This window comes from Vanellus vanellus, assembly GCF_965231255.1.
Source record: "Vanellus vanellus genome assembly, chromosome: 4".
Classification (NCBI taxonomy): domain Eukaryota; kingdom Metazoa; phylum Chordata; class Aves; order Charadriiformes; family Charadriidae; genus Vanellus; species Vanellus vanellus.
The window spans coordinates 1,530,863-1,673,391 of record NC_138909.1 but is presented as its reverse complement, the minus strand read 5'-3'; the positions used below and the strand labels follow the sequence as shown (position 1 = coordinate 1,673,391).

Genomic DNA, 142,529 nt, shown 5'->3' with positions numbered 1-142,529 from the left:
AAGAAGTTGTCCACGGTATGCCATGGACAAAGAGAAGGAGAAATTTCTGCGTATCACTGTCACATGCACCCGCCTTTGATAGAATCGTTATAGTTGGAGGAGACCTTTAAGATAGTTTCAGGGTCCCTAGGGAGGCCAGCACCCAGGAACGCAGGCGAGTCCCCCTCGAGCTCTTTCTGCCCCACGGTGTGAACCAGCCTACCTGCAATGATGTTGTCCAGGAGGGTGGTGGGCATGCAGAAGATTCCCACCAGTAAATCGCTGACAGCCAGGTTTAAGATGAAAAGGTTTGTGACCGTACGCATATGTTTGCTCCTCAGGACGATAAAGCAAACCACTCCGTTGCCAACCATGCAGAGCAGGAAGATGAGGAGGTAAGAGACAATGAAGACAGCTGCCACTGAAGGCTGATGAAGGTAGAAATCCACATAGGAGACATTGCCTTCTAAGTAGAGGTCCTTGTATGTCCCATTGTAATTCGGCATGTGAGGCCAATCGAATGAAGAGTTTGAGTCCATTTTCTTACTCATATTGTAATGTGCCTTAAAAGATATTTTTAAAAAGGTCATTTTAGTATGCTTGAAATTGATTTGAAGGAATGTTTGGATATACCGTGTGCTGAAACACAGGCAAATCTTATGTATACGCACTCCTCCATGGCTTACCTTATCAGCCCATGTTCTGAGCCTCCCCAGACAGGAAAAGCAACAAATAATATTAGTTTGATTTTACAACGCAGGCGTACAAAGGTGACCAATAATCCTGATAAAAGTTTTCCCCCTTTTGCAGACTCCATAAATTAAGTCCATCCTTTCCCAAAGGAGAGGAAACCCAGACAGGATGTAAACTGGCCTGTTGTGCTGTGTTGAGTAAAGAAACCAACAACCTGAGTGGTTTATTTTGAGAAGAAAAAAAAAAAAAAATCAGAATTCTTGAGAAATCTATTTACTCAACAGCTTGAGTAATCTGGCACTTAGGCAACAGCGAGGTTGCTCAGCCATGAAAAACAGCGGTTAAATTAAAGCTCTCTCAAGTGGCACAAACCTTCTGCCTGAATGTATCCAAATCCAAACCCGTTTCCTTGAAAATGAATTACTTTTGTGTACAGTTGGTATTAGACCACAGTCGATTTTACTACCCTGCTTACAAGCTACATAGGTCAGGAGATGAGTCTGCAAACATGAAGGAGGACTACACTGTGTTCAAAACATGCTGAACTACATGAGAGCTGGATTCATTTCCTCGCTCTGCCACTGAATTCCCGTGTGATCTTGGGGAATTTGTAATCCCTCCATATTGTGGTTTTCCTGCTATGAAATGTGAGTAATACTTCTTCTATGTCGTTTACTCACACTGTATCGGAAATTCTCCCATTTTATAATTTATTAGATTACTGTTGGCAAGAACTAGAAGCTTTTTCTGAGAGATTTTTTTTCAAGTCTGGACCTTCTTGATATTGTATCATCTCTGTTTCAAGCTACAAATATCTATGTCTGCTGTGTTGCAGCAGCAATGCTTTTACTGGGGTGATGGTTTGAAGATAAGGGCTGCGAGACTTTTTATTCGACCGCTTGATGGAGCTGAAATAATCAAGTTAAGGCAGGTACCAAATTTGTACGCCCCAAACTTACTTACTTTGAAGTTTAACTGATTGAGATTAACTTTGTAGGCCACAATCTGTTTTCTTGCCCTGTAGAACCTATAGTTATAAGAGATGCTGCACCAAAATTTTCAATCAAATCTTAACTGTGACAAACTTTAAACGAGTATATTATACAACTCGGAGAGAAATGGTATCGGTCTCCGTAACAGGCCAACGCTGGCATCTAGACATTTACAGCTGACACCAGATAACTTGACTTGGAAGCAGGATTCGAATGTTTTTTCCACTTTTATTTTGTCTACCAGATGGAGACTTGGAAACTTAGGTAAAGGGAGTAGGGAAAATGCTCAAATTGCTGTCTGCTGATACTGTCGGATAATGCTTGATTAAAATGGGCTTTAGGTTTGTATTTCTTTAACAGGCATATGTATATAGATGCCTAAGGAGCCAGGGGGATGGAGGTGTTCCTAACTTAAAAGAACAGCAAAATTAACTGGGGGCAGAAGGCATAAAGTTCATGTATGGCTGCAGGTGCCTTTAGGATGCTTACAAATTCCTTCGTATGAATGGAATTTAAATTAAGGCACAAATCCCAGTGAGCTTGTGTGTGAGGGAAGGAAAGTGCTGGCTACACCTCTTTCCTTACAAAACGGAACTCGGAGCCAGCCCTTTTTTGTGCAGTTAGGGTTTCAGCTGCCTCCCCAGGCCCCTGGTGATGAGGCATATGCTGCTTTTCCCGTATCTGAGGAGTAACGACGGAAGGTGACATTCTGCTGTCACTCCGCTTAGGGGCAGCCCTCTCCCCAGGAAAAGAAAATGAGTGTTAGGTACCAACGCTAAAAGGAAAGGTGGTTTTTCTTCATTCTTCTTGCTGGGTTTTACTTAAAAGACTTTCTAATTTACTTTCTGTCTTTGCCTGTTATTCCCTGATGTATTTACTCACACGTAATTCTCAGGAAAGCATTGGGCTTTTCTATATTTCACATGGCAATGAAAAACATCAAAGTGAGTGTTTTGGGTAGCAAGTGCAGTAAAAAATATTTATTCTGATGTGCCTCAGGTTTGGAACAAGCAGAGTAGTGAAAAAAACCAACATCCTTTTATGGTGTATTCTGGCTTTTTAGAAGTCAACAGCAATACAGTGTTTGTAATGAGTCTGTATTTTCACATATTCATTAAATTGCCTGCACGTTAAAGTAGGTAGACAAGAATCTGATATGTCTTGCAAAAATACGGCTGCTTGGGTGTTTTAACAAAGCGGCTGTTGGTTGCCATAGTTGAGTATTCTCTTTGGCTGTCCTTATGGAGAAAGCCTGTTTGTTTATTTTTATTGGGTTTATTCAAAGTATTTTCAAAATGATTGCAAATATTTTTATTCAAACATATGATGTGCCAAATGTTTTAACTAGCCAGACATCAGAGTCAACTGCTGTGGAAAGTGTTTTAATGCCAATATTATTATTCACTCAAGACAGCAGGCACTGGGGCGTTTGCATACAAACATGCCCGAGATGAAGAGCGTCGGCAGAATTCAAATATAGATATTTGACAAAGTAGTTTACACTGTTCCTTTAATCACAGATCCGGAGCTGTGCTTTATTAATCCCAGGAAATGCTGACTCGTCACTAAAACCTTGTTTTAGCATCTCCCGTGCTCCCTTTTGGCTTGTGACAAGAAATAGATTTATTGCTGCTTGTGTTCCTTGTCTTCCCCCACCCAGTGTCTGGGTAGCCCAAGCCCTCCCTGCCCGGGGAGATGACCGTCTGGATGAGAAGCAGAGCTTACCATTGGACCTTCCTTCACAGGGAAAGGCCGTAACATACCTTTAACAAGGAATCCAACGCGCCAGTGTTTGCTGTATAGAACCAAGTCACTTCTGAGGCTGCCAGCCAACAACATTAATCAGGTTAGAAACACGGGGGCTCTTGCGTTCGAGCTTTCTTGTCCCGATGGCTAGTGATAAGAGTAAGCAAGTAGCTTGAGTTCACACAGGGGAAGTGAAAAAGCAAGAAATGGAGCAGCCGGTGCCAGTAATCTGACACTGTTACATGTTTGGAGCAAACAGGACAAGGGATGGAGCTACCCTAGACTAATTGCTGCATTTCAGACAGTGAATGCAGCTGTGCAAGAAAATGGAAGTTCTGCTCTGCCCGGAGTAAGCGCAGGAGTTGCACTCCTGGTGTCCCGTCTGGTTTTGAAAATTGTGGCAAAGACTGGTAATACACCCAATCTGAAGAGTTTGGAAAAAGTCAGGCCCTCTGCCCTTTCTCATCCTCTAACAAAAATAAACATGTGTTTGGCTCCTCCGTTTTGGCTTCTCTGAGGTTCCTCCTAAGTTCATGTTCTCCAGCGTTTCTCTGCAAATAGGACAGCCACAAATGTATTAATTTTTATTATTATTGTAAATAGATACTAATTTTCTTCTGTAATCGTTTGTTTCCCAGAGGCGGTGTTTTAAGAAAGACACTCCAGCATGGGGAAGATGGCTTTTGCCTTGCGCTGCGTTCCTAGCCCCCATGACCCACAGGACCGGTGCTGTCACGAGCAGCTCTGCAGATGAGACAGAGGCGGTTTTCCTTCCTTGCCTGCTGTAGTTTGGTGTTTTGAGCAGTGTCTGAAGGTACGAGGGAGTTCTTTGTCATTCCCTGATAGAGGAGCACTGTTCCTCTGTGCGAGAACAAAGAAGGAATAACTATGGTTCAGCTTTATTGCTGCTTTGCACCTTATATATACAACTGTTCATAGGCTACACAGGCTTGCGCTAGGCTTTTTACAAGTACAAATTGTTACGCAGATAGTACTAATAAGAGGCTTTGGTCCCAGGAGTACAAACCCTTGTGGGTCATTCCTGTGCAATAACAGTATTCTAGTGAATCAATTACTTATAATTCTGTTCATTAAGACAACTGAAATAATAATACCTTATCACACTAAAAGCAGGAGGAATAATTATATTATTATTTTTTGGATACATATCTTACATTGTCAGAAAGAGTGAAAATCTATTGTAAAGCAACAGCTTTCAACCTTTTCAGTAATGAACTCTGGAATAGGTTTTGTAACTGATAAACAAGAAGTTGCAAACAGCCTCAAGGCAAAACTGGAGCTGCGTCTGTCTTTCGTAGTCGCATCACAGTTGCACTAATGAAATTTTGTATTGTCATGGCTGTAGCAAAGAGTGAATTTGCCACACAAATATCGTACCTTACAGGAAATGGAAAAGGTACACTGATTTTTATTATATTGAAACTAAGGTGGAAAAGGATTGGCTGGAAGAAGAAATGAAGGCAGTGCCTTGCCTCTTCACAAGGTACTTACCAGCTAAAACGGACAATGATAGATAATAGAGAGAGGCACAGAAGACAGAAACATAAGTCATCTAAGAAAAAGGAAAAATAATGCAATGCATAAATATTACAAGATGATAAATAAAAGTAATTTGCTTCCACATGGTAATTTGATAAGGGTATGGCCTCCCTAGTTAATTTTATATACCAGAGGAAAATCTGCAAAGCAGTAAAGCAAGAGCCTCGGCTAGTGAAAAACTGCCCAGTCCCACACGCTGGGTTTTTAAACACACGAGGCTGATACACTGTTCAAATCCCAGTAACACCACCCATATACAATGATGCAGCATGAAGTCTCATAGCGTAACCAAGACATTTTCATGCCACTGAATATGGAAAATAAATTTTTCCATTTTTCAAGTAACCGTTAAAGGTAATTATGGAGTGAATGCCATGATTTTTATCTTGGCCACACGGAGGAAATCTGGTAACCCCTGGAGCCAGCCAACACTGCTTCACCTTTCTGCACAACCATCTGGTTTTGTTATCTTGATTTTTGTGTGTGTGAAATCTCATTACAGAATTCTCTAAGGCTTTAGAAGCCGAAACAGAGATAAGGAACCTTCAGAGACATGAAGAACAGAAGCGTGTTGTTGTGGAAAAAGAAAATCTAATGTGGTAAGTGCTAAAAAATTTGTTCTTCCCTTGTCCTGAGCTCTATACCCAGTAATGGGTCAACTACAGAAATTTCCTAGAGACCTTGGAAAATAATAGCATCTCTCTTCTGTTGACAAGTTAGAAAATCCTGCTTGCAAAGTGCAGCCACTGAGGGATGGCAAAAAAAGCATTACCTCATTCTGTAAGTGCCTTAGAAATAAATAAGAGGGAAATGCATGGATTATCCTGTGACTCAGTGGAACAGGAAAAACTATTGACAAAGAAAAACAAATTGGTTTTGCCTAAAAAAAAAAAAAGTAAAAAGATCAACAGTGAACATTCCCAACTCAGTTAAGTGCTATTGGCAGTTATTTTTAAGAATTCAGCAGGGCACGTAAAGTAGTATGTGAACTGGAGGTAGTCACAAGAGACCTCTGCCTTAATGAAAAGTAATGTTTTTGGAGGAAGCAATAGCAGGGACAGAGGTCTGACTGCAAGCCAGGCACTCCGGTTGCAAAAGACCATTTCCTATGGAAACCTCCTTTAAACCAAAGTGCTATTCAACAGGGATACACTGCACAGCAAGATTCAGCAGGGGAACACACTGACTGTGTGGCAGTAGTAGGGACCAGGATGTGGGGTTTGTACCAAGGCACCAGCTGAATGAGGGGCAGCCGCAGCATGGCATAGAAAAACAGCAGGCACCATGATGGCACATAAGCGGGACAGCAGCAGACAGAAATACCTCTGTGCTGTTCAGTAGTCCGCTCACTTTATTTGTTGCACTTAGTTCTGGCCGATTTAAGTCGATACAGATTTGAATCAAGCGCAGGAAGTCTATAAGAAGTCACAGCAAAGATCAGAGGGCTCAATAGTATGACCAACAGGGAAATATTGTAAGATAAGGGGTCATGTAATCTAAAAAGGTGAAGTGTGGCAATGTATTCTCTCATTTTGCTGTAAATTTCAGAAAAACTATCATAGCTTCATATACTTCAAGAAGTTAGACGTGAAGGACGTGTCTTCTGCTCATTGCAAGCAGAGCTCATCTTTGCTTTCTGTTCCAGAGAAACACCGAGATTTCAGCAACAGCCAAACACAAGCTCCAGACTGAAGCTCAACTATGGGACAAACAGAAGTGCAGAAACTGCGACTAACAAACTGGAGCACCTGGGTTTGCAGAGATAAATGCCATAGACACAACAGCCTTTTCCCCAAGCCAAGATTTCATTAGAGAATCGTCAACTTCTTGGAAATTGTTTTAAGGTATGTATTAATTTCATTTTGCACTTACTGTCAGTTTTAAGCAGAAGTCTTCAGTGTGCACAATACAAGACATGAACTGCAAAGTACAAACTCTGAGGATAATTATGAATTAAGGTAGTAGAACTTAGTCTTAAAGTATTTTATTTACTTTTTCATACATCAGAATTTCCATGATATTTTAGATGAAATACCTAGAAGCACGTTAACTCACAATAAGCACTGAATATTGCTTAGAAACTGTTGGCTTTCAGCTAGGAGAAAGGAGCTGTGAAAGAAAAGCCACACTAAAAAAGCAAGTTGAAATAAAAAAAGAAAAAAAGCTTTTCCTACTGACATTTACTTCCATGAAGAAAAACAAGTACACAATGAGAAGAAAATTTCTCATTTTTAAATGGGCTATCTCAGGAAGACACACCAATCTTAAAGTTGCATGCAAAGCCCTTATGAACAGCCTTAAACTGTTTATCCTCCCCTAACAGTCATTTATCTGGATAGTCTGAGCAGAGACCACAGAAAGTATTTTCTCAAAGGATTTTCTTTTGTTAAAGACCTTGAACTTTTCCTATCTGGTCTAATTACAAAGGACAACACTATGAGTAGGATTGCTATAATAAACAAAACAAGTCTTAGTTGCAGATTACTCATCTATTTGAGGTAGGAATGTAAAACATTTCACTAAGAAGCAAAGCTTCAAATGTAAATCAAGATGCTAATGGCAGGTGAGGCATTCACAGCAAGTGTGTTACAATTTTCTAGAATATATGATTTTTTTCCACCCTGCTTCATTGTTCTGACATTCAAATCATCTCACACACTTTTCATGTCAAACATTGATCTTAATTACCACACTAAGTGAGGAAAAGCAAAGCTGAAAGTTTGCTGTAGCAAAACCTTGTTATAGCTGAGCTTTTCCTGCTACTTGCTATTAGTTGACCATGTCTGAATTTTATCTTTTCAAGTACATACATGGCTCCTACCAATTTGCCCAGAAACATTCAAAATCTGAAGTATCCCTTTTGGCTAATAGTTGAATATGGAGTGAAAGTCTGTAAATTACTTGGTTTGGCTTTTTATCCATCATGAAGGTGCACAACATACTGCACAAGGAGAACAGAGATTGAGAGCATAAACAGATAGAGAGACAGTGTTTTTAACATGAGCTGACCGAGTCCTTGATTACACAGTAAAATGAAAGTTACCTAACACTGCAGTAGCAAAGAAACAGAGAGAAAGTGTTTTCTGCATGCACCTTATATTATGATGATCAAACATTGAAACAGGGCACCTGGAGAAGTGGTAGAATCACCATCCCTGGAGGGATTTAAAAAAAGGATAGATGTGGTGCTGAGACAGGTAGTTTAATAGTGGTTTTGGCAGTGTAAGGCTAATGATCTAAAGGTCCCTTCCAACCTAGACAATCCTACCATAGCTATGACATCATGTATATAAATGCTTGGAGAATTAGAGCTTAGGCTGCTTACCTATTGCTTGCCATTATACTCCTGGGTTTTTGCCTAAAGCTTAGTCAACCTTTCAGCTTCTGAACTTAATCTTCTTCTAGTCCATGCGTCACAGACTGTTTTAAATTTTAACTAATATCTCAGTCAACTGTTCCCTGAAATAAGGTTAAAATAAGATTCCCACACACAGTCACTCTTCTCCAGTAACTTTATTAAGCGCCTAGCAAGTCATAAGATTTTAGCTCACTTATACCCGTACACGGCCCTCTGTCATCTTCACAAGAATTCCCCCAAAACCACTGAGAACCCAACTCTCAATTTTGCAACTATAGTGGCCTTTTTGCAACTGGAATCTAAGGAGACTTTTTAGCCTTAGTCCTCTGGGCCAGCAGCAGGCTGAGAAACACGCATGGTACTCTCACTAATGTCAGCAGCACAGGGGAAAATAATCGTAAGGCATTCAGTTGAGTAGAATGCAAGGAAATTATACAACCAATTCAGGACAAGGCTTCGCCTGGTTGTGGTAAGAGGGACTTACACCCAAACCTTAAATTAATAGCTGCCGAGTCAGAAACCCAGCATATGTGGGAGAGAACATCTGTTTAGAAGTTGCACAATACCTCAATGAAAGCAATCGTAATTCTTCCTGAGGCTGTAAAGGTATTCGAACACAGTGTGTTCTGTTACACCACATGAGAGCATTCTTATCCCTCTGTTGTTTTATTATACTGACAACTCAAGGACTCTGAAAAATATCCTTTTTCTAAGCTGTGCAATTTACCTGGTGCTTAGGATGCTTTCAAAGTCATCAACACATGGGGTACCTTCCCTTTAGAGGGTTCACCAACCACGTAATCCAGCGTTGTCAGAGCAGCACTGGGCTTGCTCCAGTAAAGGAACTGGTGCTGTACCAGCCAGAACCGCGCAGAAAGCCAAGTGCACTCCTTCTATCTTGCTTTTACCATTCAGACAGGCGTTCAGCAGAGAAGGGATGAGTTCCTCATTACATTAAGCGGGTCTTTGTGCCCGAGCAGTAAAACACCAAAGAAAGCACAAGTGAATATAGCAAGAGCAGTGCTTTCCCTGGTGACCAGAGCCAGAGTGCAGCAGCATTAGGAGTGTTTCAAAAGCAGGCTGGCAAACCTGTCAGAGTGCTCTCTCCTTTTCTAACATGGGCTGATCAAACACATCCACTTCTCCTGCAAGCCAGACACTGGGCATGACCCTCTTGGTGCCCTCTGATGCTCTGCTCCCCCAGACTTCGCTTGCAGCTGGCCACTTAAAATAACACATCCCTTGAATCCAGTAGGCGCAACAAGTCCCTGGTTGAGAAGCTTTCAGCAGAGTTAACCGATTTTAATGAAGTTCTCCTGAGATCCAGTCTGTACGCAGCAGCTTCCCATCCATCATGGGAAAGTGGCCAGGGACCCCACTAAATCTCACTCAAACTGGTCTGAGCTTTTCTCACTGGAGAGATGCTCCAGTCAGCACTGAGCAGTAAGTGCTTTGGATGAAGCTACGGGAACAGTTAAATGATCACTGCCAGGCTTTTTGCCGCACTAAATTCCTCACTGATGGGAGATAAACCTCCTAAATTGCCACCTTCCAGCACAGCATTCTATTTTTCCCATCCCCAGTACTTCGGTATTGGCTGGATGGTCGGCACAAAGCCGAAGCATCTCATCTTCTGTGCAGGTTAAGGCTCTGCACATGACTCGCTCCTTGTCAGAGCACTCCAGGGGAGACTACAGCCATGTCATTTGGAGTATTGAAGGTGGACAGCGTAATTGGGGGAGTAAGGAGGAAGCAAGTGTCATCATAGTTTAGGTTTAAGCTGAAAGGTGGGACAATCATGATGTAGTCTCAGTAGATAATAAAATTGGCAAACCAAATAAGCAGTTAGAGAGCCCATCTGCCACATCATATATTAAATGGATTATTTAAGCAGGTTCACCCACCCTTTCCCTGCGGTCAGCTGCCCTGGGGGGCTGCAAAAGCAGCAAACCTTACAATCAAACCTCCAGGCAGAGCTGGGAGCAGTGCCAGCAGGTCAGTTCAAACCAGAGCAGCTTTCTCAGACCGTCAGAGCACTCCTGGGATCAAACAGCCACAACGGAAACGTGACTTTCATTGTGACAGCAACACTGAAGAAGTCTGCCTGATTTCAAGCCTTAATTCATGTTGGTTTGTGTCCAAGTTAAAATAGTACTTTAAGGTAACTGCAGAAGCTCCTGTCACACAGAGACTGCTGCATGGGCAAACCAAGACTACAAGATCCACACCACAGAACAGTGACTGCTAATGCAGGTAGAGATCACTGCAGCCAGCCCTCCTGGGGGAGTTCCGCATTGAAAACTCTGGAGATCTGAGTGGCTATCCAAAAAGTATTCTCACTATGGCAAAGCGAGTGCAAAACACAGCATTAAGTCAAAAAATAACTATATCATCATAAATTAAGAGCACTAAACTGAGGAAACGGTGTGCTTGTGACAGCTTCCTGAGGTGCTGTTCTCAGCCCAGTCATCCAAACACCAACACCTCAAGACAAACAGGATAGCTTTTTCTCCTGGAACTGAGGGCTGGGACAAGAAAATTTGGCAGTGTTTATGACATCACCTGTTCCATGCCTTCTAAATCATTACAAAAAACAACTTGGGAAGACATGGATTTTTTTATTTTACCCAGGAAATTGGTTTCTATTTAGAATTGTTGAAGTGGAATGAATTTCTCCTTTCCTTCCCAGCCTCCTTTCTCCAACCTAAGAATAGGTGAGCTGCCAGCAGCCGGACCCAAAACAATACCAATGCAAACAGCACATCACAAGGGTCATTTTCACTAGATTATAGCTGTGCTTATTATCAAAAATGAGCAAGAGACATGTAATAATTTGATTTAAATCTATTTTGCATGGAAGTGTTATTGCCCAACACAAGATAGGTATGAATGCAAACAGAGCCCATGATCTGGAATATATCCGTTTCTTCTCCTTTGCTCTACACCCACCTCCATACCACACTCATTTTGAAAATCTCTATTTGGTCTACGTACAAGAGAACAGCAAAGTGGAATGAACTCTTCCTGTACTGTCCCATTTGCTCTGGGTTCACTTTCACTGCTTGGCACACCAGCATCTACACATTCACTTAAATACTCACTCACCGCTTAACCTACTGATTCTTTCTGGGAGTCACTCTGATCATTTGAATCCATTTAATACTATTGAATTCCGATTTACTGCCTCACTGACTCCAGTCTTGTTACGCACTAAGCAATTACCACCTCACCCGGATAACATTGATGGTACCTCTAATAGAGGTCAGAACTTCAACATCCTCCTATTGCACTCAGATGTCGCCTCTCAGTCACCTGTGGGGTTGAGTTGATGAGTTCACAGTGGGTTTTTTGCCCAAACACAGGCTACTCCCCACATAGTCATCCCTGTTCCCTTCCCTGTGTTTTTCCAGGTACACCGCATCCCGTCAGGGATAAGGGGAGAGCAGCACGCAGCAGCAGTGGCATGAAGGAACCCCGCAGTGTCCGTGGCACGGTAAGCCATCCTGCTTTGTCATCCCTTCTTTCCCCAGGATCCCTTTTGTCACCAACAAGCATTAAGCATCATTTTACCAGGTTACCGCCACTCCAAGACCTCAGTGAAAATAGCTACTGTGAACTACCACTGCATGCACCTACTGCAAACTGTCCGTGCATGCACATCTCCGCTCGAAAAAGGTTTATTCTGTTTTGCACCTGCACTCTGAGGTCTCCATCACAACAAACCTGAGTTCACGTGTTGGACCAAGCTCTCTCCACTCCCCTAAAATCAGTTCTGCTCAACAAGTGAGAGCTGAAACTATTGCTCCTGACAGCATTTGCTTCTGTACCCAGAGCAGCTTATGCTGAAAAGGATATATATTTGATGAGCCATTAAGCTGTCTTCATCTGTTAATTTGGTTATGTCCCTTCAATAACATCACCTGTTCCAGCAATGTCGTAACACTGCTGCCAGCCGGTGGCCCTAACAACCGGGTTTCATCTGCCAGAAAGTAAAAAAAAAAAAACCCCAACCCCAAGCACTCTCCAACCATAGTGACTAGGAGCACCTAATGACTAGTAGAACCTTAATGAAACCCCCAGCCTCAGGATTTAAGGCTTCAATTTTACCAACTGCTGAAAACAAACAGTACAGGAAGTCTTCCCTTCTAAGGGGAGAGTTCATGATTTCCCTGGAGAGACAATTGCTTTTCTGTCAGTGCTCTGTGTCAGTGTCAGGTACTCTATACCTTTCCCTTACCATGCCAGAAATCCTGAATTCGTCAACAGGTTTGGGAGAGACACAAGGAGAGGTCAGGCCAAAGCTTTCCAAAAAGCCTTATCCTTCCATTTAAATGCCATGTGAGAAGTTGTTTTAGTCTATGGAGTCATCTATCATTGTAGAATTAATTACTTCTCCTGGCTTAAGGGCATCAACACATCAAGTACTGCCATCAGCAACTACCAACTGCTCAACTTCGATATAAACACTGCAATTCTCACCCAGTACACCTGAAGTCCTGCCTTCAGTTTGCTGAGCTCAGGGTGCTCAGTGGGTCAATGGCTCAAGGAACAGATGTCCTGTTGGCCATAACCCTGTTCAACTCGTCCTACGTTCAGGTTCCCCTCGAGGTCTCTCAGTCCCAGGAGCAGTAACAGCCGGTGTAGACAATCCAATTCTGTTCCGTCCGCAGCAGTGGCTGCGGTGCACAGACATCCTCCTCTAGTGAGGAACTGCAGTTCAGGGTCAGTTTTCTCCCACACCGTGACTCCCATAGGAACGCCCCATTGCTGTAGCTGATGAGGTCAGAGCACAGGTCACAGGATGACTGGAGCAATGCATGGAAGCAGTTGACCCAGCTTAGTTCCCTTCCAGCTCTGTACCAGTCTGCTCCTCATCTTTGGGTCTTCCTTCCCAGAGCTCCACAAGCGCACCCCACAGCAATAGCCACCCCACCCCAGGCAGTTTGCTGCCCACTGCTCTCCCCACAGCCCTTTCCACCAGCCTGAGAGGCCCTTTGCCTTCAGCACTGCTGTACAGCACCAGACACACCATCAGCCCCACTAGAGTCATCAGAAGTATAAGTCCAGATACAAACAAAACTAATGAGGGTGACAGAAACCCATCATAGGAGGATTTGCAGGGTGTCTTTAGTCTGAGCTCTACACAATTCCATTGCTTTCCAAATCTCACATGGTATATAAATTTAACTTTTAACCTTCAGGAGTCTTACGTCTCCGTGGAAGCAAATAAGTTCCACTAAGATGCTCATTAAAAAAATGAGCACAAACACAACAGAGGATTTGGTATGTGCAATACGCATCAGGTGGACTAAGCCAGGATTTGGGATATGCAGCAGCCCTAAGGCAACACCATCAGATCGATGCTCTGCCTCAAGCAGCAAGAACTGCACACAAGTTTTCCTCGCTAAGATTTCCCTTTTGAGCAAAGCAGCAGCACAGGGCCATTACTGAGGTTTGAGTTGTCCCCTTAGAAGTACCTCACTGCAAGCCTCAAGGAAGACTTCTGCCTTGCAGCGAGTTATATTCAATTAATTACTCTTTCTCCAGCAAAACACTTGAAAACCACTCCCACTGCACTCTGTACCTCACAGCACCCAAGTACAGTTCAGATTTGAAGAACAAGGCACTGTTCTTCTGTAGATACAGTCAGATAACAAAAGGTACTTAAAGCTCCGTATACTTTTCTCCTACTGGAGGTAGTCTGCTATTGACACAACAGCAAAATAAGAGCATGTAAAACTTTACTTAGTCACTGGGGGTGGGGGGGGAGGAGATCCAGTCAACCCTTGAATAGAGAGCCATTCTGATTGAAATGAGTCCTTCACTGACTGAAAGGGGCTGTCCTTTACCTAAAGCATCCCCAATGTATTTTTAACCTAACTCCCACTCCAGGCAGATAAACCCCCCAGACCCAGCAGGGGGATGCCTTAACAAGCAGCAGTTGACAACTGACCCTTAAAACATCTTTTCTGCCCTCTTCCATTGACAACCATTTGTAGGGTCAATCAGGAAAATAATAAAAAAGGCAAAGCGAGTGTGACAAAGGGCTCTACTCCCCCCTCTGCACAGCAGCTCTCGCTGCCAACGGGCCGTTCGTGCTGCCCCCCCCCCCCCCCCCCCCCCCCCCCCCCCGGGGCTCTGCACAGCAATGAAGCCCCCGGCCCATTCAGACTGGCATTGGCAGCAGCCCCAGCACAGATGCTCTCCCCCCCATCACACACAGTGGTCCTCACTGGCCACACAGCTGCCCTGTCCCTGCTGCTGGGGGAAAGCCTTCTCCTCTGTGTGTGTGTTTGTGTCCCCCAGCTCTTGAACCCCAGAGCCGTTTGAGGCAGAGACACCTACTGCCACCCCCATATCCCCTCCTCCCAGTGCCAGAACTGGTCAGAATCGCAGCCTGCGCTCCCCGGGACCAACTGGTGCTGCACGCAGCGGGGGAGCTGCTCCCCAGGAGGGAGATGCCCAGCATCACCCACAGCCCAACGCAGGCAGTGGCACGGCCCCCAGGAATTTGGGGCACCCCCCACCCCAAAGCAGCACCATCCCATTTCACCCACACCCACTGGCAACAACCTGTTGCTGACACAGCCCCCGCAGCTGTACCTACAGCCCAGAGGGAGGAACAGACCCAGCCCAGGCAAAAGCAGCCCCCCCCCCCTCCTCCCGCAGGGTCTCCCCACTTACAGGGCCACAGTTCAGCAGCAGCCGCTTCTTCAGCGCAGCGAGGAGGAAGGCTGCAGCCCCCGGCACAGCAGAGAGGGAAGAGACCCCGCAGCTCCCGCCTGATGCAGGGAGGAGGAGGAAGGATGCACTGGAGACAACAGCCCAAAGCTGGCCCTCTGACACCCCCCCCAGGCCATGACAGCGGGGGGAGCAGCAGCCCAGAGCCCCTCCAACACCCCCAGTGCTCTCCAGCTCTTGTCCTGCACACTGAGCTGCTGGAGCCTCTCTGGGGAGACAGCACCTTTCCGAGCACCAGCAGGAACCAGGGGAGAAAGACCAGTCCTGACAGCCCAGGAACCTGCTGGGACAGCTTTTGCATTACCTATTTTTGCCTCCTCTAAACCCAACTCCCACCCAGACCCCGTAGCCACAGTGCGAAATATCCATCTCGCGACCATCACTGAGAGTTTTGTCCCTCTGAGTACAGCTGAAAGCTGGAGGAAGGGAACATCAGGGGAACCAGTGCACACTGCACACCAAATAGATTTTTTTTATATCAAAAAAAAAAAAAACCACCCCCCCAAAAAAAAAAAAGCTCCAGGGCTCTGCCTGAAACTGAAAAAAGTATCCCTGCTCTCAGGGGGTTCCCCACAGCCCCACTCCATGGGTACAGGTTACCAGAACAGCCCTTTGAGCTGTTGAGACTTAAATAGATGAGAGAAGTTTTATCAGAGATAAGGAGAAAAAGGGCTGCTGCCAGAACGCTTTAACTGGACTGAACACTTCTGGGGAGAAAAAACAAAGCAAAAGTTAATAGGTATATTATGAAAAGAACATGTTTCAGCTGAATTTTATCATCCAGGAGAGATAAACAAAGATTTAATTACAGACCACCATTAACTCACATAAGCCATACAGATGACAATAAAACTGGAGAAAAGCACTAAACTAAACCTCATGACAGCAGGAGACCACAGACACCACCCTATTATATAAACCCACAGTACCTATGTAGGAGTCATAAACCTCAATAACACCACCCAAATAAAAAACCCATAAAATAAAGACAGCAATCACACACAAAGGCCCACAAGAAGAGGACAACCACACCCCAGCCAACACTGCAGTGGGAAACAATCCCCCTGGCCAGAGCTTAAATGCAGAGCTGGGGCCAATGGGGACGGGTGTGTGGGCGGTGGAGGGTCCAGGTGAGGCCATCGGGGTGATGGGGACCTGATGGGGCACTGGGAGGACTCCCTCAGCACCTGACCCCATGTGGCTCCGACATCTCCACCCACACCTCCAAGGCTGCATTTCTAGCAGGGCTGTCAGCATCCTTCCGAGCGAAGGGGGAGGCAAATGTGGCGCAGTGTCTTCTCCGCAGTGACGCACGGCGAGGGCGAGTGGTGAGAAGCGCCTGTGTGGTAGACGTGCTGGTGACAGAATGACCCTACACACAGCTGTCTCTGTGCTCCGTGTCATTAGATCTGGCAACGCGATGAGTTCGGTCCTGTTTTGTTCTCAGAAGAGTGGGACACCAATTGATGGGCGCAGACTATGAACTGGATGTTTACTGCTCAATGTGCTGACTGTCCTGAAAGATCTGATTTCAGAAAGATTTGAAATCAGAAAGGCACACTTAAAATAACAAATGTGGGGATGGACAGACAGACAAGGGAGAACCATTGTCAGCTTTCCCAGATCCCGGACCCATCCCGAACACCACGTGAAGGGCAAGTCCCAGGCTGTCAGGATTTGGGGCCAGCAGCACAGATGGCCGCAGCAGAAGCAAGAAGGTCTCTCTGGATTCTGCAGAGAGCATCCATCTCACGCTGCGATTAGGTACGTGTATTTGGTTATGTGCCTCGGAATACATCGTGAGGCGTGTAACAGCTTTCCCTTAGAATGGCGCACAAAGCGTCGATGCACCATGGGGCTGTCCTGGGGTCTCATTTCTTCTCCTGATTGCAAAGTCTTTTAGTCGTTAAAGGGGAAGTTGCGGTGCTGTGATGGGGCTTGTGATTATAGACTGGGTTTTGTTCCTGCAGGTCCTGGGATGTCACTGCAGACATTTGTGACAGCCTCAGGGGGAAACAATCCCCTCTCCTCTGCACGCCAGAGCGATCCTTCCCAAAATATACCCAGCTCGGGGTGAGTGCTTTTGGGTTTATCTGCAGATAATATGTGTGTGTATGTGCGCGCGCGAGTTGCAGCTCCCCTGCTTTCTGTCTGCCACCGCACCTATGAGGGGGTCACACAGTCTCACAGCCACGTGTGCCACCGGTACCCACTGCCGGAGGACGGGCTGAGGGGGGAGGATGGCCTCGGCCCAAACTCAATGACAGCGGCGCTGCTGCAGGGCTGGGAGAGGGCGCCCTTTGTAGCAGAGACACTGCTGAGCGCTCCCTGTTGCGTACCTGTACAGCACGTGCTGAGGCAGGATTGCCTTTTTCCCTCTTCTGGAATCTCTGAAGAGTAAAGACCAGAAAACAAACCCAACACGTGTAGCAACAAGACATTATTGGAAGGGTACCTGTTGCATATAAGCTGGCGATGAGCAAATTTAGGGTGGAGATTAGAAAGATTTTTCATAGCGAAGACTACCCCCAAATATTTTTAATATGGGATTTTTTCAGCCTGAGAGAAATGCTCCCTTGTGAATTCTGAACCCCCAGAGAGGGCAGTGAGACCCTGGGCAGCCGTCCTGACCCCAGGGAGATTCGCCGGGGGTGAGCAAATACGTTCTGACCCGCGCAGGCGAGAAAAGAGCGAGCACTGGGAGAGGTTTCTTGAATGGCATTTCAAAACCTAAACCGGCCGGCTTTTACACTTCGTGCTCTCCTCCAGCAGCAACGCTGCTGCTGGAAATCTGGTGAGAACGGGGTTTGGGCATGCATTCCGTCCTGCCTTCATCTCTGCAGTGAAAGATGTTTCGCGGTGGTGTGGAAGGGAGCGACCGCACACAGAGCTGACGTGTGCTGCAACTGCCAGCCCCTCTTTTGGGGTCGTTTCTGCGCTTCACCTCACTTAGGGTGGACTGACACCAATCTGGCCATTGTTTCTTCGATCGGCATTCTCTGTTGGCACCCTCTGCTGCGGTTGCCAACAGCCCGTCAGGTTTGAACCACTGCCCCTCGTTGTGGTTTTGGGCTCATTAATGACAAGTTCGGCTCCGTTCCCGACATGCTGTGCCCATGCCGGGCCACCGCTACGGGATGCTGTGAGCCCACGAGCCCTCGAGGCCGTTGGGTGCTGTGGGAAAACAACGGGAGATGGGTGAGGAGGACTGCAAACCTGCTCAAGTCACGCGCACCCGGGGCGCTGGACAACACGTGTGTCACACTAATTGCTGTTCAGCCTCGTGTGCTCGCAAGTGGAGCATCCGCACTGAGGTGACGTGAGCCCGGGACAGACTCAGGGGCACCTTATGGAGCGCCCGTGAGATTGCTGCCATGTGGGTGAAGGAGATCAAAGCACAGTGGAAAACTGCGCCTGCGCGAACCTGTGAAAAGTAGGTGAGAACCGCACATGGGAGCTCACACGCTGCTGATAACGAGGACTTTCTCCCACCCTGCGGTGCCTGCGTGCCCTGCACGCATCCCTCTGCCCGGGCGGTGCTGCAGAGATTCCCCGATTTGCAAGATATTGAGATTAAATTTGTTCTTTGCCTTTCTTCCGTGGTGTTGTGGTTGCTCCTGCGTCCTGCCCGAGTCAGCTCACACATCTGGCGTAGTCAGCAGGTCCAGGAACACTCATGCCACGGCTGACAAAAACATTGGGGACTGGGGAAGCAACGACAATGACTTCCCGTGTTCCGGGATGGCCCAGTACTGAGCACTGGGCCCCTGTGGCCACTTTCCCGGCTAAATTGGCTGCGCCAGAGACGTGGTCTGAAATAGATAACGGGGCGGTGATTACCCCCGAGAGCATTGAGTCGGCTCTGCATGCATTGCCATGGAAATCGGCATTGGATTCTTCTCGTGAATTAGCAGGGAGGTTGGGATGGCTGTTAGCTGCCAGAATTGGAGCTTTTCGCCGTGAAGCTGTTGCATTATGTAGTAAAGTGAGAGAACTGGAAAAGGAAAACTGGAGTATAGAAGATGCAAAGGTGATTGCTCAATAAGTAATTACTGTTCGAGCAGAGCGCTGGGATGAGCTGCAAGATAATGGAGAGCAGTCGGTAGTGTGTATTGTTAATAAACAAAGGGACAAATATGGGAAAAGTACACTTTCCATTTCCCAAGTTCGTGCTCTCATAAAACGGTCATGGGGTCCCGAGGAATTGGATGAAAATATTTGGAATGAATCCTCAGACTCCAAGATGGAGTTGGGATTTGATCTGGACCTAAAAAGCAGTGAGGCGGTGGAAGCACGACCCCTCCTACAAATGAGAATTAGTGTTGTCCCTCAGAAACTGGTGTACAATGGAGGAAGGTATTAATTTGGTGCGGGAGATGGGGATGGCTCATGTGTTAGTTGCAGGATCCGATCCGGACAGTTTAGCAGTGAGGAGAAGTATCAAAATGCAGTTTTTGGGAGGAGCGCCTGCCTCCCTAAACCCCTTGATTACACCAGCAGTGACAAACGCTATGGGCAATGCAGGCGCCCTAGGAAATACCTTGAGGGAAATTGGGGCTGTAACTACGGGACCGTCTGTGCGGGTGGTGGATAAAGGAAAGTCGTCAAAACCAAGAGGAGTTCCAGCACGGGTGACAAGGAAACAAGTGTGGAATGCTCTTGTACAAGCCGGTATCCCCTGACCAGAAATAGATGGGATCGCAGCATCAAAAGGATTTCGACGATGGCAAAAGTTAGCGTTTACGCAAAAAAGCCGACCCCCCAACTCCTCGCCCGCCCTCCGCCCTGCCTGCCGCCTCCGTGTGAGATGTGATGCGGCGACAAAAGCAATATTCTTTACAGGTATCCTTGGGATACAAACACAGTCCCTCCGTTTGCCACCGGATGACAGCAGCTGATGCAGCACTGTGGTCGGGTACCGGTACCGGTACCGCTTACCATTCTATTGGTAATATATTGATTATGGCCGAGTCACAACAAGAAAGTGAAGCTGCTGCCGAATCGCTGAATGCACATTTGCAGGACTGAGTTTGGGCAATTAATGCAAAGGAAATGCAGGGCCCGAGTACGACTGTACAATAGTTCGGCACAGGCAGGTTAGAGGAATACCAAATCGGGTACAGCAAACAGCCCGGCACTTTCCTGTGCCAATCACAGCAAAACAGTTACAGACCTTTGGGGGACTTTTAGGGTATTAGAGAACTTTTCTCCCACATTTGGTGATATTAATGTGCCTTCTGCAGAAATTAACAAGGAAGAAAGTCGTCTGGCAGGGGACCCAGCGACGAGCAGCCTGTGGTGCCTGCAAAAATGCTGTGATTGAGCATTCACAGTTATACACTCCTAAGCGAGGCTGTCCTTCTGAATTAGAAGTAACAATTCCGGACGATATAGTCTCGGGATTGTGGCAGATGATTGGGATGAAAAATCAGGCAGAACCTGTAGGATTTTGGTCTGAGAGATTACGATTCTCCACTATACATTACACCCCAACTATTCTTCTTTTACATCCCTAGTGAATATCAGATTCTCGAGCTCTTGTATTTCAGGTATCTTCGCCAAACATCTGCGTCTTATCTAGAGGAGATGACAGCGTTGGAACGGTGTTGCGAATTGAAGTTCAATGGGGAAAAAGCACAAACCGCAGCTCTCCGGTCCGTGTGGGCGGTTACCCCGCGTCGGGGGATCAAACCCGGAGCAGTATCAGCTGAAGGAGCTGCAGCAACGCGTCTGTCTGTCTGGAAGGAGGTGACGCTGCTGTTTCCCCCCCCGGCCCCCGTCACAGGTTGGCTGCTCGTGCTTCGCCGTCTGTGGGAAAGCACTGGAAGATGGGCCAGGAGGACTGCAAACCCGCTCAAGTGACGCGCACCCGGGGCGTCCCGCCCGAGTCGGCTCACACAGGTGCCCTCACGCCTCCCCCGGGACAGAGGGGCCTGGCGGTGGGATGATTCGTTCCCTCCTTCCGAGGGGAAAACCCCGAGAATTGGGGCCTATTGGGCGGATTCTTCGCCGCGGGCGGCGGTGCCGCCGCTCCTCCGCTAGGCGGCGCCCCTGCCCGGGCCCGCTCCCGCCCCTCCTCGCCATTGGCTGTTCCCCGCCGGCGCCGGCACCGCCGATTGGTCGGCGCCGGGCGGGGGTCGCCCCCGCGCGTCAGGTGCGCGCCGACCGCCCCGAGGCTACAAGAAGCCCCGGCGCGCGGTACCGCTTGTCACCGCCAGGGGGCGCCGCCGCGTGGGGAGCGGCGCGCGGCAATGGGCGGCACGCGGAGGTCCTGGCGGGGCGAGGGGGGGGGCCCGCCGGGCCCCTGGCGAACCCCGGGCGCGGTGAGGGGGTCTGGGCCGGGGGGGCCGGGCCCTGAGGGGGTGTTTGCCCCCCCCCCCCCTTCCCGGGGCAGGCTGTGGGGCGGTGGGGCCCGGGGCCGGGGGTGTCTGGGCGCCCCCCGGGTCGGGGCCCTGTGGGGGGGCAGCTCTGTGCCGGGGCAGCCCCGGGAGGGCCCGGCCGGGGGGTGTGCGGTCCCCGTGCGGAGGGAGGGCCACTGGTTGCGAGGCCCCGGGGGTGACCGGCCCTGGGAGCAACCCTCCCCTGCCGACAGCCCCGCTGCCGCTGCGCATCCCCAAAGCAGTCGGGGGACGGGGCACGGGGGGCTCTGGGGTGGGGGTACGGCCGCGAGGACTCTCGGGGGGTGGCGGGCACGGGTGGGCACAGGCTCTGCAGCAGTGCTGGAGCCGTGTCCGGGCTCTCCTTTGGGGGAGTTGACGCATTTTTCTTGCAGGTTTTATGGTCCCCGTGTAAGGTGAGTACTGCTGGATTTGGCAGGATCCCAAAAGGAGACGTTTTATCAGGTTTGCTCTGGGCTGTGCCCGTTTCCAGCCCTGGACAGGCCAGGACGGTTTGGACTGCACAGGCGGGACATTCCCTGGACACCATGGCATGTTTTTTTCGGGAAGCAGAGGCGCTCGTTACTGCCCTAATCACCGTGAGTATCAGGAGGCAGGAGGAGACCCACCGAGAGCTGGAGGCACCTTAATTGGCTCCACCTGTCTGCTGTTGCCTGGGTTTGTCCACAGTTTCTTCTGGTTCTCAGCTCCAGGTTTTGGCTGTTAATTTGAGGAATGTTTTTTTGTTCCTTCCAGCAAAACCCCAAGAGCTGAGCTGGTTCCCAGCAGGGCTGGGGTTGGCAGGGAATGTGTCCCCTGCACTGCTGGGGGCAGCAGGGCTGGGACCAGAACTGCTGCAGCGGTTCTGCAAAACAGGAACAGCTTTTCCATAGGAGTTTATGATGAGATTAAGGGTATAATTAAATGCATTTTTGTTTCCTTTTGGCTAGCACAGTTTATTAGCTAATGTGTTTAAGCAGCTGTTTACCAACTTAGAAAGTGTGTGCTTGCTGCCTGTGGGTTATGGTTAAGAAGTAAAGGTTAAAGATTTGACTTCACAGCAGTTGTTGTATTTGTGCAATCATTTTTACCACGCTTTTTTTTTTCCCCAGGAAATAAGTGTTTTATTGTCCGCGTCCCTCTCCGAGCCCTTCTCGTCTGTGTGCCTGACCCTGCAGTCTCTCGGCAGCTGGGTTTCTGCCAGGAGTCCACAAGTGACCATGGGCAGATGCAGCGTGGCTGCTCCGACCACTGGTGAGTGAGGACTTTGGTGGCACCTGTGGTGACTTTGCTCAGGGTGTGGGAGCGGAGGGAGCTCCTGGGGGTCTGATCCCGGGGGCTGATGCCTCCCTGCAGGACTCACTCTAAGCAGCCTCAGGGGAGCCCCAGGAGTGGCTCCAGGTAGTGGCGTGTGCTGCGTGTACCCCCCTGCCTGGGGTGTGTTAAGAAAATGCCCTTTCCTAATGATGACATCAGTTGATCATTATTGTATGAAAGCGTGTTAACTTTGCTAATCTGTTCTAGTTCCCATTCTACACCACAGCGTCTTACTGGAGACGTGGGTGGTGTTCGTGCTGAAGTAAAACAGACTAAAGGACGGCCCGGCCCTGGACATGAGGACTTTGCCATGTGGAAGCTGAGAGCTGTCCCTGAAGGATAAAGGACACACTGGGACATCTGAGGTGACGCTGGCATCCCAGCCCCTCTGACGCGGCTTTAAAACCTTCCTGGTGTTTGCTGGTGTCACAGAGAAGTGACTGTGGCCAGACAGACTCCAGGGGCTGCCCATGGCCAGGCGGCCGCAGGTTTGCGGGGCAGCAGCTCCGGGGGCTCTCTGGGCTGTGCAGTGCCACCAGGAGCTGGTTGTCCCACCTCTCTCCCGTGCAGAGACGGATGGACGGACAGATGGACAGAGGAGCCCCAGCCATGCTGGGACATGTGTGGGGTGTGGAGCCCCAGGAAGGAGCCGGGCTGCCTGCGCCGAGGCCGATGCTGCTGCCTGCCCTGTGCCTGGCTGGGGACAGGGGACAGCCTGGCCTGTGCCCGCCCGCAGACCCTGCACACTCCAGCTCAGTACAGCTTCAGGTCAGTTGTTGGTGCCCCCGTTTGTTTCAGGTCCACCTTGGTTTGAGCCCCGGTTCGTTTTCATTTGTGGGTTCAGGCTCCTGTTTGTTTCAGGTCCAGCTCCTGGACGGCTCGAGTTCAGTTTTGGCTCCCGTTGGCTTCTGCTCCGGTTTCAGTCCAGCTAATGGACGGCTCCAGCTCATGGAGGGCTCCAAATTGTTTCAGCTCCTCTTTGTTGTGGCTGCAGCTCATTTGCGGCTTCAGGTTGGTTGTTTCTGTCCCTGTTTTGTTTCTGGTCCAGCTCGTGGATGGTTCCAGCTCGTTTGTAGCTCCAGGTCATTGTTTCTGTCCTGGTTTCAGCTGGAGTAGAGTTAATTTTATTCACAGTAATTTGTATGGGGCTGTGGTTCGGGTTTGTGCTGGAACCAGTGTTGGTGACACACAGGGATGGTTTAGTTTCCACTAAGCAGTGCTTGCCCAGCTGGGGATGGGTCGGGGCAGTAAGTAATTGCATCACTTGTTCCTTTATATTCTTTTTTTTTTTTCTGTCTTATTTATGTCCTGTCTTTATTTCAACCCATGACTTTGAGATGGGTTTTTCCCTGTCCCACTGGGGTGAGCGAAGGGCTGTGCGGGGCTCAGCTGCTGCTGGGCTGAACCACAGCACTTTCTGCACCCATTTTTTTCCAGGTCCAGCTCCTGGATGCCTCCAGCTCGGTTTGCTGCTTCACCGCATCTTCGGTTCCAGTTTGGCTGCGGCTCCAGCTCCTGGATGGCTCCAGTTTGTTTATGCTCTGGTTTGTCCAGCTGACGGATGGCTCTGGCTCGTTTCAGCTCCTCTTCATTGTGGCACCAGCTCATTTACAGCCTCAGGTTAGTTGTTTCTGTCCCTCTTTTGATTCTGATGCAGCTTCTGGATGGTTCCAGCTCATTTGCAGCTCCAGGTCATTGTTTCTGTCCTGGTTTCGGCTGGGATACAGTTAATTTTCTTCGCAGTAGTTTGTACAGGGCTGTGGTTCGGGTTTGTGCTGGAACCAGTGTTGGTGACATACAGTTATGGTTTAGTTTTTGCTGCGCAGCGCTTGCACAGCTGGGGATGGGCAATTGCATTGTGCATCACCTGCTTTTGTATATTCTATTATTATTGTTATTTTCTGTCGCACCATGAAGGGCTGTGCGGGGCTCAGCTGCTGCCGGGCTGAACCACAGCGCTTTCTCTACCCATTTTTTTCCAGCTCCAGCTCCTGGATGGCTCCAGCTTGGTTTCATCGCCGGAGCAGTTTTGGTTCCAGTTGGGTGCTGCTCCAGCTCGTTTCTCCCCTGGTTTCAGTCCAGCTGATGGACCGCTCCAGCTTGTTTCAGCTCCTCTTCATTGTGGCTCCAGCTCGTTTACAGCCTCAGGTTAGTTATTTCTGCTCGTTTTGTTTCTGATGCAGCCTATTTGCAGCTCCAGGTCATTGTTTCTGTTCTGGTTTCAGCTGGGGTACAGTTAATTTTCTTAATAGTAGTTTGTATGGGACTGTGGTTCGGGTTTGAGCTGGAATCAGTGTTGGTGACACACAGGGGTGGTTTAGTTTTTGTTGCGCAGTGTTTGCACAGCTGGGGATGGGCAATTGCGTTGTGCATCACCTGTTTTTGTATATGCAATTATTGTTATTTTCTGTCCCACTGGGGTGAGTGAAGGGCTGTGCGGGGCTGAACCATAGCACTTTCTGTACCCATTTTTTTTCCAGGTCCGGCTTGGTTTCATCTCCGGAGCAGTTCTGGCTCCAGCTTGGTTTGCTGCTTCAGCGTATCTTTGGTTCCAGTTTGGCTGCGGCTCCAGTTTGTTTCTGCTCCGGTTTCAGTCCAGCTCCTGGATGGTTCCAGCTTGTTTGTTCCTGCCTCAACTCCTCCTGGGTTCCAGCTCCAGCCGACTACAGCTCATGCTTGTTAAAGGCTCTCGGCTTTAGCCGAGGTCGTAAATCAATCACTGTCATAACTTGTATATGAATATGAACTGTCATAATTGTACACTAACTATTCCGGGGGTTGTACCCCCCTTGAATAAAGAGTTGGACACACAAACAGTGGGAAAAGTGCTTTTTCGCCCAGAGACTATCTCATGCGTTGATTTTTGCCTGGTGCATGCCGGCGTCCCTAAATTCGGGGACCAACGCGACCGGACCCCCACCTCCGGTGGGGGTCCACGCACCCTGCCTCCCCTCCCCTCCCACCCAGCACCCAAACACCCTCCCACCACCCCCCACCCGCATCCCAAAGCCCTCCCATCTCCCTCCCACCCACCCCCATCTCCCACCCGCCCAAAGCCCCCCCCCAGCCACTGTTTTGGGGGCTGAAAACGGCCGACACAGCCTCCGTTTCCAAGTCCCAAAAACGCAGCACTTAGTGGGTTTTCTGAGCCCCAGAACCACAGCGCTCCGCCGGCATTTTCAAGCACTGAAAATACACAACTGAGCCTTTGTCTGAGCTTCAGAGTCCCCGGGCTCTGCCCCTGCGCCCCAGAGCTGCTTCCCAACCCCTGTGTGAGCCCCGAACCTGCCCCGGTGTGTGGTCCTGAGCCCCAGAACTGCCCCAGTGCCCCGTTCTAAGCCCCGAACCCTGTACTGAGCCTAAAGCTGCCCCGGTGGCCGCTCCTGAGCCCCGACCCCCCCCGGCGCCCGGTGCTGAGCCCCGAATCTGCTCCTGAGCCTAAACCTGACGCTCCTCAGCCCCGAACCCCCCCGCTGCCGCTCCGAGCCCCAGAACCGGCCCGGCCCGGGGCTCACGGCCCCCGCACCCACCGCTCGGCCCCAGCACCGGCCCCGGCTCTCCACTCCCCGCAGCCCCGCACCAGCCCCGAACCCCCCCTGCCCCGCGCGGGCTCCCGCGGGCCCGGACGCCACTGGGCAACGGAACGGGGGGACCCGCGGGGCGGGCCCGGCCCCGGGGGGCCGCGGGCGAGGGCTGGGGGCGCCGGGCTCCGGCCCTCCGGGCTTTATTGGCCGCCGCCCCGAGCCCCGCCGCCTCCTCCGCGGAGCCACCGGCACTCACCGGCCCCGACGCCGCCCGCTGCGGGCCGCGGGCCGCGCTCCCCGCGCCTCACCTGGCCCCGCCGGGGGAGCCCGGCCCGGACGCTGCCGCCCCGGGGCCGCGGGCGACGGAACCGGGAGAGAACGAGCAAATGGGGAGAACAGCCGACGTCGCGGCTCAAATGCCCTCGGCCCCGCCCCGCGCACGCGCCCTGGGGCGCCGGACCCGCCCCGCCCCGCGCACCTGCGCCGGGAAACAAGCTGCGCATGCGCCACGAGGCCCCGCCCCGCACACCTGTGCTGGGCCCCGCCCCGCGCCTGCGCGCCTCCCGCCCCGCCCCTTCCGCCCCGCCCCGCGCACGCGCCGCCTCTTCCCCCGCCAGAGCGGCGGTGACTCCGAGCGCGGCGGTAGGACTGTCCCGGGGCGGGATGCGAGGATGGAGCCCCGGCCCGGGGGCTTCTCTCGGTGCTGCGCGGAGCCGGGGACCGTGGGGCGGCTGGGCTGGGGGCCGTGGGCCGTGAGGCGGCTGGGCCGGGGGCCGGGGCCAGGCTTCGGCCTCGCGGGCGCGGGGAGCTGGGGCCCTGCTGGGGCCGGTGGGGGGGACCCGGCCGGTGTTCCCCTCTCCCTGGGTGGGTCCCGGGCCGGGGCCGAGACCGGTGCCGGCCTTCCCCGAGCCCGGCCTGGCCGCCCCCGTGCCGGCACCGCGGGCAGGAGGAGCCGCGCTCCGGGGCCGGGCCCGGGCGGGGAGCGGCCGCGGGGCCCAAGTCCGGCGCTGCCCGCTCCTGCCTGCGCGGGGCCGGGGGTGTCCGCGGGGCTCCCGGCACGGCCCCGCGGGGAACCGGTGGCGGAAGAACGGCGGCGGCGGCTTCGTGCGGGCGGTGAATAAAGTGTGGGACCGGCGGGGGACGGGGGTGGGCCCATCCTGGGGCAGCCCCCGGTGCGGGGCTCCAGCACGGATTCCCGGGAGCGGAGAGGGGCTGCGGGCGCTGCCGCCCCCGGGAGGACCCAGGAACAGCCGCGGGGCCCGGGGGGAGCACGGAGGGGGCCGCGGGAGCCCGGGCTGCAGCTCCACACGCGGGGCCGGGGCTCCGCTCCGCGGCGCTGACACGGGCCGGATGAGCCCCGGGTTCAGGAGCGCCCAACGCGGGACTCGGTGCCTCTGCCCGAGCCCTGAAACCCGCAACGTGAGCCGTGCTTAGACCCCCCCACACACACAGGGCCGGGGCTCTGCTGCTCCCCCCCGAAGGCAGCACTCGGTCGCTGTGAGTGAGCTCCCAAACTGGCCATACGAACCAGGTTTCACACCCCAAAATGCAGCACTTAGTCTCTGTTTCTGAGCCCCAAAACGCAGCACTTAGTCCCTGTTTCTCAGCTCTAGGCATGGACCCTGGTTTTGATGCACCCAAAACGCAGCACTTGGTCCCTGTTTCTGCGCCCAAGCACGCGGGATGGGGTCTCCGCTTCAAGCCCCCGAACGCAGGACTTGGTCTCTGTGTGAGCTCCCAAACTGGCCATACGAACCAGGTTTCACACCCCAAAACGCAGCACTTAGTCTCTGTGTGTGAGCCCAAAACCTGGTTGAGTGTCCCTGGGTTCCAGCCCCCAAAACGCAGCACTTAGTCTCTGTTTCCCAGCTCTAAGCCTGGCCATGGACCCCGATTTTGATGCACCCAAAATGTAGCACTTAGTCTCTGTTTCTGAGCCCCAAAACGCAGCACTTGGTCCCTGTTTCTGCACACGGGATGGGGTCTCCGCTTCAAGCCCCCGAACGCAGGACTTGGTCTCTGTGTGAGCTCTCAAACTGGCCATACAAACCAGGTTTCACACCCCAAAACGCAGCACTTAGTCTCTGTTTCCCAGCTCTAAGCCTGGCCATGGACCCTGATTGGGATGCACCCAAAACGCAGCACTTTTAGTTTCTGTTTCCCAGCTCTAAGCCTGGCCATGCACCCAAAATGTAGCACTTAGTCTCTGTTTCTGAGCCCCAAAACGCAGCACTTGGTCCCTGTTTCTGCGCCCACGCATGCGGGATGGGGTCTCTGCTTCAAGCCCCCGAACGCAGGACTTGGTCTCTGTGTGAGCTCTCAAACTGGCCATATGAACCAGGTTTCGCAGCACTTAGTCTCTGTTTCTGAGCCCAAACGCAGCACTTAATCTCTCTGTGTGAGCCCAAAACCTGGTTGAGTGTCCCTGGGTTACAGCCCCCAAAACGCAGCACTTAGTCTCTGTTTCCCAGCTCTAAGCCTGGCGATGCACCCAAAATACAGCACTTTCAGTCCCTGTTTCGGAGCCCCAAAATGCAGCACTTAGTCCCTGTTTCTTGGCTCTAAGCCTGGCCCTGGACCCTGATTTTGATGCACTCGAGACGCAGCATTTGGTCCCTGTTTTGGAGCCCCAAAATGCAGCACTTGGTCCCTCTTTCTGCGCCCACGGGATGTGGTCTCCGCTTCAAGCCCCCGAGCGCAGGACTTGGTCTCTGTGTGAGCTCTCGAACTGGCCATACGAACCAGGTTTCGCACCCCAAAATGCAGCACTTTGTTTCTCAGCTCAAAACCTGGCTGAGTGGCCCTGATTTTGACACGCACCCCCAAAACGCAGCACTTGGTCTCTTTGAGCCCCACACTGCCTCAATGAGCCCCGTTTCAGCCCCCCCCCCCCCCCCCCAACAGGACTCAGTTTCTGGTTTGGAGCTGCAAAAGGCACCATTGGTCTCTGCTTCTGAGGCCGCCTTCGAGCCCCGGACACAGGCGGGACTGAGTCTCTTTTCCTGAGACTGCGAAACGCGGGACCGAGCCCAGAGCCTGAGCCGGCGGGTTTGGTCTCAGCCCCCAAACCGCGGGACTGGGTCTCTCCGAGCCCTGCGCTGGTGACAGGAGCCCCCCAAGCGCAGGAGGCGGTCTCCGTGTCCCGGCCCCGACCCCCCGCGTACCTGCCCCGGCTCCGTGTGCCGCGGCCCCAAACCCGCCGGACTCGGGGGCTGCGTCTGAGCCCCAAACCCGCCGCTGCGCCCGGCTCTGCTCTGCCCGGCGCCGGACCGGGGCTCCGGCCGGGGTTTGGCCGCAGCCGCCCCCTCACTGCCCCCCGGGGTGGGGAGAAGGGGCAGAAAAAGGAGCAGAAACTCGTGGGTTGAGGCAAAGGCAGTTTAATAGCGCGGTACCGGGAGCGAACACAATAACCATAGCGATAACAGCGGCACGAGGCCATACACAATACATGACGGGACACCCGCGGCTCCCCCCACCCGCTGAGCGGTCGCCCGGCGCGTCCCTGCGCCGCCCCCCCCGTGTCTGTCCCGGCCCCGGGCTGGGGCGGGCCCGTTCCCGGTGCCGGTGCCGGTGCCGGTCCCGTTCCCGGCGGGGCCCGTCCGCGCCCCCCCTCCCCCGGCCCCGTAAGGCGGCGCGTTCCCGGCGCCGTTCCCGTACTGACCCCGGGCCCGGCCGCTGCCGGGCAGAAGGGCGCTCCGTCCCGCCGGACCCCGCGCCGCGCCGCCCCCGGCCGGGCTCGGGCTGTTCCGGAGCCGCCGCTGTCCCGGCCGGGCCCCCGCCGCAGCCCGGACGCGGTTCCCGAGCCCCGCGGGGGCCGGGCCGGCGGCCGCCATGCTGCGCTCTCTGCGCATGCGCCGCCCCGCCCCCTCCTTTTAGGGATATCGCCCCGCCCCCCGCCCTCGGCGGCGGCCGCCCCGGGTCCCGCTGCCCGCCCTCCCGCCCGCGGCCCCCCCCCCCTCCCCCCCCCCCGGGACGCGGTGGCGGCTCTGCCCGGCGGGAAACCGGGACCGCGACCCCCGTCCCCCGCAGCGGCGCGGGCGGGACACCCCGTGGGGGGGCTCCGGCAGCGCTCCCCCCCGCTCGGCCCGGGGGAGAGACAGGAGCGGGGCTCCACGGCGCGGGGGTGGTGTCACAGTGGGAGCTGAGGATGGGGGTGGGATAGAGGAGGAAAAGGAATAGAAATGGGAGAGAAATGGGAAATGGAAGAGAAATGGGAAAGAGAGGAGAGAGAAATGCCAATGCAAATAGAGGAGAGAGAAATAGGAATACAAATACAAATAGAGGAGAAACAGAAATAGGAAACAGAGGCGAAACGGGAAAATGAGAAAGAGGAGGAATAGGAAGAGAAACGGAAAATAGAGGAGAAATACGGGAAGAAGAGAAATAGGAACGGAGGAGAGAACCAGGAATACAAATAGAGGAGAAAGAGGAATAGAAAGAGGAATGGGAACTAGAGGAGAAATAGGAAAACAAAGAGAAACAGGAATACAAACGGGGGGGAAATAGGGAAAAAAAGGAGAAACAGGAATACAAACGGGGGAAATAGGAAATCGAGGAGTAATAAAAAGTGAAATTCCATGAATCAAGTCTACAGTTTTTACGTGCCTTTTTATGACCAATCTCACGTGCTTAAGCACATCACGGACGCGGAATTCAATGGCAAAAAGGGGAGAAACGCCCCGCGCGAGACCCACAGCTCTCCCGGCGGCTCAGGAAATCAGCGTTTCGCCTTCTTCCCGCCGCCCGCTCGGCCCTTTCGGGGGGAGACACGGGCCGTCGGCGCGCCCCTGCCCGGGGCGGGCGGTGCAACCAGAGGGGCTCTCACGTCCCCCCCCGCCCGGCGCCTCGGGGGGCCCTGCGCCCCTCCGTCCTCCCCCCGCGCCGCGGGGGACAGAGGCCACCTCAGCCGCCGGAGCCCTCGGGCGCCCCTTCCCGCGCCGCCCCTCGCGGAGAGCGCCGTCGCCGTCTCGCTTGTCCGCGGCCCGGGCGGGGGGGGGGGGGGGGGGGGGGCTCGCCTCGCCGGGGGCCCGCAGCCCCCTCGGGGCGCCCCGACGCGCGGCACGGCCGGGCCGGCAGCTCCAGCCCCGCGGCGGGGCGAGGGGGGCGCCCCACGGCCGGCACGGGCACCCCCGGGGCCGCCGAGAGATGCCGCGGGCGGGGGCTCCGCCGCGGCGCCCGACCCCCGCCCCGCGCCCACCGCCGCCCCCGGCAACGCCGCCCCACGTGTGGGCCCGTTCCCATCAGGCGGGGGGGGCCGCAGCTGTGGGGCTGCCCCAGGGGCTGCTGGGAGCGAAGCGCGAAAAAAAGGGGGGGGGGGAAGGGAAAAGATGGGAAAAAAAGGGAAAAGATGAAAAAAAAGGGAAAAGATAAAAAAAAGGGAAAGATGAAAAAAAAGGGAAAAGATGGGAAAAAAAGGGAAAAGATGGAAAAAAAGGGAAAAGATGGGAAAAAAAGGGAAAATATAATAAAAAGGGAAAAAAAACCAACAAAAATATAAAAATAAAGATAATGAAATTGAAACGCACGAAAATAAAAAGTAGAGGTGCAAAAGCAGTGGAATGAACAGCAGAGCCCCCCCACCCTGTGGGCCGCTGGTGGTGGGAAAAAAGCCGGTGAAGCCCCAAAAGTGACCCTGCAAAGCCCCTGCTGGGGAAGAAAAAAAACCCAAACCCAACCAAAACACCAAAATACCCCAAACCCCATAAACTAACCGTGCCAAAACACACACAACAAAATGAAGTAAAGCAAAAAAGAGAGAGCAAAGCAGCAGCAAAGCCCACTGAGCTGCTGAAAAGTGGCAGAAGCGAAAATTAGGGCTCATTTTGCCCCCCCCCCCGACCCCCTGTCCAGCACAGGCGCCCCACTGTGATGGGGACATCTCTGTGACGGGGACATGGCTGTGACGGGGACATGGCTGTGATGGGGACATGGGTGCCGCAGCCCGTGCCCGTGGGGGAGGATGCTGAGGGGGGGACACGTTCCCTGGGAGGGGTCAGGCGGTGGGACGCCACGAGAGATGCCGCGCGCTACTGGAAACCCTTTGGCAGCCCCCCCGCCCCCCCGTTTCGGGCCAAGGGCTCTCCGGAGCAGAAACGGGGTGCCGCGTGGGGAGAAACGGGGCCGCCCCTCCCTGAGGAGCCCCCGCCGACGGGCAGTTGGGGCGCTCGGCCCATCGGCCCCTTCCGCAGCCCCTCCAGCCGGTGCCGTCCCCGGGGCCGGGGGGGGATCGGGGGCGGTGGGCGCTCGGCGGGGCCGGCACAGGGTTCGGGGTACCCGCCGGCCCGGGCGGGACTGCGGGGCTGGTTTCCCCGTGGAGATGGGTTTGGGGGGGCGAGGAGCAGCCCAGGCCCCTCGCCCCGGCTAACGAGCGGGGGAGACGGGAGCGGGCGGTCAGGGGTTCCTTCACCGTGGGGGTCCTCGGGCAGCGGCAGCCGGTGGCTGGGACCCCCCTGCGCCGGAGGATGCTGATGGCGGAGTTGCGGTCCCTCTCTCCATCCCTCCCGCCATCCCTATGGGGACGGCAAAGCCCCAGTCCCCCCCAGGGCAGCTCTCCCCCTGCGGGGCGGATGGGTTTGGGGGGGTGAGGAGCAGCCCAGGCCCCTCGCCCCGGCTAATGAGCAGGAGAGATGGGGGGGTCGGGGGTCCCTTCGCCACGGGGCTGCCAAAGGCTGGGGGGGTCCTCGGCAGCAGCAGCCGGTGGCCGGGACACCCCCGCGCGGGAAGACACTGATGGTGGAGTTGCGGTCCCTCTCTCCATCCCTCCCTCCATCCCACCATTCCCACGGGAGGGGCCGGAGTGATGCTCCACCAGCGACGGTCCATCTTCGGGGCAGACACCACCTCCCGGCTGATGCTCCACTGGCGATGGTCCACCTTTGGGGCAGACGGCGTTAAGAAAGCCACTGAGGGCTCCCAAAGCGCGTTTGCTGTGGCTCAGAAAGCGCTCGTTAGCGTGAAACACGTGGCCGCCGCCGCCGCTGCCAGGGATTTGGAGTGGAACCTCTTCCCCGGGTCGCGGGGACCTGGAGGGGCGTTGAATGTAACCGGGTGCCCAAGTTGAAGGCGATGGCTTCTCCTCGGGAGCAGAAACCTCCTCCGCTGGCCCTGACACCCCTCCAGCCGCTGGGGCTGGGTCAGACCTGAGGGCTCCGTGAAGCCAAACCACCGGGGAAATAGAATCCGGCCCCGAGCACCCTCAGATTTGGTGGCTCCGACCACCCCGAGCTGTGCCAGGGGATGAGATGGCCGTCCTCGTGTGCCCCCGGCTCCTCTGGTCGGTCTCTGAGTGCCTCTCGGTGACCACAGCCCGAAGAAGATCCCGGGCTCCGCGGTCAGGCTGTTCCCGTGCCCCTGGGAATTCCCCAGGGAAGAAAAAGGGGGTGACTTTGGGGCGCTACTTTTGGGGTTTATTTTTGATTTCCCTTCACCGCTGTTATTTGTGAGGCGCCGTGTTGGAGTTTGTGCGTGCAGAGCGTGGTCTGCCAGAGCGGCTCTCGCACGGACGGTGGTGGCTCTCGCGGCAGCGCCGCACTGGTTTGGGACAAACCGGGGGCAGGAAGGTGTGTGCATTCCTTGCCTTCGGATCCGGGGAGGCGCTGTGAGGAATTTGGGATTGGTACGAGGATGCAGGAGACCCTCTCGCCCCCTTCTGAGGGTGACCGTAGTGTAGAAGTCAGTGTTTGTGTCCAGGACCTGTGCACCACGACGGGCGTAGAATTAATTGATTTAAATGTGCTATTACGGTTCTGATTCCGTGAATACCCGCGTGTCCTCCATGTTGACATGTCATCCCGAAGGGAGGGAAAGGAGGAGCTGTGAGTCCTCCCCCACGGAGTAAATCGCTGTTCTTTCCCACGTGTGTCCGTTGTGTCCATCACCCGTCAGATTCCAAAGGGGCTTTGCCCTTTCCTCACCGGGTGGGACACGGGTGAAAGGAACAGGCGGAAACGTTGTGCGTTGTACCCAAAAGCAATGGCATAACCCTGTAACGTTAACACCGAGGGAGGGGGAGGACCCTTCCTGGTCCCCTCTCCTCCGGCAGTGTCCCACCATCCCAGTTCCAGTTCTTCCCCGGCTGCGCTGGTCTGCAGCACCCAGGGACACCCCCCCGGGTCATCTGTCCCCCGGGGTTGACGTCTGCTGTCTGGGCCGGGCTGAAAAACCAGCGGGCAAAAAAGAACATGCAAATAACCCCCCTCCCCTCCTTCGTTTTTTTTTTTTTTTTTTTTTAATTTATTTTTAATTTGCAGAAAATCTTCTCCAGCGTGACAAGTTCCTGGAACTAAAAGCAAAAACTCCCTCTTGTGCATTTGAAAAACTGGAAAAGGACTTAATGTATTTTGCATACAGATGGTGGGCATCTTCCTAAGGCAGCGGTGAGAGCCGCTGGAATCTGCCTTAATTGCAATTCCGGTGCCGACGGGCTCAAACTGTCTCTGCAAAGACGCCTCTCTCAAAGAAAGAGTTAAAAAGAGAGTTTTATAGAGTTAAAAACTGAATTTTTGGCCTCTCGGCGCTACTTCTCTGGTTTGACTTCGGTTTGTTCGGTGGTGTTTTGTTGTTTTTTTTTTTTTAACACATCATTTAGCATTAAAATGGGTAATGGCAGACCGAACACCAAAATAGCGCTGGCAAAGCCCGCTGCTCCCCGGGGCTCCGCGCGCGGCACAGGCGAGATGGTTTTCTTTTCGCTTATTGGACCCGAAACCTTCTCGTCAGCCCCGAAAGCGTTTCTCGGTGAGGTTGGGGAGAGCAGCCGCCCGTGGCTGGAGTGGCACGGAATCCCGTCGAGATGCCTTCTCCCACGGCCAAGCCCAGGACGGGACGTGGAGCTGCTCCCCGGACCCTCACCCCCACCCCAGCGACTCTCTGCGCCGCTGCAAACGCAACTCCGTCCTTTCCCCCCCGTGGCTCCGCAACCCGCCCTCTCCCACGGGAAGAGCGGGACCGCTGCCTCTCAACAGCAAGGATTTTAGTCAAACCAACTTTTTTTTCTTCCCCCTCCCCCCCCAAGATGGTCAACGTCACGCCCGGGATGGAAACGGCCCTTTGTTTTTGTCTTGATTTAAGGACGAAACTTAAAAATTGGGGTTTTGCGGAGGACAAAAAACTAAAAAGGGTAAGAAAGAGGGGAGCCTCCCGCGTGGATCAAACCAGAGACTTGTCACGGGAAAGACTTTATTGCTACGTGTTCCCAATACAACAAACGGTGTCAGTAGTGTACACTTGAGAGAAAGAGAAATCCGCCTGGTAGGAGAGAAACCGCACCGGGATTATCTACAGCCCCGATTTGTGTGTACGGAAAAAAGAGTTGGACTTTTGGGGGGAATTTTACAGAAACACACACCCCACCCCACCCCCCCCATTTGTCTGTTTGAGGCTCAGGGGTCGTCTGTACCGTCTGTGTTCCGTACGGATTTCTCGGCCCTTCCAAAGCCTCGCAGAAAGGTGGCAGCGGTTCTCGAGGGGTGTGGAGTCCATCCGGCAGCGGGTCGGACGCCGCGCGGCGCCACGCCAGAGGCGCCGCCTGACCCCGTACTGCCCCCGAGGGGATTATCCCACCCACGTTCCCATTTACTTTCAAAGTCTTCTGAACAACCACTTTCACCCATGTTTCTTCCTGGTGATTCCGCGTCATCGCTACAGGTGTTTCCAGGATCTCACCTTGGGGGTCCTCATCTACTTTCGGGCATTTTAGAGGGACGTATGCGCTGGTTCTGGTAAACGGGCCGATGGGGAGGGCTTTTTACGGGGAAGCAAAAATTGCACGTGAGACTTTAATAACCTGCTTAGAAATTAAAGATGCCTGTAATAAAAAAAAACATCATATGACTTTATTTCTTTTTTTTTTTTTTTTTTTCTTTCCCCAGAATAAGATCAACAATTTCTCTACAGTAGTTTAGTTGGCTTCAATTTCTGTCCTATCCGTATGACGTCGCATGTACAGGTCTCTAATTACATCCCTCTATTTGACCTTGGCAAAAAGAAGAGTCAACTGCCCTCCGTGTAAATATTTAGTACACAAAATACTATCCAGAAATGCACTTTTAATAAATATCTTTAGTTCTCCATCCTATATACAAGTACTTTACAGCAACACGCGGGAGAGAGTGCGACGGGGCGGACTGTGAACAAGATGGTTCTGGACATCAGTTACGGGTACGTTATTGCAGTCAGATGCACTGTGGGTGTGGAGGTTTTGAGGTGAACCGTGCCGAAAACAATAAATATCTCTCTCACCTTTACACCAATGCTCACAGGAGGGCAAAAAAAAAAAAAAAAAAGAAAAAGAAATTAATCTATTTTAAATCCTGCCACAGCTATACAGCCGGTACTCCCAACAAACCCCAACCCCTTTCCTCGTGTCAGCGGATGTCATATGACAGTGGAACTCCTCCTTTAGTGACAGCGCTGCTTTACGCAAACCAACTCCGGGGATGTACGTAAGGCAGCGCCCGACGGCGGGCACCGAGCCATCGTCCGGAGCCCCACAGAGGGAAACAGTTGTCCGACAGCACAACGCTCTGCACAGTAACACTGACTTTCTGCAATATACAGTATTTACACAACAGCTGCAATCGCGCTCATACAATATGGGTCTCTAGAGATAAATTAGCAAAACGAGTCTCGGGGATTCAGTTGCTCCGTCGCACAGGTATTTTGCGTAGCGTAAACGGTTTGGTACCTCTGGTCGTGGGGCGTTGTCTAGGTGTGAGTGCTTAAACCCAAAAAGACTGAGGCGAGCGCTGAGGTCAGGGCCGCTTTTCGGTACTCGAGCGTGACCGATGCCCTCAGCAACTTCTGCTCACCGCCGGGAACGTTCTTTGGTGCTTTCCCCCGGGGCGTTCAAGCGAGCCGGATAACGCCCTACGGGAGGAGGACGGGAGCAACTGCAAAGTGAACCAGCACTTCTCGTTCGTCGTATTTACAAGGAGAAGGAGTTGACGACCTGCAGCGCCCCGCTCCTGGGAAGCAGCGTGCGCCATCGCGTCCAGAAGGGAGGAAATCAAACCCAAAGCGCCAAACAAAGCCTCTTTCAAGGGCTGTCCTCCACGAGGCGTTCACCTCCGTCTCTCCACAGCAGAGGACCTCGAAGGCCATCTCTTCTCAACGCGCTTCTCGCCCTTCCTTGAGCTTCTCCATGGAGAAGGAGCACCCGCCGTGGTGTTAGAAGCTGGCACCAGAGGGACAAGGGCGCTGCGGGGACCGAGACTGCTGCTGTTGGCCGGGGACTGGTGCAGCAAAGCCAACAGCCGAGAAGTCTTCCTCGCCTGAGGAGCTCTCCACCGTGGGAACTCGGCCCCTTTGGGCTTGGCGTTGGACGGGGAGACGTCCGCCTGGGCGTCCTCTTCTGCAAAAGGCAGCCCGCCCAGAGAACTTCTCCCCGGCGGGAACTGTGCGTAGCGGGGCGCGACAGGAGTTGGCACCATCCGAGCCCCGGGCAGGTCGCTCCCATCAAACATCACGCCCTGGGCGGTCGCAGCCGCCGGGGTGAGGAAGGGCGGCGGGAGGGTGCTGCTGCGCTTGCTGCAGGACTCGCAGCACAGCTTCTTGTAGCCGGGGATGGAACAGTACCGCGCCAGCACTTCCATCTGGCAGAAGATAGATTTGTCTCCCGCGCAGGGCTCATCTGCAAAACAAACGGAACGCCGACGGTAAAGCGAGTGAAGAGCACCGAAATGCCCGGAGAGCGTTTAGGTGGGCACCGACAGCGTTCTGCCCCTGTTCCGCAAACGACGGGCCGCTCTGAACAAGCAACCGGAGATGCTCCATCCCCCGACAGGGCTCACCGCCACCCGAAAAAATAACCCTACCCGGGACCCAAAGGAACGGGCGGTCACTTTGACGACGTCAGCTCCGCTGCGCACCACCAGCCAAGAGCTGTGCAAAGGCGCGGTGTGTTTGCGGAGGGCCGCAGACAGCAGTTTCCAGTGCCCACCTACCACGGCTCCCACAACCCAGGCCAGGCGTCGCCCGGCCCACCCCAAGTCACCTTCGCTTCCAGCCTGAGGGCGCCACCTAGCAACGGCATTAAACCCAATGAAATCTTCCCTGAAAGAAACCAAATCCCAAGCAATACCTCTCAAAGACGCCTTTTTTATGATGTCTTAAAAGAAAATGTTATAGTTGGATGACGTTTTGTTGGGATGAAGTCTCAGCGACCCAACCGTAACTGCAGAAGCGGTGGAAAGCTTTTAACAGACAGGTCAGACGGGAGATGCCTTGAAGGCAAGTGTGTGGCGTTCCCTTCAGTCAGGGAAAAGATCTTAAAGAGGTCAAAGAGCTACGAGAGATCCCCAAAACGTCAGCGTTCCTTTGAGCGTTTGCTGGGTGTTTGTGGAACAAACAGAGACGCCGTGGTCAGGTTGGACACAACGGGGAGAGAGGAAAGCAGCAGCGCGAGAAGCCAGCAGGAGAATAAGGATTTGATCATCATCTAAGGGCACATCTGCACTTGGCTCCTTCAGACCACCCCATGAGCTCAAAGGTGACGTCCCAAATTCTGCTGTTACCAGGACAGGGACAAACACGGAGAGCGTGTAACGCTCAGGAGCAGGCGGCACTGCTGAGGGTTTCTGTTGCCCTGACTGTCACGGCAGGAGCTCCCCGGGTAGTCTGGTGTTCTGTACGGGACCGTGAGTTTGAAAACCTCACTCTCGTTTCACAGAAAAAGCCAAATTCCCAGTGTCTGAGCAGAGCTGGGTCCAAGGCGCAGAAGACAACGGGAGGCTGGCTCAGGGCATGCGGAGTTTTAGGCTGGAGATTAGGCAGAATTTCTTCCCCAAAAGGGTTGTCAAACCCTGGCACGGGCTGCCCAGGGACGGGGTGGAGTTGCCATCCCGGGAGGTATCTAAAAGACGTGTAGCCGTGGTGCTGAGGGACGTGGTTCAGTGGTAACGTGGCAGTGTTGGGTTGATGGTTGGACTTAATGGACTTAAAGATCTCTTCCAACCAAAACAATCCTATGAAATGAGCCGCGTTATTTGCAGATTGTAAAACGAGGAGATGTAATACTTCCTCGTTGTTCTCCTCCCTGTCTCTAACTCGTCCCACCGCTCATTTACACTGTGCGGTTTGGAATGCCGTGTGCCTCGGCAGCACGACCACCACCAGAGCAAGGCGGGAAGGTCACCTGGTCCAGCCCTGCGGCAGGGTCAACAGGAGCCGGAGGAGCATCTTGCGGTTCTAAAGCCAACGCCTCTGTAGGCAAAGAGGGGTGATGACCTTCCCACGGGGACCCACAGGGACCCTCAGCACAGACCGGGAACGTACGGGCTCTGTGAAGGCACTACGAGACTATTTCCAGCGGGAATTCAGCATGGGAAACTCACGGGCTGTACTTATACTTCATCTAAACTACAAAAGCTGATACTGAAACACAAATCTGTGCACCAGACAGAGGGCAATCTTTATGCTGCCGTGTCAATGAAGGCACTCGGTCTGGAAATTTACGGCAGTCGTCTTGTTAACACGCTGTGATTTATGTCGGTGTGTAACTCGGAGCAAACGGTATCACCTGAAGTGACAAACCGAAAAAAAAAGTACTGAACAATTATTTTTGCCTTCCCACAGCGACAACGCATCTTTTTCTCTCGTGGTTCATTTCTGCGACGTGGGTTTGTGACGGTTTGGATTCCGCGACTCAAGTGATGGTGCAAAGATTTGGTTTTGTACTTGACTACTTTCCGCAGGTTCGGTCTCGGAGCTGTATACTCACAGAATCCCTTTTTTTTACTTTTTAGGTGAATTCTGCACACCCTAGTCAACCATCTCCTAGTCAGCGTGTCAGTGCTGGCATCCTTCCGCTGATGGTCACGGTACAAATTCTCCTTCTCACACTTTGTTACTCGCTTCCCGGCAGCTGAGAGCAGAAGACAGGAGAAAGCGTATCGCTCCCTGGGGAATCTGGACCAGGCGGAGCGACTGGAATGCAATTTTCACATCAGACTTGAGAGCAGACACAGCTCTCACAGAAGGCAGCGCTGTACCTCTAAGGACACCGCTCGCCGACAGCATCCCGCTGGGACATCTCGCTCAAAGCGGGGGGATTTAGGGACCGACATTTAAAACTCCATTAAGATTAAACTCTCCGCAATCTTGCATTTCGGCAGGAAATCCTTTCTCAAAACCACCTGACACGGGCTCATGTTTTGAGTGTTTCTAAGAGCTGTGGCGCCGCGTTGCCGGCTTTTTGGGAAACGTCCGTGGGGTTTCGCAGCCCTGTCCCACCACGGAGCGCCTTCGCTCGCTGGGGTGTGCGAGACGGGGCGCGTATTGAGCACCCCGAAACCTAAACCCGCAGCATGGACCCGCGGGATTCACCTGCCATCCGTAAAGGGCCGCCTGTACGAGGCCACCGATGGCTGACATCCCACGGGAGCGGATCCCGGGGAGTACAGGTCAGCGGCACTCGGCTCTGAGCATCACTTACGGCCGGAGAGATGCGGCACTCTCCCGGGGAGAAACAGGACTGCGCACTGCTCCATGCCGGAAGGCAGGAATTTAACACGGGCTATTCAAGGCAATCCCGACGGATGCTTCGAGTACAGATTCCTTACGGTGATGCTTAAAGAACTGTTGGAATAGTTTTGCGGAGGCGTAGCCCTCATCTCTTCCAGTTTTGGAAATATTTTCATGGCCAGTGAAAAACGGGACTTTAAACCTCGTCCGTGCTTAGAGAGTCACAGGCAGTGATTTGCTCCCACCCAGTGGGTACACCGGTTTAGGACCCTGCACTGCTCCCAGAATGGCGTTCTGCCCCGAGTCCTTTCACCGGCAGAAGATAAAGAAGAGCAAAAGGCGACACCGCTCCCACACTGATACACTCTGCGGGAAAACACACTGCGCCTTCCAAGAACTCGCACTCCATTTTTTCTCCCAGCCAGGGATCGCAGCGGAAGGAGTGCCGCAAGGGATTTAAACAGCAAAGAAACCCCAAACCGTCCTGAGTCAGGGACCCGAAGGCAGAAAGGCTTTGTGCTCATAAACAGCTTAAGACTCTGTTCCAAAAGTCCCATGAGAACAATGTAACGACGTTCTCAGGAACCTTATTGATGCTCGGGGGTTCCATTTTATTGTTATTTTTTATTCGTTGGCAGGCTCGTACGACTCACCCCGGGGTTTGGAGGTGTCCAGCAGGGCTGACTTGGGCTTGACCTTCACCTCTCCCCACCCATTTTTGCCAACGCCACTTGGGCTACCGCGCCTCAACCCCCTATTTCAGCGCGTTTACCAGCGACGCCCCGGCGCTACGACACCAACGATGCGCGGCGCTCAACAACGGGGCGCCTTTAGCCGGCAAAAAGCGGGAGAATTTCCCATCTGGGGTGTATTTTCTGGCGTGCCAGAGACGGCCGGTGGCGCGCGGCTGTCGCCTGACGGTGTAATACCTTTACATACCTTTAGCCCAGAACCCTCCCAGAAAGTTTCGCTGCTGTTTAGACCTCAATAAAGGTTTTTCTTACCGTCACAGGGAGCGAGTTTACACACCCGCACCGATTCGGGCTTTTCTCCCTCGCAGCGGTCGCCGGCACGGCACGTGATCTGCCGGGTCTCCGTGCCCTCCCCGCAGGTCACCGAGCACTGGCAAACAGACAGGAGACAACTCAGCACCTTCGGCTTTCCCGGCAACGAGCAGGTTTGGGGAGGCGCGAGATGTCGGCCAAGGGGGGTGGAGGGGCTGCCGACGGCCGCGTGCCCACCTCAGACCAGGGTCCCGGTTTCCACTGTGCCGGGCAGGGGACTCGGTTGCAGGACCTGCGGCTCTCCGGGCGATCTCCGCTGCAGTACTTGGAATGGACGGAGCGGTTGGCGCCGTCGGGAAGGGGCTGCACGCAGCGCACCGTACGCAGCTGGTAGCCCGAATTCCCACAGGTTTTTGTGCAGTATTCCCACTCGTCCGCTGCCCAGCTGGGAAGGAAAGAGGAGTAAGAGACCATCGCAGCGTTTACCTCTCATCCACACGGCTGCCGGGTCGGGCAGCCCTTCGCACGCGACATTTTTGTGATGAAACTGCTCCATAAGATCATTAACTATTCTTACGCACATAGAAAAACCATCCGTAACACGGGAACGGCAGCCTAGAAAGCTGTCGGCATCCTACCGGACGGGGCTGGGTTAACTCCCACCGGTCCCTTCTGGGGAGACACACTCACAGCGGCTGCGTGCATTCCTGAAGGTTGCACATTCTGCGGATGGGCTTTGGCTTTTTGCTGCCTTCACAGAAGCTGCGATGAACCATTTTGTTGTCGCTTTTCCGGCGGCACCCGTATTTGGTGTACTGGAACCCTGGGAAACGTTGCAGAAGAATCAGGCAAAACAGGTCCTCCTTAGAAATGCTGAGTAAGAGTTTTACGGCCTCGTAACCGCTTTTACACGACAGATAGTTACGAAGGGTTTAAAAAGGGAGGCTGAGATTTCTGAAGCGCTCACTCCCCCCACCCTTTCCTTTTCCTTTCCCTTTCCCACTGTTGGTGATTTGTCATTCATCACCAGAAGGTGCCACATCACCCGTTTACCTCCACCGCAGGGTTTGGAGCACTGCGACCAACTCTTCAACGCCCACTCAAAAGTATCGATTTCTTCCTGTAGGACATTGTTGCTGTTGATCGTCGGTACGGAATCCTCGTGAATGATGTATTTGTAAGTCAGGCTGGATCTTGTGTCGTTCTCCCGAGGAATGATCTATTAAGAACCAAACGTCAACAGTGGTACAAAACCAGAGCTATGATTTTTTGCAAGGAAACCAAGGCCTGGCTCAGCGGGGAAGCATGGAAACTGCTAGTTACCTCGCTGGGGACAAAATAATGGGTTTGTGTCTTCACGGTTAGAACTAACAACAGTGCGATCAACATGGAGCCATGTAAAATGAGACACATTTCTCGGCCAGCCTTCTAAGCTGGCCAAGTAGGACACCATCATCGAGGAGGAAGGGATGGTGTGGCCACACCACGTCCTTGGCTCAAGAGCCGGGCTGGTCTCGGACGTGGTTTGACACGCAATGCCCTTCTTGGGTCCACTGAGAGTGTCCCGCTGATGTCCCACAACGCAATATGGGGCTTCTGACGGACACATCACCGCTGCGTGAAGAAGCAGCAGTGTGCAAGAGAGGGGAACAGCCAGTGAGAAGAGGGCTTCAGGCCACCAGCCGTCTCCTCGGCACGCGTCTTTCCACGCGGCGTCACACGGCGGGGTTTTATCTCAGCATGAGCTCCACGCGGGGCACGCGCTCTCCATCCAAGACAGACCCACCATGTTCCCACTGCCGTGAGACGGAACCTACCAGCACAACCACCGCGTCGTGCAAGGGCCCCTCTGTGTGGAGAGTCTCTATGTCGTCTTCCATGTTGTACTCCCACTCCACGCCGAGATCGATGAAAGACCGGGATCTGGCCTCCTCCCCTTTCCCGTTCAGAATGTAGTGTCCCGTCGCCTGGTTCTTAATTGCTAAAGGGATTGAAAACAGCGGCAGTCGTGCCTCCCGTCCTACCGTCAGCACCCGCGGTGGCTTACGGCACGCTGGGCAGGAGATACCGCAGGCAAAGGAACCCAGCGCCCCGCCAAGGGCTCCCGACGCGCCGGCTCAGAGCAAGGCCCTCCGAGCCCACCTCAAAAAAAACGCTATGCCAAAACCCTCCAAGTCCCTGCGATGACAGTAACGCAAAGGCAGGAGCTCCGCGGTGCCGAGGGAGCAGCGCCGTGGAGCCGCTTGCTGCCAAAGCAAAGCTGTGCTGCTCTGAAAGCTCCTATCAGGCCGTGCTTGGGCCAACACGAAGCTCTCGGACCGCAAAAGCCAAAACACGGAGAGCCAAAACAAAATTAAATGCACTGCAAATACATCACAAGTTCCCCAACCTTCTTTCATTAAGAAAAGCTGTTGCTTACAACAATGCAGCAAAGAAGAATACTTAACGATACCGACTTTAGTTCACATAACAGAATGCACAGTTTTCCCCCGGCAGCGCCCATGTCAGGGTGAGCGATGACGCTCTGCTGTTAGTAAACATGCAAATTAGGCTGAGCTCAATATTCGGAAGAAGTCAAACCAGCAGTAACTACTCGTTTGCTGAGCTGCTGCTGTAGGACTCGGTCCTTAACGTGCGGTTCTGAACGCGGGCATTGACCCCGCGCCCCTCAATCGGGTTACCTCGTTTCTCAGGCTCTCGCGCACCACTGCCCCGTGCTTCTCGCTACGCCTCAAAGCCAAACCTGGGGAGAGAAACACTTACCAAGAAAGTGAGGAGAGGCCTCGTCTTCTTGGATAAACACATGTCGAGCACCCGGAGGGATGTCAAACATCTTAAGGTACCCTTTGGCACGTGTAGCAGTCAGCGGAGAGAGCGGGGATGGAAAGAAGAAGGGAGAGGCACGGTTAGGAGCGCACGCCGTGATCCAGCTGCTGCTTGCAGAGGAGCGCACCCATCGCCCGCCGAGACGCCGGCGCAGAAGGGAACTGAGCAAATAGTTTGTAACGTGTTTGACGGGACCTCCGTGGGTTTTTCCTCTCTCAGGGAGAGGAGAGAAACCAGTTACAAATCTGTCACTCGATGGGCTACACTGCTAGCGGCCACATCGACCCACAATTCGGGCAAAACTCTGTTTCCCGTGTTCCTCGGCACACCAGGGGGAAACCCACGCGTCCGCCTCATCCTTTGTTTCCCCACCGCTCACCAGCCAGGCTGGGAGACCTGAGGTCGCTCACTGCCACGTGAGACTGTCAACGCCTGAAGCGTGTCTGCTCACTCGCGAGACAGCCGGGACCGGAGAACGGTGGGTGCGGCGCAGAGCGCGCTGTGGCTGCGCACCAGCAAAGGGGTCTTTGGATGGAAGTTAACCTGTTTACAACTAACCGTAAACTATTTGCAACTGGGAATGTATAAACGCATCGGTTAGACTGCTGCTGCACAGGTGATGGGGCTGAATTCAACCCTCCACAGCTAAAAGTAAAAAGCCGTTCCCCAGGAAAGTGGTTCTTATTTGAAATTTCGATTATTGATCAGTCCAAACCACAGGTAATTAGCGTGACATTAAGTACTGTCATTAGGAAGACTAAAATCCCTCCTAGGGACCTCCCAACAGGCACTTCTCCATCCAGTTTTGATCAAGAGCACCGTAAGCACTCTGAGCGCACGCTATTTTCAGGTTTCCATTATTGTAACATTATTTTAGCCTCTTTAACAACTGCAGATTTCATCAGGATAAATCTCTGCAGATCCCTTCTTTTAAGGGCTGAGTTAGTTCCTCTCTGGTTGTCCTCTGCCGTGCAGTCTGCCCGGGGCACCCAGCCCTGCCGCAGGAGCAGCGCAGACCTGACAGGACTTTGGTTATTTGGGCACGGCAAACACGAGACGTAGCGTTTCGGTAATTGTGTTTCCCCCCGGGACTAAGGAACGCCATCGGCAGTTTGTCGTGCGCCCGAAATGCCACAGCTCCTCGGAAAACCTAAGGGGAGGGAAAGAAGAGCTGGGGGTACGTGAAATCACGGTCTGGGCTGACGAGCGACGGCGCAAACAGCATTCGCCAATCTTCCCACGGATCGTCTCTGGAGCATACGAAACATAAAGCTTTTGCCCGATTTGGCGTTATCGGCCGACGTCCCTACGGAGGGGGGAACTGCAGCGAGAACTGCGGCGTGGCCGTGGATGCCCCTCTCTCTGCAAGCCCTTGAGACTTACCCAGCGTAGTTTTAGACTCCTTTCTTTCAGAAAGGGAAACGCCGCGAGCTCCTGGGGGCAACGCCAGCGCTCCCCCGCTCTTCCCTTAAATAGAACGCCTGTAATTAGTGCGACGGGAGCCACCTCTGGGCGTTTCATTGACTACCTTTGTCAGCCAGACGGTCTCCGCGAGCGGAAAGCGTAAATCACTTTACCCCTTCAGATGCATTTAACGCAGCATTAGACACGTCCAGCAAACGTGGATAGTCAATGAAAGTCAGAGCAGCGGACGTTCAGGTGGGTGATTTTAAGCTGGATACTCGCAGGTTTCGTTCTCCAGAAACTTGAATTCTTTTTGGCACCTCTTGCTTAAATGTTTTCCTGTTGGAAGAGGTCAAGTAGTCTTTTTAATGACGAGGTTGCCAAAGCCAACGGTAACGCAATAAACGCTCCTATCGCTTCCGTAACCGATGGCAAATAAGCGGCCGATGAACAGCATCTTCCCCGCACCGCCTCCGCGCGCTGTCTGTCCCCCCACCGTGTCCCGCTGTCCGCGCACGGCAAATACCGCGCCAACGCGCCACGGCACGCCGGCACCCCGCAGGCAACGCCGTGGCTCTCGGTGGCCCACCGGCACAAAGGCTGAGCCAGAAGGGTGTGTGTGTGTGGGGGGGGGTCAGTCGGGTATTTTGGGCTCTCGTTGGCCCCGTGAGTCTCGCGGGGAGCGAGCCAAACGGCGGGCTGCGGCTGCGCGCTCGGCGCTGCACACCCCGGGGAGGCACAGCGGAAACCAGACTCGGCGCAGACAGCGCTTATGGCACTGGAACCAGAGCGGGGACGTGACTGTCCTCTCCGTCCCCCAAATCCCAATAATTTTCTCGGGGAAGAAAAATCAGAAATGCTCTCAGAAGGACGAGCACTCTTTTCTGCTGATTACTTTTTTTCTTTTGTTCCAGAAAAGCGCAGTAGCTGCCACCTCCAGAAACACACATTATTATATACGAGGCTCAAGTTACAGTCTTAAGCGCGTTACTCCCCAAATTTGAGTGATTCTTGCATTATCCCATGTCCAATCCATCAGCCCCCGGGGAACCACCCCTTTCAGCAAGGCTCTCGACCGCAATTTGACAATTACCATCAGTAAACCTTTCCCGTTGCTTTGCAACAATTAATAAGTATTTTCAGCCCGATATCCTATGTATTTTATTCCCAGTCGCACATCTCTGTCCCAGTTTAGTTTGGCTGCTCGCTGTCCAAACTGCATTATTAATGCTGCAGTAAAGCTCGCTTCACGCCAGCAATTAACAGCCTCTGAAGCCTTCGCGCAGACATTCGCGTTATCTGTCCCGCCGCCTGTCTCTGCTCTGTCTCAAAACACTCCGTTCTATCAGAGAGATATTCCTGAAATAACTGCCCAAAGCACAAAAACAGTCGCAGCAAAACGTACGAGATAACACCGCCCCGGCTTAACAAACAACTGCCAGAAGAGGAATTTCTGAGGCAATCCAAGGGGATCCTGCATCATCACTGGTGGGAAACGCGTTGCAAACTACCCCAGAGCGCAGTCTGACAATTTCGTGGAATCACGATTCTACCTTTTTTTTTTTCCCCCCTCTAATTTAAACAGGTCATTTAGTTCTGAGGGAGCAAAACGCTCTCAGATGTTCCACCGCATCTCAGTCCCACCACTTAAAGGCTACGTGAAATGAGGATTCCTGCCAAAACATTTTTATATTTGGTTCAGAATTCAGCTGAATTTGTTTCTAATTGGTTTATTTGCCTGAAGGGCTCTAATTGGTGAGAAAGCATCAGAAAACCCCAATTTGACATGAGGATCCATTTCATATACATGGAAATTCAGATTTCCATTTACAACTCTGAGTTCGAGAGGCAAAAACTTGGGAAAAGCTTCATCTTTAACAGGAGGAAAAACCGGGGCAGGAAAGCACCTCGGTTTCTGCTGCATTCCGCTGGGAAGAAGAACGGTTCGTTTCTGTTTGGCCAAACTCAGTGTCCCCCCGGCTCATCGCTCACCCCGTCTGGCCGCGCTTCGGCGTTTACAGAGCAGAACCACACGTGCTCCGCACGGGGAGTATTCCGCCGTACAGGGGACTGACCAAACCTTCTCCCAACAGGTCCTCCAAAGGACGGAAATAGTCACTCTTTTACAGAGGGCATTTCGCTACCGGGAACTCAACTGTTCTTTCACGTTGGCTTAAAACCTGTGTTTTGCCACCCGAAAGGAGGTTCCACTCCTGAGCGGTCTGCAAAGAGTACGCAGAAAGAGCAGAGACAACAGAAACCACCCCCAGCTGCAGGACCGTGCTGTTCCTACCGAGCTTTTTGGGAGTGCGGGTGAAGGTGCCCTTCACGGTTCGGCAGTGAGAGTTATCCCCGCCGCAGACGCCACACTTGTCTTCAACCTTCTTGGAGCCGATCTCCTTGTCGCAACCCACCTTCTGCAGAAGGGAGAGCGAAAACAAAAAGAGAGAGAAGGCTTTGTCACGGGTCGGCGCTTTCAGCTGTGGTGGGACGCCACCGCAGGATTCCTGCGGGGAGGAAATTACCACCCAACACCGACCCGTTTTATTGAAACACAAACTACCAGCAAATCCGGTGCTGGATAATGGTTTTCATGGGAAAAACAGGACGTGATTCTCGCTTTACGTGCGCTGTACTTCAAGACTAAGAAGGATGGGAAAGACAGAAAAACAGACACAATTTTTTTCAGACATGAAACAAAGTACAGAAAAACCAAACGAAACCATCAGTTGAAGAGAAGTGGAGTGTTTCCACGGAACAGGTCTTGCTCTAATTTAATCTAAATCTCAAGGAATTAGGAGGAATACGATGCTGCACGTATTTAAATTGGAAACATCTGCCCAGTTTCTCTCTGTGCCGTCGCCCGAGTTATTCTGAGGGACGTTAACCAGAGCTGCGGTGGAACTCGGCACGGCCCAAACTCAACGGCGCCCTTGGGAAGCTCTCACTCACCACGCATTCCCCACGGACGCAGATGCTGTAGGGATCTTTGTAGGAACAGCGCGTCCCGTCGTGTGCCAGCTGTTTCATGTAAGCCACATCCCCGGTTTCTCTGGACTGGCAGTACAGGTGACATCTCTTATTAGCTGTGGAGCAAGGGAGGAGAAGGAACGGCATCAATTAAGAGCAATCCCGAAGTGCCGCAGAAAAATATCCCACTAGAGGGAAGAGAATGGTGTCTGAATGGACCTCCTCCACCGCCCCTGTGAAGGGCACCGCAGGAGACACCTGCGGGGGAAACGCCAGCAACTCCGCAACGCCCTGCGGCGAACCGGGAACCGGTCTGTGCGCTTGGAGCTCTCCTTGTCCCTCTCGGCAATTACCGGGTGATATTAACGCGGGTGGCGAAGACTGACAGCATCACGCCGAGGCGGAATGGAGCTATAGGAGAGCTGGAAAACCGCTACGAAGGACTTCTCCAGTAGTGCCATTGGGCAAATACTGTTAATGCTTTCAGCAGCCGCGACGTGTAATCAGGACAAGGGAGAGGACTCACCGTCCGGGTGTTCGTACGGCAGCCAGTGGTGCTTGCTGTGCTGGTACTCAACGTGGGAATTGCGCTGCTGACACTGCTGCGCTCGGAAGTCCTCAAAGTGCTTCGGACACTCCTCCGTATTGCAAAGTTGGAACTCGAAGTTGACACCAGCACAGTCTTCACCTCCATTAATGGGCCTGTGAAGAGAAGAACAGTCAAGAGGCTCTACAACCCGCCGGGACGTTACATCTGGGGAGTTGTCTTCTGCCTTAGGTTGGCTGGAAGCACCCCCGAGCCAGAAGACCTACATCGGATTGTTGCACTGGCGCGTTCGGAAGCGAACTCCGGTTCCGCAGGTCCGTGAGCAGGAGCCAAATTTGGTCCAGGGTCCCCAGTTGCCATCCTGCTTCAGCTGGTTAGCGTTCTTCCACATGCAGTGACCTTTATAGCACCACTGGGAGACATGGGGCGAGGAAAACAGATGGGAACAGACACAAGCACCACACCAGAGGGACAACGGCGGTGAAACGAGAAGTACACAGAGGTGAGCTCACGGGCTGAGCTGCTAATTTCATAATTAAAAATGAATTAGCAGCAGGACACCCACCAGGGGGGATATTAAAGGGGAAAATAAAGAGCTACTCCTAAGCCTACACAAACATTTAGCCACAGGGTGTCTGGACCACAAGCACTGAGAAGCTGTCCTACAGTAACGGCATTATCTGCTGCCCTGGATTCCTAAAGAAGCTTTATGGGCACTTTGCAGATGAGACAAGAATCCAAAAAAACATTACAAAAAGGCCCCAGAAGAGGCTGAGAATGGGTGGCACCTCCAGAATGGGTTACACCTCAACTGGGGGGGGTCTGCGTCCAAAATTTCCTGGGTACTATGGCCAAGCTCCAACCGGTCACAGAATATCCCAGTGGGAAAGCACAGCTCCCTCTTGTCCCTTCCTCTGGCTCCACCCGGGGGATGCCGCGCCATTCCCTCTTCTCCTTTGGCCCCTTCAACCCAAATCAACGCAACTGCGGGTTTGGGTTTTTTTCAATTCAAACACAGCGAAAAGGCAATACTCACTTTTCCAGGGGCACATTCCGTCCCATCGAGTGGAGGTCCTTTCTTCGTCTTACAGAAATAGGGGTTATCCGGATGGCTGCACCACAGCTGCTTGCATGGGTCAAAGGTTCGGAACTGAAATATGGAATGTTTATGAGATGAAACTCAACATTAGATTATTAATACTTTTCAGATAAGGATTTAACCCATCAAGTCAATTCGTCTCACACACACGGTTGCCACTAAGTACAGCATCTTCAGATAGAAAAGGGCAGTGCTTGTTCCCTGCATCCCCCAGCCCTGCGCCGGTGAGAAGAGGAAAAGAGGAGACACCCAGAAATGGGAGGAAAATGAGGTTTTTTTTTTCCCTTCTTCTTTGGGATCACTACCACAAGTCTGCGTCATGTGGGCTGTGCTGCCGTCCACTTGACCATTAAACCAAACGTGTTTCGCCCTTAAATATCGCTCTCCTCTTTATAGATCTGTTTAAACTACTCCATTAACTGCTCTTCCATTAGGAGAAAACGCATATATTGTGGCTCTTAAATAAGGGCAGACACCAGCGTGCTGAAGGACCGTTTGTCTTTGCGACGCCCGCCTCGGACATACCGCGGTGCACATCTTATAGCCAACGCCAAAATCAAAGCGGCACTGTTCGTCCATGGAGTAATTGATGCCTGGCAGTTCGGGAAGCTTGGGCCAGTCGTGTTCGAAAGGGTCGTCAAGCAGACAGTCGTAAGAGCTGTGGAAAGAAATACAGAAAAACATCATGAGGAGATGTAGTAATTTTTTTTTTTTTCATCAGCAAGATGGAAGTACTTATTCTTAGGAAGGCCATACTCCTTTTCCCCAACCTCTTTTCTTCCTGTTTACATAGTTATCACTCCCCAAAGCGCAGACGGTCCCTTCTTGTAGGAACCTTGCCCAGCGCAACATGACGGAGCACTGGATGGGCAGATCCTCCAGCAAAATCCTGGCGTTTGCTGGAGACCGCCGAGAGGCATCCCCAGCCCTTCCCTGCCCCAACGATACAGGTGGAATTTGCCCTTTTCCCTCCCGTCACCAGAGGTGGAAAATAAACCCTCCTACACTCTCAGCGCCAAAGGGTTCGACCTGGCGCCGACACAGGGCCCAACACAAAGCCCCCTGTGGTCACAGAGGGTCTTTCCACTGACTTTGTGGTGCTTCGAAAGAGGAGAGAAGTCTGAGAAGAGGCGTTCCTACCCGACACCTACTGTACGTCAGGCACGAAGCCCTGCCTAGGCAAAGGGCAAGGATAAGGCTGGCTTTCTGCTCATTCCTACTTAACGCGGATGTCTTACTGGTGGGCTGCTCCTCCTGCGCTGGGCAGCTTCACTCTAAGCTCTAAGTTCCCCATCAATTACTATTTTATGCTTTATGTTACAAATGGGTTTTCTTCTGTAGGAGATGTGGGTCAACTCATGAAGTTTCCACTCAGTCCGTTTTGACGGGCAAAATGTAATGGAAAAGGAATCATAGAATCACAGAATCATGGAATGGTTTGGGTGGGAAGGGACCTTTAAAGGCCATCTGGGACATCTTCAACTAGACCGGGTTGCTCAAAGCCCTGTCCAACCTGACCTGGAATGTTTCCAGGGATGGGACATCCACCACCTCTCTGGGCAACCCGGGCCACTGTCTCAGCACCCTCAGCATCAAATATTTCTTCCTTATATCCAGTCTAGATCTTCCCTCTTTTAGTTCAAAGCCATCACCCCTCGTCCTAGCGCAAGGAAGCCTCAGTAGGAATTGGGTGAAGAGGAACGTACAAGGAGGGGGACGACAGCCAACAGGGTAGAGATCTGTTCCCCTTTTCCCCCTACTTCAGACACGCGCACGCGTGCCGCCTTCTCTCTTCCACAACTTTTGCTAGTTCCTTTGCTGACTTTAGGGCTTCCTCCTGCCAGTTTCACAGCGTAACTCCCGGAGAAACCAAAAACCTTGGGAAAACACCAGCCGCCTGACATCAGGTCTACCAGAGAGACTCCTGCTGCGCTCCCCAGAGGATGCGACGGGCTGTGAGCGCAGGAAGCACCATCCCTGGTTTAGAGCTTTTCTAATATAGATTTGAAGGGGGAAAAAAAAGGACTATGGAAGAGGTCAGAGGTGGAGACAGTGGTGTCTCGCTGCTGCCGCCCTGAAGCACGGAGCAGCCTACTGGGACGCCTCCGAAGGCTGAAGCCCCGTTTGGAAGCAGAGGGCAGGCCACCCCGGAGGATCCCATTCCTCAGTACCTCTGAGGCTCCAGGACCGTTGCGGTCATAAAAAAGGGCTTCCCCGGTCAAGGGTCCCGTTTCTGACACTTGTGCTGCCCCTTCACGCCGGGATCACCTCTCCTCTCCTCTCCGCTGTCTCGCGGAGGGCAGCGCACCGGCCCCGCGTCCCAGGAACTGCAAAGGATTCTCTTTCCTTTCGCAAAACGACCACCGCTGAGGGCTGACAGGTCCTTACTGTATGTATCTTTTGAGTTCTTGGCCGCTGCATCTGGACCAGTGGTACCGATGAAAGGCAGCCTGCACCAAGGGAGCCATAACGCTCCCCATGGCCGTCTCATCCCCACATCGGTTCCCTTGCCCGTCGTGCTCCATTCCCAGCCTGGAATAAAGAATCGGCATCAGAGCTCAGGCAGTTTCCCCTCTTCCACTGGTAAAACAACTGTAAAGAAAACAAGTTTCTCACGCACGTGTAATCGCGCAAAGTTAAACTGTTCTTTGCATTCTACAGATACCACCTGCATTTCCAACTGATCTTCTCTGATGCCGCAACATAAGGACTCTCTGACTACTCTTTCATTTATAGTTTGTTTTATTTGTTAACACCAGGAACGGACTAGATGATGACGACTTCTTATGCTTCGGATAAAGGAAAACAACAACTCTACTCATTCAGACATCGAATTGTTCGTGTCTGTGTAGTCATTTGTCAAAAGCACCTATTTAAACACAGAGCTAACGTACTTATCGGGTTGCATCCCCAGAGAGCTAACGTGGTTAGCACACGACATCTCCAAGTGTGCACCGCGTACAGCTCAATAGCAAGCGACCTGGTCGCCTCCAGCTGGGCTCCATTCCTCCCAGTGAGATGAACAAGGAGCCTGTGCTACTTCAGGAAGACGAAAATCAGCTCCTCGGCGCCTGACATGAATTCACCCAGACAGCTAACACAGATCCTTGCTTAATCCGTTACTCCCACGTTACCACCCTTGAAGAGGTGCCCAATCTAACCAATCAGCACTCCCAGTCCGTGAGGAGAAAGGAGTTAAGGACGCTTGAGAAGCTACTGTCCACTGCCGGCGCCTTCCAGGTTTTATCGACCTCTTCAAACAAGTTCCCCCTCTTCTCTCTTCATTGCTTAGACCACGGATGCATTCCAAGGGGATGGAAATAAAATGGGCAGAGGTTTCGTATCGCCATTCAAATTAAGCCCCCTGAAGCAAGCGGGAGAGGCAGCACTGTACGTTGTTGGTAATCCAATTGTAAAAGTCAGACTTACACGTGACCGGTTTCATGAGCAACAACGAAAGCCGACGAAAACCCATCCTCGTGGTTGAGCGTACAGCTCCGGACCGGGTGACACATGCCAGTAACAGGAGCATATCCTATTGAGAGAAATCACGGCTGATTCTTTTACCCATTACACTTGTTTTAAATGACACCCCCCCCCCCCCAAGAAACCTACTAGCTGAGAAGAACCTAGGGTTATTTTCTTTTGACTGCCAATTTTCCCTCCGTCTTTGCAATCGCTGTCAAACACGACTCTGACATAGTGGGATCCATGCCACAGACATCTGTGTCACTTCGCACTTACGCTTTTATCCCCCAAAAGGCACAAGATCCCCGTGCAGTTAAAAGGCAGAGCTGTAGGCGGGGATTTTTTGCACGTGTTCATGTAAGTACCTTCATCCCCGTACTGCCCGGTGCACATTGCACGTCTTCTCCTCAGGAACAGCTAGAAATCTTTCTGACCACAGGGAAGTCCGCCTAACATCTCACCCTCGCCAGTCTCGCTCCAGGGACGCCAGCCCAGACCTGAAGGAGAACTCAGACCCCGATCTCCCCCCGAAAGGCGAAGGGAGCCTGGAGGTACCAAACACAAACCTCCATGACGTCTCCAGCTGGACAGCCAAAGCACCGTCTCACCCAGACCCTTATCGACCCGCACTGGCATCAATCACACTTTGGGAATTTACTTCCCACTACAGTTACTTTTCTAAAGCCCGAACGGGGACTGAACGTTACGATGAGCGTCTGTGCTTTCCCCAACAGGACCACGTTTCAACGCGTCTACAAAACTGAGCGCTTCCTTCGCTATTCGCCGAAGAAAGGCCTACGTCGCTTGTTGTCTCGGCATCACCCAACAACGCAATTCTCAAATTTTCCTCTTTTCTGGCAGACGCTAGCCGAGGAACACCAAGGCCAGAGAGTTTCGCTCCGGGTCAGCTGCATTACCTTGCATACCAGCAGGCCCAAAATCTTGCCTGGTTAAGAAGATGGCATGATCGTGGTGCTCGGAGTGATTGGGGTCCGACTTCTGCTGCTGATACGCCCAGCGGCAAACGTTCTCCAAGCTTCTCGAGGGATTCCCCCTTTCAATCAAGCTGATGGACTGAAAGAGCAACACGTTAGACCCCCGGAGCTCCTAAAGGCGGGAAACGCAGACCACTCGGGGTTTTCTTGGAGCACCAACCAGGTCCCCATTTCTCTCCTCCTAATACCCTACCACCCACGACAGCCTTCTTCCCTACGGGAAAAGAAAGTGTATATATTAACAGTGACCACGCATGCGTAATAGTTCATCTTTTCGGGGTTTTTTTGAAGACATTTTAACGAGTGTTGACCTCATCTATGAAAATAACTGCCTTTCTGTGTATAGCCTGTAACGTGCCGGAGGAACACACAACCTGATGCTTTGAATAAGGACATTTTTTATTTCTTTTGCCGGAACTTGCTTACATTCTGGAGTGCCGGACCACAGCGCGACTCAGGTGAGATGAACGAGCGTGTGGTGACACACACAGCCTGTGCGGAGGAAGGGAATAACACCCACACATAGGGGACAACGCCTCAACTGCTGCAAAACACTGTAGCGCCAGTAGAAGTGTACTGAGGAACACTGATTAAATATCTGGTTCCATGAGATGTTCGCTACAGCTCGTGCCTACAAGCTCAGTCAATTTAATTGCACAACAAACATCAAACCGGTCTTTTGAGTTGCCCAAACTCTATGTCTGGGTTAAGTGGAAGAGATGTGATCTTTACCAACCCCTCAAGGGCATTACTGCTCTCCTCTCATCCCGAACAATTTAACAAGCACTTGTTTCAAAGCTCTCCGAGTGTATTTTAGCGGCAAAATCAATGTTACTGTTGTGTGGAACTAGGTGTTCGGGAGACTTCTCTTTCCACAGCCCTTCACGTGATTCACAGGGGCTGTAATTACAAAGCAGCTGAAGGCGGAGAAGCGGCCCGGAGGCTGGCTTACCTTCGCGTACCCCAACATGATCATTCGGACCAGCACAACGTTTATGTGCACACCCAGGGACTCATCGTGGTAAATCTCATTCACCTGAGGAAGAAAAGGAAAAATTAAAAAGGGAACTTCCAAGGCCACGTATATGTTCTTTCAAGTGCTTATACCACCACGGTCTTCTCAAAAGAGGGTTTGGGTCCCAAACCATTTCCATGCCATGGGAAACGCAGACTACGCTTCCCGTCACCACATACCTGAACGCTTAATTTCACTCCCTTGACAAACACCTCGAGGGAAACGAGGTTATAGCAAGGTTATAGCAATGTGTCAGAGTTCACCGGGGGATTTAAAAGCAGATAGAGTTTGCTTTAACAACAGATAAACCCATCACCATCCATCTATCCCACGTGGCCTCCTCCGCTGCGCCATCTGGCCACTCTCACCGCGCATCAATTCCACGTTCGGGTCCCATCTGTTTCCTCCACCGTTGGTCTCGCTTCCATCAGTTTAAACACGTGGGATGAGTATTTTAGCGGGGAGAGCGAGCGAGCAGATTTTTGTTCATTTTGGAAGAGATTCTGCCGCCGGTAGCTCTCACTCAAGGAAACGCGCCCTTAACTTCAGCATAGGTTTGTCCTCGCAAAACACTCGAGGATTTGCCTTAAAGCCATTTGTGCCTGCGGAAGCTCTGGGTTGGGAAGGCACAATATTGAGACAATGACCGGAACCACGAGGCTCCGTTTCCGCACACGTGTAGGCACGTCTTTAGCTTTAAAGATGGGAATAGCGCTCTTGACTCTAAATTGCTCTTAAAATTAACGGGCAAAGGGTTTCCAAATCCCAGAAATGCTTTGGAGATTTTCATCCGAAAGTTTTAAAGTCAACAGCGCTGCCAGACACATCGACGCTGCAGTGTGCCTCACAGGGTAACGACATCTCCAAATATACTTAATTTCTGCAAGTCAGCGTGTTCCGTTAAAAAAAAATTAATCACGTAATTCAAACGTAACGTTTACGCGCTTTGGGAAGACTCGCTACGCTAAAAACGACTGCTGGCGCGAGAAAACACCCATCGGGAAGACAACCTCGCGAGACCTTTCGAGGTTCACTCCTCAAGCACTGCAGAAAACATCCAGGGAAGAGCAAACTTCAAAGCCCACCGGAGTCCTCATAAACCAGCCCACGGCTTCGCCCCTAATGAGGTCTGCGGAGGTCTCCGACGAGATCTCTACACATCGTTTAAAGGCAGAATTTGGATTCAAGCGTTTTTAGCCCCAGTGCCAAAGGACATAGAGGTTAGATGGTCGCTCCCTCTGTTAGTTCTAATGCCCCAATAAATTTTGGCCCTGTTTGACACTTCCCGGCAACACTTACAACGCAACAAAGACCTCAAAGAAATGACGTATGTGGAATTTTTGTGAAAATAAGCAGTTGATTAGAAATAACAGGCAAATTACTGATCACACAGAAGGCACGAGCGCGTCTCCTTTCTCACCCACGCGTACGGGGGCTCGTGTCCCACCGGCGAGCTCAGCCACGAGACACAAATCCGGAGCCAACGCTGCAGTTCCACCGCTCGCCCAACAACTGGAATATTTCACAGTGGTTTTTCGTTTCTAAGAATTTTTTTTTTTTAGAAGCAACTAATACTGCTGCCCTACCTTTTAGCGATAAATTAGAATTATGGGGTCACTTTTGTACTAAAGAGAGTATTTGTGGAAGTGATGTTAAAAAAAACCCCAGAATTAGGCAGATGGGCCAAAAAATGTTCTTCTTGAGGACCTTCCTTGTGTCCGGGAAGGTGAGAAATGTGCTGCCACCAGAGTGTAAATTAGAGGGCTAAAACATCTGCAGATCATCAATGAACTTTCTCATTGCCCTAAAAACAAAATAAATATTATGTTATGGGTAATTGGTGAAAAATAAATACCACTGTTCAGAGGCCGGTATATTTGAGCAGGATTTAGAGGTTGGGGTTCTTTTTTTTTTTTTTTTTTTTAAGTCAGGCTAAACAGAAATTCCTCCTTTCCCTCAGGGAGAAAGGTCATTCTGAGTTGTCCGGACGGCGGGACCTGGCATAACGATTTCAGCCCTTGTTTTTCTCAAAATGCAATCCCTTTTAGGACCAGCTGAGAACAGACTGTCGGCAGGAGAGCTTTACAAGGAACGAGTGCGTAACTCCGACTGCCCGCCTGGTGAAGCAATTATTCCAAAGTTCAATTATTCACCTCCTATGTTCTCCCCACCGCAAAACCGCAAAGCTGACGGACGGGGATCACCAAAAGAGGAATTCCGTCGAAAGCAACTTGCCATTTGAGAGCGAAGGATGCACGGAACTTCCGCTCCGCTGCCTAATTGCGGTTTAATTTCAAGAAAAAAAAAAAAAAAAGATATAAATATTGCCAAGTCCAAACCTGCTTAGAATCCCTCAGTCTAACCTGCTGCCCCCTGCGCACGTCTTTCCGACCTCAGTCACTTTAATCCAGGGAGGTTTTGTCTCAAGCAGCCACTCAAGGGAGAGACAAATGTCAGCGGACTAATGGAGGAGACCTTTAGTTTCAGACAGAACACCACAGTGCCAAAAACATCATGTTTTTTTTTAAGTATCTGCTTAAGAAAGTGCATTAGCTACTTCTGGCTGGAAGTGGTCATTATGAACGCTTCACTGCTCTCTCTTTTGTTAGCTGAAAAACCAAATTCCCCTGTCCTTGCTGGCACCCCGTTCCCCAGTCCTCCCCAGTTCTCGCCCCGCTGGCTTTCCCACCAGACTGCCGCAGGTTCTCCGAGGGATGCTCCACTGGGGATCCGGAGCCGTGCTGACACCAGGGCAGGGGTGGGGACACGGAGGCTACAACTCCTTACGTGCTCCCGGTAAAGGTAATATTGAGAAAACGTCGATTCGGTCACCTCAAGGAGCTGCCCAGTGATGGAGAGGCCACCGAGCCACCCGAAACACCTCCTGGGGAACGACAATCTCTCCAGCGGGCGACTGGAGCCCTCAGCCCTCCTGGAAGGAAGGCCACCGGTGACTTTGGCAGCTCTCGCTGGGAGGTAACGGTAGAGCTTCCCCTAAAAGCTAGGGACCACACCAGACCGTATGGCTTTGGACTAGATGAGCCCATTTGGGCTTCTCGCTCCTTAGCAGCCCTTTTCGATGCATGGCCGACGCTGCCTTTTCCAGCCTGTTTCTTAAGCCCAGGAATATGTACAGATGTTAAGTACAGGGAAACACCTCTGGCGCTTCTTCAGCTGAAACCGCACCTCCAGACCCGGAGCTGCCGACGGCACGGCGAGGCTGTGCCGCGCGTGGTTCCCGGTGAGCCAGCTCCGGCACCGCGAGCAGCGCGGCTGCGGCGGCACGGCACAACCGCTCTTGGCACAGGGTTGAGTCAACGTGACTTAACGCTGCTTTTTTTGCACTGGAATAAAATAGCGTTCCTTATGATGCCTGTGGATATCGCTATGTCGCATACGCTGCACCACACGCGGCAAAACCGCCCTTAACTCCCCCGCTGGGGAAAGCGAGTCCCGGCGGGTCCCCATCAGCCTCGAGAAACACCCCCCCCCCCGATGCTCGTAACGCTCGTCACTGATTCCTCCTCGTCCTCCAGCCTGCCTTTTTCGGCAAAAGACGCAGGTTCAGATGTGCACGGTTCAGTTCTTGGACCTTGGCGCCGCCGGGTCACGCACCGCCAGGCAGGGTGACGCCTGCAGTGCACGCTGCGGCTCTGCCGAGCCGTGGCCACTGACGCCAGCCGTGGGCTGCCCCGCGCCAGCCGCGGTCCCAGCGGTCGGTCATCTTCTAGGAACAAGCAAAGAGTCGCTCGCGTGCTTTCCGAGTCCCTCGAGACGAAAAGAGCAGCTGCCGCTAACAAAGATCAGCAGCTCCCAGTTGTACACGCACGAGTTGCGCCGCCCGTTCGCCTGTGTCCCAGAGGCGACCCACGGAGCAGCCCGGCTTCAGCGGCTCCTTCCTCCTCAAAGAGCTTCCCACCGGCTCCCCAGCACACCACAGCCAAAGGCTTCCCCTGCGCCCGCCGCAGGAGGGGAGGATTAAACGCTTTGGGCTCCAAAACCAAATCGCACAGACGTTACTCGGCTTAACGGCGCCTTTTCGTCAAACCGAGAGTCTACAGCATCCATTTGCTGCTCGATGGAGAGCAGCTCCCCTGGGACGCTGAACCACCACCGGGACCGGGCACCTGCAAGTTCACAATCACAGAAACCAGCAGGAAAGGCGTAAGACTGAACAAAGCTCCCGGCTGCAATCCCAGCAGGATAACCTCCCGTTTTTAAGTTAACAACGGGTGTGTATGTCTGGAGTTTCTTATTCTACATGTATAGCACAGTATAATTCTACACAGCGTTATTAAATGCTACACACAGTGACGCTGGAAAAGATATCAGTTGCTTTAAATTCATATAGAGATTTTTTTTTTTTTTTTTTTTATTTCCCTTTCTGATTCTAAGGATGAGAGTTTTAAACTGCCGGTCCTCATTCTGGCAGCCAGAAGAGGCGTGGGCAGGTTTTCAAAGATGCTCAGCGTGTTTGTGCGCTTGGAAAACTGAGATGGGACCACGACAGGCAAAAGCTGTGCGGGGCTGAGGTGTTGGTTGTTTTTTTTTTTTTTTTTTTAAAAAAAAAAGGACAAGGCTTTAAAGATCTAAAAGGTAATTGGGGTCTTACGACAATGAGATCATACCTGTGGATACACTTGGGTTCTGGCCCTGTGCTTCCCCCCCAGTATTTGAGGGGTCTCCTCTACCTAAGCAGGATGGTCTTGCGCACGTAGGGGATGCATGTCGTTGGCACCACCAGTTCTTTTGGAAGAAACAGCTTATGTAGCTGACTGAGGAGCTTGCAAAGGGAGCCAAGACACCATCCCTAGATACGGTAGCTCGTTTGTAGTCTGAAACACAAGAGGTGACATCTTCAGCCTCAGGTCTCCGTACCTGCGTAGCCGCGTGGCTGCTGCGGGACAGCGTTTGGTGTGGGCTGTGTCATGCTCCAACCACGCGGGTCACACCTCAGACCAAAGGCTGAGGGCACGGGAGAGAAGCCCTTCTGAACGGTGCGTTTCTGTCTCTCTGAGTTACCTGGGTCGCACCTGAGGTCTAACGCAAAGGCGCTGTCCCGAGAAGTCTTCTCGGCGACACCGAGCCTTGCTGCCTCTTCTCCCACCCTTCACAGCGTCACCGCTCCCACCTCTTCCGTTCCCCCGCCGGCAGGAGATGTTCCACCAGCCCCATCAGGCACAAGGGGGTCGCTCCTGTCCTGGGTGACCGAGGCTTCCACGAAGCAGGTGGAAGAGTTGAGCCGCGACGGAGCTCGGCGTGCGCTACCGCCACGGGCAGCCACCCGCAGGCACGGCGTTTGCGCCGAGGGAAGGCGTTAAGAGCAGAAAACGCCTAAAAAAAAATGACCAGCGCAAGCGTAGGAACGAACCATAAAACAAGGACCGAAGGCCAAATTCACCTGATGTGTTATTCCCTCCCTAAGGCCAAGGAATCATTTTGCAATTATTCCAGGAAGATAAAGGTGAGTGTAAAAAAAAAAAAAAAAAGCAAGAATCATTTGAACGTTTATCAAATCACTATTAATTGTAATTCTCTTCTCTTCTAATCTGTCCTTAGGATGTTGTTTTCCATATGGGTCTGACAGTTATATGCATTAAGAGAAGGTGACACATGGCAAGGGATAATACACCTCCTTTACACTCCTTTCCGGTACTTTTTCAGATTTCTTCTAAGATAGAAAAACCAGAAACCATTGAAGCTGGAGCAGTTCCAGCATTCCGTGCTGGTACAGTCCATGAATTTCAACGCACAGTGTGAAGCCTTCTCTTCTGGAATGGGCATTTCCATAGAATCTGATAGTGTCGTTCAAGACTGTATCTTTAACCGTAGCACCCTGCCATTGTTTTCACAGCCAGCGACGTCTATGTAGACAAACCCCACTTGCTAACCCCCTAAACCACGCTAAGATAAAGCAGTTCTGCGAGTCTCTGCTCCTCTGCAGTTTCGATATAAATACGGATATTGTCACACGCGTTAAAGAACAGACGTTATCAGAAGGTTTCCTTTCTTTCAAAGAGCCGTTAGGCGCTTAGGACTCTTTTTGCCCTGCGTGTTTATCCTTTCACCAGGTTTCCTTCAGAGCTGTGTCGCCGGAGAAGTTTGGAATTATTAGAAATGCATCAAGTTTACAATTTTCCCCCACTGTTTTGCAACTATTTCCAAATTCCTGGAATGACCCTAGAACGTGCCCTAGAAAACTACTGCGAAAAACACCAATTAAAGGAACATCTTGAAAACAGAGAGAACGTATCCAACAGCAGACAAAACCATCGTATTCGTATGGAGCATGGTCTCCTAGACACTCCTACGGGAGACTACCAAAGCCTTTCCCCTTCCAAACCACGCGGTGCAGCACCAGGAAGATACTCACGATGTTCATGAGGGTGAGGAGGTAGTTCTGAACGTGTTCTTTGCCGTGGAATCGGACGACGGAGTCGTCCACACCCAGCAGCACCTCGATGTTGTAGTCGTCATCTCCTGCGTGCCGGCGGCGCCGCAGGGTTTCGTTCAGCTGCTGCTCTGCGCTGCCGTAGAGGGAACTCAGCTCTCCCAGGCCGCCCAGAAGAGACCCTACAAGAAATAGGAAGGCATCAGCACCTACTCCAGTTCCCTTTCAGAAACATCCTCCCGCACGACATCCTCACCCGCAGAGTCACCGCTTCTTTGGATAAAATAAATCAGGAACTCGGAAAAGATTATTGTAGGGGGAGAGGAAAGCACCAGATACCCAAGGAAAAAATTCACTCAACCGTATGGTTCTATCATTTATCAGGCGGTTCTTATTTCGTGCATAAAGTTCATCCCAAATACTTCACTTCCCAACCCAGAACTTCCCCCTTCCTTTTGCGCAGCACATCAGGCGCGTGTTAGAGAGCGCCGCAGACACGGGATGCCTCAGCACGTAACCTCTGCCTTTAGTGCTCAAAAGCAACGTGGGCAGCCCCAATTCACGTGGAAGAGATCTCCGGAGAGCAACGTTGCGTGTTTGCCCCTCGTACCCCACCACCGGCACAGCTCAGCTTCTGACTCACTTAACTATTGTTGTAATTCTTTGCTGAACAAGTAGGTGTTGGAATATCCTCTGCTGTGAATATGACCGAGTAGTACAAGGGTCCCTTGAAGACACGGGCCAAGGGGCAGAGTTCAGATGGAGCACTCTCAATGGGCTTTTTGGGGGATGCATTCAATAGCCCGTAGCTGGAACGGTTCAAAAGCTATCGCTCCCACTTCGGACAGCAAAGCAAAACATCACCATGGATTTTTGACAGGACAGAAGTCCCAGCTGTAGGCTACTTAGCTCTTCCTAAATCTAATCCAGCGCACCAAAAGGCTCTAAGGAATAAAACCAGTCACGAGGCCCATTTGGAACACCTGATGGTGCACACCACCGCCTGCGTACTGCAGTCCTCGCTGGGAACCCGGCTGTCCCCGTGTCTCTGGCTCCGTCAGGGAGCATCCCCATTCCCCCGCTCTTCCGTTAAGAAGGAAGAGATGATATCGCCCTTCAGCGCACAGGAACCTCCCTGCTCTACGAACCCACCACCACCGACCGGTGTCCAACCGACCGAGCGGAGAGGAGGGTCCTGCCCGTTGACTCGCACGGTATCGGGGCATTTCCCCAAAGGATGGCGCATCTCCCAAGCCCTTCTTCTCTACACTGGAGTTGACGAAAGCCGAGGTTGCAAGGACACCAACCGGCCCTTCACGCGTTTGCAGGCAAGGCTCCCAGGCTTGCGGAAGGACAGCAGGACCAGCACCAACGTCGCAAAACGCGTTGGACTGCCGCGCCGTAATTCACCGTGAGCAGATGCAGCTCCTGGCGGCATTAGCGGGGAAGCCTCTCCCTCCCCAGGAATCACAGCGCTTCACAGGCAACACGGAAATAACTCTCCCCAAACCCCACATCAAACGGCAAGGCCGCCCCCAGATGTTTTCGGAAGCTTCGCCCGCCGCCGTGGGGGAGAGACCAGGGCTGCAAACAGCTTTACAATTCCACCGCAAGTCCTCTCCCGCTCAAGAATGCGAACCCTGTGATGGCACACAAGTGGGAAATTCATAGACAAGCTCCGATTCTAAAAATTGCTGCCGCTGGCGCGGCTGCCGAGCGCCGTGTCCAAGGGAAATACACCCGTAACCTCCTCGTACCGCTGCGCCCGCAGCATGAATGGGACCACGCGACAACCCGTCGGTTTGGCCGTCGCTTCCCTTCTTAAATAGGTGGTTTTGCGGTCCAAACGAAGAGGAGAATCTCCTTTTGTGCTCATTTGAGCAGGCAGAGCGAGTCAAAAAGGATTCCTTTTTTTTTGTCCCCACCCCTCTCCAATACTTCTGCAGACAGAGGGTATTCTCAATACGCCCATTCCTTCCATGCATGCACCCACAGAATATTTTTCAAGTGTGCAATCCCAACAAAGCAAGGAAAAATAACCTCCCTCGAGGAAGAAATGTAATGACCTTTTTTTTTTTTTTGGCCAAGATTTGAGGAAAAAAAGCAAAAGTAGTCCTGGAAACATTTTCAAGCATTGAGCCTCCCACCTCCTGAAACGCAACTTGCAATCCGCTCTCCGCAGAAACCCCAAACCTCCCCCCGACCGGGCTCGGTGGGGAAATCCCAACTGTTTCCTGATTTGAGCTTCCTACCAGCTAGTAATTACTTAGCGAGCCTCACTCTGTGTCGCCTTTCCCCATACCTTGGTGGGAAGTGACGCTGTGGGGTCCTCTCCCTACGCGCACCCACTGTACATCGCTACGCCCTGGCCAAAAACTACAGGGCAATACCAGTGGTTTATTTATTCTCTCGCTTGTCTCTTTTCCGTAATCCAGCACTTTAGCGACTTCAGAGGCAATCAATCGGAACCAAACCGAGGTTATACGTACTAACGACAGCTCTGGTTGCCAATGCTGCGGTCTGCATCCACGGCCAAGCACTCAACACAAGGGAAGGGCAAAGGGAGGACGGCGTGACCCGCGCAAAGCGGGAGGATGCCTACGATCCTACAGCCCGCTCCTGCAACCTCTTCCTTCACCCTGCTGCTCACGATTCAGCCGAGTGCTCGGGCACTACTGGCAGTTTTAGAAGAGCTCACAGAGTCAACGAACCTTTTCATAGCCCTACAGTCGGTTCCAAATGCCTCAACCGACCTGAAGTTATTTACCGTAATTGACCAGCGTTAATTTTGGCTGGTTCTAAGAAGTTTGTTCTGCGCTCGCTGGCTTCAGCCGAGGCGTAGGGAAGGGGGATCGGCAGGTATCCTTCCCGAGCAGCACAGAGAGCGTCCTCGGATGCGTTCTGTTCAGGAGATGGCGTTATTATTCTTATAAATACAAAACACACACGCGTAATTCAGAACCTCCCCGGCAGGTAGATGCAGAGTCAAACACATGAGACGTTTTTATCTAATCCTCTCTACAGATCGTCTTTGTCCAAGTTTGCAGCTGGTCTACACATCACATTGCTCCAAACAAGACTAATTACAAAGCCAACGCCTATGTCTACCGTGAAGCTGTACCGAAAACCCTTTTCTATCTCCTTTCTGTGCCAAGAGCTTCCCGGCTTCGGCAGGCTGAGCTTTTCACACCACCACAATCCCTGCAACTCAAGAGTTCCTTCAAAAATGTACGGATGCTGCAGCAGGAGAAGACATTATGGAAAAATCTTAGAGGAGAGGTATTCACTGCAGTACGAGTGCTACAACCAGCCAAGACAGCAGCGTCCTCCATTCCACTCGTGCAGTAGGTACCCACAATACAAGGGCAGAGTTCAGCCTGAGCGCTTCTCGCCCAAAATCTTTGTTGCCGCAGAAGTAACGCCGCTGCCTGTGCTTGGCGAGACTTTCGCAGACTTGTGAGTTACTGCAATAAATCACAAAGGCAACCATCCTTTCAACATTCCTTCAACCCTCCCTCTCGCCCAACCCAAAAGATACGTAAACAGTTTTCTTCAGCCCGAACCGCGCACTCACACCCATCCGCACACGCCTGACGACTTTCAGGGACACGCAGACATGTGTAGCACAAATAAACGGGCGTTACGCGTCGGTAGTGCCACACACCGCCAGAACTCGGGACACAAACCACAGCTGAGTCCCTGGAGGTCATTAGGCAATGGGTGAGAAACACACGTGCCGTGACTTCTCCTGCGTATGATTATGGGCTTTGCAATGTAATGGACTATAAAGAAAATTGGCATTCAAAGAAAAACGCATCATAATTTTCGGCACGTTAACCCGGGGCTTAGGAAAACCCGAGGTGTTTGAAGGTGGTGTAACTCTCCTGAGCATCGGCCCCGCGGGGAGCACGTCACCCGCAAATATTACAACCCAGGGGTGATTTCAGCACTGACGTGAACAGTTTCCACGTAGGCAGTGCTGCAGATTTGCCAGCCGAACGCCGCAGCAGTGCCGCCCGACACCCCCTTACCTCCACGTTGGAGCCGCCGTCACCAGGGAAGGGAGAAATCCGCCTTTCCGCGTAAAACTCTTCTCGAGAGCACCCAGCAAGCAATTCAGACGGGAGCAAAAGTTGGAGAACCCACTCCCTTCTTATGAGCGGGAAGAGATCGCAGCGAGGCTGACCGAAGGGAATGATTTCAATGAAGCATTCCAAGACAAAGGCTCTCCGCGAGTTAATCGGCAAAGCCTCCCGGCACCTCTGAGCGCATTGTCTATCGCGGCGAAGAGAGAGGTGCAACACTGGCTGCTACGCACCGAGGAAACCCGCCTGGTTGTCGGCGGATTTGTGCGAGACAGACTAATCCCTCCTAATCTCATTCTGGAATTAGCTGCTTCGTTATCTCTTCCTTTTCTCTTTTTTTTTTTTTTTTTTTTTTTTTATTTTGCTAGTCACCTGCATCCTTTACATCACCATCTTACCTGTCAGAAAAAGATCAGTCCCGGCTCTTTCACCAAGTCATGGGGTTGTGCAAACATCTGGGGAGGAAGACAAAACATCCAGCACTGTATGCACATGTGCAGGGGTGTATTGGGTGTATTTTTTTTTTTTTATTTTATTCACAGCACACATCAGCGCCCGCCTACCACGCATCCCCTCGCCAAAATGAGGAGAGCAAAGAATGACATCTTCCTCCAGTCCAGCCGCGTTCCTCTGCCAAGAAAAGGCAGGAGGAGTTTTGCGCGTGGAGCAAATGAAGTAGTGGAAACGGAACAGAGACGCACCCGAAGGAAGTCTCCCCCACAGGCTCCGTCATCGTGTTTTGTTGAAAAAAAAAGAACCAACCACGGCCGCTAACCTCGCCGTGGGCCACCTCTGGGGACTTGGAACCACGCTGCTGGAATCAGGCGGGCGGCTTCTGTCAAGCGCAAATCTATCTGCAGAACCTCTCCGTGAACCCAGACGCGCCTCTTCTAAAAGCCGTAACCCCTTTGCGCACCGATAAAAGCCTGCCTCCCTCCTAAATCCTTTTTCAGGAACACTGAACTTTCAACATCAACACCTACGTCAAAAATTGGGCATAACTGTACCCCTCCTAAATGCTTTCCTGTATTTAAAAAAAAAAAAAGAATTATACTGGGTTACAGCATGCATCTTTCCTAGAGTGTAACTTTAAAAGAATGAAACTACAGTTCTTTCTCTACTCTTAAATAAAGCTGTGATGTGCCCAAGTCTAACTTCATGACCGCTGCCATCAGTCAAGCCTCTGCGTATCTAAAGAGAACCCGAAGCATTTGTCACATGGAATATTCTTACAATCTTATTTTATATGTTAAAATATGTGGGTTGAATTTTGTGACACGTTGATATCAGCAGCATTCCTTATCTGTATATATATTTGTATATATGTTCCTCACATGTGCTTAGGTGGCTAAGGAATCCCAGGGCGTACCTGGACGTTGGGTCCTTTCTTCGGCCACGTTTCGCTCAGAGCTGAGCGCGACACATGGACACTCATCCACGGGAGCTGGAGACCCTCGGGGACGTCACCTAGCCGTGGCACGCGAGGGGGGCAGGGACGGCTCTGCAGCGGCAGGAACTGGCACATCTTCACCATGAGATGGCTACAGCCCGGCACCTTGCTCAGTCCCTAACTGCAGCCCCGGCGCCAAAGAAAACTCAGCAAATATGAGATTTACAGCTGTAGGGACGAGGTGGAGATTAACGTGGTGTACCTACAAACGCTGCCAAGGTGGGCGTTCGCCCCAAGTGACACCACGCTCCCACCAGCGAGGTGAGGCCTCTCCAGGACACGAGACCCACCTTCAGCTCATCCCGCTCCATCGACACAACCGCCGCTGCTGCACTTGGGGCCTGAAGATGGATGCCCTCTCCCGTGCCTCTTCTGGAGGCGCTTCTCCCATCTCAGCAGACGTCTGAGCTAGCAGCCCAGCGGTTCGAACCCATCACTGCGCACCAAGGGACATGTCTCGATGCAGCGGCAGAGTGGGCTGTGGCTCCTGTCGGGCTCCCGGAGGCTGGTGGCTCTCTGTGGAGAAGCCCGGCTCACCCCACGCTCCGGCATCTGCCCAGCTGGAGAGCAACCCATTCCACGGGCACGGTTGCCTTGACTTATGGTGGCCCAACAGCACTTAGCCAGAGGTTTAGCGCCTAGTATTAATAGCAGTGCTTTTAATAGGAACTGGGTTGTACTGTCTCCTGAGAAAAAGAACCACCGGAGAAGGAGGAATTGCATTTCAGGTCGGATCCCAAGTCAAGCATGAACGCTGATCAAGAGAGACCAGATCCGCGGAGAGAAAGGGAGCTGGCGACGGTGTCTGGGGAGGCTCCCCACCTTCGCCAACTCCAAATGAAAATAATGAAAAACCGGTTCAGAACAAATTGAGATCAATATATATTCCTTCCTAACGAGCGTGTTAATGTATAAAACGTCCCCGAGGACAGCCGTATTCTGTAGCAACTAAAAAATTCCATTATGCTATTTCCAAAGACAGGAAAGTAGGCCAACTCATCACGTCGCTTCTAAAGCTGCTGCACATTTTTCTACTTGTTAACCACCAGAAGAATATGAGTTTCCGTGATTGCTTTCTCTCCTAGTTATAGTTTCTTGAGGCTCTGTGTTTTCTTCAGCTCCTAAACCTCACGTTACCAGGGTGGAGACAGCCATTCTCACCAAGTTTTCCTCTCCCCTCTTCTCTCAGTCTTAATACTCAGATCTTTCACGCTGCCATAGAGCTTAGTCTATGTATTTTATTTCGTTGAACTCCCCTGCATCTGCATCCGGGACGGCGGCAAGAGAAATTACTGGACGCAAAAACCGAGCTGTAAGCTGATGCGGCGATGGAATGGAAAGAAGGTGCGGAGAAAAGGCGGGCTCCGGCAGCTGATGCGGCCGGTGGCTTTGTCACACCCTGAAGATAACATTTAAAACCCTCGAAGGCAGCCTTGCTCCTTTCGCAAACCACGAGATTTAAGAAGCGAAGCAAGTTAGTGCAGGGAACAGTAAAGGTGCCCCAAGGAATTCTACTTTGGGGGATATTTTTCTTTGTAATACAGAGATCTTCACGGAAAACACATCCGGAATAAACCGCATAGAGCGAAGTGGTGCATCGGGCTGATTTCAGTGTTTAGCGGGTGGTCTGGGCGGGCTCTGCGATTCCGGGCCATCGGGGCCAGCCTAGGTGACGACATCTCACACCCCTTCCAGAGGAGTCAGCCACATAGAGCTTCCAGCTGCACCCGAGAAGGGCATCCGTGCCTTTGACCGACAGGTCAAAAAGGACTGAGTAAGGGTAGAAAGAGGGTTTGCTAAATGAAGGAATCAACTGAAAATGACCTTTCCCCACCTTGCTCTTGGAGAGAGATGCACCGATGGATGCGCTAGGGTTGGAAGGGCTCTCTGGAGGCCAAATTCAAAGTTTCAGCAGGGTGCCCAGAGACTCATCCTGGCCCCTCCGAAACTCTCGGTGGATGGAGGTCCCAGCACCTCTCTGGGCCCCCATCCAGGGAACCACCTTCCCAGGGAACCATTTCTTCCCAGCATCTACATGGGTTCTCCCTGTTCCGTGCTGCGACCGTTGCTTTTTGTTCTCCTGGTGAACACTTCAGAGACACCTCCTCCGTAACTCCCGCACCTAATGCCACTACCAAATACTCACACGTTACTTGTCTCGCCCTTCCCAGGGGTCTGTACGGCCCTCATAAACACCACTGTCCTCAAGACATAAAAAAGCAGTCATGAAAAAGCTATTCCGTAGCTTTAATCCTATTAAAGGCAAACACTAAGATTTTCTCCAGATTTGATCTATGCTCAGTGCAGATCAGATTGTCAAAGGGCCTCAGCATCCTGCTTTATCCAAAAGCTCACCGACCATTTCAATGCACGTGTGGAACTCAGATTTAGAAGAGTTTCAAGTATCACAGTGGACTTTTAACAGTTCTGTGACAAGCTTTGCCGACTGTTCCGTTTGTTCGTTACCAACTACCTTTAAAGGACAATTTAAGATGTTGATACCTTCCAAAAATCTGGCCCTTTAGATGTGGAACCAGGTACCAGGAGCGGAGGGCCAGGTGTTTTAGCAGCTGGATCCCACATGCTTCAGCAGGAGCACAAGGATACCTGTTGGCTTCTGTGGAGCTTTGCCCAAATAATTAGTGTGAGAAACACAGCAGGTTGCTTCGTTATGACAACGGTCAATACACACACTTGAATAAATCTGTGAAAGCCCCTGATTTTTTGCCTACTAAGGCTTATTTTGAAGTGGGCTTTTGAAAAGCCAGGGAAGAAAAGAAGAATCACGTAGATCGAACGCCGATTCCGAACACTTCCAACAGACTTCGAACTTATTTCCCCAGGAACTGTCTATATGCGAAATGTTTGTGGCAGTGCCGGTTCTGTCTAATGACGGGGGATCAGCGCTTGCAAAAGAAACCACCCAGGTCGCCGAGTGGAAAATATTACGACAGGATGTTCTCATTAGGTTCTGGGATGCGCGCTCTGATTTATTAGGTCCTTAAAAAACCCTCACCGAAACACAAACAAAACTCCTATGAAGTTTAGCGCTCCCCTTTATCTTTTCTTGAAGAATTTAACAAAATCGCCTTTTACTCCAGAAGCATCAGAATGACTTTCTGGCAGTAGCCCAACAGTCTTTGTGGCAGGAGAAGATGCTGTTCTTTACTTGGGTGTCGCTGCCCCGCGTCCCCCCTGCCCACACGGAACATCTGCCCTGGGACTTCCCATCTCCACTCTGACGTTCGGTTCCTGAACATCCTTATTGCTTAACTGTCGCCAAAACTTCCGCCAAAACAAAAAACAACCCCAGAACAAACCACCGGTCGCTCCTCCTCGTCTCTCTCTGTCGGCAAAAGACTGAAAGGCGCAGCAGAAAACCAAGCAGAAGACGACCGGGGTGTGATGGTCACTTGTGCCGCTCCGGCTGCTTCCCAGCAAATCCAGCGGGAAACCACTGGACGCATCCCACGCAGGCAGGGTTCCAAGAGCATCCCCCAAAGCAGAGGGACCTGGCTACGTAGCTTGCTTGCTGACACGAAGAGTCAGTGTTTGCGCGGATCCTCACGGCTAAGAAGGAACACGGGTGAGATTTCAGCGCTTCCGACTTTACGGAGCCACTCAGCACCGGGTCAGATGGGGGTGGGAAGGGGACCGGTGGTGACAAGTCTTAGGAAAGTGCCGGGCTTTTTCTTGGTGAGCAAGAATGACAGAGGCACCGAGAGCTACAGCAGCGAGCGGACGGCATCTTGGGGACCACCAAACGTGCAAACCTTTTCTATTAAAAAAGAAAAAAATTGTTTGAAATGCTCTACGTGTAACTTTCCACATCGATGTTCTTTGTATTGTGATAAACCTGAAGTTCTGCACACAAAAACCAGCAGATTTCACACAAACCCCAGAACTTAAACGCCCCATTTTTTTTCACCGGCGTAACGAGGCAGAGAAAAGCAGTTTGGAAGCCACGTCTCCCACAGGAGAACCGCAGCCCCACGGGAAGTGCAGCCCTGCATCTTTAGATGTGTAATTCCTCCAAGCTTTTTAGCGACTTTTTAACTGAAACCACATTAAATTCTAAAGTGAAATGCCAACCCGAGGAGAACCACACAACTCCCGCTGAAGCAAACGACGCTGGGAATAGTGTTTGAGCATTTGTTCCTACTTTTTTCCCCCGGGTTCTCAGCTAAATGAGTGTTGTGGGTAATTTGGCTGCTGTCACAGCGAGGGGAAGACAGGTCAGGTCCGCCCCTACCCAAACCTACGCTGGAACGGTAACAAACAGAGAGAATTTTCAAGAGAAGGACGCGCTTCCACCACTTGAACAGTTTCAGGTTGAACAGAGAACATATTTCATTTTGAGCTTTAAAAAATACATCTGTCTCAAATGAATACAAACTTATTTGCAGGTCAAAACCGAACTGATCCGAGGGGTAGCGTCAATATGGTTATGGAAAGTAATCTTCCCCTGAGGGTCACCAAAGGGCTGCGGAAAGGCCAAAAAGAAGTTTGTCACACAGCACAAACACAGAAATATTTGGAAAAGACTGCAAACCTAAGCAAACGTAGGCATCGCTTCACGGACTAAATAACGCGGTGTTTAAAGTATTAATTGAAAGTATTTAAGACTTAAAGCATTAAGAGGAAAAACTCTACATGAACACAGTTGCCCAGGAGACGCCAAGAAATGAGTGCAGGAAAGCAAAATTCAAGACGTGCACACGCATCGGGTGTTCTCTCCGCTGTAGGTTGTACACCGCGTGCGGGTGGAAGCGCTGCCGCCCAAGGACGTGGCGAGGGACGGTTTGCCGGTAGACGTCACATCTTGCGAAGCCAACGAGCAGAACTGGAGAACCCCCACAACCTCGTCAGCACACGAGCTGCCCTTTGGAGACAGAAGCAACGCACCTCCAAGAGAAGCCCAAGCTGGAACGAGCTGCTGTGACTCTGGGTAGATACCGCCATTTCGGTGGCGTGACACGAAATGGAATTGCTACTTGTGCATCAGAGGAGGCGTGAGCAGAGGACAAAGATGCTCGACCGCTTCCGCATGGAAATGGCGTGACAGGTAATTTTAGAGCTTTGGGACAGTGAGGACTTGGGGGAGAGGTTAAAACGCGCCGTTGAACCCGTACCCCATTGAGTGCATGAGTTTTTTTTACCTATTAAGATTATGAACTTCTATTTTCCAGGCTTGTCTTTTTTTGAAGGTCCTCCTTGAGGATCAGGGGTACAACGTCAGAGAAGGAATGAAGATTTCTGGAGAAATACCCTCCCACCTCCCCCCCAGCGCTTCTGTTCTTCATCAGTCGTCTGTGAGCTTCCTTCCAAGGTGGTACGGATTATTTAGAGGGTGCTTGACCGGTGTTAGAGATGGGCTAAGGAGGAAGCAGCCAGTGTGACCAAAGACGGCCATCTGATGAGTGACTTGAGGTTAGAGCTGTGGCAAAGCAGCAAAGAGAGGGTGGGGGACGCCTGGGAAGAAGAAACACCACCAAAACGGCAGAAGGACCTCCCAGCCCCCAGCGGGACTGCCTGCGTTTGCAAGGCAATGCGGGCTCTGGTCCCGTAAAATACTCTGCGAAATAAAACCAGCAGCGATTAGGTTCAGACACAGCTCCGCTTTCACAGTAGCTTAACCACACGGAGGAATTAAAAAAAGAGAGAGAGAGAAAAAAAAATAATTCCTGGGACTTCACATGCAGTCTGGGTATCTTTCGCCCTGCCGAGAAGATTAAACGAATGACAGCCGAGAGCATCAGCTCTGTTTATATTCCCTTCAGTGGGACCGGCAGAGTGACAGCGGCCGGTAGGAATACAAACAAACAGGGATTAAAGGAAGGTCTGCACCCCTGGGCTGCAGGATTATTCATTAGATACATGAAGTCAGTGGGTGACAAACACAAACATTATCTTACTTTGTTGTTAGGCTTAAAAGAGCAAAGAAAATATTTTGAAGTGCCGACCGCTTCCATAAAATATTTGCTTCTCCGGTACCTTAGCAATTCCCGCTGCAGAATAATTCTGGGAAGGATGGAAGATATATATATCTTCCTCGTCGGCTCTGCGGAGCCAACTTTGCTCTGACACAAGGGGAAGGGCTCTTCCCTTCCACCCATCACCAGCCAAAACAGTCCTGAGCACTCGCTCATCCACACGACGCGTCGATGCCAGCAGCGCACTTAGGAAGCCACGTAGAACCACGAAAGGCATCATTCTGTATATATTTGAACGTGTTTAGAGCCAGCGCGGGATAAACTTTTCCAATGGAAATGGCTGGAATTCCACCCCATAATTTTCTTGTCATCACTTCCCTACCCGGCGCGAGGGTTTCCTAGCACGGCAGGTTATCCTCACCTGGCAGCGAACGCACGCAAAACAAAGCCAGAACTGAAACGTGGTTCGGGAAACTAATTGAGTATGTCTGAATTTGGGCCAACTATTAACCGTTCTTTTTCCACCCCGTGACCAGAAACCGGTAATACAAAAAGCAAAAGGGGGAACTTGAGCCAGTTCCCGAGTTCTCGCGACTGGAGAAGACGAGCTTGCGGGCGCCAGCTTACCCTCCGCAGCCCTCAGCTGATGCGCGGCGAAAGCACGTGTAGATTTGCCTAGGGCCTTGCCGTGCTCTAGGGCTTGGAAGGAAGAGAGGAGTGTTCCTGGATGCGGAAACGTCGCTGTGAGGTTCTACAAAGGTAAGAAGGTGATAGAAAACGCACCTGGGTTTTCTATCGGAAACAACTGCATATCAAAGTTACGGACTAAACTTACGGCCTTCAACCTCCTGAGTGAGTCTGGGTAACCGAAAGCGAGCCGGAGGCATACGTCTGAGGCACGCCAATGTTCAGAGACAGGAGGTGTTTTTAGAAAAGAACGAAGCCCACGGCACGTGCCGCAGCTACACCAACGAACGCCTGTGAGATCATTTCTCAGAAGACCTTCCTTCCACAGCCCTGACCTGATATCAACCGCTTTGGTATTTACGCGTGCTGGAAACTCCTTCAAGACCTTTTATAGCTTTAAGTAAAACCAGCTGTCACGGCTCTGCGGTGAGGAACACCACGGACGCTCACACAGCGCTTGTTGGGTTCTTGGAGGGACTCGGGGAACCTGCCACAGGTGCAGTGAGGTTTACAACACACGGCACGGCAGCCACCCCAGGCTTAGCGGGGGATGAGTAAGTCTCGGGATCAAACTCAGCTTGTTTTGAACATGCTGCCACTCTTTGCTCAAGGTCTATTGGCTTCTACTTTGACAATCAGAAGCTTAAGAGCACAGGAAGGACAGTCCCCACATCCACTACTGTAGCAAAGAGAAGTGGGACAATCAGCAGAGAATGGTTTGGGTGGGAAGGGACCTTAAAGCCCATCCAGTCCCACCCCTCCGCCCTGGGCAGGGACACCCCCCACCAGCCCAGGGTGCTCCCAGCCCCGTCCAACCCGGCCTTGGACACCTCCGGGGATGGGGCAGCCACAGCTGCTCGGGGCGACCTGCGCCAGGGGCTCACCGCCCACACAGGAGAGAATTCCATCCCAATATCTCATCTAAACCTCCCCTCTTTCCTTTTAAAACCATTACCCTTCACCTTGCTGCTCCGCTCCCTGAAAGCGGAGAGCGTAACACCTCCCAGCACTTCTGCGCCACCCCACCTTGGCACCTCGCCTCGCCACCGCCGATACCACATCGTCACAGCTCCGCACGAGCTTAACGCGGACCTCGGGACTTGTCCAGCCCTGCCCTGCCCCATCTGCTCTTGACCTTATTTTTAGCTTGGTTTTAGCTGTAACGAGGCATCGCCCGTGGCCGGGTGACTACTGCCTGGCTTGCGCTCCCAGCCCAGTTAGCCAACCTTCTGATGATGCAGGCGCACCTGGTTGCAGCCCTAGCTTCACGTTGGGTGGTATGACCGTAAAGAGTTGTGCTGTATGCAGAAAAAAACCTAACAAGTGACCGCGGCATAACGTGACCTACTGAGCTGTGAGAAAAAAAAAGAGTTAGAAACGGATTGTTTGGGATCCCGGACCAGTAACACCCAGTGGACCCAAGAGCGATGAGGAAAACCTCCTGGTCAGGCGCAGAAGGTGCCACGGCAGCCAACGACGGGGCAGGGCTCTGCAAGCTCACGCGCATCCCTCTCCGCTGCGTTTTTTAAAAAATTAGATAACGTGAATCCTACGTGTTGGCAGCATCGCCTCCGTCCTAGAAATAACCGCTGTATTTCGAGCAGGCTGTCACAGAATTAGACTGAGGATAAGTTTTAGTTGCTTTGGGTCCCCGCGGACGGCGTTGTGCCCTGCCTGCCCGCACCGATCACCCGAGAGGAGGACCGCCGTGGTGCCAGGGCGCAGAAACTCGGCAGCCGCAGAATGACCGCTCCTGGAGAAATGCTCTCCCGCCGTCCCGAAGGGAAAGCAGGATCCTTCCAGAAAAGTAACTCCCCCGTTTAACAGCTTTGCAGCAAACTCCCGCTTTCAAAAAAACCTCACCTCTGACTAAAGAAGGGATTTATCCATCAACAAACCCCGTAACGATTACTCCCGGGAGAGGAAACTGTTCGTTGTTGTTTCCTCCATCAGATAATAAGGTAGTGAATATATATATATATTTTTTCTCAATATACTTTGCTGCTAAAGCATGGCCTCGGCTGGCCGGGCACTGCACTCCGGACAACACCGGCGTGTTTACCTTGCAGAAACGACTCGAGAACAAGAGTTGAAAGTGGAGATGGCCAAGAGGACAGTCAGTTTTTATCATGAATTGGGCTACAGTCCAAACACGTCCAAGACTAGAACTGTGCATTTATACATAATGCTAAAAATCAGCCATAAAGTGAGCCCTTTAAATACAACTGTAATAAAAGATCAAAAATAACAGGGGAAAAAAGTCACATTTTGCAAAACGATCGGATGGATCAATGTGTAAAAATATGGAAAAAAGCATCTTTAGAGGCTCTGGAATTCAGCTTGCAGAGGAGAGAGAGAGAGTAAGTCAGCACTGATTTCCAGGCTGGTCCATTGCTGAGATGCACGTGGTCTGCTGGAACCAGACGTGGGTTTGGGCACGTGAGGACTCTCATAGTTTTTAGGGCTCAGAGTGGCCAGCCCTTCATTCCCAGAGCTTCCAGCTCGTAAGAGCTCCAGTTCAGTCAGACGCTCTCCCAGGAACACCAGAGAGCTCTGCACTAACAGCCCTGAAAGTACTCACGCCTTCGTGTATCGTTAAATCAGTCTGAAAATCATCTTTATTTCAGGAAGGAGTGCACCTAAAGAGCCCTTGCATTCGTAATTAGAGGGACGCGTTCTACAAGGACAAGGCAATTCAGAAAGGGGGTACCTCTGAAGTCCACCCCATTTCGAAAACACAGGTTGCATTCATGTTTTACGGAACTCGCTGGAAGAAGACACGCTGGATGGCTTGAGTCGGCTGCATTTTTGGGCATCTTCCCCGAGACCCCTAATGGATTCAGAAGAATTCCAGGACCTAAACTCTTTAAATGGTTATTTTCGGTAGCAGACAAGCAGTAGCTTGTATTGTCTAGCTCCAGAAATATCCCCGATGGATCATTTAAAATTTAACATTGACCACATCACCTGCTTTCCCATTCTTGGACAGAAGCGTGTGACAAATGACCCTCTTAAAACACGCTTCCCATCAGAGGAGAAAGGTTCCGCTAACCTGCTATTCTTCTACAACAGAAAAGGTCAATTAGTTCCTAAGATGTGGTATTCAACACCGTGAGCAATGAGCTAATACGGTCCTTTTTCATAGACATCTTCGCAGCCAGGTTGGTAGCTACCATCTCCCCCAGGGAGGAAAAGCGTTCCTCAAGTCCGTTCAAATGAGTATTTCTCAGTATTTTGTTTTGTCGGTTTATTTGTTGTAAGGAAAGCCACAATAAACTTCTGTTGGCACGGCCGTGCTCCTCCGGAGCCCCGGCCACCGGCGCCACCGTGGCTGCGCAGCTCGCTCCCTACTGTCACCGACGATGACACTCTGACCATCGCTTCATGTGCCTCTCCAAGCCTGCAAAGCCTACGACCCTGTCCAGACAGACCAGCGAGACACCAAGACAGGCCACGGCTCCGTTTGATACGGGATTATTCGGAGCAGGGAGGTGTGCCGGGCCGAAAGCAGAGCGGTGAACAGCCAAATCACTCGCCCTGGCTCTTGTCGATGAACGGTGGGGGGCTTGGTGGCCACTGGGGAAGGCTTGAGGGTGCCGGAGTGCTGGAAGAGGCTGCCCAGAGAGGCTGTGGAGTCTCCTTCAAGATATTCAAGACCTGCGCGGACGCGTTGCTGGCCAACCTACTCCAGGTGACCCGGCTTTGGCAGGGGTTCGGACAAGATGATCTCCAGAGGTCCCTTCCCGTCAACATGCAATTTACTGGCTCACCTAAAAACAAGCATCTTAAGCTCGCTGCTGTGGACCAGCTCCACAAATGCCACCAGATCCCCACAGAGGAGGCCTGTGGGTCTGACCCGTGTGCCGGGAAGGCACCAGCTCCAGCAAAGTCTCTGCCCCTTTGCACGCCAGCTTTCGGAGGCAGAAGGGACGGCTGCCTCGCTGCCGAGCGCGGAGCTGAAGGGCCGTGCATTGCTGACACGGTCCCAGCCAAAACTGCTGTCCAGTCGGAGTAGGAGAGCTGTGAAAAGCCGACGTTGATGCAGCTAAGCTTTCCCATTGATGTAATTACCAACAGCGAAAACGCATCCTAAAAATCCAAGGGAAAAAAAGTCGGTTGTGACGAGGTGGGGCACAGGAACCTGCTGCTTTAAAAACGCTGAAGGAGGAGAACATTTTGATGGCAACACACTGCAAAACCCAAAAAGGTACTTTAATTTTTTTTTTTCTGTAGAAGGACCCAGACATGAACACACTTCTCACCGAGTTCTCGCGAACCTCCGAGAGTCTGAGCAGACACCGACACCCCAAACTGGTGTTCATGACCAGCGAATGCCGAGTTTGGTACCCTCCACCGCCTTTGCAGCCTTCCTCTGCTGTGTCGCTGAACACAACAAATGAGCACCTCTGCGTCTTATTAAACACCAGAAAAGATATTTAATGTCGGCATTTTAACAGAACAGTGCTTAGAGAAGGGAACCTCACGCTAAGAACGAGGTAAATTATGATATCCGTAAGGATACGCACTACAGCAGCCATCCAGCAGCTGCAGGAGCAAGCACATCCCAATTTACATCAGGAAAAAACCACTGTGTTTGACCAATACTTTTTTACTTTCACCACACTTGAGACTTAGACTTATTTTTTTCACGTTAGGGAAGTGAATGAAAATGATTCAGCTTCAATTTCTAAGGGGAATGCCTCTTCCAAAATGTTTACTCTCTTGAGGAAAATGAGAAAATCCTTCAGCTGAGCCGGTAGAGCTGAAAGGAGAAAATAGTTAACCACACGCTGAAAAAGATGTTCTTGTAAAATATGCTAACGCGGGCCATAAGCAAGCCCCGCGGCTTGGCTAATGCCTTCTCCAGTTCAAATTTTGAAGCGGAACTTGACCACCGACCCGCGTCACCATAGCGTACAGCGGGAGACATTCCAAACTGTGTTCTCCAGTGCTTCGCTCGAGTCATTGCGAATCAAAAACGGTCATTTTAAGAGCAATATACGGTGATCTACTCGACTGAGGAGCTCTCCTCTCTGACTAAATTGAAGCGTTGCAGCGTTACTGCTACACGTAAAAACTGCTCATTCTACTAAGTCATGAATTCATTAAAAAGACAGAAAAGACAAGAGAAATACATAACGTCCACTTGGCAGAAGCTTTCAAATGATGACATGGAAAGCGCATTAAAGGGTTTCACCAAACATCTGCCTTGTCCCATCTTTGTCAGTTAGTTCTACACATAATTTTGAGATGGCATTTGGTGTATAGTGACCTTGCTGGGAAACTCCAGGCCACCGCTGAGCCCCTCCAGCCTTGGGAATGAACTTCATCTCCCAAAGCTTGACGTGCCACCGCCACCACCGCTTTCCCAATCACCACCCCACCGCAGAGTGGTCTCCCAGAGGAGGCTTCAGGGAATGGCACTTGCTTCGTGACTCCGAGCGTGCTTTCCTCACACGGCCACCAGAGCAGGCTGAAGCCAAAGCCGCAAACATAATGGGCAGACTCAGCTGTTGGATGGCTTACGCCGAGATAAACATTTAAAGGAGACAGAAGAATGGAATTCACAACATTCAGTCACATAAAAGGAATAACCGAGTGTGTAAAACTGGAAAAAAATGTGGGAACATATTTAGGCAGTCCATATTACCAAAACAAAGAGAACTTCAAACACTCTTCCGATGATGCCGTGAGTCACAAATTACGCGGGTGTTCGACAATGGGACGTTTCCTTCCAATGTCTTCCTACCGACTCACTCGTTAATGTGGCTGAAAGCGCAATTGTTCTTAATTGCTCAGTTGTCACTAAGTGGATTCCGACCTTCTGACATTACAAAGCCCAACAGCTGTTTTTTGGAGACTGGCCTTCCGATGAGCCCGTGCACCTGCGGTGACACCGACCCATGGCCAAGGCAGGGTTGCTTTTCTGCGAGCAGCCACCTGCAAGGCAGCATCGGGAGATGGTGTGGGAGAGGCGGCGGCGTTGGGAGAGGCGGCGGCGTTGGGAGAGGCGGCGGCATGCGTGACGGGCTGCTGAAGGACGCAGAGCTGTTAGCCCTATGCCGGTACCCCAACAGATGGCAACCGTGGACGAGCTTGGCAAAGTTTTCCCATCAGCTGGAAAACGGTTCCTCAGATGGTTAGTGGGGAAGCGTGGCAAGTTCTATCTGGAAGTCCCCGGCAAACTCAGATTTGGGCAAACATGGAAGGTGGTGGATATAATCTAAAGTCCGGCGCCTTCATCGGAAAGACTGTTGCTGTGTTTGGGTCAAGGCAATGTGCAGAGATTATCTAAGATATTGAGCCATGCATTTCAACACCCAAACCACCAACATCCCATCCTCTCGTAAACACGGCACATCGTTACCGCACTGGAAGAAGGTAACTAAATATACACAGGGTTATCTTTCTTAAAGAGCACCAGCTGATGTATTGCCCACGCACACATATACGCTATGTTTAGATAACTATGTCAAATTATAACGTTTAGGTATTACGGTGTATAAAACTGAAGTTTCGAGGACTGTTTCATTTGGCCATCAACCCTATCTCAAGCTGAAATACTCCATTTTTTAACTAAATTGCACACAAGAACTGGCTGGAATAATGAAGATGGAATAACTTTTTGAGTAAAAAAAAAAATACTCGAAGTGGGGAATTATAAATATATTCCAGACAGCCGTTCTGGGTCAACAAATTCTGATTCTTCATTCCAAAATAATAGTCAACGTCAGACATGCACACCACTGTAGATTTTGTGAAATCACAGCAAGTCAGTCAAAGCCTCTCCTGTCTCCTGGCCATCCCTTTCCTGTAAGAAGAGCATTTTAAAACTGGAAGGGCGAAAAGGGGGAGAGAGCAGTCCTGAATTGAAAGCCGGTTCTCAAACCTCACAATTCCTTATGAAGCAGAACCTCTCCTGCCCACAGCTATAATTATACAGAATGTGACCCAAATGTGACATACTTATAAAAAAAACCCAATCCATAGTTTGACTACACACGTACTGACGCCACAGTATTTTCAGTGAAAAAAACCAGCAGCTTTCGAGTACTGATTTTGAGTGCCGTACCACAAAACTGGTTTACAAACGGGAGAGAATCCCACACGAGCTTTCCTGTTTCCTTTCAGGGAGGGGGGGGAAAAAGAGTCTTCTGCAAGCCCCGAACACCATGCCCTCAGGAACCGCAGCAGGAGTGATTTCATTGTGGATTCATTACCCTCTGACACTTTCCTTTTTTCAGACAGACTCTTATGCAAAGAGGTGCTTTTTCTTCCCCTTCTTTCCAGCTCACCCGACCCCTACTAGCAGCCAGCCTTGCCTGCACCTCGCGCAGACGCGGTACGAATATAACTCGCAGTGTTTCCACACACAGGATGTTTTGATCATTCCCCTCTCTCCTTCTGCCCATCCCAATCCCGTCCAAAACAGTGGAGCGTCATAAATTCTCCCCCCGCTCTGACCTCCATCTCGTTCTGGCCCGAAAGACGGTGCCATTTACGTTTGCCTGAAGAAGCGGTAACTAAGGAGAGGGAGTTTTCTCAGGGAGGTGCGTTTCTGCGCTGTCTGACACGGGAGGTGAAGTCTACTGGAAACACCTTCCGTAGGAGGCGACTCCGCAGGTCGTTAACTTCTTCATGCCCAAAACCTCATCTTCTCCCTCCCGGTACTCGCAGTGTGACCTCAAGACCGCTCAGACACAACTGCAACGTTCCAACTCTTATATTCAAACTCATTTCAATTTGAGCGTTATTGATAGAACCTCATCATGACGTGTGAATATCCAGAAAGCCGCTTATCAGCCGAACGGCATTTCAAGCAGCATTTCGTGCCTCTTCAATAGCGCACTCTCTCTACGAAGCCGCTCTTCGGAGCCAAGGAATTTCCCCGACAGAGGAGAGCTGCCAACTTTCCCTGTCTGGCCCGCAAGGTCCCGTTCTTGCGCCTCTCCCGATTTCCTGTACAGTGTGCTTTAACGAGCCCTCCAGGCTGGTGGAAAGCTAACAGAGATGGCAAAATAATAATAATAATAATAATAATAATAATAATAATAATAATAATAATAATAATAATAATAATAATAATAGAATAACCTGAGATGGGAGAAGATTTAGGAAAATTTTTCCATGGAATATGCATATACATATATGACAAAAAGAGATGGAACTCCTCAAAAGGCAGACTGAAATGCTAGAGGGAAACAGCCCGAAGGTACACGCTGCTGTGGGGCGGGCAAGGGTGAAGGAGGGGGAGGGAGGTGGCCAGAAGAATACGACAAGAACTGTTTTAAAGTGTTTTTCTGAGAAGGTTAACCCAATTTTTATCCTCAACTACGTTTGATGAATGGCAAAACTTCTGTATTTCCAGACTTGCACACCGACTTAGATACAAATACAGGACCCTCAACCCATACAAAAGAAAGGCGGCTGTTATTGAGGGAGAGGAGCACTGCCAGACGTAGACACGAATTGAGATTCTAAGTTAGAGAAAACCAAATTATCTTTCCTGACTTAAAAGCTACTTTAAAAAGCGGGAGGGCTTGATCTTGAAAAATCCCTACCTTGAACGACTACGGCAAGCAATGAACCCAAGAGGTCCATACAGCATTTCTGCTCCTGGTTTTTTGAAAGACTTCGTATAATTTCAGTACCGTCACCCAAAAAGGCAGACTTCGGCTTGGATCCGGTGAGTAACCGGCACAAAGGCCAGCTTAGCCCTGCTCTGCAGTCAAATTTGACCGTGTGGTTGCACTGGCCAGATGCCCGAAGGAGGACGGCAGCCTGAGTCATGTCAAGAGTAACAACCAAAGGCAGAAGAAAAGCTGTTTAAAATGATGAGGCAACAAAAGCAACCAATAGAGCAGAAGCACGGAAGCGGCACGGCAGCAAATAAAACACATTTTTAAAAAATGCCCCGAAGTGTTAGTCCCAGATAATAAGCCTCGCTTTCTCGCCGCATGGAATTTCAGCCATTTTCCAAAATTCCACTGGCACAAATATAAAGGAAAAGCTCCAACTATAAACTATCACTGAAAGCTGTTGAACTCGGGTTCCGGCTTTTTTTTTTCCGTGAATGCACTGTAAGTCGGCATTCCAAGACCAACAAACATCTCCAAACCCAAGCTATTTCCAAACAGTACATGTACCGCGATACCGTCCAAGATAAGGGCGAAAATATGCACGAAGCCGTTCTCCTCTAACGCCCCACAAAAAGAGGAAGGTGGGGGGGGGGCACCAACAAAACATGCTGATCTGCGCAAACGAGGTCTTGGGTTTAAACAAGTAAACCAACAAAAAACGTCAAGAAAACAACTGGAGCACAAAGATCATTCCATTTCTGAACTGAAAACCAAATAAGAGCTAAGTCGGCCCTCAGTTCTGCCAGCTGACATTCAAGGTTAGTGAGACAGAGCATCTTCTTGGGACGCGGGGAGTTTAGATTTGGTTTTAAGCTGTGCCACCGACTGCGGAGGAGTGTCTTGCTGCCCTGGGGTACCAGCTTGCCCACTTCTAGCTGGGGTAATCATTTGCAGTGCCTTGGAAAATCCCACTCAAGCTGTAAATACTAAAATCGCCCCAAATAAACCTTCACGGAAGGTGCTGAGCGCAGCTCAGTACGTCCCAAGCAACTACAAGGTTTCACGGAGGCTCCTGTGGTCCAACTCTACTCTTCCAAGGGAAAATGGAAAGCGGAGTTTCCTTTCGTTAAGAAAGAGAGACCGAGTACAGAACAGAGAAGACTTCTTAGGAGGAAAACGACTGCAGTCTCGGCCGTCCCGAGGGAACTCCCTGCCCGGCAAAGCAGCTGGCTTTCCCTCCAGGAACCCGCTTTCCCCGCTTGGGAAAGCCAGCCGCTGCCTCAGTTTCCCTGGCATTACGGCCGGAATCCTGTCTTTTACCTTCGCGGCAATTGGAAGCGGGTCAGGAAACGCTTGGCTTACCTGCTGTAGAAGAAGGCAAGGAACACGATCGTTGGCGACTCGGGTGGGACGCTACGGCACGTTTGTGAAACGCCGACACAAGAAACTTGAGGTGCCAAAAGTCCCTGTTCTTTATGCCAAACGAGAAAAATCTCATAGTCTTCTGCCCGCCGGTGCGAACGCGCTGGTGGTTCCTGCCAGGCCAGTCCGGCTGACGGCCACGTTCAACAGCGCTGACCGCGGCACTGACTGACCTCTAAGGAATGCCGCCGGCAACGGGACATCGTACACGCTGTCCTAGTCTGAAAGAATGGCTTTTACCCGTCAGTACAACACACTGCCCAGTACAATGCTCATCCGTGCAATACACTCTAGTACGTTGGTCATGCGTTCCTCCAGTTGAAGATTATTGCGGTATGGGTTGAGCAAATACCAAGTGGAATGGAAATAAACCGTCTTTCTTCGGCACAGCCGCAAAGAGATGAGCAGCTGCTTAGGAAAAACTACACATAAACTTTCTTTTACGCCCATTTGATCTCCAAAGCAGCTAATTTTTCCAGTTAGTAGCGCACCACTTGTGGTATATTTAAGTCCATAACTGCCTTGAGATACTCTACTCTCCCGAGGCTACGCACCTTCACCAGGATTTCTATTCACCATTTCCACAGGCTGGATCAAATAAAGTGGCCAGGTAAGAGGGTTAAAATGAAGAGAAGTCCTCCACAGTACCCAACGGAATCGTGTGAGTCAGTGCCAGAGGGTGAGTTCGGAGAGCGTCGCACGGAGCAGGCAGGAGAGGTCCGGGCGGACGGCGCGCCGGGGCACGTGCCCGAGGCAGGAGGGATGGCTCGGGGCCCCGTGCCCACACACCTTCCCTACGTCAGCTCACGGGCAACGTCCCAGACGGGCTACCGAGCGGCACAGCTCTTCACCGGAATGCGGTATGGACAACTTGTTGTTCCCGGAACTACGCGACTCGGCGTATATAGCCCGTACCGCAGCTAAAGCCAAGATTCAGCAAGTAACGGCTGCTAGTTGCAGCCACCACAATTCAGCAGCTCGGACTAGGGATATTTTTTTATTAACGCAGGTTTTTTTTAGGCTTTCAAAATGTAGAAAGTGCAGAGGGAGACAGAGGACTCCGGGTTCGCACAGAGCCTTACATCTGATGAGCAGCTGTGACTCACAAGAATACGAGGGCTGAGTTTTTTCAATCCTATAGATACAGACGGTGAATAACCCGAAGGAGACACTGCTGGCTTTTCTCCACCACTTCCCCCCCCACAAACGCCGCACGTTTATTCCTTACACAGGAACGAACATTAAGGCTTCCCAAATATGCGGTATTAAAAAGCCCGGTCAAGAAACAGGTATTTGGGTTTTAGCACCTATCCAATGTCTTTCGCTCCCAGCAATGAGGCTGGAGACGGAAAGAGAACGCATCTGCTCACTGCAGGGCTAGGAAGACGTTCCTAATAACCAGGCAGATGTTTCCAAACAGAGAGTGGATGGGATGCCCAGATGTCTTTCACGGTCGTATTTTTCCAAGCAGCTCGACAAACTTCAGATGCAAAAAAAAATAAATATGAACGATGAGTCTGTCTCGCCAGCAAAAATAAAAAGCGTGTTTGACAAAAGAGCAAACCAAGCAGATGCGCGGAGGTCAGAACTCCCCCGGCCTTTGTCCAATTAAGTCAGCGTATAATCAGCCACCACAACAGTGCACGGCACTACGTGAACTGAACCGCTGGTCACCCAAATACCAGATTCTTTTCGTTGATTTATCTCACCTTCTGTTCCCTATTAAAGCGCAACTGTTAACTCAAGGAAGACGACTTTGTTCTTCTAGCAGCAAATGTTCTGGGCATCAGAAACTTGGAACCTTTGAAGTGCTGGAAGCAACGAAAATATTTTGTTACTTCTTCTTGGCAGGGAGAGCTCTGCAAACTGATTAAGAAAAAGGACTCGAAATAAATCAAGACTCAACCCTGTGAAAGCAAGTTGAGAAATACCATTAAAATACCAAAGCACGGGCTCAAATGCATCTGTTTGCAAATTCACTTGCCATTACTGATGATAAACCCCCCATTTAGTCGGCTGTGGAAGAACGTGAGCAGAACTCAGTCATATGGAAGCGCAGTTTCAAGGACTGCTAAGGACAAACTATTTACAACAGTTATCAAAAGGGATTATACGGCTCCTGGATACTCACCGAGCGCCGGTTAAACCCGAGCGTTTAAAACAAACAAACAAACAAACAAAGGTAATAAATTATTTTGTGAACTGGATTTCTGTTGCTATCACAGATCTAGAAAAGAAACCCAGGGCTTTCGCTGAAAATTGGCAAAAACGATGATGCTGTTAGTTACATAATCCGTGACTATATTAATTGTATTTTATTCATACGCCACGGAGCACGATGAGTTACCCTTTCATCGGAAGAGATTTTTTTCAGGGATTTTCAAAGCAGCTTTTGCCACAGGTCAAATTAAAGCAACAGATACACTTGGAATTACCCTCAGTCCAGAAGTGCCGGCTGAATTTTGCAGCGCTATGGCAAACCGCGCTTTGGTGAATCGCAAAGGAAGCCTCAACCAGGTAACCTACCAAGAGGAAAACGAGATGTGAGAATGAAACAGCACTGGGAAAATGAACGAGCACACTCCATCTGACAGCTGGAATCCGGAGCAGCTGAGTAGCAACACTGCTTCCACATGAAAGGGGTCATGTGTGCAGATTGAGCAACAGAGACTTTTTATTTTTTTACGATCTGGAGAAAATCAAGTGAATGACATTTGACTCCCGAAAGTACACGGGTGCAAAGGACCAAGGCTCTCGGACTTCATGCATCCAGGAACGTTCAAGAACGCGATTTTTAAGTTAAGCTTGCGATATTTGCTCTAAGTTGCGAGAAAACCTGGAAGATGAGAACGCAGGATTGCTTCGGAAAAATTAATCTTGCAGAAAAAAAAGTCCTTCCTTTCTGCCCGAAGCAGGTGGAAAAAAAACCCTCAAAGATGGACAAATTAAAATCTACATCCAGAAAGGGAAGAAGCAAGAGGCAGTCATTTGTAGCTGGACTCAAGTTAGGAAGTCCAAGATCTAAGTGAAAAATAAAAGAAAAAAGACTAAAGGCGTTCTGTATTACAAGAAAGGTAACGCAGATGTGATTCGAAAGAGTTATTTATATTGTGTTTTCAACTGCTTTCAGTCGTGAAAATCATCGGTTCTCAAGTTCTCAATAAAATTAAATTGTTACCGCAACAATTTTTTTTTTTAACAATCCAAAAATCTTTCCCTATCGGACAAAACCATTTCTTAACAACTTTTTCAAAATTCCAAATTTTCCAAAATTTCAAACCCACTTTATTGAAGTCGCGACTATGTCATTTATTCAATCTGCTGCTTCTGCGAACTGGCTCCTCTGGGACTGCTCCTCGCTTTTTCCCCTGACCAGCTTTTCCAGGGTGACTCCCCGGCAGGAGAAGGCGACGGCACGTGTCCCAGCCACCCTGTCACCACGCCGCACGCAGCGCTGGGGCGGTGGTGGCTGGAGGCAGCCGGGCAAAGAACCGATGCGGCCCTGAAGGCAGTGAGCCCGGGACTCTAATTACCTGTTACGGCCGTGAAAAAGCAGCGGAGACTCAGGCTCCGCTCAGCTATCTAAAGGAGCTCCAGGGAGAGAGAAAAGCAGGCGTTCCTGCTGGAGAAAGCTTTGGCGCTTGGGTTTTTGGCCTTTTATGGGGCACAAGCAGGGCCTCCTCAGGGCCAGCCAGTCTTGGCGATTTTGTTTCGAATTAAACTATAACTCTTTCAGAGGTCGGACAGGACTGTGGTATCTGGAGAGAAGTCCACAATGGTGTCCCCCAGTGGTTCTGCTCGAGCTGCTCCCAGGGCTCCCAAGGAACATCCTCAGCAGCTTCTCTCTTCCCCAGAGTCCTCTCCAACCTACAGGCTTCCGCACCTCTATCCTGCCCCGGCAGAGCTGCTGGGAGAGGCAGGAGGTGACACAACTCAGCATGCCATCGCTTGTGACCATGCTGGACACACCATCGTGGAACCACAGAGTGGTTTAGGTTGGAAGGGACCCTAAACATCATCGAGTTCCACCCCCCTGCCCTGGGCAGGGACACCTCTCCCCAGCCCAGGTTGCTCCCAGCCCTGTCCAACCTGGCCTTGGACACCTCCGGGGATGGGGCAGCCACAGCTGCTCGGGGCAACCCGCGCCAGGGGCCCATAGTCCCACCCCATCACTCCCTGTCCTCCACGAAGGATGTGAGCAGAGGAACCCAACGCTCTCCAGGTGCCCAGGACCACAGTCAGGTAGTCCATGCAGAACTATGGGAGAAGGAGGAAAATCTTACTGCTTCTTGCCACCTGATGGACAGAGTCCCTCGCCGTTAACAAACCAAAGGAGAGCTTTTACCTACAGATGTAAGCCGTGAGCTCAGCACGAGCAAACATTCGGGTATGAGAAAGGCCTCTGAACTGCAATGCCTGCTGAGCTCCACACACTCATTTCTCCCGGACTTAGGGAAAAGCGAGGGCAGAAAAGCGTGTGGCAACTCCACCTTCATTAGCCTTACGAGTCATTTAGCACCTCCATCCCGGTCTGGGATGGACCGGCTCTCTGGCACGCGGGTCGCTCTCCAACTTCTCAGACGAAGCCGCCTGCTTGCTGCCCGGGTGGAGCGTTAAGACTCCAAAGGATACACCAGAGAGGCACCGGAGCCGCTACGCCTGTCTCTCCTCTGCACATGTCCTCAGACTTTTCCAGGGGAAGCCTAAAAAAAGGCACCGCCGGTCATACTGCAAAGGAAGACCCACAAACAAAAAGCTTTGCTTGGCTACTCCTACAGGTACAAGCCAGCAAAGCTCTTCATCGCTCGCCGGGTTTTCTTCCCAAACCACAGAGTATTTGAGAGTCTAACCCGCATTTCCCACGGGTCAGCCTCTCCCCGTCGCTCCGGCAGGAGAAGCCAGCGGCCCTTAGACAGCAATTCCCTCCTTTCCAACTCAAACTGCAGACTCAGACTTGTGTGTCTTTTAATAACCTCCAGAATCCTAACTATCTTCACCATCTTATCCCATGTTATTAGAATACTCGAAAGAATTATTAGGCAAGACGTTCTGGCAAAAGCCCCACTGTTTTCATAGCAAACAACAGCTGGGTCATGCTGTTACTCTGCGGTGTTTCACTATTGCGTTTTGGAAAGATTTACGCACTTCGGCGACCCAGAAACGGATCTGAAGAAAACTCGGTCCGCTGGGAGGAAAATGAACAGCAAGGAGGATGTTCTCACGTTCGTCATTTCCATATGCGTTCCTATCAGCTTCAGTTGCCCAACACGGTGTCATCCCACGTAAGACAAACAACATACATTTACTCTTAATTAGCATCTACACAGAGCTTCAGAGGGACCAACGGAAGCACGCGGTGAACTCCAGGGGACATCTCGGCGCCATACCCACCCTACGGCAAGAGCTGCTGCACAGGAACCCCACGTGGACCTCGCAGAAGAACCGTAGCCCCAAAAGCAGGAGCAGACCAGCCAGCCTCTGCAAGCATCCAAATCGCTCATGCACAGTACACAAGATTAGTTTTCCTCCTCCTCTATCATAAACCAAGGGTGACTCCGTCGTATCCAGAAATTGTCAAGAGATATAAACTGAATTACGGTGCCTCGCTGCCCCCCGGTTTGAATTCTTACCTATTTCTGCATTTCTAAAAACATACTGAGCAACAAACCCATTAAAACCAGGGGCCTCACAATGGGGGAAAAACGCCAAAACTGCATAAAATTCAGGGGAAGAAAACCCAGCAGCGCTCATACGGTATGAAAATTACCATTTCACATTAGGACGCAAACTGCTCCATTTTAATTCATTTTCCCATCAAAGACATAGGTTAAAAAAAGTCAACCGTAGAACCCAGACCGATTAGAGAGAGATCTTTTCTTTGGGTGAACGAGCCTCTCGGTGCTCTCACAGTGTGACATTTCAGGACTAAATTTGTATGATGCGCATGTAAAACGCATGAACAGCTATCAGCCCCCGCAAGCTGTGGGAGGATTCATTTCCTCAGGGTTCCTGACCTCTAATCCACATAAATTCATCCCGATAAGGCGGCTCTTCTGCTTCCAATTAGTGTGTTTCCTCCGCGAGGGGCTGTCCTGGGAGGTGCTGGTGCGCGGGGCTGGGGAAGGGCAGAGGCTGGCCGGAGCTCGCAGAAGGCATCACCACCAGGTACCACCACCCTGGTCCCTCTGCTCTCACTGCTACCCCACCCAGCCCACCCCAAAGCATTTTGAACCATCTCACACGCATCTTTCTTATCCAACTCGGTAGTAGGAATGAGTTACTTCTCATCCGAGCTCAGGAGAGAGCTCTCTGGGAGAGAGATGCCCAGGGAAGTGGTTGAGTCACCATCCCTGGATGTGTTTAAGAGACGTTTAGACGTGGTGTTGGGGGATATGGTGTAGGGGAGAACTTTGTAGGGTAGGATAGATGGTTGGACTCGATGATCCCAAGGGTCTCTTCCAACCTAGACAATTCTATGATTCTATGATTCTCCGGCACTTCTGACGGTTATTCTTCACCTATATCAACATCATCCCTCCCTGGTGGCTGCTGGGTGAGGGAGAGGACGCAGCCCGCTGGCGAGCGTTCCCCATTAGGGCCAAAGCACCACGCGTAGGGTTTAACGCCTCCACCGTCTCCATTATCCACCAGCCACCACACCAAGTCCCTTGTGATGCTCCTCTCTGACCCGACACCGGAACTGCTCGTGATGCTGACACATGCTGAAAGGGCACAAAGGGTGGTCCAAACCTTGGCACGTCTTCACCCCCAAGAACATTACTGCAAGAACATCATCTGTAAACGAAACAGGCTCCCTTCACATAGGAACAACTCCTTACGGAGTATTTATAAATCTCTGCTGCCCGTTATCACCACTGTTTGTTGAAAGGTTTCATCTTCCTATGTAATTTCGGGGCATAAGGCGTTTTTATTGGGAAACCATGGAAGCCTTGGAATGGCTGCAAGTTGCATGGACTGATATTTCTCCTTTTTTTTTTTTTTTTTTTTCCCCAATTTTCCCTTCATACGGATTTCTGTGTGTTTTACTACTCTGGCTTTGGGTGCCTGCGGTTGGAATCAAGCTGTTATCCTTGGTTTTATTTAAGAATATTTTTCCTTTGTTATTGCCAAGAACTGAAGACGACTTAAACAGATGGATGTCCCCACTCCCATCATCAGGCGGTGAGCGCAACCTCCCCGATGCAGACAGAGAGCACAAGTCGCTTTCTAGCACTTTTTGATCCATCCCTGCTCAAGTTTCTGTCTTTCTTGAAAAAATTTTACAAGCTTTTTCTCAGCTATGAAGCCCGGGGTTTCTTTTCCTTATACACACTTCAGAGCAAACAGGGTAAAGGCTGTACAACGGAGACTATGGATCTTATTTTTACGTTGAATTTTATAATTTTCTGGCTACCTTGGAGGGACTCTTTCCCCAGGCGCTGCATCGTTCTGAACCTTGGCTTCGTTATCACTGACAAGCAGCGCAGCAGCTCTAAAGCACTGCACTCCATGAGTATAACTTCTTGGATGTACCTCGCATACAATTTCGATACATCCAACTCACTCTTGCTCTCGTTAAAATGAGGGATGAGTACCTCTCATACACGTTTCTCTTCCCAGCTTTGCCACAGACCTCCTGTCCGATTACAGCAGAGTACGTTCTCCGCATGTTGACCACCTACACTTCTCATCCCCGTTGTCGAAGGTGTCCAGTTACGATTCATGCAAATGCTTTGCCTATATTAACTCAACCTACGATGTGCAGCAATTATTGAACCAATTATGAAAAGTCAAGGCTGGGCAGTGAATCTGCCGGGAAACTCTCAGCCACCTCACTGCCTACCAAATTTCCAGACACAGCGATCACTACTGTTCAAAAAGATTTTACTGGGTGAAAGGTGATGGACATTTAGTTGGAAGGAGGGAAATTCCAATTAGATAGGAGAGGGGAAAAAGAAATCATAGTGAGTAATCAAAACACTGGAACATCTGCCCAGAAAAGCTGTGGGATCTCCATCCTTGGAAATACGGAAAACACAACTGCTGAGTTACCGTGCTTTGATTCCATGAAAAGTTGACCTGTAGGGGCCAAACAGATATGTGCGCAAAGGGAGCGGAGAGATGTCCCAGAAGAGAGTATCTAATTCCCAGTCTACAGACAAGCACCTGGATTTTTCTCCATTTATGCCACAATTTTTCGATGCTCATCTAAGGGAAGAATTGGGTTGGGTTTATTTTTTGAAGCTGGATGTAAATAACTGCACACAGGAAGACAGAAGCATTCATCACTCAGCTCTGGCAGCTAATTGCTACATTGCACCGCCCAACACATTAGTGGAAATACACATCGAGTTGACTTGAACTGGGAGGAAAACCACCCCGCTAAGCCAACTCCATACCCAACCGTCCCATCGCCCTGTATGTCTCCGGTGACAGATATCATTAAAAAAGAGAGGAAAGACAGGAAATGCTGAAACAAAGACACTTTCCAAGTACAAGATGAATCCCAAACTCCACCGGGGGGACAAGTGGGCCGAGCCTAACTGCGGACTTTGAGGGCAAAGAAAGCAGATTTGAAACCTAATCGTGGGATGTCCCTCAGGACAAAAGCATAGAGAGGAGACACGTCCCAGGCCGCATTCACCAGGGGCATTCTGGGTTGAAACCAAAGCAACAGTGGCTCTGCAGAACCCCGTAACACACATAGACTCTCGGTTATATTTTGCGGTGATCAGCTGATCCTGTGGTTGTACTGGCTGATACTGATACCAAAGCACGGGAGGTTAAATCTAGTTCAGGTCATGCCTAAGCCGGCTGAGAGCACGTTTCCGTCTGTGGTGTGAATGCTCAAACCCTTGGAGAGGGCCGTAATTCCATCGCACTCAAAGATATTACTCATCCGCTTCCATTTCCACAAGTGCTTCGTGGTTTTCTCATTATTTTTCCTCCCACTTCTCTTCCTCCTTAGATCCTGTCTCTTTTTTCCCCATGTATTGCAAATAGATCCATCACCGATACTCATTTTCCTTTGTACCATGCCATGCTGTTCCTGTTCGAGACGTACCGTGTTGACTACCTTTTCTTTGACTATGCAAACTGTTACCTGAAAAAAAAAAAAAAAAAAAAAAAAGCTAACCCCACAAATATTCAATCAAGAACTTCAACGAATCCTATTAAGTTTCAATTTTATAGAAGGCGGCTGATTTAAGAGCAAAAGCTCTAGCAGTTCTGGATAAAGGCGCAGGACGTCTTTAGATGAGTACATATGCAGGTTGTCGCCACCAACACAACTTGGAGGAGAATGCCTACGTTGTACCGTCTCCACAGAAATCAGCTCCATCTTTCCCGTCGCTGCCGATGCACAAACTTGTGTGGTGCGCTGCACGATATCCAAAATATCCTCCGTCAGAACACAGGTCATGAGAAATTCCGCTGAGAAAGGCTGCAGACACCTTCTGGCACCACGACGTCTCTAAGAAACACTAACGCGCCCGGGGAAGTGCTGAGGGAGGTCTCCGAAGCAGGCAATAGTCTTCCCATTCTTCTACCTTCTGTTCCAGGGTTCCATTCCCAGGCAACCAGGAGCAATTCCCAAATCATTTCTTCCTCCTACATGTTTCCCACCTGGGACAAAGACACTCGAACCCAGTGCCATGGCAACCCCATCAGCCACACAAGCACTTCGGTTCTTTAGGGAAAATGAAAATTCTGAAAGGAAGCTGGGAGATAAAGGCTCCTACTCCTCGTTTCCCACTGTTAGGAAGTAATTACAAAAATACTTTAATCTGAAGTGCTCTCTGGGTGAATAGGTTGTCATTTAAAAAAAAAAATAATACTATGATGTGAAGAGGAAGATAAAATAGGAAAACTTTGAGAACTTTAACATGCTGTGTAACCTCCAAGCTTAAGGCGGGTTGTCAATACTGTCGGAGAAAAAAGTGCACGGAAACAAATAATATATGAATGGTAAAAGATAAATGGAACTCTTTGCGACCAGCTCAAGCAGAATATGATCCCAAACCTGCCTCATCAGCCCACTGACGTCAGTCTGAGTCTTCTCACCGACTCCCATGGACTCGGATCAGGCTTTTACGTTTCTGAGAAATACAGTTTGGATTTTATTTTACCGTACTCCTGAGCCCGATTCAGTAGAACTTGCGAAAAAGGCCTCCTGGGTGCAAGCATGAGTCTAAACTCTACGGTTCTTTGCCTGTTTCTGTTGTTTCTTCAACGCCTTCAAGGAGGAAGGTTAATGATGGCACATCTTGGTGACGTTTGTCAGCTTAGTAACAAAGGAGAACAGACTCTTTTCATCCTGTCCAGACAGAGTGATATCATCATTACGCTTTCAAAACCTTCCGACTCCGGCTGGGCTGGATCGCATTTCTTTCCCTTCCTAAGTGAAAAGCTATTTTGGTGATAAAATCTGAAAGATTGACCTAAACGAAGTTTTACCATGACAGCCTCGTATATTCTTCTTGTTTTTTTCAGCTTGGCACGCATAGCTCGTTCCTGCTCTGTCCCCGAGACCCTTCGCCCCCAACGTGGACTCTTTTGATCTTTGTTTCTTTTTGCCCTTAAGTATTTTTCTTTAACAGATGTTATTTGGGAATAACACTCCTGACGTGAACGCTGCTCGCGAGTACCTGTAGTACTCACCTAAAATGAGCAGCGCAGATGTTCAGCATCTTTAGGATTGAGACTTAAGTTCCCGGGGAAGTCGAGCTTTCAAAATGTCATCCCAGGGCAATCGGACACGGCAGAGCCGTTAGGAGACAAACGTGTGTATTTACACCCAGGGAGAACACCTCAGTTGATTCCACCCAGTTGATTCCACCTCACTTCTGAGCACCGATATAAATTCTCCATCGTTTTCTCCAAGTCAGACAGAAATTAGGACTGTACGTGTGTTTTGAAAATGTGGTTTGAGTAGTCTTGTTCCAGGTCACGATTATGTTCAACATTACGAGCTGACCAGTTTTCACACGGCTTTTGGTGTGACTCCTGCCTGACCCCGTTCTTCACCAGGAGGAATAATCCTGAGTCCTTCCTGTTCCCAGGGGACAAATCCACTTGACGTTTGCCAATGCCGTGTCACATCCTACTACGTTTAAGTGGTTTTCAATAGCTGGGACTTCCCGGGGCGGGGGGGGGGGGGGGGGGGGGGGGGCTGGGACCTTGGCTCCTCTCCCGCAGAAGAGGAAGAGCTTCCTCCGTGGAGGAGAACGAACCCGGGCTCACCCGCTGCCGCGGACACCGCAGGCACCAACCAGGTGGGGGTTGTTTTAAAGGATTTTCACATGAACTGCTCAGGACCTCCTCCTCCTCCTCCTCCTCGCAGGTCCCCGCATCGCCTCACACCAACAGAAGACCGATGAGGTTCCATGAAACCCAGTAAAACTAGATCCTTTAAATTAGCAGATGGATTACCCAGGAAAAACAAATAACCATTCCTCCCACCAATCTGTCAAAATACAGAAAATTGTCCACATTTCCCTGATATCACAGAGTGAGAGCGCCGGCATTTTATAAGCATAAAACAGCCACCGAATAATCAGGGTCATTTCTACGCAAGCGATCACACTCGCACCAGACTGACTGAAAAGAGTGTGGTATAAAAAGGCAATAATTAACGAAGGGTCCCTTCAAGGAGTCTTAAATTGTTGCGGACACACACAAAGAACAGCAGACGCCCACCAGTTCAAAGGGTATCTGTACCATCTCTTTAAAGGCTCAGCCTCCGGTATATTTTTCCTCGCTCGTTAACTTGAGAGGCGATGAAATTTAAAAAAAGAAATTAAAAAAGAAGGGGGGGAGGGGGGAGAAGCACGTGCTATCTTATCGCTTCACTTTTCTTTCCGAAATATTCACGTCTCTTCCCGTCTCCTGCTAAGTGTTTTGAGGGGCTCCTCCCTGTGCTTCACGAAAGAGGTAAACAAAAAAATACCTAAAAGACGACTGCGTAAGCATTTGGGTGTGTGAAGCGGCAGAAGCTCCCCAGCTCTCCTCCTGCACAGACGGGCAGAGGGAAGGACAACCAACGCCTGTCCGTAAATGTCGGCAGGTTTGTAATCCTACAGCATTCCTCAAATGAACGAGGCAGGATTTCCCATCCCTGAGCGCTTCGTCTAACGCACTTCTGAGCAACTCGAACTCCAAAGCCAACGATGAAAACAACAGGGCAGCGCGTGCCATACGCCGCCGTTCCCTAACGAGGCGGCCGATAGCCGCGGGTGCCGTCCGTCGGGGTGGGCTATGCCCATGCTACCCAGCAGCTTCAGGCACCCTGGTATCTCCTCCAGAACCCCAGATTTCTGCTTCCCACCTTTCTAAGAGAACTGGCTGAAACTTCATGGCATGTAACGGCAATAAACAGGACAGAGAAGCAGATAGATGGTGTGTGCGTGTGCCCTTAGTTCTACGAGAACACAGCACACGAACCCATACGCGCTCCACTACACTGCGATCGTTGCTAAAACCTTCATCTTAAGACGGTAGGGTTTTTTTTTTTTAACTTCGAACTCCTACGCTCCTTCTGTCCGACTGTTTGAAAAACGTCCAACAAATTCCCAAAAGTTATAAAATCCTGCAGGAACACCAGATGTGCTGCCAGATCTGAAAGCTTCTGCCGTATAGCCGGAGCAGGACACTTTCACAGCCACCCTGTCTTATAAAAGTGACTTCTTAGAGAGAGAACGCAACGCAGTATGTCCTATTTCATTCCGGAGAGTGCTTTTACACAACGTTTCCCAGTTTTTATAACAACCTCACTGACAACAACAACTTTAAGTACTTTTTAACCTTAATGTCTAGTTCGTTGAGTCATCTGTCATCTATTACTGAAACCGCGGGTTCTTGTCCGCCTCGGCTAAATATGCGGCTGAACTTCTCCACGGCCAGCAGACCGTACTCTGCATTTCTGCCTCTGGGCTGGCACCGGGCACGTGGGGTGAGGAGCAGGCGCAGAGAAGATCCAGAAAGATCTTATCTGTAGCAGACGACTTCACCGCTGCACACGGGGGCGTAACAGCCAGTTCTATTTCCTGAACTCGAACGCACGTAGCAGCTTTAAACTGTCAAAAGTAAGTAAGAGAGATTTCCTGTGAACGTGAGTCACGCTCACCGTTTATTTAGTTACAAGAGCCGCAATGTTAACCCATCACGCGGGTCAAACACGTCCTCAGGCTCCGCGGGCTTCGGCAGCTTGCTTTAGCCTCGATCACGCTTGGACCTTAAAAAGCATCTCGAAGACATAAGGATAAAGGCAATATAACTTACTCCTTTGTGGTGCCTAATCTGAGCCAAGGTGGAGCTGCCAGACCACGGCGCAGACGAGACCGCAGTCTACTCGATCTAATAAGGACAGCGGTACAATAAAGATCAGGGTTTAACCAACTGGGAGTGGTCAGTGACTGGGCTTAGACAACGAGAGTGAAAAGTGGCTAAAAGCAACCGGGAGGACAAATTAGCCAGACCTCCACCTAACTTTTTTCTTTGAAAACCAGGAAAGATGGGAAAGGTTTCCAGTTTTCACAGTGTAGCGGCACGTAGAGACCTTCAGACACATCTGAAAATTAAAGACCTCGCCTCTAGAAGCAAACTCATCTAATACACTTTAGGAAACCCTCTTAGGAGCAAGTTCAAGATCCCAACGGCACTTGCTACATCCAGAGCATTGTCACGAAAGCAGAGGCTGCCATCTGTGCCAGGACCAGCCCCTGTTCTTATACCCGGGCTGCTGAGAGGTTCTTTGGTCACTTTTAAACTCAGCATGAGCTCTATAAAAAAAGCGGTTTCTCTAGTACGCTGGGCTGTTTGGCAAGGCAATAATCAAGAGGAATCTTTTCTGTGTGTAATGTCCATTGAAAAGAAGGTTAAAAAAATCTTCTGCAAAGACAATCTTTAAGAAGACTTGCACGTTTCTTTTAGGCGCAGACACGGACACGTGAGCACCACTCGCCCGATGTCGTAAACGACCTTACAGATAAGCAAGCGGCCCAACTGATTAGCAAAACCAGGACAGCGCCAGAATCAATAAATACGGAAGCAAAAAAACCCATATGACATTTTCGATTGTGTAGTAGCCATTCTTTGTTCGGTAAGGCTTTAAACTTTTGGGACGGAACGGTCTGGCTGTCTTAGAGGAATAGAGCTTGGTTAAAATACGGCGGCAAACTAGGAAGTATAAAACATCCCCCTTTCCCACCATGACAGACTGCACGTTCTAGAGGACTGTGCCACGCGTTGGCGCCACCGGGCGCCTCCAGCGAGGTGTGGTTACGCACATGAGTTATCCACAAATCTGTGCAGACTACTCTAGGAACTCCAAACTAAAACCATGCCAAGTTAGTTGTAAGCACGGTGGTACAAAAGTGGGTGAAGAGTTTTCCTTGAATGTGCATTTCAAATTATGAAGCGAAGGGGAGGGAAGATGCAGATGACAGAAAATAAATGCCAAAATACTAGTGGCAGAAAGTACGATAAAGCAACAGAGCCTGGGCTAAGCGCCCTGATCGGCACATTTTGCACCACGCAAGATGAAATATAGAGCTGTTTCACATAGCTACGTGTGTGATACACCAATAAAACACCTACTGGAGCACACCACAAACAGCTGCGCAGTCAGTCACACCAGAGACGCGGGAGATAGATCTGAATGACCTTCTTGGGGTCCCAAAAGCAGAGTCCCTTTGGCAGCAGAGGTCTCCGAGAGAAGGTGGGTGGATGAGCCGGCACGGTGCCGAGTGCCGCTGGTCCCCAAGCCCGCTGTCGTACCGCCGCGCCACACTGCCGTCGGCAGCACACACTTACCTTCTGAAAGCCTAAGAAAAGCCTGACAGCGTTTTATTCGAAATATCTTTCAATTCCCACCTGCTCTTTCAGAGGCAGAACTCCAAACCCACACCAAATAATTTCAGCGTGTGACGAGTGGCAACGAGGGACTGCTCGATTCCTCCCTGTTTAATATTTGTGCCTAATTCTAGTTCTCTGTATTGTATGTGGTTGTTCTTGTTCTTCTCAAGGCCTTTTAAGTGCCAAGAACGTGTGAACACGAAGTACAAATAGGAAGTGGAGAAGCTGCGAGATGGTGAAAAACGGGCAGAGGGCGGGAGGGGAACGGAGCTGCTCTTTCATCCTCAGCCCGCAGCCTCAAAAACCTCAACGTTCACTATGCAACACGCCGGCTCGTAAGGGTTTGCGTAATATTAAAAGGGAGGGAAGAACGTACAAGCCAATGGATTAAACTACACAATAATCATCCTCAGATGGACCAACCATATTATCAAGACGGAGGGGAATCCTTGGAGAAGTCAAAATACATCCGATCAAGACAACTGCCTTCAAACTGCATTAATTGCAACCAGCAGGAGGAGGAAAACAGTATCAGACATGGGCACAATTTAGCAATTACTCAGAAAGAAACGGGACCCAAACTCTAAACAGAAGTTGTACGGACAGGCGAGCGTTAATAACAACTTCGAACATTAAAGTCATATGAGTATTTCCATTAACGTCTCACGTCCCACAGTATCTTACCTACTGATGTGGAGCTCAGACTTGTTTCCACTTAAATCACTACAAACTTTGTCCCTGGTTTACGGAAGGAAAAAACAAGCGTTTTGCAACATTTCTTGATGAGACCACTTTGTGGCTGAGTTCCGTCCTCCTCGATGAAACCACACGTGCGCTGCTCTTTGCAGAGAAACTACGTTTAACGACTGATGGCCTACGACATTTAAACGCTTTCTTTTCGAACAGCTCAGCCAAAACTGCCTCTGTCAGAAGCCGCCGTAGGCTACGGTTACCTGGAATGGGTTTGTGAACGCTTAACAGGGGGTACTGTACCTTCTCTGTGGACATCAGGGAGCGTATCGGTGGGATGCTGCACTACAGCCGACCGCCTGTACACCATGTGGATTCTTCCCTTCTCCTCTTCCATTTGTTTTCCTCTTTCCAAAGGCTCAATGAAGTATTCATCCTTATCAGTTCTTATCATTCCAGCCTGGTGAGGAAGAGAGAAAACACGCCCATACGTCATTCCAGAGCCCCAAGACCTGGCCCGATGCTTTCAAAACAAGTATCAAGAGGGGTGAAGCATAAAACGCTCCGCATATTATTTTGCGGTATGACTCAAATTACCGCCGGGTTTCCTTTGCACGGACTTCTTGCCAGAGGCGACACCCCTCTGCGCTCCGGGGATGCTCATCTGGCTGTTCAAAGGCATTAAGAGAAGGCGTTGCACAGGTAGGAGATACATTACCCCTTTGAAAACACAACTAAGAGGGGGAACCACATAGGAGTTTACCATTTGTCCGTAGATATCGACAATTCTTCAAACCCCTTTCTCTTTGTGTCTTCTGCCCGTCAAAGCTGCGGGAGAGGTTTGCAGCAAGACAGCTTTACCCTGCTCGTTCCCACAATGAAACTCGCTGCAGGGAGTCACACCTGCCTAAGCCCAGTTTAAGGGAAGAGAGACGCTCAGGAGGAAAAATTTCTTTGCTGGCACTCGAACATAAACCCCAGGGACGAACGGCGAGGGAAATGGGGCGATACGCTCGAGGATAGTCACTTGAACCCCCTGCTGATACCTAAGGGCAGCAAGACTTCAGCGCAGCCAGCGAAAGCGCGATCAGCGCGTCGGGGGAAAATGCACACGGAATATTTGAAAATAGCGAAAAACACCAATGGGATACGTATTTCGAGGCATCTACAATTTGTCATCAAAGCCATGAACATACAAACCACGAATGTTTGTATAAAATGTGGCAGAGCAACTGCAAACGAGCATTATCCTCGTCACCTTGCTTTTATACGACGTTCCTCTCCTTCTCGCAAGTAGGCGATACGGGGACGCTCCCCTGTCCCCATCCCCCTGAGGTCCTGCACGCATGGGTCCTCGGGCAGGTCACACCTCCACCTACAGCTGCCGCCGGCTCGCTGCCCGCCGCGGGATGCACTGGGTTTTCCCAAAAACCAAAGAAAACCCCTCAAGAGAGCTCAGCAGCTGTAATGTCGTAACTGAAGGTTTCACTACATGTAAGGCGGGAAGGACAGTTCTGGCTTTGACTGCGACCCGAGACGCACACAAAGTAGGAACCACAAAAAAAACCCCAATAAATTCAACCAAAAGCCAAAGGAGATGACCCTGACAGTTCTGCAAACCGCTCCCGGGCCTCCCCAGCCCCGCTCCGGCTTTGAATGCCATCAAGCTTATTTATGGCGGTGCTACTCAGATTTTTATTTTTATTTTTATTTTCAACATATGGGGATTACCACAGTCCAAACTTTGATAATCTGTCAAATACAAGTAGAGAGTATTGTGAAGGTATATGACAGAGCATCAAAAATTAGTATTTTAATAAAAATACTCCAAGTGTCACCAAGAGCGTTTCACCGCAAGCCTTCCCGGCTCTGTGTGGTTTCTGACGTCCACACGCTCATTTCCAGTCAATGAGTTCCTTCGAATACTGCCTAAACTACATAAATCTAAATATTACATTCTTTTGTTTTCGTTACGTGAGTAGCAGTAACAAGTGAGATTTTGGGTTGGAATAACTCCAGTTAGCCTCACAAGTCAGGTTTTCACGTGGCCAGGACGCATCATTAGACCGGGAATTAACAAGTCCCCTTCGCACGTTAACGGCTCATTTACTTACCATTTGTCTGAGCAAATCTAAGTTTTGTACCTACGGTTGCTATGTTACTGGCGCGTAAAGATTTTTTTGTAAATGCCCCATTTTCTATGAAGCTGTTGCCTGTGAGTTGAAAGTAGGCCTACCCGAAAGCAGGGCTCAGCGCCAAAGCGAAGCGTGGCTTCACCTTCCAGCTCCAACATGTGCGCTTTGTCTTCCCTGCGTTAAACCTACAAAGGAAGAGCCGCAATTGTACTTTTGAGAATGCGTGTGCCTTGCTGTAAAAGGAATATAGGAATAATCTGCAAGAATCGAGCGGCTGCCGTTTTCACAACTCCCTGTAAAACGCTTGGAGGCGTTCCACCCTCCTCACGCCACAACTCATCATCTGCTCCTCAAAAGCCACCTAACTTCTCCGAGGCTGATAACCCGGCTGTGTTAATATGAGACAGAAACACATTGTAAAAGCCTAATTACTCATTAAGAGTAACGGTACCTCCCTACCTTTCATTCACCTTCATGGCAGTGGCTAACCCTATCGTTTTCGGTGGATTTGAACCGCGTGGAGGGGATTCGCGCCCACAGTCACGAACAAACATGACACAACTTCTCCGCAAAATTCGCAAGTGGAGATGAAAGGTTGGATTTCCAACGGGTCGTCACCAACACGGGGTTCCTGGAGAGCAACACCTCCTGCAGACCCGGTGTGACCTCCAGCGCGGGTCGCGGCCTCCCCGGCACAGCGGAGACGTTAATGAAAAGCCCACCAAGCCAAACGGCTCGCGCAGGCGCAGACCATCGAGCACCCGTGGTGATGTGCTCCTCGGAGGAAGAGGGGTCCCCGCCGCCCCAGGGGAAAGGGAGACGGACAACGGAGACCAGGCAAGTGGGGTTTCGGAGCCAAAGGGCCAAAGCTGAAGGGCTGAGGAAGGAAAAAATCCCTCCCTCACCATGGAGCCTCCTGTTACTCTGTGCTTCATTTGCAGCCACGGTTGTGTACCGCCTGTTGCGGGGGAAACCCGCCGAGGGCACGTTTTAGCCCCTTGTGTGCTCCCCCCCGTTGCTGCCCGACGTGTCTAATTGTCTTTAAACAACTCACGAGCTTAACGCGTTCCATCCCTCCAACTCTTTTCATCCTCCTCAAAGCAGGAGGAACGCCGCACGGTAAACCGAGGGAAAATCGTTCCACTGAATTAAACCGACGCCGGAGCGAGTCCTGCCCGAGTCCGGAATAAAAGGTAACTGGGAGCAAGGCCAAACCCAGTCTGGCAGAGGCGGCCCACCAAGGAGGACTCCCCAGAGGACGGCAAACGCTGCTTTCTTCACTGGGCAATCCCCTGATAAAGCAAAACCTGGAAAAAAGCATTATTTTTTTTTCCCTCCCCAAATGCAAAAAGACGCGGGCAATAATAAGGGGACTACAAACAATATAAAGCCTTGAGAAAATAACCGACGAGGGCAGGTTAAACTAAGGAGTCACTCACCGAGCCAAAATCAACAGCTTTTAAGGGGGAACACGATTCCGTATAAATAGGCATGGGGGAGGAGGTGCAGGAGAGGAAAGAACCGCTCATTCAGGGAGCACAACAGACAACTGTGGACTCACCGGTAAGAACGGGCGCATTTAACGGCCACGTTCCGGTAAACACGACGGGTGGGATTTTTCAAAAGTATTTTAGGAAGTTCAATGCCCCGTTTCTAGCGGTCTGCAATGAGGGCAAGTCGCTTAATTCTCAGGTGTGTTTTGAAAAGCCCACCCTCAGCTCTCACCACTGGCCACCGTCCAGCCAAGCGCCGCTAACACTTGCCGCCGGGCGGTTCCTGGAGAGTAGGAAATGGTTTGGGTTGTTAAAAGTCTACAGCGTGTTTATTTTACAAAATAAACCTACGACAGAAAATCCTCATGCTCTCTATCACCTCATGTGCAATGCAACGAGATCAGTCAATGCTCATTTTTGATGCCGTCTCCGCTGCCCTCCTCCATCCCAAGTTCTGGGTGGTTTTTTTTTTCCTTCTTCTTGTCCACTGGTAGACTGGATGTGGCGGTGACCCCAAACACGAAAGCTGCTTTTTCTCATGCAACTCCCTCTACAAAACACTCATTTGCCCAACTGCCTATGAAAAAAGCTTGACAAAAGTTAGTTTTCTGAAGTGCCGAGACCTCTATCTACTGTCCTCATCAATCACGTCTTACCCTTCCCATCTCCAGCCTCTCACCGAACTCGGTCAGCTCTCGGCAGCAGAAAGTGGCCTCGTGTGCCGTGCCCGCACAGCACAACACCCGACCCCCCAGCGCATATGGCAGCGCGGGGACCCAAACCCACGAGCTCATCAGAAAGCACCGGTATGGTAATTACCAAGAGATGAGGGTGAGGAGTGGTTCCATTGACCGAGTGTGTCACATCAACTCCTCCTGGGACAGAGGTAACTCTCCCTTTTTCTCTCCCGCCAGCGCCGCTCCGCGCCTGCCCGGCGGCCGCGGTCCCATCCAGACAGCCCGCTCCCGCAGGACGCCCACCACCAAGGGTTTGGTTTCATCAGAAGGGCTCACGAAGTCGGGGCGGGGGGAAACACAGGGAAGTGTGAAGAATACCAGTGGCAGAAGCCCTCCGGTTTTCATCCCAGTGGTTTCGTGGCTTTGCCGTTATTTTTATCTATGCCTGCAGTTATTTTCACAGTGTTGTATTTCAGTTGGTATCTCTATTTGCAAAACCCTGCGTTTTGGTAAAACATAATGAATCTACCACAGAGAAAGTAATAATATAAATGATCATAGAGTCATAGAATGGTTTAGGTTGGAAAAGACCTTAAAGATCATCTAATTCCAACCCCCTGCCACGTTTTAAAACTCTCCTTAGTGCCCTTGTCCTACAAAGAAAGAGTTTTTAAAACACTGATGTGATACTCTGGGGAACGGAGGTGTTAATTAGCAGCTATTTCTCCACCGCCAGCTTTGACCAGCGAGAGGCCTGAACGCCTCAGGCTGCTTTTTAAGCCCACCAGAAACACAATATTGAAATATTTGCAGATTGTGATGCGGCTGCTCGCCGGCGGACGGGGCGCGCATGGCGGCGAAGCCTAAGGTCTACGAGCAGTTTTCGCTGCTGAGCTGGTTTTGTAGGCTGCTCGCTTGGGCTTTCTCCCCCTCTCTCGTGTGGTTTAATATCTTCCTTTTTCACTTGGGTGAGAAAGAAATGAGATCAGGCTCTAGAACGTCCCTCGCCAGGATAAGCTGTTTCTCGCACCGCAACTGCGCCCTCTGCTCCGTTTGAGCTTTCCCAACCAACACCTTTGTCACCAGACAGACTTGTTCCAGACTTAAAAACTTTGGATTTTTTGTTTATTTTTGCATTTTGTCCTTTCTCCCCTCCCAGCTAGGAACTGGGAGCAATACGTAAATACTTTCCTGGCAGTTAATTGGGATTACATCCACGGTTTTTATAAACGGAGGCTGAAGAGCGCAGCACTGAAGGAGATGCACGCGGGCCGGGATGCTGGAGCCATGAAGACGCAGAGCCTTTGCGCTATGCCGCGTACACGGAGTTCGAGTCTCACAGTATCTTAAAATGAAATATTTACCTATTTTATGAGCTTTCTTGCAACTAACCATTGTATGGGCCCTTAGCAAAGCGGTAACTGCTCCGGCTGAAGACACACGGCAGATCTGCTTTATCCGCTCCTGAGGATAAAACTGCCCCATCTAAAAAAAGTCACTCATCCAACCTGGAATTGATTACTGCAGTGCCAGGGATACACCATCAATAGAGCCTCACCGCATCCCTCTGCAGGAGAAACTTCATTTGTATGACAGACACCTTTTATCCGTACACCTCTATACAGAGAGTAATTTGGAAATACCACATACTGCGACTTTACGGTGAAGATTTGAAATAGGGGAGATTAAAAGCTTAAAAAATTGAAATTTAACAGCACGTTCAAGGCTTTACATTCACTTCTAAATGGAGGAGGTTGTCAAAAACATAAAGAAGCAGATTAGTAAGCAGGCTGGAGTCCGCTCAGCAGCAGGAGGTCGTCTGGACGAAGTCGGGCTGCAGTAATAGTCCCTGATAAGAAATGAGCAAGTTAGGTAAAGAAAAAAAGATCAGCAATAAGCAGAGGGATCCCAGGATGCCAATATCATCTTCCCTCTAGGAGGAAGTGTCACCTTGGGATCCTTCGGTAGCACACATGGGTAAATACGGAGCCCTAAACGTGTGCTATGCAGCTGGACTCTGCCTGGGAGGGACGTAGGAACGAGCAGATGGGCACATCTCTCAGCAGAGCACGTGTAGAAGAAGGCACGAGTCAAAGAGCCTGACCGTCCCTTTCCAGTCCAAGGACAGCCAAGAATTCAGTGGGAAACGGGAAAACTGCCTGCAGAAGACAGCCACCCCTGTTTTAGGGGGGAGACTGTGCTCAGGAGGATGAACCTCCTTGCTAAGAAGAAAAAGATCTCAACCCAGTGACTGCAACCAACGTGGGCAAACGCAGAGACGGGTTCTGTCTGCCCGAGCCCGCGACCGTCCGCATCAATTGTCACCTGAGTGCGTGCAAAGGGACAGTAATTGCCCGAGGCCAGGAGAGCAGGGCCCAAACACCCCTCGGTCTGGGAAACTGCATACGCTACCGTCCTACGAGTGGGGACGATGGCTATAAAGAATTGCGGCTGGTGTTCACAGAGGAACCAAATCCACTTAGAAAGATGTTCCTCCACCACCTTGACATCTGTCCTTACCAACAGGGAAGGAAACTCTTCTTTCCAGCTACAAAGCACGTACCGGCCCTCCTGCCTCGCCTGCTGTGACCATCACCTGCTCCAAACCCAAGACGTTTCTCCAAGGGGACCAGCGTAGGCAACGGAGTCCTTCCACACGCTCTTTCTGAATGAAGGGCAGAGGAGTAGGATGTCGGCAGCAGCGAGGCAGAGAAAGAATCAAGACCGACAGTGACGTAGTGTCCAAGCTGGCAAAAACGCAAAGGAACTACTCTCCTCCTCCTGGAGATTTCTCCAAATCTTTTTTGTTTTCTTCCCTTCTATTCTTCAAAGCATGTGGTGGGGGCAGAAGAGGGCTTAAGTTGACTAAGAGAAGCTGAGTCTCGTTCTCGCTCATGAAGACCAACAGAGGTGGTCTGTGACAGAGGGACACCACATACGCCAAGTCCGGTCTCACCTTCCACCAGCGTTTCTTGAGAGTACCCAAGATGGACTCCCAACACCCTGGTGTCCTACACAGTAATTAAATCAATCAATCGCCACTCGTGCATTAAAAATGAAACGCACAAGTACGTACAGCATCCCTACGCGTCAGGATTGCGGTATCTCAATCATTCTCACTTTGGGACACAAATCGCTTGTTTGGCTCATAACAATCTCTTAACGGATTCTCCATGGGTAATAAGTCCAAAAAAGAAAGTTCCTTGCGCCGACGCGAGCAGTCTCAGCCAGCAGCATCATTGATTTCACCCACCACCGCCACCGACCGAGCCAGAACCGCTGTGAAAGGACTCAACAGTCGAACCACCACAAAGCTGCTGCCTCCCCGAAAACGCTCGTTTCTGACCATTCTATCGATGAATTCGAGAAACGTTTCCAGGGCTCTTCCCCCCACCACTCCTACTTCTCCCTTTTTTCCCTGTTGGACAATCGCAGGTGGCTGACAGCTCGATCCTGCCGCTAACTAAATAAAAGCCCTATTGAAAAGCATCAAGAGCTCTGTGTTCCCTCGATTTAATATCCCGGCCCCAGCCGAGCAGACACCGCATCCTGCCAAGACAAACACATGGGACTCGGCGAAACGGGAGGGGGGCAGTTTCTGGAGACAGCCCTCCAGTCTAAACTTCTTAAGGAGTCGATATAAACATGCTTTTATAAAAAAAAAAAAAAAAAAAAGGCACTGCCTCGTCTAAAAAACACACATTCGGCGCAAAAACACTACCACCTTTCACCCTCTCTGTTGGTTTAAGGTGTGTTCAGTTCAGTGACTGTGCAAAACCTGCGTCACGGCTACCTGCTGCTCGCTTTTTTCATCCAAAGATGAAAACTTTTGGGACTCGCACCGAAGACTGCTGGATTTATTGGAAGAAAAATAAAAGCAAAAAAAGGATGCTTTGCCTGCAGCACATTTCCCTTCGCCCGCTGCCACCGAAACAGAGCTCCGGTGGGGGGAAATTGATGCTAAGTTTCCTTCATGTGTAGCTCCAGGGTTGTATCTTCAATTCACTGGGTGGGTATTATCTCTCATGCCAGGTGGAATCCATATTTTGTCAAGAATCCGCCGATTCTCCGGGTTTCTTCTCCAAAAATATTCTAGAAGCTCCTGAAGACGTGGAGTTTGCCCCGCGGGGCAAGCCACCACCTTGCTGGAACGGCTGCGCAGCGCTCACCTACGCAGCCAACTCCTGACACCCACGGGAAATCGCAGTCGCATTTTAGCAAAGAATGTATTATACGAACAAAAAAATAACGGTAATTAAGAAGGAATAACAGAGTACAGCCTACCACTGGACAGAACTGGCAAGCAGAAGCACATTTGCATAATCCTATGGCTTCGCTTATTAAGCTAGCACGGATACACACATATTGCTCTCAAAAGAAAGCACATCCACCATCTACTGAGGGTAAAATCGGTGACCGAATGCCTATAGGTACCTTTCTGACAGCACGGGTACATTTTCCTGCTGGATAGAAGACGTGGTAGAGATAGAGTCTTCTTTTCCAGCTTCCCAAAGCATCGCTTTGGAGTCAGGACCCACAATCTCAGCGCTCTGTACCAAACGGGAGCGATTAGGTCGGAAATGTTGATTCAGCGAGACTTCTGTGGACAGATGGAGTCAAAGAAACTTCACACGTACAGATGAGTTCCCATTACTTGTATACAAAACACACCTGGGGAGAGTTGCCCTTTGCTCGCAACGCTACTGAGATATCTGTAACGCTTACCCACTTTGTTCTCTTCTTCCATTTCTTCTACTTTCTGTAGCTACTGCTTGCCTAACTTGAATAGGTCAACGTATAGAGTGATTAATCAAAATAAAATATCACATATCATCTTCTATTTATGACACACATAATTTGGAGTCATCCATCTGTATTGTTTTATGACAACATTGTAGGCAACATACAGCACAGATCTGACAAAAGTGGCTACGGATAATTTAAACATTATGTAAAGTACGGAGGGGACTCGATATCAATACCAAAAGCTTACCAAAGTGACCATAAGTGGCATCCCTTCCAAATTCCAAGCAATTACGCAAAATTAGAGGTTTTCCTCTTAACCTCACCAGAAACGCCAAGAGAGAAGCCCACCCAAAGAGAAGGGCGCAGGCGGTGGAGCCACAGTCGCATGAACGACTGAAGAAACCGCCCCGTCTGCGGGAGGGAGTGCGGGGACGGAGGGCAGCTCCCGGCAGGGACGCCATCCCTCGCCACCGGCGAGCCGGGGGAATGCCGGTGCTCCTTAAGAAACGGGAGCCGGCATCAACCGTCTTCCACGGCTTGAGAGGGCTCAAACAAATGAAGGTGGCAGACAATTAAAGACTGGGAACCAGGTGGACAAAGAGCTGGAGAGGGCTGAAAGCCAGCAAGGTGGACACCCAGCCTTGCGCTGCGGCGCTGCCCAAGCAGGCCCGTCTGTTGAGGGATATCAATTGTTTAGCAAAAGTAAATACGTGTTCGTTAGGATAAATTACTTAGGATTATAATACGGCGTGACTCACTTAACATGAGTAGCTAGAATTGCTGCAGCCGTGAGAAGGTCATCGTTCTTCGTAACGTCGCTAGCAGTTGGTACAGTGCTGTGTTTAAGTCTTTTACTACGGGAAAGCGTTTGATATCGCACTGATGTTTTGGCAGTGTTTCTCCCAAGCCCGGGACTCTCTGGTTCCCCACGTTCTGCCAACAAGGGCAGGTGCACAAGGAGCATGAACCCAAGATACGGAGGCTCCAACCCTTGGCTGATGATGTGACTCACGCAGATAAGAGCTTGCCTGGACACAGAAAAAGAATCCAATGAGATGTTAGGAGACCCCAGACCAAAAATCACCATTGGACCAGAAGCCGCATGGACAGCGTGTGCGTGGACCACAAGGGTACCATTGCCCGGGGAGTTCTTTGCTCAGGGTCCCTTCTCCTTGGAGACACCCAGTCTGGGCTGTCTTTGCTGCTGCACCTCCCAGCTAAATTCATTATTTTACGAAATCTGACGTCTGAGACTTGGAAACGCAGGGTGGAGCCTGAAGGAGGAGGAATCGCGCCTGAGCGTGTGTGCGACACCATGAACGCTCACTGTCCCTCCTGCCTTCGCTCACCCAGCTGGAAGCACAACGTACCCAGATTTTGACACCGATCTATCTACATTGCCACCACGTGAAGTTATGGAGCAGATCTAAGTACAGCCTTAAAGCCGTCTCAGAAGGAATTTGTGACTCCAGGAGACGTCCCCAGGACCCAAGGAGGGTTTCCAGCCCCGCTGGCGGTAGGGCTGTCCCCAGGGCAGGTGGCACGTCCCTCGGAGCCTGGCAGAGCGCAGTGCGGGAAGGGGACCCAGGCCCCGCCGCGGAACGTCTCGCAGGGCTGGCAGGGACGGGGGAGAGCCGGCCAAAAGGACATACTTCTCTCGCTGCACATCTTCTGCGCGTTAAAGTATTTATGGCCTCGACGTACTTGGCATATAAAAAAATACTACACGTTAGAAGAATGCTGGAAAAAAAGTCATAGGGCAGCGGTGCGCGCATCTCGAGAAACAGATGTTGTCGACAGGGTCGCCGGGTGGCTACAGAGGGAGAGCGGAGGTTTGCAGATGAAGGCGGTCGTCGCCGGGGATGGGGCTGCAGCCCCCGGCAGCCTCGGGGGGGTGGGGGGTGCGGGGCTCGGGGCAGAGGCTGGGAGGCAAAGCACGGCTCCGTCAGCGCCGGTACCCGTGAGGTATTGCTAGTGCGGCAAGCAGGAATCCGACAGCTCGGTTTTCCTCTTTGGAAGATCAACGTGAGGTGAAATCGGTGTTTGTCTGTCGCAGAGCCCCGGCAACGCATTTCAGAATTGAAGCAGGAGCTCCTGCAGCATTTTAGTCTCAAGCCTCGAAGGCTATTACACACAGAGGGCACAGAGCGGGGATAAGATTTTTTTCTTATTAAGTGCTAAGAGTGAGACAGCGTTAATTTAACAACGTTAAAACTAACTCCGAAGCAAATGAAATACTCAAACAGTAGGCGTTGCTCCGGCTTCTCCGCCAGCTGAATTATTCACGCAGCAGAAGTTTGTGACTAATCGCCTAATACCAGAATTTTAAACCAAAACAAAATCTTCTGCAGCTACAAAGAAAACTACTATTTGTTCAACTGAATACCAGGATGACGATTCAGAAACAGGATGAAAACATCGGAATGTTTAATATCCTCTTCCAAACTATGGACACAATTTAGGAACAAGAAACGACGACGTACTCATACTGAAAGACTGAACGTCAAGCTGACCAGAAACAATACGCTCATTTCCTTAACTAAGGAGAGTCCTTCCTGTGGCTAAAAAACTTGTTTTAACTACAAAGAGGTTCTTCCTTTTAAACACACCTGGTGCGCTCAGTGTAATCTGAAGGATCAAACCGTCACTCGGAGATCACTAATCCCGTTTGCCCCTCTGCTGTGGAAGTCACCCAGTCAAAAGCCACACACAAACTGACCGTTGCGCCATGCAGCAGAGAAGAAAAAACCAAGAATACGAGGGAGGGATCACAACCTCCAAATGGGTCGTTAATACAGCCAAATATCCGATAAATAAAAAGAGAGAAGAGCTAATTAAACCATATGAATTCGCATCAGAAGCATAAAGGGTCTTTCACGTCTGTTTTCAACACCAATGCACCGCTGTAAGGTGCAAAAGACACTCGGGAGAGCCCCCGGACTAACCAATGCCACGTTGAATTGGCACAGGAGAAAAGCAAATGGCAACGTATTACTGGGTTATTGCGCAGGACTGAAATGAAGCTTTTTAGCCTCCCTCCTCTATAAACATACATAAGAAAATTCTTTTATGCTGCAATTTCTCATGCTTGGTTTTAATCCAAATGTTGGGTTTCTTTTTTCCCCTTTCAGAAAGTCAAAGGAAAAAAAAAAATAAATCAATGGAACCCCTTAAGAGTTATACGAAAGCGAAAAGAAAAAACAAACTTTGATTTTATGTGGAAAAATGTGTCTCTATTTTTCATTCTTGGAAAACCCACACAGGTTTGTTTTAACGGCGCAAAACTGGCACGCAAAACGCTTTGTCCTTAAAGAAGGAATCGCGGTTTTAAAATACCAGTTATTAAAAACGGAAAAGTATGGATGGAACATGCTGGGCGCAGCCCAGCGTCTCCCTGAGCCCAGCGTAGCTCTGTAGAAATACTCACTGAGCACAAGTTTTGTCTTTGTGGCGATTACCGAAGCTCTACGCTAGCAGCCACCATCATCGGATGGTGAAACGGTCCGGGCGATGGCAAAGCTCGCTGCTGCGACCGGGGCCTGAAGTGGGAGCAAGATACGGGGCGCTTTGCCACAGGGAAATTTTATATGCAGGGGGTTGCCACTTCTTGCAGTAAATGTGGCGTTTGCACAACTCCCGGAGTCGCGGGATGACACGAGAGTCACAGCTTCCCCTACAAAGCGGAGAGGAGAACAAGCACCAAGGACATTTGATAGCCTTCAAAGAAGGAAAAATAAGAACTTCGGATCAAGTGCCGAATACTCCCGAAACTACAAAGCGAATGAAAAGAATCCCAAAATACATCCATCTCGTGATCCGGAGGATGGAAAAGGGGACGCTTGAGGTCAGCAGCACCGTGCTCCACCGTGGCGCTGAGAAGCGATAGCTCTTGATCTGCGGTCATGAACGAGGCCGCAGAAAAACGACGAATTCCGAACGTTCCAGATATTGGGTAGCGGCAATCGCTGCTCTAAGCATCGCTGTGGTACCCGCGTGGTGCCCAGGCAGCACCCAGCAGCCGGCTGGCCGGGTCCCCGGCAAGGTCCTTGAGTGAAAAGCAGTCGTCTCGGATACAAGTTAGAGAAGACAGAGAAAACCGATGTATTTTACTCTGAATGGAAATATTCTGCTGATCCAAAGCTAAGAAGCACCACGTCAAACTACTGAAATGCCAAAGCCAGTAATATTTACATCCAGCTCATTATTTTAAATTGGTTCTACATCGTTGCTCAAAAACACCCGGATGGTAAAATCTCTCAAAGGGAAGGCAGTTTTACACATAAGCGATTCAGACAGGTGTAAAACAAGAAAGCCAAACGACGGTGTGATTTGTACGAGGTTAGAAAGTTAACTGACTGTTGCACGGCTGCTGCTTTAAAAAAAAAAAAAAAAAAAAAAAAAATCCAAGTAATTTATTAAAGCTGTCAGCCAAGTCGCAGAAGCGGTCTGTGCAAACTCAGTATCAGTTTAAAATGGAAGCGAAAGCAAATATTTCACGCCGGTAACAGGGACAACGGCGCTGCAGCGTTATCCGTCATTTCAAGACACTCCCGATGACAGAGGAGGTGGGAGGTTGACCCGGCTAACTTCTCTCTCCGCCGCTCTTCCAGAGCCTGACCCAGCGAGCCGTGCCCGGGCTTGCAGCGCGGCCCTCCGGACAAGGTACGAAGGGGTCCGCCGGTGATGAGTTCCTACAAGAGACCGACCCCTCTTGTCCGCCTTCCGCTTCTCCCCTTCTCCTCGAGAAGCCCACGCGGGGCTTTCCGCCCGGGCTCCTTTCCTGCCCCCTCGGCAAACCTCAGACCACGCGGCTCCGAGGTGGGATTCCAGCTCGGAGCGAGCGGGGCGCTGAATAAACAGGGAACATCAAAAAAAAAGGCATTACTGAATATGGCTTCTGTAGCTCTACCCTCCAAAACGCAGTTTCAAATTCAGTACAAACTCTACAGTCAATAAGAACTTTGAGAGAGGTTACAAGGATTAAGTTTGGAGAACATTTGACTATTTCAGTATCTATTTACTTTCTTTTACCGAGACACATACTTTACCACATGTGATACGCCAAGGCAGAACGTGAATGAGAGCCCAATTCATGTGCGCTCCGCGTGTTATCAAGGGTCCACAGAAGTTACACAATCTGGTTTTTATTACTAAAACTATTAACAAAAAAAAAAAAAAAAAAAAGGGTTGTGCTCAGTCATTTTAATAAGCTCGGGCTATTTTATAAACTGCTAGCTGTGAGCCTCCAGGAACGAAAAAATTTAAGCAGCGTATGCTACTTCAGTAACAAAAAGCAAAAATATAGAAAGGAAATTATTTGTCCGACTGCTCTAAAGGCACTGTTTTGTGCAAACGCGTAGCCGGGGCTAAAAGGTGTGCTTCAGTGACAGCTACAGAGCAGATGCCCCGAGCAGCCCCAGTCCCCAGCCATTTATTGTAGAGTATTTTTTAGAGTCTTTTTTTAGCATAACCCGCGCAGCTTAAAATTCAAACTTTCAGAGGGAGCTGGAGATGAAGGAAAGCAACAGGTTGACTGTATATGTCATTTCTCTACACGTCCCGTGAGCAATCTGCACAGATTCCATCCCGTCTCTGCTCCGAGTTTTGTCTGGACTGAAGGAATAACCTCCAGAGAGAGAAAACAAGCAAGTTTGGAAGGCAGCACGCCGACAGCGTGGGGTATTTCCAAGGCTGTTTGACTTCAGAAGCTCATTTCTTCAGTCCAATACCATCAGAAGAACGTGACAAACCTCAGCCAACCTTGGCTCTCAGGTCTCCGAATGAAGTTCTGAGTCCGGGAAAATAACGGAGAGGCCAACTGCTCCAAGGGCCCAGAATTACAAACCCTACTTTAGATATCTATTAGACTTGATCATCAAAACTGTCCAAAAAAGTGCTTTGTCAGCCATTTCTCTCATTTGAGGATGGCTGCTCCCAAACTACTCTGTTTACTCCTGTAGCATGAACATGTCACAGGTAGACAAGCAATTCCCGAAGCACGGAGCCTACACAGGGCCACCATCGGACGGCGTGACCTCTCCGTGCGGGGTACTGACGGAAAGGTGTCGGCAACACAGGGCTGGTCCCAGGAAGGTCCTGCAGGGCAGGTGGCGGAAAGGCACCTCCTGAGGGACAACGTCAGCTTGGACAATGGTCTCCTAAGGTTTCTACAACCGCGTGTTGTAACAACGATTTCAAGAGGAGTGTGGCAGGACCCAAGCCAGGCCAGCAAGGCTGCTTCTGCTCTGGGAGAGCATTTCTTCTCTCTGGAAGCCCAAAGGACCTTCAGTCGTTGCCTCATCAAAACACTTCTCGTTCACAGGAATGGACGAGTCCCTCTGCTGGTCCGAAACACCCTAAGCCCACGAGAGGCAGGAACAACCACCTTAAAAAACGCAGCCAAAGAGGTGAAAGTCAACTCACTCTCTGACTTGCTTCTGATCCACCACCGAGCTAAAAGCTGGAGGAGGGATCCTCAGGGCAGTGCCCTCGATGACGGCAGCCAAATCACCCGGCTGCAGGAGGGTCCTTTGCCTACTGCCTCCCCGCGGCGAGGGGACGTGTCCCTGGAACTCCTCCTCTCTGCCTTGGGAAGAAGGAGATAGTATGGCCTCAGCAAGGGAAGACTACCAAAGGATGCACCCTCCAATACCCTTCATCGCTGCTTTAGCCATGGCGTGACTGCAAGCTACCGAAAGGCTGTTCGGGATGCCACAGCGAGCCGCTGCGAAACCCTGAGAGCTTAACGGAACTTCTTCCAGCTCGTAGGAGCAGCTCCAGTCTCTGACCAACCTCAGCAGAAGGTCAGCAGAAGTTCTGTCAGCAGAAGTTTGTTTACTGCACAGTGACACGTATGGAACGAACACTGAAGAAACGAGTACTGAACCCCACTGTGTTGCTGTTCATGAAGGAGGTTACTTAGGAAAAGCAAGTGCTGGGATGCGGAGACGCAAAACTGAGGGGCTGTTGAATCAGATGCTGCCGTTGACACCAAAGGCAGCACTAGTGATGCCGACTCCATCACCTCCGCCGCTGTGAAGCGTTCGGCGCCCGCTCCTGCTCCTGCCGGGCTCGGGGAACACCGGGACTCAAGAGCAGAGTCAGTGGTATTCTGAGGGTGAAATGAAGGGGGAATGTTTTTGCTGAACTATACAGAAATAGGGCAACTTTCTTTTTTTGGGTCCTCTGCAGAGCAGCCAGAGGACAGAAAGGCTAGCCTAGCTGCACTCGACACACAAGGGGCAAAGAAGCAGCTTTGCAGAATTTATTTTCCGTTAAGATTTAGCCCAAGAAGGGCTGCAAAACCACAGCTGTTCAGTAGGGACACGCTGTCGGAATATGAACTCAGACCTGTCCAAACCCACGCATGAGAGAGGTTTATTTTCCCATATTCACAGCCACAAACAAGCATCCCTTTCATAGCCGAACCACTTTCCCGCCTCCGTAAGGCACTCTATCAAGTGAAATGAAGAGTAAGCGAGGAGAGACGATAAGAACACAGTCATTCTGCTTTTTAAGACCCAACACCTCCAGACGGAGTCGTGTGGACTTAAAATACACTACTTTACAGAGACTTCCTTCCCTTAAAACATGCCACATGAAAAATATTTTAAAACAAACTAAAAAAAAACCCTAATAAATGCTATTTTCAAGTTTAACGGCTACACTGTCCTTGAAGAGCAAACTGTTTCCCTCTACATGAAATATTCGTAGACGCACATATCCACACGTGTGCCCACGGTCACCCTCCAAACCCTGAGCGGGGACCTGGCAGGACCGGTGGGGAAGGGATTCAAGGGCAATTAAAGTACCGGGGGGAAAAAAAAAAACAAACCTGCTCGGTAGGGTTGTGCTTTGACTACCTCCTTCCCCGATGAAGCCAGGGCCGGGAAGCTGTCTCCTGCAACAGAGGTCCAGGAAACACATTCGTGGCGGTGTTCATTCTTGTCTTAAAAAGCGCAACGTGCAACTAATCCCAGCATCCTCACAGCGGACCCCGGGAGCTCCGTAAAACCAGGCTGGGACAGCGCCCGAGGTTTCAGATGGATACGTGTATAACTCTTCCCTAGTAGGTCGGCACACAGGTTAAACCTGTGTTAGCCTAAATTTGTTTGCGCTGCTGAACGGACTACTCTGCACACAGCATTAAGTGATGTCTTCAGACACATCTGGAAAAACCTCATAAATACATTAATCTCTGAATGGACACTCTGTTAGGTGAGCAAAACCTCATTTCTCAATCAAAAATAACTACAAGCACTACTCAAACAGATACCTTATTTTTAAGTTGGCTGTTATGAAGCAAGCAGAAAAGGGGGGTTGCCCCCCTTTTTTTCCTGAACAAGCATCACTTGCACCACGCATAAATGAAGAAGGAACTTAAAAGCATTTAATCTTTGGATGGCTTATATAGGAGACTGTCGAGCCCCTTGGAAAAAAAAAAAAAAAAACAACTTTAAAGAAGTGCTGCAGTGTTGTGCAGAGACACCCCGACTGGTTCCAATGGCCATACGACGGCAGCGTTGCGCGTAGGCCCTGGAAGAACCCCGACGGCTCCCGCAGCCCAGTGTTTTGTCAGGAATCCCGAGCCCCGGTTTTAAGCAAGGAATTGCCATAATCAAAGCGATGAGGGGGAAAACCGAGTAACTTCAAAGGTAGACTACAAATGCCTCCTTGGAGTCTGCTTACAGTCCCGGTTCTTGCTCTTCCCTTCTCCCCCTGAGAAATCACGCCTGGGGAAGGCTACCGGAGAGGAGGAGGAAAAAAAATAACCCTACAAACTCTCAAATTTGCCCATGACGCCTGTTCGCAGCAGGGATTTTCTTGGTTGGGATTTAGATGCCAAGGCTCAAGAGCTGATGGTCCCCAGCAGTCCCCCCCTTCCCTCTGCCCCGGCAGGAGGCGGCTCTCCACTGTACCATGTGGGGATGTGTGATGTCCTTCACCTATTTTATTTATTTAACCGCATCAGGCCACGCTCCCGGTTTTTCCTTACCCGGGACTCTTCCCAGCACCCGTCGCAGCGGGAAGAGTGGCGGTGGACAGGGCGTCTCCCATCCCGCTCCGTGCCGGAGGGGAACAGCTCTTGCAGGAGGGATTTCTTCAGGTCACCGAGACCGTCAGTCAGACCTTTTGCTTTTGCGCTCCATTTTAAAAATACGTAACATCTTTTTCCATTTGGAAAACCCATTACTCAAACGGATTGCCTATTTCCGCGCTATGAGAGATATTTGTGCGGCTCCTTATATTTTGGCCCAGTTTGATCTACGTTAAGTCCACAGCAGTACTACTGTACATCTGTTCAGTTTTTCCTATGACCAGGCAGCCCTTGGAACAAAGGGAGGGGGAGCCGCGGCCCATCGGAAAATTATCATTTCAGAGGAGGACTTAGCTGTTCAATCAGCCTTGAAAACGTAAAGCGTACAACCCGGTGGAAACTCGGAGCAAACCCCTTTTTATGACCTCCCACTTAGTACACTCAGTGCAAAGCACGGAGGTTCCCCCCCCATCCGCCGTCCTCCAAGAGGTGGCCAGAAGTTGGTACGGACGATGGGTTTCTAAACCCTCTGCTGAAGCCAAGAGATCTTCTCCGCACCTCTAAAAAGCCGCTTTCTTCTCAGCTGGGTTTCCTCTTACTTTGGGTGACTTTGGGCTGAGGTTCCCCGCGGAGGCAGGAGGCAGAGAGGGGCAAGGGCTGAGCTGGGACACGGACGGCCTCAGATCTTCTCCCTCCTCACATCACCTTTTGCAAATGCTCTCCAACCAATTCATGTGTCTACCTACACAATCTGCCAAATTCTTTGGCGTTTTACTGCGACAAGGCTTCACGAAAAAGACTTTTGGTGAGAGCTTTGGAAGAAAAAGGAGGCTTTACATGGGAAAGGGCAGTTTGTTCTAAGGGAGAACGGGAGAAAGGCAAGGCAGGAGGAGAGAAGGGGACGCAAGCGCCAAGAAGCGAGGCAAATCTAGCATCAGCCCAAATCTGGCCCCATTAGAAAAACTTTTAAACAAACAAGAAGAAATAAATGGAGCTTGAGCAACCATCTGCCTAAACTTAGACTACGCTACACAAAGTAGGGATGAAGGAGCCACTTGTTTTGAGTGACAACTTCAAGGAGAAGCAAACCTGACATAGAAAAGAACTTCTGTATTATATTATTTCACACTCTATTGACGTTTTACTTCAATCACCATCACCTCCCTTCGCAATACTCCTTCCCTCAGTGGTTTATGCAAGAAGCCTCAAGTCCTGAATACGCGACACGATGGCACTGCAGTTTTCCAAGTTTCCAGAGCCGCCGAACTTTCCCACACCGCCCCCAGCCTGGACCGGGAGAGGCCCTCCAGGGCCGAGGGCACCATTTTGACCCTCAGCGCACATCCCCGCCCTCCCGAGTGCTCTGCACCCCTCTACGTGCCCAACACCATCGCGCCAAGAAGTTGAGATGCTCCCATTACCTTCCCACAGCAGCCCTGCTCCACAGTAGGTCCCTAATAATATTCTTTGGGACGCTGGAATTAACCTTATCGAGAGTTTCCCACGTGCCAGAACCAGACGCTCGGCAGCAGCTCAAGTGTTTTGTCTCCAAAATGCTGTTCCGATACACCAAGATAAAATATCACCAGCTCCTAGAGAGCTGTTTCTCCAGTTCGTAACATCGTCTTGCCAGCTCGGGGGAAATCACGTAGAAAAAAATACATTGGTACCAACATATGAACAAGAAATAAGCCTTAATACTTCAGTCTTGATGGAACAGCAGTAATAAAAAAAAAAAAGAAAGCATTTGAAATAGAAGAAAATACCCTGAAACTGCTTAGATCCCGGTATGCGCTTAACCACACGCCTGAACTTAAGCATATTTTTAAGTTTCTTCCCGAACCAAGGCTTAGTATCTCCAGCCTGAGATACTCCAGCCTGTATTTCAAACACACATTTCTGTTCACACACCTCAAACGACTCTATAATTAAGAACGCCCCAACCACCAAGAGTGGGAAACCCTCACCAGCAATGAAGACGCAAAGTCGAAGGCTCACATGGCGAAGTCCCAGCTTTCAAGAGGTCTGTGCCAGGGCATCCTCACGTCAGATAATCCAGACCAAACCCTGAGGATATGCTGAACCTCCCCAAATACCCACAGCTGCACATTAACTTGGGTGAAAGTACTGACCGTAACGACACACATCACCTCAGAAAAAGGGGATGACAGCAAGTGAGGAATAACCCGTCACAAGTGACAGATCTGAGCAGGTTTGGGTTTGTTTTTTTTTTTTTTTATTTTTATTCTTGACAGTCGGTCTGTCTTTGGGCAGCAGCACACTGAGAGGCAGGGAGGCCACCGAACACCCGTCAGCTGCAAACAGTCCTACTTCCACACGAGTGCATCAGCCCCGGACTTGAAGGTCACGGTTTTCCAATAAACAAAACGAGTCACGTTCCACTCGGTATGTGAAGTCAAAGATGAAAGGTCGGTCGTACTGGGTCTGGCCCTTTCATTTCAAACAAGTCCGGTTAATGCTCTGTAAGAAACGGAAGAGGTGGCGCACACTTGGCATTGCGTACGTGGGAATATAAACCAGATCCCGCCTCCATCGCGGAGGCGCAGGGCTGCAGAGCACAGGTCAAGGCGTAAGTGCGACCTACAGGCATCGCGCACCAACAACTGTTTGCTTTTCGTTACAACGGGAAGAAAGCTAATTGAGAAGCTAAAGTAATTCTCTCTACAATAAAACGTAGAAACTGATTTAAAGCTTTTACTTTGCTATACGCTAAGTTTGCTGTGTTCTGTTTATTTACAATCTGAAACGTTTGTACCTTTTTTTCTTTGAGGCTGGTCCTTTTCTGCGTCTCCCAGCGCCGATACAGCGCTGCACGAGGCACGAGCAACCTGTGAAAGCCACCACCTGCCAAACCCGCTCTGAACCTAGCTCCACCGCCTTCAACACCTTGCAGTTATTTTCCCGCTTTCCTACACTTTACGTTCCGCCAGGCGCACGCCAGTGCTTTCTTAGCAGCCAGTTGCAAGGTCAGATAAGCTTCAGCAACTTTTGAGCAAGTTGAGCCATGAAACCTCCTCTAGTGACTTGCAGCGGATGCCGACCACACCAGTCACGCACAAAAATCCTCCCCAGTGTGCGCTCGCCTGGGAGGAGATTACCCACCTCGCTTGGCAACCTACATTAGATCAAACATTTCGTTTAGGGCAGAGACACACAAACTCATCCAGAAGAGAAGGCACCATCAACACCGTCTGACGCCCTAAAACAGATACATTCAATTAAGTTCTTCAGGACCGTTTGAACGATTTCGTCTTTATACGGAGGACAAAAGGGAAGGTGCTACTCAGCTGTAAAGGGGGGAGGAGCCGGGCAGCTCGGGCAGGAAGGCCTGCCGTAACCTTCCGTAATACCCGCTCCCTCCCAGCCGGCCAGGCTGCCCAGGGAGGTGGTGGAGTCACCATCCCTGGAGGTATTTAAAAGCCGGGCAGACGTGGTGCTGAGGGACGTGGTTTGGTGGTGGGTTTGGCAGTGTCGGGTTGATGGTTGGACTTGATCTGAAAGGTCCCTTCCAGCCCAGATGATTGTAAGTCTGATGAGATGGACAGCAGGAGAGTACCAAGGTGAGATGTTACTGTGCAGGCGCTAAAAGGAAGGAAAAGCTGGAGGGAGACGTGGGAACACAAGAATTTAAGGGCTACGGCTATGCGAGGGGAGCACACGCGCCCCGCAAGCGCGGTCTGGGTAAAAGCTGAGCCTTCTGCCTGGCCCTGCCATGCCCACGCAACCGCGCGTCCTTCCAGCCTCCCAGCCCAGGCTGCCTCGCGGCGTTTCCTAAGCCAAAGCCCCAGACAGAAGAGGCAAAGGGTCAATCAGCGGACGGCAACCCAGGCTGCTGTCTGCGAAACTGCAATTTCACCACCCGCCCATCCAAGTTATTAAGTGCTTTTCTCCTCTTACCCTTCTCCGGTAAGAGATCCCCGGCTTCGGCTTCGCCAGCCCGCAGAGCCCAAGGATGCCGTTACCCTCAGCTGACGAACGGCAGCGCGACACCAGCATAAACTTCGAGAAAAAGTATCAGGTTTCTCACCAGCGCTCTTCCCTTCCCAATGCTGGATCGACGTTTCCCTGTTCCCGCGGCACCATGTGAACGCCATAAGCCTGCGGTGGCAGAGCGAGCTCCAGTGCCGGTGACGCAGCGGGTCGAGAAAAGCGGCCGTAGCGACAGCAGGTACCAGCGGTCCATGCCCAGCTCTGCAACCCCCACAGCCCTCCCCGAACCAGACACCGGGGAATCTTCTCCAGGCGCCGCCTCGGCTCCCGGAGGATGCTTCTGCCTCCCGACCGTGACTCAGTTACACCTTTTGCCGCCACTTTCACAGACATTGGATAAACTCTATCGATACTGTGACAATAAATATTGCTATTTTGACCCAAACAACAGCAGAAATACACAACAGGAACCCGAGGAAGTACCAGCTTTCTGAAACACCGTAATAAAAACAACGGGCAGCTTCCCCATGGCCAACGACGCGTTCTTTCGCTATGACAAGCACGTGCACGTGCGTGTGGTTTTTTTTTTAAAAGAACAGGGTTATTTTCAAGGGATATTAAGCAGATGTGAAGATAGGAATTTACAAAACCGATGGTATGTGCATGACTTTTACTCCAAAAGTAGAAATGTAAACTATTTCAAAACAAAAGGGTTCAAATAGTTTGGTTTTGAAATGTAAGTTTAGATACAGGAAGAGACCATGGGCCAAATCTTGCTTTCCTACTGCAAATCCCAATCGGTCCCTACATTTACAAACAAGCAACTGAAATTTAGCCCCCTTAAGTCCCTCGTAAGCATACACCTACCGCTGAGAGCAAACGCTAAACGCTACGAACTTCAGCGCTGTCTGAAGTACACATTAGCACAATACGGAATTCTGCCCCTCCGTCTGCAGGTGTCTCCTGAGTCGCGATTAAAAATCTCCTTATGCACAAAATGAAACTTGCGAGGTCTTTCGCTAATTCGTGGCAAGCCCAGTGCTGCTCTTCTTATCAAACTGCTTTTCTAATCTCTACTCGGAGATTCCCTTCCCTCTCCCCCGAAAGGTGCGAGCCTCGCTAGCTGCGCCGGAGAGGGTCTAAATTCCTCCGAAGGCGAAAATAAATCTCTCCAATAGACACCCGGCCCTAGAATTTCTCACTCTTGTTCCAGTTTCTGTTGAGCCATATTATCTCACTCTTCCCATCTTTAGGACACGCCGAGGATCAAATATTCTAGCTTGGTCGAGAGACGCGCAGTCCAGCAGCCGCGAAGCCAGAAACGCTAACTTCCGAGTTACTTCTGCTGACCTCGGAGCTGATGGGGGGGGGGGGGAGTAAGTTTGAAACCCCACCAGTCTTCAGGATGATTTATTTCTTTCCCACCCACTTGCTTAGAGCTCCCAAAGACTGTTACAGCAGCGAGCTGAAGGAAGCGAGCAAAAGTGCTTCAAAAAAAGGTGGGTTTTGTCATGTGAGCCACTCTCCTGCTCAAACAAGAGACACAGGTTCTCCTGGTCCAGTCCCTAAAACCACTGGACGCGCACGAAGGGCTCCTCCCGGGTGCTACGGGAGAAGAGCGGCAATAAGCCACGCAAGCGGGAAACCTCCAGTTCTTTACTGAGGACCCCTTTGGTATCTGCTGTCTTCTTACACAGTGGGACGTTTGGGAAGGCAGCAGCTACTGCAGATAACTGACAGCGCACCACGAGCAGCTTGTCAGCCACATGGCAACCTCTGCCAAAGCCGCCGGACTCCCTAATCTGATTCCATTTAATCCAGTTTATTGTCTTAAAGTGCCGTCTCGCTTCACACAAGGGCTCCGCTCAGGATTACCGCTGAAGTGCAGCTCTCGACCCCAGGGCCTCATTCATTGTAAGGACGAGCTCTGAAGCTGTATCCGTCCGGGCAGACCTCTGCACAGCACGCTGCCTACACATGCTCCTAAAAACCCCCAAACCCCAAAGGAAGCACAGCAAACTGACGGCAGTTGATAAGCTCAGATGTGAGTACCACCAGTACCTCCTTCCTTTAATTCAGGCGCGCGCAGCCCTCAGCTCCGAATGGGCAGTTTGAGACGCGCAGGCAACTCCTCGGGCAGTGCCCGAGGTTTGCTCGCCAGGACTTATCGCAAAACGGAATCAAACCATTAACGGGGCATGTGGGGGAAGAGGGAAACCGATTTCCAAGAAGGGATGCTTGGCGCGGGCTCGTTCACACGACTCCTCTGCTGAACAGCAGCGGAGTAACCGCTACATCAATCTTCCCGGATGCTGCAGTCATGTTCCAGCGCTGCTCCTGCTACGTACGGAGTACAAGGTAAGTATTGTTAGCTTGCTTTACCGCGTGATTGAATTAACGAATGGTATGCGCACTCAATCTATGCCCGGGCTTTCCATCTGGGATTTGTGTACCGCGCCACTCGTTGCATCCTCCGCAGCCGCAACGAAATACCACGCGCTCTCAACTAACACAGCGCAGGGCGGAGAACGAACCCTTTATAGACGCCAACCGCTCGGTCCTCTCATGACACCTTCCCATGAAACAAAACTGCATGTAAGAAAACAAAAAGCGTGCTTATTTTATAAATAAACCCTTTAAAGCTTAAATCCAGTGCTATTCTTGGACTGCACGGCAGCCCGCGATTTTGCTACCCGAGAAGTACATGGTGACAACTTGGATGCCAAATTCTATGTTTGCTCACCAAAAGGTTGTCTTTTAAGTGACTTAAAATGACTTCATTATTAATTTTCCCATTTGTAACACCTCCTGAAAGCAAAAAAAAGGAAAACCAACAAGAGGTAGGTTTGATTTCTCTCTCTCACACCAGTGACATTAAGGACTTGGCTCAAACTCAGAGAAATTACCCCAGAATAAAGCAGCAGGACGGTAGACACCAATATGTACTGAGCCGTTTTCTAAGGGATTTAGGAAATCAAGTTCTTGAAACGGTATCAGTAGCGATGTGCAGTTAAGAGCAACGAAAGCTGCGTACAAAGCGGCAAAACACCAGCCGTCAATGCCATTAAATGAGCCTTACCAGACCATCACAATTGCTAATAGCCACGGAAGCTCCGGGGATGTCAGTTATGTCTCCCACATAGGCGCAGTTGGTCCACAGGGGCTCTCTTTTCCATAAGCTCCCGGTAGCAGTCCTAGTCTGACTCGCGTTACCGCCATCCTTTCCACTTCCCACGGAGTCTTCGTACCACTCCACGACGGCCTCGGGAGCCACTAAACGAGTGTTGGGTTTCAGCCGGAGATGGAATTCCCTTCCAAACGCGGTGACGTTAAAATACAGCTGTTTGGGGCTCTGGGATACCTCCCGCGCTGATCTTCTTTGGTGACTCGCGGAGAGGATATTGGAGACGTAGCTTCCATCTGCGTTGGTGCTAATTGGAATCACTAACCCATACGGTCTCGGTCTGCTTTTTCGTAATTCTGCCAAGAGAAATACCCAAAACCAAACTAAAATTAGAACAAGAGCACGGAACGAGCTTGAAGACGTCTCCCCCTTCCAATATTCCCAAATTTAGGATGTCAGTTAGAGCTACTCTGAATCGCTCCACTGGCAAGTTCAGCTGAAGAACGATAAAAACCTGTATAGTTTTTCAAAGGACAAGGGACAGTGCCGCTTCCCACACCACCGTGCATGAAATGAGCTGCCAGACAGCTCGCGTGGATACGAGCACGCCAACGCAACGTCGGCACGCGTAAGGGACGTGTCACTGCGTGCTCTACCCGGGACACTGAGCCTTATAAATCGTCACTTGGGTACCCTACAGTAATACTCTTTAACACTATCAACTGTTATTATCAAAATGCTTTGGACTACTTTCACCCAGACGCCGTCAGAAAGAAGAAGAGCGTTTGACACGTCACCACGTTAAGCCAGCTATGACGAACCAGGGATAGCGAGAGAGGAAGGCCACGGCAACTCCAAGGAAAGCATACGGATCCCACCGAGGTGGACAAGCACCGGCACCGCTGCTCAGTTACGCACCTCAAATAAACACACACCACAAATGCGCCCGCAAAATACCCTCCACGCACCAACGTTTTCAAGAAGCGGGTCTTTCATGACTCTACTTTCCTAAAACTTACAGAGAAAACCCCAAAACATTCATTTACATTTATCTGGGGGGCTTCCTGGGGTTTAGGTTTGCTTAGTAGCCGCAGAAGAGGCGACAACCCTTTCGAATCCTCTTGTAAGAAATGCCACGCAACTCCTTCTCACACCCCGAGGAGAACCGCTCGCTCCTGTAGCGAGAATTCCATTAGGATTTAGTAAATGAAGAGTCACGCTTGGTTATAACTGCAATTTGCGCATGTATTTCCGCAGCCTTCGAAAACTGAAACGGGGAAAAGAATCCAGGGGATATGGCATACCGCTGATGAACGCATCGATGTCAGCAGTGGTACAAGGAGTAACTTCTCCCTCTCCAGATCTCCTCTAACAAATCCCCTTACCCAGCAACTTGCTCTTGCCCTTCCTTTTTGCGGAACTTGAGTAACGGAGTTCAAAAAGAGAAGTTAATTATTAAAAAAAAAAACAACAAACAAACCCACAACACGAATTTATGTACAAATTTGTACCTAAATCCTGCACTTACCCACACTACACAGAAGCTCTAAACCCCACAAAACCGCGCTCTGTCGATAGTACTAAAGAAACCTACAGAAGTGTAGGTAGCGCCCTACACACCAGGTGGGCTTCCCAGAAGTCCCTGCTCTCCGACCTCCCATCAGCATTGGAGCATCCCCGGGTACCTGAGCCGTGTGGCCAGGCAAGGCTGAGGGCAACCAATTCCGAGCAAAAGTTCTCTGAAGGCTCATCTGCTTCAGCAGAGGTGTTGGCCAAACGGTAGAGTAGACAAAGCCACAGCCCGGCATCAGGACACCTTATTTCCCATGACCTTCAAGTCGTTTCACACCGCTGTAAAACAAGTCCCTCAAACGAGTCGATCTTTTCTGCGAGACCTTGGTAACCCGCCAGTCATCAGGGTATTTGGTACCCAATTTTCACCCCGTAAAAGGAGAAGGGGAGACATTCCCGGGCCAGGTCAAGCTGTGGGCCAAACTGCTGCTAAGAACTGGACCAAAGCCTAAGTCTTATTACCTGTGTGATAGCGTTGAGTCAAAGAGAGTTGAGTCAAAGAGAGTTGAGTCAAAGAGAGTTGAGTCAAAGAGAGTTGAGTCAAAGAGAGTTGAGTCAAAGAGAGTTGAGTCAAAGAGAGTTGAGTCAAAGAGAGTTGAGTCAAAGACATGCAGCACTGAAATAATTATCCCCTAGCTCTCCTCTTCCCGAGAGAACTGGCTAAAGCCATATGAGAGTGATATTACTGATACTTTTCATTTAAAAAAAACCCTCCAGGATTGGGTAGTGCAGATGCCACCACTGAGAATTCCTCAAATAAATATACTTAATTAAATGAGCTAATTTTTACGTGCTCCCAGCATGAATCACACTTAGAACCGAGAATTAATAGAGAAAAAGCTCAGTAGCTCGATCCTCCCTCCTGGTAGCAGCGGCTGCTTATTTTAAGAGACACATTCAGTGAATAACTTTAGTAGGAAAACGTTCCTCGTGGCTTCATACAACAGTTTTTTTCTCCAGTTTTCTTTTATTCAGAGATTGAGGGATTTGACAGAAAACCAATGTACGGAACTAATAGGATATATATTTAAATTCTTGCACTGTAAATATCTTTACCTAATACGGAAATATGATATCCCAGGCAAGCGAAAAGTCCCTTATGGTTTCCCAGCCGGTTGTTGTGCAGACGTACCCCGCAGCCCCCAGCCAGCGGTCACAGGGTGGTTCGTAACAGCAGCCAACACCACCGACTCTGCCGTACACCTCCAAAATCCGGTTCTAAACCGTCCTAATTAGGACATTCTCCTTAGGATAATTCCCATCTAAAACACTGGGAATTCTGAGCGAGGACTGCTAACCTCCCTCCTTAGAGAAGGGACCAAATTAAACCCCTAAACTCATTTTTATTAATGAGACACCGGGAGAGAAGAGCTGCTGGGTTGTATATCTTAACTGGGTCAAAGCAAAAATTGAGATCCTCACGTTCCCCGCGCCGCAGCCCTGAGATTTCATTCACAGACTGACATTCCTCCTTTTACCTCCCCGAGATTCTTCGTGGCTTTTTTTTTTTTTATTATTATTTAAAAAAAAAAAAAAACAACCTGCAGTGTGCTCAGTGCCAGAGACCACAGTCTGATGATCAAATTCTGTGTTCGCCGCACAACTGAGAAACTGCATTGCCCATCTTGCAGCAGGATTCCCAGGCTTCTACTTGCGGGGGCAAAAAAAACCACACACAAAAAAAGAAGTTATTTAGCTAATAAGAAGAACAGCCAGCTAGCCACAAGAAGGTAGGAACAAAGGGTGGAAAATAAGAACTGTCAAGTTTTTGAGTCAGCAAAAGCCTTTTCCAGAGTCTCTAAATGCTGAGCTAGAAAAGGAAATGCCTTTTGTTCAAAGGCAATTAAAATTAAATGTGGCATGACTGAATACTGAAGACATCTAAACTCCTCCACGGACTTATGTTACCCTTTTTCCATAGACCGTATGGTCTTCGGAAATGCTATTCCAGCTGTAGGTGTTCCCTTTCCGAGGCTAAAATTTCAGAGCCGCTCTGTTCTGCTAATTCAAAGCTTACAGTAACCATCAGAGAAGAAACGCAGAGCAATAGAAAAAGCACTTAACTTCAAATTTTCTTCATTTTTTTTTTTTTTTCCATCTGGCTTTAAACTGCTGCTCCAGTTGCACAACGTTTAGGCTGAAAGGAAGCACTTAAGAAAGAACATCACATTCTTTCATTGTGTGCCAAAACATAATTAGCTAGAGAATGCCTCTGAAGAAGCCCGTCCGGACTTTTTTTTCCCTCAAATACACATTAAACCGAAGAATTAACACCGCTGGCTCACAGTAGTTGCTGTTGCACTGTAAAACAACTGTTGACGATGAAGGTTCAAAAGCCCTAAACCTTTTTTTTTTTTCTCTCCATAAAAATAATCTGCATTTGGAAGAGTAATTGTTTTTTTCCAAGATAAGATTTTTGTGAAATACATTGCTCAAAAATTGCTGATGGGGTTGCCCACAGCATAATTCCAAACGCATAAATAACCCCTCAGAAAGATTTCAAAAGCACAGTCTAAATAGAAATCACTGCAATCAGTGGAAGAGCGGCAACTTCGGAAAATTCAGGGGAATTATTTCAATCTCTAAACCAAGTCACCCAAGCTTGAAAACAGTGCTATTTTTCTTCTTTTCATAAGTACTTAAACCTCGTCTAGCGTTTGTTATTCCGATTGGGGATTTTTTCCTCACACTGCAGGTAAATAAATTGCGATAGCGGGACTCTCCTCTTCCCTGCCCTCTGCACTGCAGCCAGAGTTCTGCCTTTTCTGAACAAATTCACGTTCTGACCCCAAGAGCTCCTGCGCCTGTCACCGTGACCTCTGAAATTACATCCACCGAGCGGAAGTGCTGCCGCCATCACTTTTTCCCCAAACATTTTCCGAGCCATGGCCATGAGACGTAGATTAATTCCTACGTGCGGTAACCACACCTGCCTCTTTCTATTGCTCACAAATTATTTCGCTTCGGAACAGCAACGTGGAAACCTACTAAAATTCTAGCGGAAGCACAACTGTTTTGGCAGAGACCTCTCCTGGAGGACGTGTCCCAAGGTGGCTTGAGGGGTCGGGAAGGCAAAAGGACCGGACCCAACGTAACACCCCCAGCGCATCGCTGAGCCCGCGTCCTCTGAACGGCATCCACGAGCTACGATGCAATCGGATTGCCGCGTGGCAGACATCCAGCTTTGCGGTGGAAGCACTGGGGGAAAAAAAAAATAATTACCTGCTGCTGGAGGAATTAAGAGGACAGCGTTTCAATAAAAAGACTGTCACGGGTTGCCATGTTCTGAGAGATTACCCTTCCATCCCACAGATAACCCTAATGGGATGAGCGCAGAGCTGTTCCAGGCACTTAGCAAAGTGCTGCTTAACAGGAAGAAAAGATGCTGCAGCGACAGATGTCATCACCGTTTTCTGCCTCCATCGTTGGCTGGTGCCTTCCCGAAACGAAGGCCCCTCTCTTTCAACAACGCGGGTCACCTCCGAACTGCCGTTCGCTCCGTATTTGGCTGCCTTGAGGTGGCAGAAACGCCCATAGAGAGAAAGACAGGAGAGGAAAAGGGAGGTGGGTTTCTTGAGAACTGCCCCACCACTTGGCCTGCGGCACATTTCGGCGCCGGGCGCTGCAAGTCGCGTGGATGGCTGACAGCATGAAGAGAGGCCACCGCAGTGCAGTACACCTCTCGCTTAGTGTCCTCCTTCCTTCCCTTCGCCGCCCACTCGGCCCGGGGACACAGACGGCTCCAGAAATCATTTGTGGGATTTTCACAGCCTCCGTGTTTTATCCCGGCTGCCGTTGCGCGGGTCAGGCATCCCGGTTTTCTTCCAGAAGGAGCACCGAGCAGCGACGGAGCTCTGCCGTGCGGGAGGCGGAGGCAGGAGGAGGGAAGATGCAGCGCCAACACCTTCGGCCCTACTATTTCACCAGTGAAAACAGAACGATTTCCTCCTGACAGTTGCCATGCGTTGGCAGTACATTATGCATTAACACTATTAATTAAGCTTGGGTAACTCCCTATCTCTATCATTCATCCTGTACTGATATTTAAAAAAAAAAAAAAAAAAATCCTACATGCTTTAATTTGTTTCAGTGACTTTCTGGGCTCTGAGAAAAGATCAGCTGCCAACAGAGTCAGCCCTGGGCCAAATCAAAACACCCAACGCCCATGCAAAGTGACACTTAATTGGGACTTAAAAGTAGGACAGCCCATTCGGAGGCAATCCTCACGCAGGCTTTACTGTCGTCGTTAAAACTTTAAACTGAGGAAGCCATATTTTTTGAACCAGAATTTACAGGATTGACATTACTTTAAATATTAATGGTTTAAAAGCATAAAGGGTAGGACAAATCCCAATGACAGCAAGTATTAACGAGCTATCTGCGCTGCAAAAATACAACTTCCCCTCAACTAAACGCCATCGATCCCTGAAAGGCAGAGCTACTCGCAGACAGTCTGGCCTTGGTGAGCCACGGGACTCTCAGTTCTGCTGGCCACCAAAAGCCACCCAGATGCCGTGGAGGACACACGGATGGGCCAGCAGCTCTCCTGCCGGGCACCAACCAACCCTCAAATCCACCCCCAGGGGGTCCCGCGCCGCCTAGCCGCACCAGGGGACGTGTGGGACCATGGACTCGTGGATGTGAGGATGGACAGACCCACCAGCCAACGTCTTCTCCATCTGCCCCTTCCCAGGGAGAGGAGGGTGAGACCCCATCAGGCTCCAAAGCTCCCGAGGTCCCGCGAGAGCCCGGCGGAGCCTGTCTCACACGGAGCATGCCGACCCGGCGCTGGGGGCTCGGCCCGGGGTGCCCGATTCACCCTCTGCCACGCAAATTCAGCCCTCTCCTGCGGTTCCTGCGCGCCCCAGATGTTCCTGACTACAGCAATGATGCGACTGTGAACGAACGGAAAAAGTTAAAGGGAAAGAAAAGTTATTTTCCAGATTAAAGAACTTTGTCTGATGTACTGTATAATTTAAAAGACGCATTCCTGTATAGCTTATGGTTTCCGAAATTCAAATACAATCCATTTCTCATGGAAACGACTAGAAATTAAACACGGGCTCAGCATACCACTGGAAAAAATGTATGTTTGCCAGTTAGGTTTAAATGTACCTAACCGTCTCAATTCCCATTATTCACTGATCGCAGTGGAAACCAACCTAAGCCCAGAAAAATGCGGTGCCAGAACAGAAATTGAGACAAGAGCTCCAAAATTCAGAAAAATACTTGAAATTCTTTGCTGAACCAAAACCTCAGAATTGGAGGTCTAACGGCAACTGGGAACAGAATTGCCCGGGGTCCGCTCCCACCGCTTCTCTCACTGCAAAGCTCCAGCGCCGACACTCGCGCTCGACGGCACGCAGTGGTGGAAAGGCTCATTTCACGCCTGGGAGCGCTAAGGCGCGCGTGAGACGGCGCACCCTCGCACCGACACCCTGGGAGAGCGCGCCCCGTCTTCCGCGCCTCTCCACGACCTCAGTCCTCCTGCAGAGCGCTGCGTTATCCCTCAGTTTAAACGAACACGGATCTTCCGCAGCTAAACTTTGCGCGCGTGCTCCTAATTACACGAAGCTTCCCGTCCTTTGGAAAGAGTCAGAGAGACTGAAGTTTCGGTTGCAAAGTACCCCGCGGGCACGAGCGAGCTCCTCCTGCTTCAGTGCCCTCACTCATCCCAGCCCCCCCCCGTGCCGCCCCGCGCTTTCGTACCTAAGGGCGGCAATTTAAAACGCAAGAGCGAACGGCCACGGCTAAGCACGCAGCACACACACCGGGCCATCAGCAGAATATATGAGGCGGCCTCGGCACCAGACAAATTTTTTCCAGCTAAAAGAAAAGGTTGAACGCTTCCAAGACAGAAGAAAAATGGCACGAAGACGTGGTTTGCCCTGGCCACGCGCAGTAGGCATTTCCTCCTGCATTCAGAAATGAAGACAAAACGTCTGACCCGGAGCCGAGGCGCCGCGACACCGGAGCTAGTTTAAAGCACGCCGCAACTTTTAACTTCTGTTGGTTTACGTTTAAGAAGGGAAGCACGGACTTATCGGGATGCGAGGACGCATAATGAGAGGGGCATGCGAATTCAGGGCATGCCACATCGCTCCGAAACTACCAACGCTCCCAGGTGGAAACGGTGTGGGGGTACGCAAGGGGACGCTTGCCTGCATACAGATCACTTCTCCAGAAAACAAACCAGTTTGTTGAGCTTACTTCTTTTATTTCTGTTTTGACAGCAGCAACGAGAGTTAAAAAAACTTACCTATTTGGATGTGGCGTTCCTTACCAGCCTGCAGAAGAGAAAAGAAACACATGCACAAAGCCGTTAGTGAAATTACTCCGCGACGGGTGACAGCAGAGCGCTTCTACGAGCCCGAAAAACTACTTGCTCTCCAGCCGCACCATTTTTTACGGTTCTGCTTTTGGTTTCCAGGGATGGCGTTTTCCCTCAACTGCACGAACGGCTGTTCCCACCGATACATTAAGAGAGCCCGCAGTGAGTTTGAAATAAACAGGACCGCTAAGAAAACCCTGGTTTGTGCTATCGAACTGGTTTTATACGCGCTGACGCCGTGCCTAAAAGTTAGTTCGGCGCCCTGAGAAACGCCTTCGCGTCGGCGCGCAGCGATGGGTCGGGGGAATCGCGGGTGCCGCTCTGGAGGGGGGAAAAGGCAGCGGGACCCCCGTGGGGGACGCGGGGACCCCAGGGGGCGGGGGGGGGGGGGGCGATGGGGATGCTGCGGGGGACAAACCGGACGCGGAGAAAGGAGAAGGGGGGGCGGGGGGGGGGGGGGGGGGAAGGCGTCGGGGATGCGAAAGGGGGCGGCGGTCGGAGGCGCGGGAAGGGGAGGGGAGGGGGAGGCGGGGGAGGGGGGGACGGAGGGGTCCCGCCGGCACTCACCTGCCGGCCGGCGGCAGCGCGGACCCCCAGGAGCGCGGCTGCCGCTACCCAGAGGGGCAGGAGCACCATCACGGGGGACCGCCGCCCGGCCTGGCTGCTCCTCCCCGGCGGCGCCGTGCCCCGCTAGCCCCGGCTAGCCCCCGCTAGCCCCCGGGGCGGGCGGCGAGTCACCGCGCCGCCTGCTGTGGCCCGCTGCGCCCTGCCCGCGCCGCGCCGCCTCATAAAGCCGCCCCGGCTCCCGCCCGCCCCCCGGCGCCGCCCCGCACGGCACACCCACCGCGGGGGCGGGCACCGGCACCCGCACCCGCACCCGCTCCCGCACCTCGGGCCGCCCGCGGGGGGAGCGTGTCGCCCGCTGGAGCCCGGCATGGGCTGGGAGGGCAGCTTTGAAGCTCGCCCGGTGCCACCCCCCCGGCCCTGCCCCGGGCGGGGACACCTCCCCCCAGCCCAGGTTGCCCCAAGCCCCGTCCAGCCCGGCCTTGGACACCTCCGGGGATGGGGCAGCCACAGCTTCTGGGGCACCCTGCGCCAGGGGCTCACCGCCCCCACAGGAGAGAATTTCTCCCTAATATCTCATCTCCATCTCCCCTCTTCCAGTGTCAAACCATTCCCCCTCATCCCACGGATCCCCTCCCCGATCCAGAGTCCCTCCCCAGCTCTCCTGGAGCCCCTTTAGGCACTGGAAGGGGCTCTGAGGTCTCCCCGGAGCCTTCTCTTCCCCAGGCTGACCCCCCCACCTCTCCCAGCCTGTCCTCCCAGCAGAGGGGCTCCAGCCCTCCCAGCATCTCAGGGGCCTCCTCTGGCCCCGCTCCAACAGCTCCATGTCCTTCTGCTGGTGGGACCCCCCAAGCTGGGGGCAGCACTGCAGGGGGGGCTCCCCAGCACGCAGCAGAGGGGCAGATATCCCCCCCTCGCCCTGCTGGCCACGCTGCGGGGAATGCAGCCCGGGGTGCCGGGGGCTTTCCGGGCTGCCAGCGCACATTGCCTGCTCACGGCCAACTTATCCATTGTCGTATCGTCCACGTGCCAAAGGAAATCCAGTCTACCTGCAAAGAACAACCCTTCCTGGCAGGGACGCTAGCTTCACGCTGTGGCAGTGCCTCTGAGAAGAGGTCCCCAGCCTGGGACGACATCCCGAAGTTCCCTTAGTTCCTACCAACCCAAGGCAGCGCAGCAAAAGCTACCGAGTCCCCAGGATCCCGCCGCACTGGAGCCCAGTCGCAAGCCGACTTCTCTTCCGCCCAGCTGGGAGCTCGGCACGCAGCCAAACCCTCGCTGCACGACAGGCCGTGTCACCCCGCCTGGACAGAAACCAAAATCCCCGTACATAGTGCCTTCTGCAGACAAAAACCTCCAAGAACGCACTCTGTATGCTCGTGGTCCCTTCTCTTCGCTTAGAAGATGTTACGCAGTTGCGGCGATGCAGTAACCAGTTGGTAGGAGATCTCTCCAGGGGTGTCCCCAAGGGGCAACCAACAAGCTTTACAAATAACTTTTTCGGAGACCTCCTACATCCTTTCGCTGTAGCTGTATTCAAAGAGAGGACTGAGTTTTGTCAGGGTCAGGATTCTCTCATGCTACTTACTCGGGGAACATCTGGATCCCAATAGAAAACCATACTGTCCTGTTGTACCTTTTGTATTACCACTCAGCGCCACTCGTGCCATATGTCACGACAAACCAAAACACGCTTCTGTTGGCCTCCATCTACCACAAACAAGAGAATCCTTGCTACTCAAAGCGTTTCAGAATAAACACGCGAAAGCCTCGCTATAATAGTCTCTTAAGTTGAACTACCTGCCAGAAACCATCTATACAAAAAAGAAAATACTGGTTCTGCTCAACCCGAGCCGGCAAATAGCAATATTTAAGAGGAGGAGACCTCCAGGCTTGATTTTCAGGAGATATCTTGAATATTTAAACCACACCAGCCTCTGGAGCAAACCCCGCCGTTTCAGCAAACACAGGTCCTGAGCTGCGTTACATTCTCTCTCAGAGCAAAAAAAAAACCCAAGAGTTTTTCTGAGCAAGTGGGAACACCTGGATGTGTATCTGTTATCGCAGGTGTACGATCATTTCTGTGCGTCAGACGTAGGGAGCAGCCTGCTACGCTCCCCACGCGGCAGGAGCGGGCAGCTGCACAACAGCCACTTTTTGGCAAGACCAGGCTCTGAAAAGCTGAAGTCCTGTAAATTGCCGGCTACGTAATTATACATGAAAGGGTAAGTTAAGGACAGTAAGTTTGCAAAGCCGCAGAGCCGGAATTGCCAACGCCGGGGCGGCAGCCGGGGCTTGCCGCCTGTCCTCTGCGCGCTGACGCTGCGTGGTAACACACCACTTCTCCCACTGGACTCTTCCCTCCTCCAGCGCACAAAACGGGTACCGTTCACTTAACATACAGCTATTCCGCATTTTATTTCCCTCGCTGCTGTTCACCGCGTGACCGCAGACCTTATTTATTGCACATTATCCAATCCCTGAAAACAACAAGGGGCGTTTTCTTGTGGGTTTTCCCATCATACGACATACCTGAGTGCTTTGCGAACCATCCGCTCTCTGCGGGGAAATGAGGGACCGGCGCAATCTCTGGTGCTCCATGCGGGCTAATTATAGGTGCAATTCATGATTTCGTCTCATTTTCTTCCATTTTATCTAGCTAAGAGCTAAGGCTCTCTTTGATTTCGCTCCGCGATTTCACACGGTCAGACTCCCCGCAACGGGGAATACACAGGAGGAACTGGTTTCCGCAGGAACGCTGCGGAAAAAGCAATTCCGAGGACTCCTTCTCGCCCAGGAAATGCTCCACATAACTTGGAAAAGAATATCTAAGTGCAGAAAACCATCACGCACACCAGGCGCAGGGAACCAAACTTCTGGCGTTTTGCAACACCGCCTCTCTGATTTTAAAAACGTTCTTTCAGTCGAGTTGTGTGCGTTACACCCGAGGTTGTGGAACTTTCCCCAGCTGGCTAACAAAGTTTCTGAACGTCAAAGAAACAAAGACACACCAAAGGTAGAGCTGCAGGCCAGGGCAGACGTTCTGTCTTGCGGTCGTTGCGAGCAAAGAACCAAGGTTTGACAGAGTTGTAAGAGAGCAAAAATAAGGAGTTAAAATTGGATGCCTCGTCAGCTATTTCTCATAAGAAACAAGACTACTGTGTCTTTAAGACACATAAATAAAGGCAGTTCAATTAAAACAGTTCAATTAAAGACGTTTCTCATCCCTAACAGCCAAGTTCGGACATGCTGTTGCCAACGAAACCATAGATTTTCTTGTGCATATTTCAAGTCTGAAATATATCCATACGTATATATGTATATACATATGCACGTACAGATCTCTCTCTCTCTCTGTTCAGAATCTGCCAAGCATCTGCAATTCTAAAATTCTTCTTGCCGACGCGACATCAGATGGGCTTTCCGCATCCGCGCGGTTTCTGTTGATGCACCAGACTGACAGCTACTGATACTTTATGAACCCGAGGGTTCGCCCCTGAAGCCTAAAGGTTTTGCAGAGGGGTGCATTCCGGAGTGCGAAGACTGCAGCAGTATTTGCGTGGTGAGAATACTACTTACGGGAGTAAGCACTCATCGCTGCCAGTAAAACGTGGCCTTACCCGATGACAAAGGCTGCGGAACACGGTCTCTACGAAATCTCACCTTCTCCCACCGCGGAAGCGCCTGCAACACAAAACAATTTCTAGGCGAGTTGTAATTGGAACAAGAAGTCAAACTGAGAAACTTGAAAGAAGAATGGTCCCTCTGTGGAACCAAGAGAAATTAAGCGAAAGAGAGTCTTCCCAGTGCTATTTAATACAAGCTTTCCAATATGAACATCTTCTTGAGACGAGCCCCTAGCAACTTCAACTAGAACATCTAGGAGTAATAGCTATAGTCTACACAAATCACAGTCTTCACCGATCATCTACACACCCGTGGTTTAATATTCGGTTTTGCAGCGACATTTCCTCACATTTAGGAATCATTACCATTTACCAAGTTTCTGAACTACTATGCTCTTTGCCAGTCGGTATTTGATGACTTTTCTCAACGGTGGCCAGTTTGGAAAGCATTACTTCTGTTATTTCCAAAACAGACGCATCACTAAAAATTCGCCGGAAGTAAAACAAGGTCCCTATTTACGACAGCAGAGATAGCCCCTGTGAATGCCCGTTTTCGAAAACTAAAAATATTTTGTGAGCATCGTGCAGATGGTTGCCTATTTTCAGAGGAACTGGTGCAGCAGCGGGCCCCGGAGCACGTCTGGCTTTAAGCAAAGATAACGCAGGCTGGTTCAAAAAAGGTACAAGACACTCCAGATAAGGTAGTTACAGATTAATTTACTTTCTTTGCTGCCTCCACAAAGTGAAGAACACATCCCTTTTACAACGCTTGGACTTCTTTTTTTTCTTTTTCTTCTGTTCTTTCTTCGTTTGTTTTTTTTTTTTTTCTTTTAATCTTTACCATTAAACCCAGAGTTTGTTATTTAAATCCAGACACCAGCTCTGCCGAGACGCAGCTTCGGTGTCAAAGCCTGACTTGCTTTAATGATTGATAGATCGGGCGTCAGGTTCTGCCTCTGGATGAAGCGCGCCCTGATCTAACTGGGACTGGAGCCCCCCCGGGTTGCGTTCCTGGGAACCAGCACACCTCCACACGACCTGGCCGGGTTTCCAGCCCGCCAACCCTTGGCTTAAGGAAAAGGAGAAATAATTTTTTTTTTTTTTTCCAAGTAATTAAGAGATGCAGGGGGCCTCCAGTGCCATCGTTAAACCTCAGGCAATATAAACCAGTTCCTCAGCAGAGGATACATGTGAAAAGAATGCCTGCGCCTCATTTTTAAAATTCGTTCCTATTTGCATTTCAGCAATGCCTGAGGTCCCATTCACGGACTGGAGCCCCATTGTGAGCGCACACAATACAAAGGCCACGCGCAAAGACCTTTCCATTGAAGAGCTGTAGTCATACCGCTGCAAAAAAAAAACCCCAACAAACCAAAAAAACCAACCCCAACCCCAAGAGCCTGGACACTCAAGAGCCAAATTTTATGTTCCTAAATGGCAACCCAAAGGGCAACCCATCCCGTGCTGCGTGCAGCTGTCCTCGGCTGCAGCTGAAGCCTCTCTCCTGCTCTGCGGGCAATTTGGCAGCACGACGGGTAACGAAGGTGCCATGAGAGGCTCCGGACCTTGTCCCGCCGGCATCCAGGCGTATCGCTATTGCCCGTACAATCCCAGCGACTGCCTCCTCTCTAGCTGCTCGAGACGGCAACTCCAGTCGCGCGCTCCAAAGCTGCAGAAGCCGTTTTTGCTGAGATACCACCTTTAAAATTTTCGCCTTATTTGCCATCTAACAACTTCTGTCATTTGATTTCCAAAACCGCACAAGAAGCTTTTTTTTTTTTTTTTTTTTTTTTTAATATTCCCTTTCTTGTGTGTTTACCCCAGCATCGTAAGAAAAGGATTTCAGCAGCAAGGTGTCAGACAAGGACTGCCCGACGGCACGTGAAACACAAGCACTCTATAAATGAAAATGGCTATGGCTTCTCCTTCATGGCGTGTTAAAACTGGGAATATTAAACCACACAACCATATTTAATTGTTTTAAAGACACCGTTAATCTAGCAGATTGTTGAATGAAGAAACATAGCGGACCTATTATTTTTAACAAAGCAGCGTAAGATTTATGGTCAAGATTTAACCACAGGACGTAGGAAACTGGAGAGAAAAATGCGAGACGTGAAAATTACAGTTGTAAAATACGTTATGAAAAAGAGAAATAATGGAAAGAGGCAGTGCTTGGGATGATTTTGTATAATAGATGCATTCCATAAAATCGTTCCTATTTTAGGGTGGTTAATTTTGAAATGATGCGTGCCAAATAAAATGCAATTAAAACCACCTCAAATCCCCATAAGAGGCGAATAGACAAACGCCCATAAATCATTCTAAAAATAAGATCCAGTAAGACCAAGCCTTTAACGGCCTGCGGTACTGATAGAGAAATCGGCGGTTCGTGTGTCGCAAGAGGTCCCGGGAACCGCTGAGGCAGCGACGCTGACGCGCTGCGCGCACTCCCACGGCATCCAGGGGCCGTTTAAACGCTTGCGCTTACCTTCAGCCCTCAGAAGAAAATACAGATGGAAAAAATGGAAGATGGAAGCACTCGATCCGAGGACTTGAGTGACGCAGAAAACGCTGCCCAATGCTCTCTCTGAAATGGAAATCTCCTCCCAGTCACGCAAAAGTGATAACAGTTACAGCATCTCTCATCACCACAGAGTGGCTGTTCTTTCTGTAGCATTTACGGTAAGCTAAAGCGTGACGGCACGTTCGAATTTGCGGCATTGTGGAAGTGAACCGTTCCGTTAGGGCAGCCAACCAGGCCCGAGGAACTGCATTTCCGTAACACTTCTTTCCCAGAACTTCATAACCAACGATGGGGGTAAGTAACAAAAGCGCTACTGTCCCGAGATGACCACGTAGGCACAAACCTTCGTTACTTCTGTAGTCACGTGGCGCCCACCGAGACACCCACGGATACGCCAGAACACCAGAATTCTTAAGCAAAGGTGATTTTACAAAAATAGCACATAAAACAAGTACTGGGAAGAACGGGGAATGAATTCTCAGTATACGAGCAGGTCAAGTGAAGGTTGTCATAAGGAGAGGGGACAGAGAAGAGGAAGACAGCAGAAGGCCTCACGTCCCCGGTAGGAATTCTTCTACGGAAAGCAGTGCCATCCGTGTTGGCTTACGCTAGAGGAAAATTACAGCGGGAAATGTGGGGGTGTTAGTGTAACGGCCGCCCTGCCACAGAACAGATATACGCCACATAATTTAAAGTTTCCTTCTGGTCGGGAGATTTACAGACAAACCCTTCAAATACCTCTTTCTCCAAGAAGTTTGTGGTGAGCTGAAACGACCACGCTGACCGCGTGGCTGACCCTCCCCTAGCCACTGCCAGCCAACGGAAGGCTCGGTCCCAGTGCAGGGGAAGATGCTTCCAGCCCCCGCTGCCAGCTGGAGGGCTGCAGCTTCCCATTTTCCACAGCTTTTTTTTTTTTTACCCTTTGTGCACCAGTGTAACGTCTGCCTCGAATCCGCCTACTCCAGAGCCCACGCCACGTAAATTTAACCCGCGGCAGCCGAGACAAGCTGTTGGTTGACAGCAAAGATACCGTAAAGCCGCCTCACGAAGGCCATGCCCTGCACGAAGCAGCTTGATTCAGCAGTAATCCCACAAAGCTTCAAGATTAGACAGACCATAGTATGAACCGGATCAGCACCTTGCCCTCCTGCATGTACACCCCCCGTCGGCTTCTGCCAGCTTGACGCTCTTCCTTTCTAACTTCTTAACAAGTGCTTTGGGTTTAGTCACGTTCTTAGAGCATTTTTGGGGGAGGGGGACGACTGTAGAGAGAGCAAGTGAATATTGTTTCAGTGCTCCGGTTCCTTGTCTGCCATTGCTCCACGCATAAGGAGGGAGGGAGGTTGCACGCTTATCTCCCAAACACAGTGAAGATGATCCTGGCTCCCTAAAAGCAGAAAAGACAAATGCTGCAGCGCAGAAATGAAAAATGACGTGTGAAAATCAAGACTACGCAGCTGAAAGGCTGTTCCTTACGCAAGCTGATGAGAACGTCCGACACGGCTCCAGTTTGAAGCTGCCTGCTCCAAAGGGTGACCATGTTATCTGACCACCTCACAAAACACTCCAAGTCAACCACGTCAGTAGTTTTTGTCGCTTCCCCTTCCTTGATTCTCTTACAAAAGGTCATTCCACGTCACGAGAATAAAACCAGCAACTCGAGGACGGTTGCCAGCACACCCCTTTGGAAGCATCTTAGTACTGACCGCAGCTGGACCCCGAGAGACACCGCTGTGCCCGTAAACCGCCCCGGGCTCAAAGGGCACGTTAACCGGGACCATGCCAAGTCGCAGGCTACATGCCACCCCCTTCCCACCAGCTTTGCATTCTGTTATGTCAGTGTCTATAAAGAAAACGAGGCAGTTTACGCCGCTATCTTTGCATTAAAGGCATTTCGCTTTACAGCCGAAACCTAGCAAAGTACTAAGGGGACACGCAGCCTAATTGCTGCTGTATTCTTGAGCTGAAAGACGTAAAACCAGCCCGGAGAAAACTGGGCTTCTTTAGGAGTTTAGACCATGTGACGACGATCCCTGCGCACTGCCATTGCAGTCGTTCTCTCCCAAGCTAAAAGAAAACGAGAATAATTTAAGCTCCAAGTCAGTTTTAACTCTCTTCTGTTAAACCCCCTCCTCAGTTAGGATGGGCAACTCTAATTTAAGGAAGAACAACCCCCCCCCCAATCTCCACGCAGACTCAGCATACGACAGACAAAGGGGGCGCGTTGGCAGTGCGATGCCACTCAGCCGTCGCTCCCCTCCCTGCGTGCTGCTGGGCGGCTGACCCCAGGGCGAGCATCAAAGTCTATAAATCTCTACTTCGGAGCAAATTCAGCTTTCTCAGTGGGTGCTCCGAATGCTTTAGGGCACTCTCCATTAAAGGATGAACCATTCCTTCCTCGTGTGCGATAGGCGGGCGCTGCGGCGCTGCAGGCGCACGTGCCACCCAGCTCACCGAGGTCGGATTAGAAACACCAGATAAAAGTACTCGGGAAAATACTGGTGGCATACGAGAAACTTGAGTAACTTCATAGGTGGATGCAACCAGAAAGTCTCAATACTAATATTGTTTTAGGATACGC

General features: G+C 50.8%; 3 protein-coding genes across 5 annotated transcripts in view; 1 reads left to right on the top strand and 2 right to left on the bottom strand.

Annotated features, from left to right (window-relative positions):
• The window catches only part of NPFFR2 (neuropeptide FF receptor 2), a gene marked incomplete at both ends in the record, with an annotated part of 2,762 nt that extends 2,232 nt beyond the window's left edge, over positions 1 to 530 (bottom strand). Inside the window, one exon of the mRNA XM_082482709.1 lies at positions 203 to 530. Within this exon, the coding sequence (XP_082338835.1) occupies positions 203 to 530 (328 nt within the window). The remainder of the gene's footprint in view (positions 1 to 202) is intronic.
• Positions 531 to 21,767: 21,237 nt separating this feature from the next.
• LOC309671143 (uncharacterized protein) lies at positions 21,768 to 25,566 on the top strand. 3 transcript variants are annotated; one of them, XM_082482324.1, is made up of 9 exons: positions 21,768 to 22,045; positions 22,559 to 22,700; positions 22,971 to 23,128; positions 23,334 to 23,531; positions 23,625 to 23,774; positions 24,201 to 24,383; positions 24,746 to 24,854; positions 24,887 to 24,911; positions 25,244 to 25,566. In XM_082482324.1, exons 4-9 carry the CDS (start codon positions 23,340 to 23,342, stop codon positions 25,500 to 25,502), a joined length of 918 nt encoding a protein of 305 aa, XP_082338450.1. In that variant the 5' UTR covers positions 21,768 to 22,045; positions 22,559 to 22,700; positions 22,971 to 23,128; positions 23,334 to 23,339; the 3' UTR covers positions 25,503 to 25,566. The 3 variants fall into 3 exon arrangements, 2 of the variants coding, with proteins under 2 accessions (XP_082338450.1, XP_082338451.1); XR_014269109.1 differs by having other exon boundaries at positions 23,608 to 23,774; positions 24,746 to 24,911; XM_082482325.1 differs by having other exon boundaries at positions 24,746 to 24,911.
• Positions 25,567 to 36,959: 11,393 nt separating this feature from the next.
• ADAMTS3 (ADAM metallopeptidase with thrombospondin type 1 motif 3) lies at positions 36,960 to 133,867 on the bottom strand (the record flags this gene model as incomplete). The annotated part of the gene is made up of 22 exons (XM_082482759.1): positions 36,960 to 37,916; positions 41,752 to 41,869; positions 41,989 to 42,196; positions 42,442 to 42,574; positions 42,805 to 42,970; positions 43,569 to 43,732; positions 44,515 to 44,595; positions 48,275 to 48,398; positions 48,934 to 49,067; positions 49,478 to 49,653; positions 49,765 to 49,910; positions 50,535 to 50,648; positions 51,123 to 51,255; positions 52,986 to 53,129; positions 54,027 to 54,132; positions 54,983 to 55,139; positions 56,013 to 56,096; positions 62,449 to 62,648; positions 100,469 to 100,625; positions 125,284 to 125,684; positions 133,160 to 133,187; positions 133,799 to 133,867. The coding sequence occupies 22 exons, from the start codon at positions 133,865 to 133,867 to the stop codon at positions 37,348 to 37,350; spliced, it is 3,612 nt and encodes a 1,203-aa protein (XP_082338885.1). The 3' UTR covers positions 36,960 to 37,347.
• Positions 133,868 to 142,529: the final 8,662 nt, after the last annotated feature.

Excerpts from the sequence above, each read along its gene's own strand:
- LOC309671143 (XM_082482324.1), top strand. The coding sequence starts at position 23,340 with ATGGACGGACAGATGGACAGAGGAGCCCCAGCCATGCTGGGACATGTG. Across the intron at positions 23,775-24,200 it reads CAGCTCATTTGCGGCTTCAG|GTCCAGCTCCTGGATGCCTC; the intron begins GTTGGTTGTTTC and ends ATTTTTTTCCAG. Across the intron at positions 24,912-25,243 it reads CAGCTCGTTTACAGCCTCAG|GTCCGGCTTGGTTTCATCTC; the intron begins GTTAGTTATTTC and ends TTTTTTTTCCAG.